At 41.1% G+C, this 127,573-nt stretch overlaps 2 protein-coding genes across 5 annotated transcripts; both read left to right on the forward strand.

Moving 5' to 3' along the window:
* The first annotated feature begins 14,816 nt into the window (after positions 1–14,816).
* On the forward strand, positions 14,817–21,707 carry KCTD14 (potassium channel tetramerization domain containing 14). The gene is made up of 2 exons (XM_014859666.3): positions 14,817–15,127; positions 19,725–21,707. Exons 1-2 carry the CDS (start codon positions 14,987–14,989, stop codon positions 20,391–20,393), a joined length of 810 nt encoding a protein of 269 aa, XP_014715152.1. The 5' UTR covers positions 14,817–14,986; the 3' UTR covers positions 20,394–21,707.
* Positions 21,708–28,774: 7,067 nt separating this feature from the next.
* Positions 28,775–121,606, forward strand: INTS4 (integrator complex subunit 4). 4 transcript variants are annotated; one of them, XM_044752290.2, is made up of 23 exons: positions 28,775–28,933; positions 36,063–36,257; positions 43,917–44,034; positions 48,452–48,558; positions 62,704–62,889; positions 63,558–63,608; positions 66,887–66,975; positions 67,979–68,099; positions 73,926–73,997; positions 75,763–75,937; positions 81,454–81,683; positions 90,928–91,070; positions 93,681–93,796; positions 96,073–96,206; positions 97,269–97,426; positions 103,929–104,022; positions 105,845–105,925; positions 107,738–107,868; positions 112,638–112,697; positions 114,230–114,389; positions 114,614–114,757; positions 117,008–117,128; positions 121,178–121,606. In XM_044752290.2, exons 1-23 carry the CDS (start codon positions 28,880–28,882, stop codon positions 121,354–121,356), a joined length of 2,919 nt encoding a protein of 972 aa, XP_044608225.1. In that variant the 5' UTR covers positions 28,775–28,879; the 3' UTR covers positions 121,357–121,606. The 4 variants fall into 4 exon arrangements, with proteins under 4 accessions (XP_044608225.1, XP_014715153.2, XP_070346719.1 ...); XM_014859667.3 differs by having other exon boundaries at positions 81,478–81,683; XM_070490618.1 differs by lacking the exon at positions 63,558–63,608.
* Positions 121,607–127,573: the final 5,967 nt, after the last annotated feature.

Consider the following 127,573-nt stretch of genomic DNA (forward strand, 5'->3'; position numbering starts at 1 on the left):
ATCTCTGGGAAGAGGGAGGGCAAAAGGGAGAAGGACATGGCTACTTTATATTTTTTAGGTCTTATTTCTCAAGCAGAGTGATGGGTACATGGACATTTATATATTTATTCTCTAATATTTTTTAATACATTAGGTACTTATAACAAAAAATAAATAAATAAAGGAAAAGTGGGAAGTGTTTTCCAGGTAGAAGTACCAGCTTGAGCAAAAGCCCAGAGACATGAAATGGCAAGACCACTGATGGCTTCCTCAGCACGCCCACACTTTCCCAAACTCCACAGTAACTTTTCCAAGTCTTTGCTCCCCATCTTCCCACTTCACCCCGTTAGGTCCAGCCTCAGCCCCCGCGGCTGACCTTTCTGACCAGATCAGCCCCTTCCCCTAGAGGGTGGGCTCTCATCCCATTTGCAAGAGCACACCTCTCGTCTGATGTTTCAATTCCTGAACGTATGCCTCGCCCCAGAGGCCACAGACTCCAGGAAGGCTGAGCCGGGTCCAGCCCCAGCGCCTGGCTCGGAGCGGGCGCCGGCCGCTGCGGCTCTGGCCAGCAGGGGGCGCTGCGGGGCAGGCGAGGACCGAGGCTCTGGACCCCCCCGCCCGCGGGAGCACACGGGTTTCCAGGCGATGATTGTCCGCCTCGTCTTCATAGAAAAGGGTTGGCCGATGGCGGAGAGAGTGGGCGGAAAATCCTCTCCTCGTTCGGAGACCCCACGCCGCAGACGGGCGTCACGAGTATTTCGTAGCTGCATATTAAGGGGGCTTGACTCGGTGAAACACACGGCCGGTTTCTCTTCCCCATCACTGCCCAGTCGGATGGGTTCCGTGGACTGCTTCTTTGCTGTTCCTGGATGAAATCGCGGCAGGCCCCCTAGCTTTTTTGGGAGTCTCCTGTTTATTGTCAGGGATCTAAGCGCAGGCCAGTGTTCCAGCAAAACTCTCGCAGTGGCGGCCATCTCTGCTGGGACACCTGCTGGCCGGGGAGGGGACGGGCAGCCCCGCTCCTTCCCGCCCCGCTCCTCGGCTCCTCCGGCCTCTCCCGGCGGCCTCTGCTCCAGGGCTTGGCGGGGAGGAGGCGAAGTCACAGCTAGCTAGGTCTAACGACACTAGAGCCCTCTCTCTGGACGCGGCAGGCGCCAGATGCTGGCACTGTCTCTCAGGAGCACGTTGATGGCTCCTTGGAGACCCTCCACCCCGTTCACCTGCAGTAGCCCTAAAAAAGGGGGTGTCTCCTTCGGGCTGCTTACGACCCCTCAGCTTCTGCATCCCTCCTGACGCCTCTGGTCCCCTCACCCATAAGTGGAAGCCCTCTTCCACGGGGTCCTTTTCAAGAAGGCCTCCCTTCTGCTTTCTGCGGGGTCTAAATGTGCCCCACAGGAAACACTCACAACTGGAAGTGCAGCCCCTGCCGAGAGCCCCTCCACTCGCCAGCTCTCGCCAGACTCCAGACTCCAGACCCCAGAGCCTCCCGGCCAAGTGCTCCCCACATTGTTCTCTGAAAGCCTCTCCTGCCTGGTGTGAGGAGGGCAAGGGCAGCCCCTCTGCTCCCTGGTGAGGTGAGGGTTGCAGGACCCCAGAGTGAGTTCTCTGACAGTTCTCTCCGAGGAGCGGCTACTCCCACCGTCTGGGGGGATTTCAGCTTTCTCTCCGGGGCTGGCAGGTGGGTAGGAAGGCGGGTCTTAGCCCTGCCGGCCCTCTCTCCCTCCGGGTCCTGCACAGGTGGTCCAGTCTCTCCCCTTAGAGGCAGCAACTCTGGCGTTGTTTCTGCCGTTGAGGCCTCAGCTGAAATTCTGAGGTGACTGGAAAAGTCTTTGTTTACATCTTATTAGTTTCCAGACTTTGTCAGAGAGCAGTGTCTCTAACCTCAGCGCAGAAGAGACCTCGTCAGCGTATCCTTCCAAAACACAAATCTGACGGTCCCTCCCCTGTGGAAACCCTTTCACTCTCCAGCCTCTCCGGTGGGCGTGCTGCATGTCAGCTCCTGGGCTTTACAGACACGGCCTGTGATGCTTTCTCTCGCACTTTTGCCTTTGCTGCCACCAGAAGAGTTTTAGCTCTGCTTCTCCGCTTGGCTGAGGCCTTGTGGTCTTTGAAGACCAGAGTCAAAATGTCACCTCCTTCAGGAAGGCTTCCCTGACACCCCCCTCCACTGTGCTCTCACAGGCCTTGTCACAAATAGTGTTTTGTTGGAATTATCACCAACTATACCTATCTTCTCACTAGATTCTGAGCTCTTTGAGGGCAAGGATGGTATTTGTTTTGTTGACTGTGTTTAAGTTTTTTTGTGAAAAACACCAAAAAGAAAGTCAAAATCGCTCATAACCCTACCACTTCTTTTTGATATCACAGAAAGGACAAAAAGCCTTCCTTCTCCTACCTGTCCTGCCAATCCTACCTCCAGTGACAACCACTTCTACTTAAGAGGGTGGTATGCTTCCTCACTGCCTTTTCCTGGTGCGCGCACACACACACAATTTTATAATTCTTACTATATGTCTTGGTCTGTAATTTCCATTTTCACTTAACAGTCTATCTTGGGCATTTTGCATGTTAGTGCATATGATTCTACCTCATTCTTTTTTTTAAATTATGTATATATATATATATATATAAAACATAAAATTTGCCATTTTAACCATTTTTAAGTATACAATTCAGTTGCATTAATTACATTCACAATATTGTGCAACCATCACCACTATTTCCAAACCATTTCATCACCCCAAACAGAACCTCTGTACCCATTAAGCAATAGCTCCCTGTTCTCTCTCCCCCACCCTCGCCACAACTCCTGGTAACCTCTAATCTGCTTTCTGTCTCTGTGAATGCCTCATCCTTTTCTAATGGCTGAATATCATTCCACAGAAGGAGACAGCAACATTTATTTAACCATTCTCTACTAATGGACGTTCAGAGTGTTCCCAATTTTTTGATAATTCAAACAATGCTGCAACAAATACCCTCATGCATAATACATGTGGGAATATTTTGGTAGAAGGCCCAGGAGTGGGGCAGCTGGGACCGAGGGTGTGTGCATTTAAAAGTCTAACAGGAAGCCCTGAGTCACCCCAGTTGACCAGGTAGATCCCAATTCTGTGATCTCTTAGCTTTACTCTTTGAGGCAAATTCATTACTCATTGAATCAAGGCCTACCAAGCCTTATCTCCCTGGGGAAATTGTGACTCACCTGCTGGAGTGGTGGGTGGAGGACAGAAAGCCCCCGAGGAGAAAGAGAAAAGAGACAGAAACAAGGATAGAGTCAGAGGGAAAAATTAAAAGGTGGAGGAAAAAGAGTAGAGAGGAAGAGAATGCAGAGAGACACACAGAGAAAAAAGAGGCCAAGAGAGAGAAGACGAGAGTCAGAGGGGAGACACGGAAAGGACAAGTGGAAGGAGAAGGATAAAATAGAAAGGCAAAAGAGGGAGAAAAGGGATGGGGAAGCCAGAAGAAAGAGAAGACAGGAGAAAGGAAAGAAAAGATGGAGCAGGAGGTAGGGTGAGTTCCCTAGCTGATATTTTGGCTCAGTCCAGAAAAGAGTGCTCGTGCTTCAGATGCCAAGACAGAGGTGGTGAAGGCCTGCCTATAGCCCAGCTGGTGTTTTCAGCCCTTGCCTGCAGTCCCAGCAGCCCGCCGGGTTGCGGGGGGGAGGCGACAGACTCTGAACACGGGGCAAAAACATACTCGGGGCCGCCCCACCCTCTGTGTCCGGGGGGTGGGCACAGCTTTCCTAATTATTTGGCAACAAGGAATAAGATCCTCAAAAAAGGTGCATAATCCTTGCACAGTGTCTTAGCTATAAAGGCTGCACACTGCAGTGCTATTTCCTATTTATAGTAAAGGAGAAAAAGGAAAGAAGGAACGAAGAAATGAAATGTGGCTTAATGGATTTATGATGTATTTATACAACACAGTGCTTTGTAGTCATTACAAATGTTGTAGAGAAGAACTTGATAATGTGGGGGACGTCCTGACGATACCAGATTAAAAAAAAGATAAGTGCATAAATGTTTAAACCAATCTTTAAAATGGTATGATTCAAATTTTGTTAATGGATATGTGTGTAGTGGGGGTGGCACACCCCAGCCCAGTCTTCTCAAAGTTCAGCTCTGTTTAGCTCTGCGCTAACAGGTAGTAGGTTTTTGTGACGATTCCAAGTGCAGACCCTCCCCCTTCCCTACTAGCTCCATGCTCTCTCTTTTGGGGGAATGCCCATTAAAGTCTTGCCAGGGGGGTAATTCCTCATCTCTGCTTCCATCACAGAAGCCCAAGCGATTGGATTCTTTTTTGCCTGCCCCTGGTATAGCCAGGGGCCCGCCTGTGACCATAGCAGTGGAAGCCATCCAGTTCTCCAGTGTGATCCTGGTCGGGCTCCTACCACCTGGCCCTCCTCTTTTTTTACTTGAGGAAAATTAGCCCTGAGCTAACATCTGTGCCAACCTTCCTCTATTTTGTATGTGGGTCGCCTCCACAGCATGGCTGACAAGTGGTGTACGTCCGTGCCCAGGATCCAAACCCATGAACCCGGGCTGCTGAAGCGGAGCGTGCCTAACTTCAACTACTATGCCACAGGGCTGGCCCCAGCAATGATTTTTCCTGTGTGAACTTTTTATTGACACATAGCATATACACAGAGGAATGCACCCAAGTAATTTTCACAAAAACTAAACACACCTGTGTGACTATCACCCAGCCCAAGACAAAGAACATTACCAGCATCTCAGAAGCCCCCCATTTGGGTGGCAATGATTTTAAAGAGGGTAGTGGGCAGGGTCTGAGAGCAAAGGAGGAAAGAAGGAAAAGATCCTCTCAGGTACCAACCTGGGCTGATTTTTGGTCAGGAGGGCCCCCTGCTTTATTAGCAGCAGCTGGTGAACTGGCCTGCATGAGGCTCTCAGGGACACACCACACATCTGGTGTTCAGGGTTTGCCCTTGGGAACTTGGTGAGCAGGTTATTAGCCCTGGGCAGCCCTGCAAAGAAAGACAAGGAACAGGGTGTTTCACAGACCAGGTAGGGCTGGGCCAAGAGCATGAAGGCAAACAGGGAAGAGGATGGCTTCCTGGCTGGGCTGGAGGGTGTGTGCTCACGAGGGTCTGGGAGTAGCCAGTCCCAGGGGAGTGGCTGCAGCAGACAGTATTTGCTCCCTGAAGTTTCTATTTGTCCAGAAATGATTCACATGAGTTCCACAGATCAGCGCCTCCTCCTTTTCCCTGACTCTGGACACCTGTGTGGGGGACAGAAGAGCATCGTGGAACAAGCACAGCCGTGACATCAGGGAGACCTGCATTTGAACTCCAGCTCTAGGCTGTGTGACTTTGGGAAGGTCACATTCCCTCTCTGACCTCCGTTTCCTCATCAGCAAAATGGGACAACAACATGTACCTCATAAGATTGTTGCGAAGAAGAAATGAGATAATCCATGTAAAATGCCTGACATTGGGCGGGAACTTAGTAAATGTTTGTTCCTTTCCTTTGTCACATTTTCAGTTAGCGAATATTTATCTGGGGCCTAGTATGTAGCAGGCAACTGTGCTAGGCACTGGGAAGAGAGTGGCGAACAAAACAGATATGGAGACTGGCTGCCCTCATGGAGCTTAGAATCTCACGAGTGGGACAGACATTCAATCAATAAACAAACACACATCGTGAGGGGAAAAAAGCACAATGTCTTATGAAAAAGAATCTCAGTGGTGTCTTCCTTTAAATAGAGTGGTCAGAGAAGACCTCCGGGGGAAGGTGACATTTAAGCTGAGACCAAAAGGATGAGAATGAACCCAGTATTTGGGAAAGCAGTACCCTGAGGGGCTAACAGGCATGGGTTATACATCCAGATGTATACGGGTTTCAAAACCTGGTTCACTGCTTACTCAGCTGTGAGAGTTTACATGAGGCTCTTTGCCAATCTGGGCATCAGTTTTACCTTCTGTAAAATATGGCTAAAAATACCTACTTTACAGAATTGTGAGGATGAAACCGAATCGTGTATAAAGGGGGCCCTGCATGGAGTCTGGCACACGGCAAGTACTCAGTAAAATCAGTTCCCCTCCTGGCCCAACTCATGAGGAATTGTCGAGTAGCTGACTCGGAGACAATGCAGGCACACATGTACACACACACGTCTACATGCACCATGCACACACACACACACATTCAAGAACACACAATCGGGACATAGATGGCTTACTCAAGCTGGATATTCGAGGAGATTTGAGTAAAAGGACTCTTTACAGAGGTCTGCAGGGTTTGGGGAGAGCAACAGGGCTAGTAAGAGTGGGGGCCTGGTGGAGGCGAGGAAAAGTTGCCAGAACCCGAGAGAATAGCTGTGTGCAGAGGGCGCCTGACAGGAGCTGGGACCTTCCGGAGAGGGAGCCAGCTGACTTACAGAGACTGGGCAAGGCGGGGGCCGAAGGAATAATTACTCTGACCTCAGCCTCCCCTTGCCCTCTGATCTCCTGCTAGGCCTCCCGTTGGCCAAACGCAGGTGGAAGACAGAGGGCCTGGAGCCTGGGGATGAAACCTAGAAGGACCAGCCGGGAGGCCGGCAGTGCTGGCTTTGTGCCCTGGTCTGGTGGCACAGGGAGTAGCCAATGCAGCAGGCTCTGGAGCCAGGTTGCCTGGATTTGAATCCCGACTTAGAAAAACAGCCTTTCTCAGCTCCGATTTCCTCACCTGGAAAAGGGGGATGATTTGAATCTTCCTGATAGGATCGCAGTGAAGATAAATGAGATAATTTACCTTTTATTGCCATCCTGTCTCTAGGCATCTTGACTCCAACTCCTCGAAAGGGGCATTCTTGGGGTTAAAAGGCCCATGCGCTGGTGAACTCAGGGCACACTTGGCCTCCAGCCTTGGTCTGTCTCCCTGTAGTCAAGGCCAAGCAGAGCAAGTTCTAACCTCAGCTGGGAAGCTCTGGCTGCCTCCTGCCTCCAGAGAGGAGCTTGCTGGGTCTGGGGCCAGATCGGGGGGAGGGCTTCAAACAGAAGCCCAGCCATGTTCTCTCCCGATATGGGTCTCCAGGGATGGGCCCCCGCGCCTGCCCTGTGCCTGGCACTGACTGTACACATTCCTTTCAGAGACTCTGTAGGGGCATTACAACTGCCATTTCTGAGCTGAAGAATGTGAGGTTCCCTGAGTTAAAGGGACTTGCTTCTAAATAAAGACTTCCCCTGGGCAGAGTGGGGGGACTTCCCGGGGCAAAGAGCACACAGTGATTGATTATGAAGTTGGTCCATTGAGGCACTGCATTCTCTGGAGTTTATACTGTGGTCTTTCCATCCAGAGGCTGCCTCAGCTGAAGAAGATCAAAAGGGGACACCCCTCATTGCTCCTGTCACAGACCTCCTTCTTTCCCTTCCTCTTCTCACTCAGCACCTCCCTGCTGCCTCGGAGCCCTGTGTACTCCTCCCTACCCCACTCTGCTTCTCCTCACCCTTCAGACCTCACCCCAGGAAGGCTTCACTGCCCTTACGCCCCACGAATGAGCCCACCATTATCTGTACGCTCGCCTAGTTTCCTGCTCTTCCCTCTCAGAGCACCGATCACGCGGTATAACCAGTTATTTATTTGTGTGGTTATTCAGTTAGTCTGTGTCCCCACTGACAGTGAGCTCCATGAGGCCAGCTCTTATCCCCTGGTTCACTACTCTTTTCCCAGTGCCTGGTGCCATGATTGACACATAGTAGGCCCTCAGATATCTGTGTCCCTCCTCTCCGTAAGGGGAAGAGCACTACCTGCTACCAGTGTTGTTCTGAAGACGAAATGGGGGCAAAGCTCTCCAAAGTGCCTGGCCCAAAGGCACTGGTCCAGTCCTGGACCACTCTCTAAAGACCTGGATATTTCTCAAGTGGGTGTGGAGCAGAGGGAAGGGAAGAGGGTCCTGTGGGTTGGCAGGGGTCTCCACTGCGGGACTCACAAAGGGAGCCTTATATGGGAGCAGTGGAAGGAGGCCTCGTGGGACAGCTGGGCGCAGGACTGCCAGGCCTGGTCTGGGCACTCTGCCACAGGCAGCCCTCTGAGGGCCCTTTCATCTGAGTCCCAGCTGCCACTTGGCTGGCTGGCCCAAAGCCCAGCTGCCTGGAGGGGAGAGGGGCTGGCGGCTTTGTCTCAGGAAGAAGAACAAAGACTCGGGTGGGCTGGAGGAGGGCGGAGGGAAGCATGCTCACTCCTGGAACCAGGCCAAAGGGAAACAAGATCCAGCCATAGGCAGCACCAAGGGCTGTCTGAATGCTTTTCTTGCCATAGCATCAAGCAAGACGGGATTGCAGGGACCATCTCAGACAACATCCCCCACCACGTTATGGGTGGAGAACTGAGGCCCAGAGAGGGGCAGGGACTTGCCCAAGGTGACACATGAATGGCAGAGCCATAGCTAGAACCCTGGTCTCTTATCTCCCGGTGCTGATGACTCAGAAAGAGGCACTGGGGGCCGAGCCCCGGAGGACGAGTGGTTAAGTTTGTGCGCTCCACTTCGGTGGCCCAGGGTTTTGCCGGTTTGGATCCTGGGCACGGACATGGCAACATTCATCAGGCCATGTTGAGGCGGTGTCCCACATGCCACAACTAGAAGGACCCACAACTAAAAGAACACACAACTACGTACCCGGGGTCTTTGGGGAGAAAAAGGAAAAATAAAATCTTTAAAAAAAAAGAGAGAGGCACTTCATCTCTGGGAGGCTTGAGGGTCCTCCCACATAAAATGAAGATGCTCATTCCTATTTTGAATGGTGAGGGTGAAACGTGCTAATGGAATTAAAAGGAAGAGGAGGACCATTTGAGTGGGGCCTCAAAAGCTGCGTAGGAGTTTTCCAGAGAGAATGAGCTAGTGGAGAAAGGCATTCTGAGCAGAGAGAACAGCACAAACAAAGGTAGGAAGGTGTGGAAGTACAGGTTGTGATTCAGAGTAGCTGGGGCTGGAGGAGAAACAGGAAGAGGAGCTAAAAGATAGGCTGCTTGATGCTGTCAGAAGTGCCCACTGTCCTTCTGAGTGTCCAGCCCTCCTTTCTGGGGTGAGGACCCTTCAAGACTCAGCCTCCTGGTGAAACCATCCTGGCCAATGCAGCCATCAGCCTTCTGTGGGGAGTAGGGCTACACAAGGGGAAATGGGCACCTGTGCTGTGCAGAGCCTGTGGGAGGGCAGGAAAGCCTGCAGTGGGGAGGTCACAGCTGCCTCCCCACTGATAGCAAACCTGAAGTGAGTTTGATCACCAGTTGTGCAGTAAGCCAATCTCTGACACTGGGTGTGGTGGAAGAAAGTAGGAATTTTATTTTTGCACAGTGCTGAGCAAGGAGAGAGGGCAGCTAACGCTGAAATCCCAAACTCCCTGAAAAGCTAAAAGGAAGGGTTTTTCTTTGGGGTTTTAGGTAGGGGAGGGAGAGAACATGGCCTTGCTCGTCGGAGCTTTCCCACCAGCCTGTCTTTGACCTTGAGACTACTTGCAGAGAGGAGGAAGCCTGTGACCTTGCTGGTCTGCAGCTTTCCCACCAGCCTGTATCTCTTTGCGGGGAGGAGATAATCCAGGTGCTTGTCCTTGACAGTGTCTTTCTCCATGGAGGATAGTGGATTCTGGAGCCAGGAAGCCAGAGAGTATGCAGGGAATGAGTGCTTTGGTTTTAACCCCATATATGCTGGGTTTAATGTGGTGAAACTGATATCAGGGTCGGTATCACCACGGCTTGGTCCTATTTGCAGAGTCACGATGTTCAAGGCCCATACTTTGCCCAGTGTCTTAGTCTATTCAGGCTGTTTTAACAAAAATACCATAAACTGGATGGCTTATAAACAACAAACATTTATTTTTCACATTCTGGAGGCTAGCAAGTGCAAGATGATGACTCAGGCAGGTCCGGTGTCTGGTGGGAGCCTGCTTCCTGGTTCATAGACCATCTTCTTGCTATGTTCTCAGACAGTGGAAGGAAGGGGCTAGCAAGCTCTCTCGGCGTATCTTTTAAAAGAGTACTAATCCCATTCATGAAGGCTCTACCCTCATGACCTGCTCACCTCCCAAAGGCCCCGCCTCCTAATACCATCACATTGGGGATTAGGTTTCAACATATGAAATTTGTGGGGGATGCAAACATACAGACCCTAGCACCCCGATACAAAACAATTCTTCACAGTTAGAGAAAGAGAATTTTGGAGTAAGAATGACATGGAGTCCAAGCTTGGCTCTGCCAGTTACCAGCCGTGTGGCCTTCAAGCTGTTCACTTAATATCTCCAAGCCTTGGTTCCCTCATCTGTAGAGTAAGTTTACCTACTTGGAAGGATTGAGACAAGTGTCTGTGTTCAGTGCAGGTGCTCAGCACATGATCATTTTCCTTTCCTTTCCCTCCTTCACTTGGCACAGCTGACCCCTCTGCTGGGAAGAATCCCTCGCAGGCTTCTCTCAACAAACCTCTCCCTCCAAGACTCACCTTACATGCCACCTCTTCCACAAAGCCTTCCCAGATCTCCCAAATTGAAAAGCCAACTTCCTCCTGGCATGCCTGCCTTGTTCTTGTCTTATGTTACCTTTACTTTTTAAAAATTTTTCTCTTTTATATTTTTTCATGTTCCCTGCAACTAGTGACCTAATACAAAGATATATTAAGAAAAAAATCAATAATTTCCTCTCTCCCTTTCAACCCCCACCCTACTGAATAACCAACGTTAACCCCTGGTACGTATCATTCTACACCTTTCTGATTATATGCTAACATAAACAGATATTAGTTTATATAAGAGGAGGTTTGTTACCTTTATGGTTTTACACAAATGGATTCCCACTGTATACACTGCTCTGATATTTATTTTTAATTGCTTAATAAATCATGGATGAATGAATAGATATAGATGTACCTCATTCTTTTTAATAGCTGCGTAGTATTCCAAGGCATGGACAAATCATGATTTATTCAACCATACTCCTATAGATCTAATTTTTGCCACCACAAACAAAACAGTGATAAACATATTTGTTCATAAATCCTTTCATAGTAGTACCTTTACTTCTATTGGATAGACTCTCAAAAGTGGGAATATTGGGTCAAGTGGTATCTGTATTTTTTCCTCCCAGTAGACATGGCCATAGTACCTTCCAAAAAGGTCACAGCAGGTCACATTCCAATCAGCAAAGTTTGAGGAGCTATTTTCCTGCATCCTCATCAGCTCTGGCATATTGTTATTCTTCTCAGTATTGGCCAAAATGATGAATGAAAATGGTACAACATCGCTCCTTTGATTGCATCTCCTCTACCCCTACTAAGTTTCAATAACTTTTCATTTTAGTTATTTTATTTTTCATTTCTAGAAGTTCTATTTGGCTTTTTTCAAATCTGCCTGGTCATTTTTGATGATATCTTCTTGCTCTTCATTCCTGTTTTAAATGAACCCTTATATTTATTTAAGCACTTGTGGGGTTTTTGGTTTTATTTTTCAAAGATTGGCACCTGAGCTAACAACTGTTGCCAATCTTTTTTTTTTCTTCTCCCCAAAGCCCCCCAGTACATAGTTGTATATTCTAGTTGTGAGTGCCTCTGATTGTGCTATGTGGGATGCCACCTCAGCATGTCCTGGCAAGCAGTGCCATGTCTGTGCTCAGGATTCGAACCACCGAAACTCTGGGCCACAGAAGCAGAATGCATGAACTTCACCACTTGGCCACGGGGCCGGCCCTAAACACTTGTTTTATATTCTGTGTCCAAGAATCGCAATATCTGAGGCACTGGTGGACCAGTTTCTGTTGACTCTTGCTCACAGTACCTTGTTTCCTTTTGTGGTTTGTGACTTTTGATCGTGAGCTTGCATTTGTCAGCCCGATATCTGTGTGGATTCCCTGAGGGTTGGTTTGACCATGTGCTTTCCTCCAGGAAGGGTTTTCATTTTCTTTGTCAGGCATCTGGGGGCACTGCCAACCTAAGTCCATTTTAAATTAAATCCCTGGTTGTTGTTGTTATTGTTGACCATGAGAAAAGTATTTGGGCCCCAGATCTATCTGAGCTCTAGCCTGTAGCCAAAAATTCTCAGGGGAGACTTTTCTCAACCCAGAACCAAGGAATGAGACGGGTAAGTTTCCACAGCATTCGCCTTTCAGTAGCGGATTTTTTATCATTTATACTTTTATAGTCTCTGTTCTGACATCCTACGACGTTGTGAGTGGCCCAGACTTTGTCTCCTACTCTCTCTCTCTCTCCTTAAAATAAAAGTTCTAGGTCACTCAGGGTTGGAGATGACCTCAGGGAAGGCCCTGGAGTCAGTGCCGAATCACCTCAGAGCACCTCAGAGCATTTCCTTGACTTTCTTGCCAGCTCAAACATAAAGATATACACATCAATATTCAATATTTTCCATCTCAGTTTTGAGATGCTTTGTAGCAGGAGGTTTTGAGACTATCTAGTCTTCCACATTACTGGAAACAGAGGCCCAGTATGTTTTCCTATGCTCATGTACTCTTTCATTAAAGTTATTTTGCTCATATCTTTAGGACAGAGACACGTCTCTGGCACCTGTGTCCCCAGCCCCCAACCCTTAGCCAAGGTCGGTATCAGGAACGCATGGTTGAATAAATGAAGTGACAACCCACAACCAACTTCGAAGGAGGGAGAAGAAGGGATTGGACAGGTAGCCATGGCTGGATGGAGTGATGCTGGATGGCTAGTGCCAGGGAGTCTGGGGGCACTGACGGTCACTGAGCCCACGCTAGGAAAGGCCCATAAATGCATCACTCTAGTGTCTCCCAAATTTCCATGATGACAAGATGCTTGTTAAATGTACGGATTCCTAGGTGCTTCCTTGGCGATTTGGTTTTGGTATCGTGAAGTTGGGGCCCAGAATGGTTTAACAAGAGCTTTAGGTGAGTCTTAGCAACAGAAAAGTTTGGGAAACACAACAGATTATGTCACTTAATTTAATTCTCACAAAAATCCAGTGAAGTAAGTACTCGCATGTATTTTACAAAAGAGGCACTTTGGGTTCAGAGAGGGGAAGTGATGATGGTCACACAGCCGGTAAATGGCAGGTCCGGGGCTCCATTCCCAGTTATCTCACTCCAAAGCTTTATCTTTTTTCACCAGATACTGATTCATTATTATTATTTTTTCCCAAGTTTCTGAACCATTAGTTTATGACCAAGAGTCATCTTTTTTTTTTATTGTGGTAAAAACCACATTAATTTACATTTTAACCATTCTTGAGTGTACAGTTCAGTAATGTTAAATATATTCACATTGTTGTAAAACAGACCTCTAGATCTTTTTCACCTTGCAAAACTGAAACTCTGTATCCATTAAACAATTCCTCTCTTCCCCTGGTAACCACCATTCTACTTTCTGTTTCTATTGACTACTTCAGATACCTCATATAAGCGGAATCATACAGTACTCATCTTTTTGTTACAGGCTTATTTCATTTAACATAATGTCCTTATGGTTCATCCATAATATAACATGTGACAGGATTTCCTTCCTTTTTAAGGCTGAATAATATTTCATTGTACGTATATATCACATTTTGTTTATCCATTCATCCATTGATGGACATTTGGGTTGCTTCCACCCCTTGGCTATTGTGAATAATGCTACTATGAAAATGGATCTGCAAATACATCTTTGAGATCCTGCTTTTAATTCTTTTGGATATACATGCAGAAGTGGAATTGCTGGATCATACAGTAGTTCTATTTTTAATTTTTTTACTAACCTCCATAGTATTTTCCATGGCAGTTGTGTTGTCAGTTTTTTTAGATTTTATTCTTCAGAACAGTTCTAGATTTACAGAGAAATTGAGAAAATAGTACAGAGTTGCCACATACACCACCCTCAGTGTCTCTTATTCTTATCACATCACATTAGTATGGTACATTTGTTACAATTAATGAATCAATATTGATACCCAATTATTAACTAAAGTCAACAGCTTATTCATATTTCCTTAGTTTTCACCTAATGTCCACTTCCTGTTCCAGGATCCCACATTAAATTGCATTCAGTTGTCATGTCCCTTTAAGCTACTCTTGGCTGTGAGAGTTTCTCAGATTTTCCGTGTTTTTGATGACGTTGACAGTTTACTGGTCAGGTATATTGTAGGATGCCCCCTACTGGAATTTGATGTTTTCCTCAAGATTAGACTGGGGTTATGGGACATGGGGAGGAAGAACACGGAGGTAAAGCACCATTTTCATCACATCACATCAAGGGTACACACTATCATCATGATTTTATGACTCTTGATGTTGACCTTGATCACCTGGCTGAAGAAGAGCGTCAGTTTCTCCACCATGAAGTTGTTCTTCTTTCCCCCCCTTTCCATACTGTCCTCTTTGGAAGAAAGTCACTAAGCACAGCCGGTAGTTTGGGAATGGAGAGTTATGCTCACCCTCTTTAGGGTTATTATTATTTTTTTTTAAAGATTTTATTTTTTCCTTTTTCTCCCCAAAGCCCCCCGGTACATAGTTGTGTATTCCTCGTTGTGGGTTCTTCTAGTTGTGGCATGTGGGACGCTGCCTCAGCGTGGTCTGATGAGCAGTGCCATGTCCGCGCCCAGGATTCGGGCTAACGAAACACTGGGCCGCCTGCAGCGGAGCGCGCGAACTTAACCACTCGGCCACGGGGCCAGCCCCTAGGGTTATGTTTTAACAAGCAAAATAACCCACACAACAGGCATCGAGCGCTTTTCATCACTGGTCATGCTTTGCACTTTTAACAGCTGATCGGAGCTGTATAAATAGTCCACATCTGCTGTCTCCTGGATCCTCACTCTTCTCATCTGTAAAATAGGTGTTGCTGATCCTTCACTTTCAGGACTGTAGCCAGTAGAAACTCTTGTCATCAGTGTCTGTTCCCTCCCCCATTTGGCTGTCGGGGAACTCCGGGGCGAGAAGGGAGCACGGACTAGCCTAGGGTCTCACCGCAAGCCCGCCGACTCCAGGCCAGTCCGGGCTCTAACCACACCCTGGGCCCAGCCGCCCCACCCCGGGGCGGGGAGCTAGGTGCACTTCCGCCCGCCCCAAGTACCTGCATGTGGCGGGCTTGGGCGGGACGCGTCAGCGGCGACGGGCTGCACAGTGCCAGCTGCCTGTGGGACCAGACGATGAACCTGACCGCGGCGCCCCGCTCTGTGCGGCCAGCCAGGGCCGTGTCCCCTGCGGGCCCGCCGGGGGTGAGTGCACAGCCCGGGACGCACGGGGGCCCACCCCGGCCCCCGCGCCTCTCCCTCCTTCAAGGGTCCCTTGTCCGCTCCTTGCCCTGCTCTGACTCCCTGCGTCTGGCGCGCAGTCTCCGCCTCTGGCCGGGCTCTCTCTTTCTCTTTGGCTGTTCCTGCCGTTTTGATCTCTCTCCTTCCGCGCCACCATCTCCAGTCCGGCTCAGTGCAGCCTCTCCTCTTTGGCCTCTTTCCTGCTTGGCTGCCTTTGTTTGTCTCCTTCCTCTCTTCTCGGTCTTTGTTTTAGCTGTCCTCTTTGTGCTTCCTCGCTTGGTCCCCTGTCCTGTCCGCTCTTCCGCCGTCCCTCCCCCTCCTCTGCCCCCACCCTGTCTCCTGGCGGTGGGAGAGGCAGCCCCAACTAAAGGCTGGCCGGAGTATCATTCCCTCACGCCGCAAACCCCTACCCTTTCCTGCCTGCCCCAGCCCTCTGGTTGGGTCCTGAATCCGCCTGCCCACTCCCAGGGCTTGGGTGAAAGGAGTTTGAGGGGAGGACCAGGCAAAGGCTCAGAGCACTCTAGGAGCAGAACATTCTAACCTCTCCTGGCTAGGTGCTATCCTGAAGACTTGTAGGAAAGGAAAGCAGATCCAGTAGTGCGGGACTGTGGCTCTTTCCAATAGGACAATGATAACGTCATTGTTGCTGGCAATTGACAGAGTCGCCTGCTCAGAGGCAGGGCTGCCCTAGGTGCTCAATAAATGTCTGAAGGCATTACTGGGCAAGGAGGGAGCCAAGAGGGTGCCTGATGCCAAGTAGAGCAAGACTGGCCCTCATCAGAATACCAGGCACTCCTGTAAATCAGTGTTGTGGGTAAGCTCCAGCTGATTCAACAGAACCTTATTGAGCATCCTTGCTGTGCTAAGCCCTGTAGTAGGTACTGGTGACATAGAGATGAATCAGGGATAGTTTTCCCTTAGGAACCTCACAGTCTAATGGGGGATACAGATGAACAAACAGAATTACAAGAGAGGTAACCACCATGACAGTGGAAGCACAGGGCCCTCTGGGATCACGAGGAGACAACCCATCCAGAAACATTCCTGGAGGAATTAACTGGAAGGATGAGTGGGCAAAGTGAAGGGAGTGGGGCGGTAAGTGAGTGAAGTCCTGGAGGCATGGGGGCCCAGCCTGACCTAGATGGTGGGGGTGGGGGAATGGGAGGCAGGCTTCTGGTAGTTGATTGCTAGGGTTGCAAAGGGCCTTGTAAACCTTGTTAAGGAGTCTAGAGTTTATCTGGAAGGAAATGTAGGGTCACTGAAGTGTTTAATGCAGGGAGTGACCAGATCAGATTTGCACTTCAGAAAAACTGCTCTGGTTTCAGTGTAAAGATAGGATTGGGGGAGGGCACTCAAGGGGGCAGGGAGCCACGGAACTAACCAGGCATTTAGAATTGCCAGGACTTGGTGATTGATGACCTGGGTTGGGGGAGGTTGAGGACAGGAGTAGAATGCAAGATTACAGCCTGGGTTTCTGGCTCAGACGACTGAGATAGGGAACAAAGGAAAAGGTCAGGGTTCTGGAGTGGGGAGAGATCTTTAGGGGCCTAGAGGACATATGAATGGAGATGTCTCTCCATTGACCCGACTAAAGGTGACCAAAAGAAAGGTATGAATGTTTGGCATGGGAGTTGCAGATGTGTAGGAACCCTTTAGACTGGAACTGGGTGAGAGCTGGCCTGTCTGATTCATCCTTGTGTCTTCGTGGCCAGCACTGGCCTGGCACCCTGCAGGTGCTCCTAGAGACCACGTTTCCCCAACCTATGCACACAGGGTGTGGGACAGGCTTTCCCATCCAGGAATGCTTTGGCAGGGTGACTGGTAGAAAAGCTGGGGAAGAGGGGCCACCAGGAAGGGCAGGTGGTTCGGAAGAGGGGTAGAAGAGAAGTCTTTATCTACTAGAAATACATAGTGTAGTATTCATGGATGCTGTAGGAGGTCTGATTCCCAAAGAGATTGGGAGTTTTGGGAAAAAAGGAGGGGGGGGAAAAGCGGGACAGAGTTAAGAAGCTTGGGAACAGGGCCAAGGTCTTATTTGATAAAGAAATGGGGTTGAGGATGTCAGGGCTGGAAGCTATTTTGGTAAGTATCTGGAAATGAGCTTCAGAAATGGCACTTGAAGTGCCTGGATTCATTAGGCTTTCAGAGCTGGAGAAACTTAGAGTTCTCTTTGTCCATTTTGCCTCCCTATTTCATAGATGACTAAGCTTAGGCCCAGAGAAGGAAGTGAGCTGCCCCAGACACATCGCTAATTACTGGCGCAGTGGGACTGGACGTTGAGAGGGGTAGGGCACCCATGCTGTGCTGGAGTCAGACTGATATGGGTTTGATCCCAGCTCCAACTTCATCACTTCTGAGTTATGTGTCCCTTCTTTCTGAGCTTTCCTCACCTGTAATGTGGGGAGATTAAGAGCGCCTGTGAGCTCTCAGTGGTACAGGAGTGATGAGAGCACATCGATCCATTCAAGGATTAAAGTCTGCAGCTTTGCATTTAACTGCCTGCTTTACAGGGCCACCTTGGGGTTAACCAAACAGCCCTGCAAAGGGGCTTTGAGGTTTGTGGGAGAGAGAGGGAATCATAGGTTCTGGGATTATTTTTCTCCTGGCTGTATTGTTTGGCTGCTGTCAGAATGCATCCTCTTGTCTCCCTTCTTCACTCCAGCCTGTAAAACTATCCCCTGGTAGGAGCTGTTGCCATGGCAACTCAGTTCTCCCCAGCAGTCTGGCTGCCTTTGGCTCTGTTCATTCCAGTACTTTAATCTTAGAGGTAGAGCCCACAGACAAGCTGAGAATGAGGTCACACCTAAATCAGACTGAAGGGTAGTCCTGAGCCCTGGCCCTGCAATGACCTTTGATAAAGTCTCCAGGTTGAAAATGCAGCCTTCTCTCTAACACTGCATAGATCTTTGCTGCTGCTGCAGCTATCACACCCCCTAGGAAACCTTCTCTGGCAACCTCCAGCACATCCACAAAAGAGCCGACCCCTCTTCCTTTGAGTTTTCCCTCTCAGCACCTACATCTTGCAGCCATCTGTTTCCTTCTCTCCCCTGTGAGCTCCTGGAGGGCAAAGACTGTGTCCTATTCGTCTGCTTAGGAGGCGGCTTGAATGAAATAGGCCCCTCTACATTTGGTTGAATTAATGAGTAACTAAGGGAATGAAGAATGGAGGTATTTGAAGATTGAAAACTAATTTATGTGATGACTCAGAGGGCAAGCTTCGGGGTAAATTGCACCTGAGTTCAAATACTGATACCATCACTTAATAGCTGGTCAATCTGGGGCAACTTCAGCTCCTTAAGCCTTAGTTTCTTCATCTGTAAAATGGGGATTTAATGCATTCTTCAAAAGGATTGCTGTGAGGATTGAGTTAGAGACTGTATGTACAGAGCTTTGCACAAGTGCTAGACTGTGAGAGGAGGGACTGTGTCCTGCTTGTTCCTCACTGTGCACCAGGGACCTGGCACAAAGTAGGCACATACACATTTTATTGAATGAGTGAATTTTAAATAGTGAAAATTGTCTAGGAAGCTGGTTTCTAAGGATAACATCTGGGGTCTCAGCTCATATGTAATGATCGCTAGATGGTCTGCTGGTATTTTTGGCAGTACTTAGTGACTGCAGCCCAACTCTCGGTCTGTTTCCACGTCCCTCCCCACACTGGCCTGTGGGCCTCTGCAGGCAGGCACCACATGGGTGTCACCCACATCCTTGGTGCTCAGCCCAAGGTCCAGCATAGAGAAGAGGCCTCTAAAAATTCTGTTGAACAGCTACACCTAACTTACATTGGCACCGCACTTTACAGTTTATGAGGCAGTTTTATATCCATTGTATCTGGTGTTATTGGCCTTTTCACCACCAAGGATATTCCTGTTATTTAATCCCCATAGGCCCATATTTTGAAAAACATCCATCAAACAAATTCCATTTGTTAATTAATCAAAGTCATGCCAATTGCTAATCAGAACTTCTGATCTCTATGAAATAAGAATTTGTATCCCCAACTTCCAGCACAGGATGTTGACACACGGTAAGTAGCCAAGAAATGCTTCCTGAATGAATTTAGCCTTTCTGAAAGGTTGAGAAAGGTTTGCACCCTTTTTTTTTTTTAAGCTGTATCTTAGATCTTAGATCTGAGCATCCCACTATTGGGAAATTCTGACTTCACAACACCTCCATATACCCTTTTTATAAATGAGGAAACTGAAGCCCAGGGAGGGGAAAAGCCTTGCCAAAGGCCACAGAGTTTGGAGTTTGGGAGTATTCTTGCTGAGAATTGCTTCCACAGCAGCCCCCTCTACTAATATTCTGTGACTTAAACAAGACCGTTAAAATGCTTGAATGGGTATTCTTATATCAAACTGAAATCTTTTTTTCCTTAAAATGCGCACACTCTGGAGCTCTACAGCATAAATATAACCCCCTTGCTAAGATGGGCCCTCCAATAGCTGAAGCCAGTCATCACGCCTCCCCTAGATTCCGTGCTGGGTTGTTCTTTGGATGAAAAGGTCATGAGCTCCCTGGAGGTGGCACTGTTGATTCACTCTGCCTCTTGTGCCCTCAGCTATCTCCCGTCGTAGAGCTGAACGTGGGGGGCGAGTTCTACACCACCACCGTGGGCACCCTGAGAAAACTCCCAGGTTCAAAGCTGGCAGAGATGTTCTCCAGCTCAGCCAAGGCCTGCATAGATGCGGAGGGCCGCTTCTTCATCGATCGCCCCGGCACCTATTTCGGACCCATCCTGGACTACCTGCGCAGCGGGCAGCTGCCCACGCAGCACATCTTCGAGGTGTACCGTGAAGCTCAGTTCTATGAAATCAAGCCTTTGGTCAAGCTCCTGGAGGACACGCCACAGATCTTCGGTGAGCAGGTGGCTCGGAAGCAGTTCTTGCTGCGGGTGCCAGGCTACAGCGAGAACCTGGAGCTCATGGTGCGCCTGGCGCGGGCCGAGGCTGTGGCGGCGCGCAGCTCCGGAGTGCTGGTGTGCGTGGTACCCACAGAAGAGAACGCCTCATTTTGCGCGGATGCCCTCCGCGTCCTGGAGGCGGACAAGAGGTCGGTCATCAAGTTCGGGCCTTGGAAGGCGGCTCCGGACGTCAAGGACCTCCTGGACTGTGTGAAGATGGACATTATGGCCCAGGGGTACCAGGTGGACTATAAAAGCCATAATGAGAAGGCATTTTCATTTGCTCACTCCGATTACTTCTATACTTTCCTCTTCACCTGGTGGTGATCCCCGGGGGCAGGGGCTGTGTGTTATGGGCTCTGTTGGGGCTTACGAAATTAAAAGTTGCCTTGAAACGCCATCTTCCTTTAATTTCAAAAACAAACATCAAACAGCTTCCGAGGTGGTCTACCGAGGCTTGCCCCCAGATATTTATCTCCCCCTTGAGGACTTTCCAGTCATTGCACCTGACTCCACTGTGCTTGCCTAGTGAGGTGCGGCTGCTCCCTGTTTAAGGCCTCATGTACCTGCCAGACCCTTCCGTCAAAGTCCGATGGCAAGGCTGAGATGAACTGGAATAGTTCAACAATGCTTTGGCTGGGGATGCAGGATGACAACAGGAAAAGAACAGGATATCATGAATCTAGATAGTCTGACCTAAAAATGTAGCCTACCCAGCTTCAGCTTGTGGTCCAATCCTCTAACCCTGGTGTGTGCTTCATGAGGAATATGCCAGGTTAGTACCTTTACTAGATGCTGCTCAGATCTCCTCTCCCAGGTGCTGTGAGTGTTGGCTGCTAGAGCCTCACAGCTGTCACCTTCTCTAGAGCAGTGGTCCTCAAGGTGTGGTCCCTGGACCAGCAGCATCAGCAACACCTGAGAACTTGTTAGTAATACAAATTCTCTGGCCTCCACCTCAGACCTACTGAATCAGAAACTCTGGGGGTTGGCCTGGCAGTCTGTTTTAACAAGTCCTTCCTGTGATCCTGATGCACTCTAATTTTGAGACCTGCTCTAGAAAAAAAATTGCCATCTTGCTTGTGTGGAGGTACGGAAGACTGACCCCTTACTACAAGGAGGAACCAACTCGGTTCCAGAGCTCCTTGTGGGATCCGGCTGAAGCCAGTCTTCATCTGACACCACAATCTTGGTTAGGATTCCTCCTCTGCTCTAGCCTGCTTCCCTGACTCCCCTTGCCTGAGGGCACATCCTCAATAAACCGCTTACACAGGAGATCCTGTTTCAGGTTCTGCTTCACAACCTAAGACATTCTGTAACTCTAAGGAGGACACATGTAGACATTTATCCTTCTCCAAGTCCATGTCTGGGAAAGGTGACCCCCTTCCCTGCCTAGTAGGGTGAGCAGCCATCCTGGGTTCCCCGGGACTGAAGGTCCATTTAACTGTTAAGCTTTAAGGAATTAATGCTGACTCAGGGAGTTTCAAACTTAAACATAAAATTGCTCAGAACATAGTCATTTTTCAACAAGCATTATAATTCAGTAACCGCATCTGCTTGTATATTTTTTCTTATTTTCAAAGCTTGTTCTATTTTCCTTTTTTGGTATTTAATGTGGCTGGCAATTTAAAGTGGAAAAATCTCGAATGTCTATTTGAACTTTTTATCACGAAGCAATTCAACATTATCAAGGGCATGGAAAAAAAGTTCATACCTTTTGATCAATAATTACACTTAGGAGATTAGATTTCAAGGAGACAGCTCCTTGAGATCTAAATAGGATTGCTTAAAATTTCAGTTTCTTGAATTATGGAAAGGTCAGTGTCGTCCCCGATATTTCTGCACATTCCCAGAGGGCCTGTCCTCTGTGGTCAGCTCTGGGTTTCTGCTCCTGCTGGATTCATTCAGCATAGGGATCATGTAGCTATCTGGAACCTGTTGTTTCTGGTATACAAAATCTCACCCAGATTTAATGCTCAGATCTTTTTCTTAATTTTTGCAAATAACATTCCCGTGAGCTATTTCTCACATAGCAGACTGGAAAATACAGGCTAATTAACGGGAGGGAATTTACAACACAAGTGAAAATAACTTCAAATTGAATATTGGACATATCTATTCTTAAAAGTGTGTCAGTAACTCCCATCGCTAGGGCTTTTCATTGGTAGATTGTATTTGTTCCTATTCTTTCTTCCCCCTCTGTTCTTGCCATGCTTCTCTGTAGTTGGGAATAATCTTTCCCACTCCACTGATGGGGGTTGGCCTCATGACTTAATCTGGCCAATGGAGTATGTGTGGAAGTGACAGTGTGCCAGTTCCAAACTGAAGCTTTAGAGGCATGCCAAGTTTCCACCAGCCCTCTTGTGTTCTTGTCATTTGCCAGGAGAAGACGATGTTTCAGTTTAGCTCTTTCGTTGCTTTGGCTCTAGCCTGTGTCCTTTAGGAGCTGACTCTTCCTAAGCAATTTACCAAACTATTTTATTAAACAAAGGCAATTCCAATATCTACCCCCAACTTCCAATCCATAATACACTTAAGATAACATACTACTTTTTTCTTTTTTTTTTTGTTTTTTGAAAATTGGCACCTGAGCTAATATCTGTTGCCAATCTTCTTTTTTTCTTCTTTCCCTCCACAAAGCCCTGTGGTACATGGTTGTATATTCTAGTTGTAGCTCCTTCTGGTTGTGCTATGTGGGGCGGCACCCCAGCATGGCCTGATGAGTGGTGCCATGTCCGCGCCCAGGATCCAAACCCATGAAACCCTGGGCTGCCAAAGTGGAGTGCATGAACTTAACCACTTGGCCACAGGGCTGGCTCCAATAACGTATGACTTTTTATCCCACTTAAAATAGCAAAACAATTGGAAATCAGTCACATTAGTTATGGTACATGTATATAATGCCATGTTATGCAGCAATTAAAATTACATTTATAGAGGGCTTAAAATTATTGGGGAGGAGAATGCTCCTTTAATTCAATGCAATTTAATTACATCTTTACTTCAAAAAGGACTTAAGATGGTGAGGCTTACAAGGCTATGAAAAAAAGACGTATCCAAAAAGATGTAAATTAGAAATACAGAAATCAAGTGGACATTCTTGGTTGCCTATCCAATATACTATCTCTTCCCTTACTTTTTCCTAACAGAAAAGGCAAAATAGTAAGGCATATACATAATGTTCAAAATACTATATCTGTTCATTTGTGGGGGCATATAAGACTTTTCAGAACTGTTGAGATTTACTAAAGAAAATTATAGAGTCACAGGAGGAAAACTTAAAATGGAATGCTAAATATAACCGTCATTATAATCCAAAGGAAAAACACAAAGAGTAAAACCTTTGAGATTGCCCTCATGGAGACACCCTAGTTTATAGCACTCTGCCAGTTTTCAGGTCTACATAATTCTCCTAGAGTAACTTTTTTTTTTAATTCTCTACTTATTTTCCCTGTCCTTCCCCACCCCCCTCCCCAAACATTCTCTTCTCTTTTCTGCTGTGCTCAGTGTCCTGGAAGGCGGATCCCTAGGTACTGCAGGCCCAGTCCCTTTCCTGATTGGCTAAAGACTTGGAAAGTACAAGAGTGAAAGACTGGTGACAAGAAGGCCTGGGGAGTTGGCATGTAGCTGGACCTCTTGGAAGGCTGAAAATATTTGTGTTTCTTATGAATGCCCACCAGAGGGCATCCATTCTAGAAGAGGCTCTCAAAAAATAAATGGGCACAATGATCCAACCTGTAGACGTCAGTCAGCGTCTTTCCCCATTGCTTGCTCAATGGAGTCATGAAAAAGGTGGCCATGATGGCAGGGATGGAGGCTATGCACGGCCTCTACAGTACAGACTTCCTCTCACCAGAGCTGATCTGGCCACTGAAGGATGTCCAAGAGTAGAGACCGACACTAAGCATTTGATATGGTATTATTGCCGGGGGGCGGGGGGGGGACGGGACTAGACGCTTCTTAGTGGTAGGTTGATTGCACTGCAGATCAGTTAGCTATACTGTTCTGTAACAAACTGTTGGGAGAAATGCTGGCGTTTCTAAGCAAATGGCATTGACAGCTTTGTTTCAGGATGTTTGCAAAGCTGCTTCGGGGTAGGAAGTAGATTTACTTACATTACAGGGTAATAAAGCTTGAGACATTTCAGGATGGTAAAAAATGTCTCCCACTGGGTTGGAAGGCAGATTTGTTTCCTAACTGGTATAATAAAGATAAAGTCTCTCTCCAGAGGGTAGGGTTGTTAGTGTTCTTCTTTTAAGATCGAGGGTTTCCTAAAGTCAGTGTTCTTCATCTGTGTTGCAGATCTATTGTGTGCATGGCATTCACCTGCATCACCTGCGATGCGCTTTTGGGGGGTGGGGGGCAGGAGAACCAATACAAACAGGAAGTTCATGCCACCTGCTATGCTGTGAATAGTAAACTGTCTAAATCCATTTTGGGTTGTCTCCTTACCAGCTGAATCCATGGAAGTGTGGCAAGTCACCCTAGTAGCTGAGGGACTGTCTGACTACATGACAACACCCTGATCCTAAAACTTAATTAACCATTAATTATTTCTCATAAACTTATAGATTGGGCAGTTCTTCTGGTCTTAGCTGGGCTCACTCATGCATCTGTAGTCACATGGTGGATCAGCCTAAGCTGTCCTCAGTTGGGTCAACCTAGCTTTGTTCCATGTGGCCACTCACTCTTCAGCAGACTAGGTTGGACTTATTCTCGTGGCAATGGTAGGATTCCAAAATAAAGCAAAAGGCCTGGGGAATTGGTATGTGGATAGACATTGAGGCCCAGGCTCAAAACTAGCACACTGTCACTTCTGCTACATTCTTCTGGCCAGGCACAAGGCTAGCCCAATTCAAAGGGTGGGGATATAGCTCATATATCTCTTGTCTGTTTTTTGCTGAGGAAGATTTGCCCTGAGCTAACATCCATGCCAATCTTCCTCTATTTCTTTTCTTCAGTATGTGGGCCATGAGCACAGCATGGCAGCTAACAGAGTGATGTAGGTCCATGCCCAGGAACTGAACCTGGGCTGCCGAAGTGGAGCATGCCAAACTTAACCACTAGGCCACCGGTGCTGGCCCTACATTACATCTCTTACAGGAAGTAACTTCAAAGCTACATTTCGAGGAGAGGAGAGGAGAATTGGGGCCATGTTTGCAATCATTCTACTGCACACTGGATCCTTCCGTCAGGGAGGGAGTGGTGATTTATCCTTACAGGAATAGATACATATTCCAGATTCAGATTTGACTTTTTTACTTCTTTAGACTGAATCTTTGCATTCCCCCCCCCCCCCAATTCCTTTCTTAAAATCCTAACCCTCAATGTGATGGTATTAGGAGGTGGGGCCTTTGGGGGGTGATTAGGTCATGAGGGTGAAGCCTTCGTGAAAGGAGTTAGTGCCCTTATAACAGAGATCCCAGATAGCTCCCTTACTTCTGCCATGTGAGGACACAGTGAGAAGACAGCTCTCTAGAAACCACGAAATGAGCTCTCACCAGACACTGAATCTGCCTGCACCTTGATCTTGGACTTCCCAGCCTCCAAAACTGTGAGAAATACATTTCTGTTGTTTATAAGCCACTCAGTCTTTGGAATTCTGTTATAGTAGCCTAATATCTATATATAGCCTATTGGTTCTGTTTTCCTGGAGAACCCTGACTAATACATGTAACTGTGGTGTTTCTGCCAGCCCTACCATTCATGGATACCTTATTCATTTTCATGTATTTCACACATTGCCTCTGACTAAGGAGCTTACGTTACGGTGAAAAAATTATAGTAAAGAAATTCGTTGGTCTTGCTAGGCACCCCAACACTTTGATGCAGCCGCTCTGACAAAAACAGCATAGTGACTTTTTGCAGACTCAGTTATGGTGCTAGCTGAGAGACAACACATTGTGAGTTTGAAGTGCTGTCTTACAGGTTTGTGGTATATGCCTTTTACCAACAGCTAAAATATAGCACTGTTCCCCCCACAGTTAGAATACATGGGTCTTGGAACTAAGGGGTGGAGTTAGGAGTGGTTCTTGTCATTTTTACACCAAATAACTCATTTATGAATTTTTGGGTCCAGTGGGTTGGGAGTACTTAGTCTCCAAGGGAGGAACAGTTCCACAGAAGAACAGAGTTGTTCCATTACACTGGCACATGTAATGAGACTGCCCCTGGTCACTTGGGGCTGTTCTTGCTTAGGCAAGAGGCAGAGAAGGAGTTACTATACCAGTCTGAGTGACCCAGATTTCCAAGGAGAAGTTGGGTTGCTGTTATGCAATTGGGGAAAGGAAGACTCTATTTGAAGCCTAAGGGATTCACTGGGGCACCTCACTGCATTCTCATGCAATAATGAAAGTCAAAGGCAAATGTTATCAATTCAGTAAAGACAGTTTTTCATTTCAAAATTAGATAATGGAATATTCTTGTTTATGTACTAGTCTGCCCCCAGCTTCTTAATTTTATTTCTATGGCTCATTCCTGTTCCCTGTATGCACTTTACTTTCAATATGTACTGAATTTCCTTTGGTTTTCTGAGTGCACCAAACTCCTTCCTGCAGCCATGTATCTAATAATATTGATGTGGATCAAGGCTGCCCCAGGGAGAGAAGCCCAAGGCGTTCTGGCCTACATGCTAATCTATATGACCCAATTCATATCTAAAGTTATACGACCACACAGTAACCAGACCCCACGTGCACTGATACCATTTAATGATTTTTCACATCATCTTTCCTTTGTCTAGTAGAAAATAAGTCACGTACCCCTGCCTTATAAATTTAGCCCTAATCCTCAACACATTGCAGCCCTTCACTGCCCATGGGTCCTGTCCCTATGCCTACAGCCCTTTACTGCCCGTGGGTTCTGTCCCCATGCCTACAGCTGTTCACTGCCCATGGGTCCTGTCCCCATGCTGTTTTGTGCTATTCTCTGAATAATGGAGCACTACTACCAGACTTTGAGAGTCCAAGAAATCTTTCTTTTGACTCTTTGTCTCGCCGAGCCCGCAGCATTTCTTCTGGTGGCCTGTACCGGGATCTTGCTTCATTGGCTTGTGAACTTAAACTCCGGTAAGTGCCCTTTTCTTCCTTGTGTCTTCCTCTTTTTCAAGGATGGATCTAAGTTCACTTCTCCATCAGGAACCTTCTTGGACAGCTGTATGAATCTAAGTTTGCTGCCCATGGCTACTCTACGGGGCAAATCTTGGCATTTAGCCTGAAGAGAATCAGTACCTTAAGCCTGAGGGTGATGAAGAATGAATTAAGCCATTCCTTCCTAATCCTGTCTGTAACATACAAATATTACATGGGTGCAAGTCAACCACTTAAGTCATTAGCACAGTCACCAATCTCCAAGACTCCCGTGCCAGGTTTCTTTTCCTAAGGCTGGATTGGCATTCCTCCTTATGGCTCCTGACCAAACTCTGAACCATGGGAAAGTCCCAATCCGGGCTCCGGTTGAAGGGAAGTACCTAACTCTAACCTTGGTTGAGTATGGGAACCCTTTCTTGGGAGAATGGCAGCTTATATTTGATAGAATATGGTAATCATAACAATAATAACTGCTAGCATTTATTGAAGGCTAAGTAACTTTACTAAGCGCTTTTCATTCCACTTGACATATTTATATATGCGGTAGACTCTGTGGTCTGGGATTCCTTTCTTTCTGGACCATTCACTGTTCTGAAGCCAGATTAAAAATCATTTCCTCTGTAAAACCTCCCTGAGGCATCTTGAAAAAGTTAGCTCTGTTTGAACCACATTCCTCTGTTACCCAGCACACTTTGGTTGCCCTCTAATGATCAGTTTGGGTGTCTCTCTTCCCAGTTAGACTGTAGGACCTTGAGGGTAATGACCATCTTTTATGCATTGTGGAGTCTTCTGTACCTACCACAGCCTGCCGCTTTTTCTAAGCATCCCATGTTAACTCTTTTGAAAGAACCAAACAATGAATAGCCAAAGTTTAAGGTAGGATGTAAAACCGACCTTGGATTTATTAACACTAACACGTGAACTACACTTTACAGTGTGCGAAATATTTCTGCATTCTTGTATCCCATTGTCATTACATCTTTGTCAGGTTAGGTGTTATCAGCGCATTTGTAGTTGAGGCTGCTTGTTCATTAAGTGCCAGGCGGAGCCTGAAGCTTTGTTGCTCGACCCTCGGTCTCAAGATTCTTTCCACTCTACCCCACGTATCAGAGGAGGGATTGATTCCTTAAAGAATGGGTAGCTTTTGAACAATTGGAGTGAGCGAGCAGGAAAAAGCATCCCAGGTCAGGAGAGGGATGACGCAAGGCTTGATCAAAAGGAAAGCTCAGGGACGCTGCAAGCAGTAAACACTGCGAAGAGCAAAGGACGACGAAACTCCTACTCGGCGTCTTCCCGTTATCTCGAGAGTCAAAATCCTTACGCAAGTCCAAGTTTTGCCTCTAGCTCTGAACCGCCCCGACTCTGCCCTTTACTCGGTACTCCCTCCCTCCCTCTGCTCTGTTCCACGCCAGAACACTTTGAGACGAGCAGCAAACTCCCGAAAGCTCCCATTGGCTCGTCTGCCCTGTCAGTCCCGTCTCCTCCCGCCAGAGGTCCCGCCCCCTCCGGGCTACGCTCTAGTTTTCGTTCCCCGGCCGCAAGAGGCGGAGGCGCCCAAACTTGGTTGTGCTGCGGCAGGGCAGTCGAGCAGCAAGAAGAGGCCTCTCTTTCCCGGAGGCCCACTGCCTTGTGGGACCGTGGCAGGTTCCTCCGGCTTGGGCGGGATTTCCGGGTTCCTATGCCACGCCTCCTGTCGAGTACGGAAGCTGAGAGGGTCTGCGGGCAGCCATGGCGGCGCACCTTAAGAAGCGGGTGTACGAGGAGTTCACTAAGGTGGTTCAGGTAAGCTCCGAAAGGAAAGGTCCCAAAATCTGTCCTGGCGTAGGGAGAGGTTATCCACGTCCCCGGCGCTTTGCCAGAACAGACGCCACAAATCTGGGTTGACTGCCGCCTACTTTGATAGGCTGAGACTACATTTTAGTGGGTGTGTTCGTTTGCCGCTACTGTTGCCATCATTATTAACTAATATGTGCAGTCTGACACTTTTTTTAACTGTTAGAAGAAACAAATAGCACTTTACAATTTACGAAAATACCGTTATCTCATTTCGTTCGGATTATATTAGCATCTTCATTTTACAGCTGTGAACTTTGAGCCTTCTGGAGGGGTACGAGGACTTAAAACCAGTTAGTGGCAGAGACCCTCCTAACTCCCGTTACAAAAAAAAGAGCCCAGGGACAAGTTGGCTGTATGCAAAGGTCTAAGGGATTGGAAGAGGAGTCTATAGAAATCCTCAAGACCCAGTCAAAGGAGGCAAGGGTCACAGGCTTCATAGGGGTAGAACTCTCCGTTGGTGGAACAGCTCACCTAGGAAGGACACCTTTAGAACTAGGAACTCCTTTAGAGTTGTTTAAGGACTGGTGTCAGAGCAGTCAGAGATTCTCCATGTGTCTCCTCAAAAATGTCGCTAAAGTAGAGGTTGATTCCAAGTCATCCCTTGTGTCGTGCTTCTCAGACTTTACGTGTATACGAATCAGCTGGAGATCTTGTTAAAATGTAAATTCTACTCTGTAAATCGGGCAGGGGAGGTGAGCCAGTAATCTGCATTTGACAAGCCCCCAATCGATCCTAGTGGATCAGCAGCATCCTTAGATCTGTAGATCACCCTTAGGTCCTTAGACTTGTAGAATAGCAAGACTTAGACCATCCAGCAGGAAACTGATCCTTAAACATTTCATTCATTCTTTCAACAAGAGTTTATTGGGTAAATGAGTGATTACTATATATCAGGTATGGTGAAAGGCGTTGAGCTACAAAGTCCAATATGCATTAGGGTCCCTGTCCTTTAGGAGCTCACAGGCTAGTGGGAGAGAGAGAACAGCAAATCTGTCATTATAGTACGGAGACATAATTGCATTGACAAATCAAGTCTTCGTCTTTTGCAGCAGCTCCTTTTTTAAAAAACTCCCTAGACAAACTCCCTAGCCGTTTGGGATTTGACAAGTATTCCTTCCAGCTGTATCACTTTCTCTTTTGTTTTGTAGACACATCTTTGTAGCATATTCTCCTTGTCTGTAGGGAAGTTAATCTGCTCCTTATTCTTGTTTTTTCTTAAATTAACTTTGATTGAGATTTAACCTTGACACTTTTTTGTTGTTCCTTTTTATGTGAAATTAGGTTTCCTGAGCTTTTAGAATGAGCCAAGATTCAGGAAACCTTTTCTAACTTCACAGAGCTCCCTCTTCTGTGACTTGCATTCTGCGATTTCCTGGCTGTTTCCCATGCACACTTTTCTTGTCTTTCTTTTTCTGGAGTACAATATATGTAACATAAACTTTACTATTTTATAGATAAATTCTTAGACTCATGCAACCCCCCCAAAACTGAATCAAGATGATAGGGAATCTAAGTAGGCCAATCATGAATAAAGAGATTGAAACAGTAATCAAAAATCTCTCCAAAAATAGAAGTCTAGAACCAGAAGGCTTCTTTGGAGAATTCTACCAAATGTTCAAAGAAGATTTAATACCTATCCTTGTCAAACTATTCCAAAAAGTTGAAGAAGATGGAACACTTCCTAACACATTTTATGAGGCCAACATCACCCTGGTCCCAAAGCTAGACAGGGACAACACAAATAAGGAAAATTACAGGCCAATATTGCTGATGAACATACATGCAGAAATCCTCAACAAAATATTGGCAAACCGAATACAGCATTACTTTAAAAAGATTGTTGTACACCACGATCAAGTGGGATTTATATCAGGGACACTGGAATGGTTCAACATCTGCAAATCAGTCAGTGTGATACACCACATTAACAAAATAGGGAATAAAAATCACATGATCATCCCGATAGATGCAGAGAAAGCATTTCACAAGATCCAACATCCATTTATGATAAAAACTCTTAACAAAATTGGGATATAAGGAAATTGCCTCAACATAATAAAGGCCATGTATGACCAATCCACAGCTAACATCATACTCAATGGGGAAAATTGAAAGCCACCCCTCTGAGAACAGGAGTAAGACAAGGGTGCCCACTCTTGCCTTTCTTACTCAACATAGTACTGGAGGTTTTGGCCAGAGAAATTAGGCAGGAAAAAGAAATAAAAGGAATCCAAATAGGCAATGAAGAAGTGAAACTCTTCTTGTTTGCAGATGGCATGATTTTATATATAGAAAACCCTAAAGAATCCATCAGAAAACTATTAGAAATAATCAACAACTACAGCAAAGTTGCATGGTGCAAAATCAACTTCAACAATCAGTTGCATTTCTATACTCTAATAATAGACTAACAGAAAGAGAACTCAAGAATATAATCCCATTTACAGTTGCAACAATAAGAATAAAATATCTAGGAATGAGTTTAACCAAGGAAGTGAAAGACCTTGACAATGAAAACTATAAAACATTATTGGGAGAAATCGATGATGACATAAAGAAATGGAAAGATAGCCCATGCACATGGATTGGAAGAATAAATGTAGTTAAAATGTCCATGGTACCTAAAGCAATCTACTGATTCAATGCAATCCCAATCAGAATCACAAGGACATTCTTCATGGAAATAGAACAAGGAATCCTAAAATTCATATGGGGTGACAAGAGACCCTGAATAGCTAAAACAATCCTGATAAAAAAGAACAAAGCTGGAGGCATCACAATCCCTGACTTCAAAATATACTACAAAGCCACAGTGATCAAAACAGCATGGCACTGGTACAAAAACAGACGTGCAAATCAATGGAACAGAATTGAAAGCCCAGAAATAAAACCACACGTCTATGGACAGCTCATCTTCCACAAATGAGCTAAGAACATAAAATGGAGAAAGGAAAGTCTCTTCAAAAAATGGTGTTGGGAAAACTGGACAGCCACATGCAAAAGAATGAAGGTAGACCATTATCTTTCACCATACACAAAAATTAACTCAAAATGGATCAAAGACTTGAAAGTAAGACCTGAAACCACAAAACTCCCAGGAGAAAATATAGGCAGTACACTCTTTGACATTGGTCTTAGAAGGATCTTTTCAAATACCGTGTCTACTCGGACAACGGAAACAAAAGAAAAAATAAACAAGTGTGACTTCATCAGACTGAAGAGCTTCTGCAAGGCAAAGGAAACCAGGAACAAAACGAAAAGATAACCCACCACCTGGGAGAAAATATTTGCAAATCATATATCCCACAAGGGGTTAATCTCCAAATATATGAAGAACTCACACAACTCAATAACAAAAAAACAACCTGATGAAAAAATAGGCAGGGGATATGAACAGACGTTTTTCCGAAGAAGGTATCCAGATGGCCAATAGGTACATGAAAAGATGTTCAACATCACTAATCATCAGGGAAATGCAAATCAAAACTACACTAAGATATCACCTTACACCCGTCAGAATGGCTATAATCACTAAGACGAGAAATAACAAGTGTTGGAAAGGATGTGGAGGAAAGGGAACCCTCAAACACTGTTGGTGAACTATCAACTGGTGCAGCCTCTAGGGAAAACAGAATGAAGATTTCTCAAAAAATTAGAATAGAAATTCCATATGGCCCAGCTATCCCACTACTGGGTATTTATCCAAAGAACTTGAAATCAATAGTTTGAAGAGACTTAGGCACCTCTACGTTCATTGCAGCATTACTCACTATAGCCAAGAAGTGGAAGCAACCCAAGTGCCCACTGACTGATGATTGGATAAAGATGTGGTATAGGTATACACATGGAGTACTACTCAGCCATAAAGAAAGACAAAATCATCCTATTTGCAACAACATGGATGGACCTTAAGGGTTTTACGTTAAGCAGCATAAACCAGACAGAGAAAGACAAATACTGTATGATTTCACTCATATGTGGAAGATAAACAAACACACAAAGAGAACAGTTTAGTGGTTACCAGAGGGGAAGGGGTTGGGGTGTGGGCACAAGGGATGAAGGAGCACATTTGTATGGTGACTGACAATTAATATTGTACAACTGAGGGGCCGGCCCCGTGGTGCAGCAGTTAAGTGCACACATTTTGCTTTGGCGGCCCAGGGTTCGCCGGTTTGGATCCCGGGTGCGGACATGGCACCACTTGACAAGCCATGCTGTGGTAGGCTTCCCACATATAAAGTAGAGCAAGATGAGCACAGATGTTAGCTTAGGGCCAGCCTTCCTCGGCAAAAAAAGAGGAGGATCGGTGGCAGTTAGCTCAGGGCTAGTCTTCCTCAAAAAAAAAAAGTACAACTGAAATTTCACAATGTTATAAACTATTATGTCCTCAATAAAATAAAAAGAAAATTTACCATTTTAATCATTTTTAAGTGTATAGTTCAGTGGCATTAAGTACATTCACATTGTTGTGTAGTGTCACTTCCTTTCTTCCCAACATTCTGTGGTTCCCACTTCCGAAGACTACTCACTCTTCCTTCAGCATGCCACATGTTTGCACCTCTCCAAACTTTTGTACCTGTTGTCTCTTTTACATAAAATGGATGTCTTTCTTCCCTTTGTTTTTGTTCTCCACCCGTTGGACTTCGATTTTTGCTTCAAGATCTAACTGAAACCTCAGCGAGTGTTCACTGTCTTCCTCCCTTGCTTCTGTAGCACTCTGTCTTACTCATCTGTTTGTCCTTATCACTCAGTGCGCCTATAATTACCAGTGTACATCTCTCCTCACTAGTCTGAGCTCCTTGAGGGCAGAGATAATGCCTGGTTCATCTGTGTCCCCCAGGTAGATCATAGGGCCTGGCTCACAAAAATGTTGATGATTCAATAATAGCAGGTATCAGTTTGTCTTTCCCCTTACAAACTCTCTAGGAAAACAAATATTTCCTAGCTTTTGATCTAACTGCAGCCCAGATAACACTGAAGATTGAATTTGTCTGGAAGAGGATGGAACTGGATAAGGATTTTAAGAGAACAGCTCATTTCTTCACTTTATTCTGCATGAATGGTTACCGTGGAGTGATAAAATGAGTTCTAGTGCTTCTGTTCTTTTTTCTTTGCTATGAAGATGAGGAGGGAGAGAGAACTGACTTGTATCTGGTGCTTGTTGTGTCTTATACAATAAAGACATGCTTCTTGAGGCAGCCCTGTTGGCCTAGCAGTTAAGGTTTGGTGTGCTCCACTTCGGCATCCCGGGTTCGGTTCCCAGGCAGGAACCACACCCCTTGTCTGTCAGTAGCCATGCTGTGGTGGTGGCTCCCATAAAAGAACTAGAAGGACTTACGACTAGAATATACAACTATGTACTGGGGCTTTGGGGAGGGGAAAAAAAAACTCCAGGAAGACTGAAAACATGTTAGCTCAGGGTGAATCTTTCCCAGCAAAAAAAAAAAAAGATGTTATACTTCTCAGATATGCCTACGATACAGATACTGTATTGCTTTTTATAGAAGCCTCCCCTAGCTAGTAAGTGGTTATTGAACCCCAGTTCCTCTGACTTCAAAGCCCTTGGTTTTTTTATCATGCCGTACTATGTTCCTGTCTAGAATAATTCTGATTTCTTCTCTGTAGAAGTATAAATTTGTAAGGAGGTGGTTGTTCAGGATGTGAAAATGATGCATCAAGTGTTAAGGAAAGTTACTGATTACATTTATCTTATGATCCTCTCTATACCCCACCAGGGCCTGACTTAAGCCCCCGAGTGACAGGTACTCCTTTACATGAACTTTTTGGCACCCATTATATGTAACAAATGCATCTAGGATGGTTCTAGTTATGCACCGTTCTTGGGAGAATTTAGAAGATAGTCACCCAAATAATTTTGTACGTTTTGTGCTCAGATGAGGATCCCTGGTTGAGAAAGACTGGTGGTTGGTGTCATCCTTCCCATTTTACAGATGATAAAAGTGATAATCATGACTGACTTACAGTACAGCAGCAGAGTTGGAATTCAGAGACAACTCCTAATTCTAAATCAATCATTCAGTAAACATTCATTAAGTGGCCGCACTTTGCTGGAGCCAGCCCCGGTGCCTAGTGGTTAAGATTCAGGGCTCTCACTGCAGTGACCCTGGTTCGTTTCCCACCCAGGGAACCACCCCACCCGTTAGTTGGTTGTCATACTGTGGCAGCTGCTTGTTGCTGTGATTCTGAAAGCTATGCCACTGGTATTTCAAATGCCAGCAGGGTCATCCGTGGTGGACAGATTTCAGCAGAGCTTCCAGACTATGACAGACTAGGAAGAAGGACTGGGCCCCCCACTTCTGAAAAAATTGTCCATGAAAACCCTATGAATAGCAGTGGAACATTGTCTGATATAGTGTTGGAAGGTGAGAGGACGGCACAAAAAGACTGGGCAGAGTTCCACTCTGCACAGCATCGCTAGGAGTCGAAATCAACTCGATGCCACCAACAGCAACAGCAGTTTGCTAGGCATGTGGCAGTGTGTTTTTTCCCTACCCTGAACATTCTTCTAATAAAGGTGGAATGATTTGGGTGAAAACAGTCATCTGGAGTGAGGGGAAGATTTTTCTCCTCACTGTAAGCTACATACGTTTCCCCTCAGTTCTAGTTTTCTCAGGAGGGAAGCTGAACCTGGTAGGTGCCTCAGCACAGTCTGAATATATTTGTGCAATTGAGATTTCTTTTCTGATGAAGAATGGAGCAGATACTTTGTGTGTCCTCTTAACCCTAAAGTTACAACAATCCTAAGAGATAGTCAGAACAAAATGTTAGTGGACCTACTTTACAGAGAAAAAAACTGAGACTTGGAGAAACTAAACAACTTGCCCAAAGTTCGTAGGAGCTAGTGAAAAGCAAAACTGGGACTCATAGCCTTATCTCCAATCCAGTGTTCTTTTTCCACTTCATAGCACTGTGTTTTCCTAAGACTAGGTCTCTTACCTACATTCATTATTTGGTATAAGGACAAGTTAATTCCATTAAATGAGGCAAAGTTAAACTTGCAGACCCTGTGTTTTCAGTTAGGTCTTCATGTCTTATCTTCCCTCCCCCCTTGCAGCAACAACAGGAGGAAATTGCTACTAAGAAACTACGACTGACAAAACCAAGCAAATCTGCAGCACTCCACATTGATCTGTGTAAAGCTACCTCCCCAGCAGATGCTTTGCAGTACCTACTCCAGTTTGCCAGGAAGCCTGTGGAGGCAGAAAGTGTGGAGGGGGTCGTCAGGATTCTCTTGGAACATTACTACAAGGTATGAAAGTCTTGAGGACCTGATGGGAGTATGTGTAAGAGTGGTGTCATGTCTGCAAAATGGGTTAGTACTGCCAAGTAAGTAAGAAGGTGTTCATTCAGCAGTCTTTTACTGAGGGTCTTCCACGTGCTAGGCACTGTGGATACAGAGATAAAAAAAGATCCACATCCTGTCCTCAGAAGCTTACAGTATCGAGATGGAGACGGGGTGAACGGTAAGGATAAGGTGCGTCACGTTGCTGGGGCACTCTGAGTGTAATACGTACCGCGTGCAGTGGGAGCACAGAGGAGGAGTTCATTTCAACCATGACCCTTCTGAACAGGGCTTGTCTCTGGGATGTAGTCCTGTCATCCTGCTGTTACTGCCCCAGTTCAAGGTGCTTATCTCTAATTGCAATAGCTCTTTTTTTTTTTTTTTTTAACTTTTTTTAAGCTAAGTGGCATTTTATTTCTTCATGTATTTTAATGGATTAGAAGAAAACATCAATTTATGCATATTAACTATAGGAAATAGTTTAAACAGAAAATGAAATCCACAAAATGTGTTTATTTTTCAGTTTTTATGTGTAAGTGAGATCTCAAGTAAAAGCAGAAATGATTTTTAAATATTTGAATCACAGATGAATTAAAAATTTAAACTTTAGTATGAAAATTAGTAAGCTTATAGAAAAGCAGAGATGGTACTATAATGAACTGCCAAGTACCCATCTCTGGAATTAAACAGTTATTGACATTTTGCCAAATTTGTTCTGTTTTCCTGAAAATTTTTACAGTATCATAGTGTTTTTCCCTAAGTGATTCAGTAAAATATCTCTAAAACAGGGACATCTTTTTTTAAAACATAACCACATCAAATAAAACTAAATAATTCCTTAATGTCATCTAACAACTAGTCCATATTCAAATTTTCCTAGTTGTTTCAAAAATGTCTTTTTATGGTTGATTTGTCCACATCAAAGTACAAACAATGTCTACACATGACATTTGCTCTTTCTTAAATCTAGAACAGCTTTTATCATTTTGGTGACATTGATCTGTTAAAGAAACTTGGTCACTTGTTTCGTAAAATGTCTTGTCTTCTGAATTTATTTACTTCCTTGGGGGTTAACTTGCTCCTCTGTCCCCTGTATTTACCATGAACTGGAAGTTAGATCTGTAGGTTTTGTTCGATTCAGGTTAAGCACAGTTTTGAGAATTTAAGAATACTTTGTAGGTGATGATTTGTACTTCACGTTGCTTCTGTCGGATGCACATAATGTCTTGAAGTCCCACCTAGCAGAAGCTTCTCATCTTTTTCCCTTCAGTTTCTCTTCTTTCTATAAACTGTCTTTATTTAGAGCTTTTATGTATGCCATAAAGGTCCTTCTATTTACATATATAATGTTCTAGCTTAATCAAAATGCTTGTAGTTTTCCAAAGACCTGTGTGTTTTCAGAAATTGGTATTCTTTCACATGCTTTTCCCTCAGCCTAGAACCCCACTCCTGTGATCTGGTCTGCCATTTTCTCTGCCAACTGTGTTCCTTTCTCTGAGTCTTTCCACTTACATGTCTTTCTCTCTGGAACACTTCACTCAGATGTTCATATGACTGCTTCCCGTGTTTCCTTCAAGTCTTTGCTCAAATGTGGCTTTTTCACAGACGCCTTCCTTTATCCCTCTATTCGAGACTGAAACTGCCTGTCCTACCCCAGCACTTTGTAGCCCCATTTTGATTTTATTTTCTCCATAGCATTTACCATCTTCTAATATTCTATATGATTTTCTCATTTGTTTTGTTCCTTGTCCATTTCCCCATGCTAGAATGTAAGCTCCTCTTGAGTAGAGATTTTTGTTTGTTTTTTAAGTTGATGTATCTGCAGCACCAAGAACAGTGTGGGGTAAAGTAAATATTTGTTGAATGAATGAATGAATGCTTTGTGACACTTTTTACTCAGTTAACAAATGATTATTATATATCAGGCATTGTTCTGGGTGGTGGACAGTGTCCTGTTAGCACATTTGTTAGCTCTTAGCATTGCCATTATTTGTCATGTGTGTCTATCTCCTTCAGACTTTGAGCCCCTAAATTCAGAGACTACATATCTATTAATAACTTCTGTCCCAGTGTTGGGCAAGTTCTCTGGAACACTGTAAGGGCTTAATAAATGTTTCCCTCATGTTGTATATGAATGAAATCAGAGTTTTTGTTCTCAAGAAGTTTTCAGTCTCTTAGTGGTCTATTTTTAGTTATCACTTTTCTTATCAATATCTACCTATTATTATTATTACATAATAATATAACTCTGTTGTCAATAATCATCTATAATAATACATCTAAGAGCAATTAACATTTATATAGCTTGTTGGAGTTTATAAAGCTCTTTCCACGTGTAATATTTTATTTATTCCTGGTGACAACACCATTGTTCTCTCTGTAATCCAGATAGGGAACTAGGCTTAGAGCAGTTTCACTCAGCTTAGTAAATGGAGGGGTTAGGTTTGAATCTGAGTTGTTTTTTGTTTTTCAACTTTTTGTTGTGGAACATTTCAAATATATTTGCAAGTAGAGAGAATGGTTTAATTAATTCCCATGTACTCATTACCCAGCTTCAACAATTATCATTTCTCGGCCAAACTTGTTTCATTCCCACCCCACTGTCCACTTCTACTTCCTCCACCCTCACCCTCTCTACCAGATTCTTATGAAAACAGTTCCCTGGCACCATATCATTTTATTCATAAATTTCGGTTTATATTTCTAAACAATAAAGATTCTTTTTGAAAACATAGTGACAATTCCATTTTCATGTCTAAAAGAAAAATTGGACTCGGGTGTCCTGATGTCAGACCCCAGGCTCTTTAACCAGACCATGCTGTTTGCGTTAGTCTAGCAGATTCTAACCCCAAAGGAGTGAGGAGGGATGCCAGATGGGGCCAGTTCTAGATTAACCACCATAGTGTTTTTTACCCTTTCTTCTGTTTTATCCAGAAATGTGGTGTCTGGTATTTTAGTAGATAAACTACTTTGGATTCTGCTTTTCTTGTCCAAGTCTTTCTGTGGTCAGGCAGCAGTACCTGAATTTATTTCACATGAGGGATTCTTCAGTTATACCACTGTGCTCATTGCTCTGTAGGATGTAGGAGAACTTTGAGACCTGATCCTTGTCCTTTAGGGGCTAACAGTATAGTTGGTAGAGCAAATAATATATGTAGCATTTAGATATTAAGGACTAAAGTTATTCTTTGGTGATTTTTTCATTCTCTCAAGATGTTCTGAATACTAACTCTGCCAGGCCTTGTGCTTCGTGTTGGTGATACAGAGATGAATATATGATCCCCGATCTGAGTCTAGTTGGTAGATGAGACAATAAATGGATAATAAGAATACAACGTTATAGGTGCTGTGAAATCTGGGACAGGTTATGATGTGACCTCAAAGAAGAGGATAATCAGTTCTACTTGGGAGCAGGGGTCTGGAAAGCCATTATATACTAGTAATGATGCTTCAGATGAGTCTTCAAAAAACAAATTTTGGCCTCTTGGAAAACAGAGGAAAGGCATTTTAGAAAGAAGGAGCAATTGTGAGCAAAGGCATGGAGATGTGAACTAGCCTGTTACATTAGAAGAAATGCAAGTAGTTTGGCTGGTGTAGATTTTAGGTTGAGAGCCCTTTAAGAGGTAAGACTAGAAGGATTGAAAGGGGTCTGATCCTGAAGAGTCTTGCATTCTGCTTTGTGGGGTTTTGTTTTAGACATGTCACTGTGGGGGCAATATGGAGGAATTGGATGAGGGCAAGACAGGACTTAGGGTGATCAACCAGGAGTTAAGTCTGCAGCACTGTCATGAAAGCCTGAACCAGGACAGTTTTGCTGGTGAGAAGAGCAGTTATTGAAGAGGGCTTCCCCAGAGGCAGTTTGTTTTAAGCTTAGGAGTGAAGGAGGTGATTTATGTGTTTCAGTAGCAGGTGTCCCAGGGGATTATTTCAGAAAGTAGGAGAACTACTCTGAGTAAAGGATCCGGATGGATAAAGAATGTCACTAGGTCAGATACTCTCTTATTCTTTTTGTCCCATTCTTACCTTCTTGCCTCTCTCTTAGCTGCTAGGCTTAGTACTTCTGCTTTCTGTGCAGTTCCCTTGTGTTTGGAGGTCTGACTCCATTCCAGACTGTTGAAAGGCTATATAGTTGTTCTCATATACTCTCTCACTACAAAATTAGGGTATTTGGCTAGTCTAGTGCCTCTGAAAGACAATTACTTAATTCTATGGTGTTAGTTCATTGAGTTGAAGCCCATAAAAGAATTGGCTTTTATTTCTATTCAAAAGTGAATTCAGTGTCTTCCTTCATTCTCCAGTCTACTTTATCTCAGGAAATGGTACCACCATCAATATAGACCCTTAATTAAAACCTGAGAAAGTTCCTTTATAGCGCCTTCACCCTTTCCTCTTGTCATATTCCCTTCCTCACCAAGTCTTGTTGATTTTTTCTTCTAAATATCTCATGAGTCCGTTTACCTCTGTTTCTACTGTTACTTCAGTAATCCAAGTAACTATCATATTTTTAAAACTTATAAAACCTATGAAATATAACACATAAGAGTATATAGAATAACTTCATACAGCCTGTTGATTTATCACAACATGAACACAGTATGTAACCACCATCCAAGTCAGGAAATGAAATATCTGTATCCCATAGGCCCCCTCAAACTCCCTTCTAATTATTTCTCCTTTCTTTCCCAAAGGTAACCATCACTATCCTGACTTTTAGGGTAGTAACTTCCTTTCTTTTATTTTTTTACTATTTAAACCCGCACCCCTAAATACAATTAATTTTTGTCTCTTTTTCAACTTCACATATGAGGGAATACAGTATGTACCTTTTTATGTGTGGTTTTTACTCAAAATTCTATTTGTGAGATTCATCATATTGTTGCCTATAGCTATAGTTCATTCATTTTTACCACATTATAAGATTTCATTGCATGAATATTCCATAATTTGTCTATTGATTCTATTATTGATGGACATTTAGGCTATCTCCAATTTTTAACTATTACAAGAAGTACTGCTGTGAACATTTTTGTTTTTTTTTTTTTTTTAAAGATTTTGTTTTTTTCCTTTTTCTCCCTAAAGCCCCCCGGTACATAGTTGTATATTCTTTGTTGTGGATCCTTCTAGTTGTGGCATGTCGGACGCTGCCTCAGCGTGGTTTGATGAGCAGTGCCATGTCCGCGCCCAGGATTTGAACCAACGAAACACTGGGCCGCTTGCAGCAGAGTGCGCGAACTTAACCACTCGGCCACGGGGCCAGCCCCAGCCGTGAACATTTTTGTACAAGTTGGTTTGCATGGCTTGCATTTCTGTTTAGTATATACTCTGGAGTGGAATTCCTGAGCCTACTGTTTCCAAAATGGTAGTACCAATTTAGTACTACCTGAATTGTACAATTAGTACAATTTAGTACTACTTCTATTAGCAGTATGTGAGAATTTCAGTTGCTCCACATACTGGCCAACAGTAGGAATTATCAATCTTTTTCATTTTGACACTTCTTATGGATGTGTACTATATCATTGTGACCTTAACTTGCATTCCTCAGATTACTAATGAAGTGGAGCAACTTTAGCGTGTTTAATTGGCCATTTGCATATCCTTTTGGGTAATGCCTATTTATCTCTCTTGCCTATTTTCACTGAGGTGTTTTGTTTTGTTTTTTGGTGAAGAAGATTGGCCCTGAGCCAGGATCTGTTGCTAGTCTTCCTCTTTTTGCTTGAGGAAGATTGTTCTTGAGCTAACATCTATGCCAATCTTCCTCCATTTTGTATGTGGGACACTGCCACAGCGTGGCTTGATGCACAGTGCATAGGTCCACGCCCAGGATCTGAACCTGCAAACCCTGGGCTGTCAAAGTGGAGCGTGCAAACTCTACCACTATGCCACTGGGCTGGCCCCTTAATGTTGTATTTTGATGAAAAGAAGTTCTTAGTATAGCCCAATTTGACAATCTTTTCATTTATATTTTGTACTTTTCTTGTCTGATGTAAGAAGGTTTTTCCTACCCTGAGCTCATTAAGACATTTTGCTAGACTATTACTAGGAGCTTTATTATTTGCTTTTCACACATGGAGTTGATTGTTGTGTACTGTTGTCCCTTGGTATCCGTAAGGGATTGGTTCCGGGATCCCTGAGGATACCAAAATCTACAGATGTTCAAGTTCCTTAGGTTGGCTCTCCATATCCGTGGGTTCTGCGTCTGTGGATTAAACCTACCATGGATTGTAAACATAGTACAGATGGTCCCCCACTTAGGATGGTTCGACTTACTATCTTTCGACTATATCATGGTAAGAAAGTCATACATATTCAGTAGAAACCGTACTTGGAGTTTTGAATTTCGATGTTTTCCTGGGCTGGGGGTGTGCCGTATGATACTCTCTCCTGATGCTCGGCAGACGCAGCAAGCTGCAGCTCCCAGTCAGCCACGTGATTTCGAGGGCAAACAACTGACACACAACCATTCTGTTTTTCACTTTCAGTACGGTATTCAATAAATTACGAGATATTCACCACTTTATTATGAAATAGGCTTTGTGTTAGATGAGTTTGCCCAACTGTAGGCTAATGTAAAGTGTTCTCAGCATGTTTAAGGTAGGCAAGGCTAAGCTATGATGTTCCATAGGTTAGGGAGATTAAATGCATGTTTGACTTACGATATTTTCAATGTATGATGGGTTTATCAGCATGGAACCCCATCATAAGACAAGGAAGATTTATACATATCTGTGGTTGGTTGAATCTGTGGATATGGAATCTGTGGATATGGAAGGCCGACTGTATGTTGCTTGGATATGTGGAAACCCAAATGTTCCAGCACCGTTTATTGAAAATAATGTCCTTTTTTCATTGCTTTGCAGTACCACCTTTGTGGTAAATCAAGTGTTTCTGTATGAGTGAGTATGTTTCAGGGCTTTCCTCTTCTGTTCCATTGGTTTGTCTATTCTTATGCCAATACCATGCTGTCTTAGGATAGTATTATAATAAATCTTGACATCTGGTGGGATAAGTTCTCCCACCTTGCTCTTCTTTAAGAATATCTTGGTTGCACAACCAGAAGGACCTACAACCAGAATTACAACTATGTACTGGGGGACTTTGGGGAGGAGGAGGAGGGGGAGGGGAGGGGGAGGGAAGGGGGAGGAAGAAGAAGAAGATGAAGATGATTGGCAACAGATGTTAGCTCAGGTGCTGGGCTGGTGGTATGCCATATGATACTCTCTCCTGAGTAGCTGCCAACACCCAGTTTCCAGGAGCTCCAAGAGCAGTGGTGCTGGCAGCAACGTTGGGTGCCCAGTGTTGGTGGTGCAGGTTGCTGCAGCTCGCGTCTAACATGATCGCACAGTGGAAGAAAGGTGTTTTTAATCCCCAAAGTACATTTCTGGCTAAAAGTTAATGACATCAGGAAGGTGTAAAAAAATTCCCATTCACTTTGCAGTGTTTGGGTGTAACATACTGAGTGAGGAAAGCTCTCTTCCCTGAAGTATATAAAGTTAATTTTTCAGAAATAAAGCCTTCGAATACTTGGATCATTGAATCCCTTTTGAGAAGTTAGTTTCTCCTGTTCTTGCTTATTGTTTAGCTGAGAGTAGAGTGGCAAGGTAACAATAGCTTTTTTTGTTCCAGGAGAATGATCCATCTGTGAGACTGAAAATTGCATCATTGTTGGGTTTATTGTCAAAGACCGCAGGATTTTCCCCAGACTGTATTATGGATGATGCCATTAACATCCTGCAGAATGAAAGTAAGTTGCAATTTAAAAGCTGTCTAATCAGAGCGGAAATCCTTTAGTTCCTTTTATATAGAGTTTAGAACAAAATTTTGTTGTTGGTTGTTATTGAAAAGCAATTTGAGGATGATTCAATAAAACCATACCATGTATATACATTTATTTACATTAGAGTTAAAATACAGTTTTGTCTCTTCATAGCTATCATTAATTGACCTCTACCAAATGCCATATACTTAAGGTAGTTTACATGAGTTATAAGATAGGTATTATTGTCCTTATTTTATACATGAGGAAACTGAAGCTCAGAGAAGTTAACTAATGTGTTTAAGGTTACATAGTATGTGACAAGAGTTGATGTTTTGTTGACTGTGCTATGCTCACTCAGAAATCATGAGAGGTGCTGTCCTCCTCACGTGGTCCCTCACAACTTAGTTCCTATAAAAATGACATTTCCCAGGTCTTACATGTTGTTGCTTTTTCTATTTGTTCCCTGTTGATGCCCACTAAAATTATTCTTAGCATTTAGGTGAAATGGAAAATCGCTTCATCTTTTTAATTTTTTCAATTAATTATCTGGTTTTATTTATGTACAAGATTTCTTTTATAGAGTTAGTGCCTCACTTGCCTTAATATTTATTTTAAAATTAAATAGAAACCTTTTGTTGCTGTTTTTAAAAATATTGTAATTTTATATGAATTGGTTATAGTTTCAAAGAATTGTTTTATTTTGGGGTATACATATTTCAACAAATATCACTATTTAAATATTGGACAACATTTAGTCTATGAACTTGAGGTTATGAGAGTAATAAAGGGCCTGTGAACTCAGAGACAATCTAAATTCATTTATCGTACAACTGTTTAATGGTAAAAAGTATCTTACGTATGTGACCCATAGGCTGAAGTTGAGAATTTTTAAAATTTTGTTAGAAACAACTTCATATTAAAATTTTACTTGTATTGGATTTTTACCCAAGACTTTTAATTCACAGGAAACAATGAAAATATCTTTAAATTTTTTTCAAGAGGAGTTGGTTTTATTGAAATGCCAATATCACAACATTAAACAAAAATTTAAAAAATATTCCTACTATTTCCATAAAACAATGTTTTACAAATTATCTTTTACTTATATACATTTTATATGGTTTGACTTATAGTGAAAGTACTATTTTGTGTTTTACTATGCTCACTTAACATTACATATAATTTTTTCTGTTTCTACATTACCTTCATAATATTATGGTGTTGATAATATATTAAATATCAACAAGTACACTAGTGTTTGTAATGTTTTGCTACTGTAGATAGTAGCAAGAAAAATTAATTTCTTTTAAAAGCACCAAACAGTTACATTGCCTCAGTACCAAAGTATCCTTTTTTGCCATGGAAAGTTCTTGAAGGTGCTAGCTATGTACCTGGAATAATCGCATACTTTAAGATTGGAGATTCATAGAGCTATAGACTTTTTGAGCTGTACATGGCCTTATAGAGATCATCTGGTCTAATTTTTTCATTTTGTAGATGACAGAAACAAAGTCCCAGAGAGATGAGGTGAATTCATTTAGCTAAATAGGAGCAGAACTGAGAACTTAATGCGGTGCTTTTTCTTACAGACCCAGGTTTAGCTGAAACACTTTACCTCTAAAATAGAAAAATTATAAGAGTTAAATTTTTTTGCTGAGGAAGATTTGCCCTGAGCTAACATCTGCTGCCAATCTTCCTCTTTTTGTGTGTGAGCTGCTGCAACAGCATGGCAGCTGACAGGCAAGTGACGTAGGTCTGTGCCTGGGAACCGAACCTGGGCCACTAAAGCAGAGTGTGCCAAACTTAACCCGTAGGCCACTGGAGCTGGCCCCAGAGAATTAATTTTGGTGCAAACCTCATCCTAGCCTTTAAAAGAAAGAGACTCAAATTATGCAGTGTACGTGGAAATAGCTGTTTTACTTTTTGTTAACATTCTAATTCTGTTTTTTACTTAATTATCTCTAAGAGATTTGATCTGGGTCTCTTCCTGGTTTCCAGTTGCTAGCCTACCTAGATTCACAGAAGATAGAACTGAAAGGGACCGTAAAGATCATCTAGTTCAAGCTCTTTATTTCATAGCTGAGGAACATGAACTCCAGTGAGGTACAGTGACTGCTGACGTCACTCTGTATTTTTGACTTAGAATTAAGCCACAGACTTAGAATTGAGAGTCTCCCAGTTATCAGTCTTGTGTGCATTTTCAAATCCCAAGAACATGGTCAACGCTCTGGCCCCGAAGTCTTTCCTTTCAATTCGTCAGGTGTGTGAGTTCTGTAACTCCTTGGCAAGCACTGGGCACGGCACTTTATATCTGCTTCTCTAGTACGTATTAGATCACTAATGATAATGCAGAGCTTGCTTTAGAGGAGGTATAATCATAATACTGAGGGAGCAGAGGAGAGAGCGAGGTCAGTGCTGACTGGTGGGATCTAGAAAGGCTCAGTGAAGAGGGGGCTTGGAACATCAGAGGTGGGGAAGAGTAGTGCCAAGAAAAAGGAACCTTATGATAAAAGGTAGAGAACTGGGAAAGTACAAGAGATACTTGAAGAACTGGATTGTTTTTGAGAGATCAGCAGAGAGTAAGGGCTTTAGGAGGAAAAACAATGGTAAAATGTGTTCAAGCCCAAGGGTAGGTGGTCTTGAGCACTGAGGATTTTGAATGTTATTTTGTAGACAGGGGAAACCATGTAAAGGTTTTTTGAGCAAGGGATGAAATGATCAAGTCTGGATTTAGAAAGATAATTTGGTGGCTCTGAGGAATTTGGTTTGATGAACTAGGTGGTTTAGAGAAGACATGTTGAGGATTCATTTATTGTCCATGTGGAGATGTCCATCCAACCTGTAGTTGTAATGTAGGTCTGGAACTCAGGAGAGGGACTAGGGTTTGAGATTTAGATTAGATTTATGATTTATCAGAGGCAAGAGTTAAGTTTTAAAAAGATTTATCTAGCTTTTCATGGATGTTAGGCAGAATCATCTTTTTGAAGAAATACATTGTAGAGTGGTGTGGTGGTGGTGGAGATTTTCACCACTTTTCTGTTTTCTCTAAGTACCTTCTTTTCTCTTCGTATGTCACGTCTTTCATATTGGAGACTTTTCTTGATGATCCTTGGCCTTGCATGTAAATTTAAGACTCGGCACTAAAAAGCTGATTGGTACTTGTGTGTGAATGGATGGGGCTTGTCAACTAGTAGCCTCCACTCTAGGATGATCCTCTATGTCTTTGGAGGACTTTTAAATGTTAGTATCTTTTGGTGTGTTTTTTGTGGGGCCCATCAATTTTTCCAGTTATCAGTTCATGACTCCCCTTCTAGGAAGACAGAGAAATGCCTGGCTGCCTTCTTTTTAGAGCCAAAGCAGTTGAAGGTGGCTAGGGAGAGGGAGGGAGTGTCTCATTATCAGTACTTATGACTCTCTCTTAATCTCCTCTTCTTCACTGTACTTCCTCCTTGTCCTCACCTGATATCCCCAACATTGGATCCTTTCTGGTCCAATTTCTATATAAAATAAACCTCCTATTTCAGTGGTCACTTGGCTGTGTAGGATTGGGAAGGAGGGGTCCAATTCTTCTTACAAAGACCTCAAACAAGTCCCTGCCTTATCCCTGTTTTTTTTATTTTATTTTTTTGAGGAAGATTAGCTCTGAGCTAACATCTGCTGCCAATCCTCCTCTTTTTGCTGAAGAAGACTGGCCCTGAGCTAACATCTGTGCCCATCTTCCTCTACTTTATGTGTGGGATCCCTGCCACAGCATGGCTTGACAAGCGATGTGTAGGGCCACACCTGGGATCTGAACTGGTGAACCTGGGCCACCAAAGTGGAACGTACGAACTTAACTGCTGTGCCACCGGGCTGGCCCACCTTATCCTTGTTTTTTGGAGTTTTTTTGTTTGCTTGTTTAAATCTCCAGTTCCTGAATCTAGAATTTATTTGCTTTGAAGTGACATCCTCCTCAGTAGGCATTTTATGTTAGATTTCTCAGTTTTGCCAAAGAGCTTTTCTTTGCTTTCCATCTCTAAAAAATTTGTTGATTTTTCTCATCTACCTACCTTATTCTCTGTTTTCTTGGTCTTTGTAGGTTTATACCTTTTAATTTCTTTACTCTTATTATATTAATGTTTTAGGATGCGTGCCCTGCTGAGGAGTTTGCACTTTATCTTGAAGGTGATGAAAAGCCCTTAGTCAAGCATAAAACATTTTTGGAGCACTATTTCCAGTGCTTTGGAGGACTCAATTTTTTAGACATGATCCCTTTAGGAGCTTAGCTTTTAGTTGAGGGGAATCCAGGATCAAATAGTAGAACCTAGCTGACAAAAATCTACATTTTTTGACCCAAATACATTTAGTTTCTACAGTGATCTCCTTTTGAAATTCTACAACCCAACTTTGTCTTCCTTTCTAGAATCTCATCAAGTCCTAGCTCAGCTCTTGGACACTTTGCTTGCAATTGGCACCAAACTCCCAGAGAATCAAGCTATCCAGATGCGATTAGTTGATGTAGCATGCAAGGTAAGAGTATGACTGTTAGACACACGGTTACTTCTGAACAGTTTTGCAATATCTGGAGAGATGATAAGAACTGTAAGATCGGCTTAGCTTTGTCCTAAATCCGTAACTGAGAATTGCCAAGGACTCTTAATGGTTTTTAAGAGCTGCCTCAGATTTTTGTTTCTTGATGTTGGATTAGGAGCAAAGTTGAGTAATTGTTTTAAAAAGCACTTCCTCATCCTCCCCAAAGAAATGAAAATAATTATAGTAGCTGCCATGTATACTGTGCCTAGTATATGCACTCTGCTAATTATGGTACTTTGTGTCCAGTTTTTCATTTGTTCCTCACAGTCCTTTAGGTAAGTACTGTTAACCCTGTTTTACAAAGGTGGTAATTGAGGTTTAGGGAGTCTAACTTGCCCAAGTTTTCACAGTTAGGGAGTTTCAGAATCAGGATATAAACTCTGGTGTCTCTGATTGCAATGCCTATGTTCTTTCTATTATGCTTTGTTGCCTCAGTAAACAGACCAAACAAGTGTTTGGGAAAATTTTTTTTAACTTTGTTTTTTCTAATTATGAAAGAAATACATGTACATTAGCTGTGCCTTTGATTTAATTTGGAGCTTTTAATTAGCTACCTTTTGTGCATAACAACAGCTCCTAAACCTTGTAGAATTGGTTTTGCTTTTAATCTTTTTGATAAATTTATTTTGAGACTATAAGAAAGATATGTTTGAATTGTGGAAGAGTATTATATGCATGGATTAGAAAACTATTTCTGAGCTCCAGGAGCAGGTGTCTTATTTATCTTAGTAAACAATAACAAAGGCAACAAACAAAGCCCAAACACTTTGACAAGTACAATATTAAAAGCCTAAGTGGAAAAAACTAGGGATTATATGTTTGTGAGAGTAAGTCGATCTCCCGTGTGAAAGAATATATATATGTGAGAAGCTTTGTACTAAGTAGATTGTTACTTGAAGTAACAGTTTCTTAAATTTCTTAAATTTGATGTATTGCTTTTGGTTTTTTTCCTGTACACAGATTGTTAGCTACTTTTTTAGACAGATAGCTGTAATTATATTCTATATACAATTTTTCTTTTTCACTAACATTTTTTTTTAAAGATTAGCACCTGAGCTAACAATTGTTGCCAGTCTTTTTTTTTTTTCTGCTTTTTCTCCCCATATCCCCCCCCAGTACATAGTTGTATATTTTTTAGTTGTGGGTCCTTCTAGTTATGGCATGTGGGACCCCGCCTCAGCATGGCCTGATGAGCGGTGCCACATCCGTGCCCAGGATCCGAACCGGCGAAACCCTGGGCCATGGAAGCAGAGTGTGTGAACTTAACCACTTGGCCACGGGGCCGGCCCCTCACTAACATTTTAACAGAAATATATTCATTATATTGGAAATATTTCTTAAAGATTTTTAATGAATGCATGATATTTCATCCAATTGTTAAACCATAGTTTACGCCATCATTCTCCTATTATTGGACATTTATATTGTACCTGTTTTTTAAATTATAAATAATACTGCAGTGAATATTGTTAGTCTAATGTTTTTTGTATTTAGGGTTATTTCCTAAACATAGATTGTTACAAGTAGAATTATTAGTTGAAAGCATTTAGGTTTTTTTTTTAAGGCTGTTGACACTTTTTGCCAAATTATATGCCCAAGTGTTCCAGTTTATATGCCCACCAGTGTTCTAGCATTAGATATTAATGTTTAAGAACAGAAGATAAACCTGTTAATTTGGTAGGAGGAAAATGGTGTTTCATTTTTAAAAATTTCCTTTTTAAAAGATTACTAGTGAGCCTTCATATTTAATCTTCATTTGTATTTCCTTTCTTGAAAATGAACTTTTTATGTTCTTTGCCAGTTTCTCATATGTGGTTTTTGTGTGTTTCTTTACTGTTTGTAGAGGTTCTAATAGGGTAAAAATTTGACCCATTTGGAGATGGGAGTTTTGTCAAAAGCTTTTGCAGACTCAAGTAAATAAAGACTATCTATGATTCATAGCTATAGTTATTATTTCTATTGCCTAATGTCATTTTGCCTGTGATTTTGTCATACATTGTGCCCTGAGATGTAATTCACGTAAAACTTTCACCCTTTTGATAGAATACTACAAAGTATGTTGTCCAACCACAATGGAATGAAATTAGAAATGAGTCACAGAAAGAAATTTGGGAAACCATAAATATGTGGAAATTAAACCACATGCTCTTGTATAACCAGGGGGCCAAAGACGATATCAGATGGGACGTTAGAAAATACTTTGAGATGAATGAAAATGAAGACATGACATACCAAAACTTGTAGGATGCAGCTAAACTGTGCTTACAGGGAAATTTGTAGCTAAAAGCCTATTGTAAAAAATAAGAAAGATCTCAAATCAGTAACTTAACCTTCCATCTTAAGACACTGGAAAAAGAAGAGCACACTAAATATAAAGCATGCAGAAGGAAGGAAATAAAGGTTAGAGAAGAAATTAATGAAATAGTGGTAGAAAAATAGAGAAAATCAGTGAAACTGAAAGCTTGTTCTTTGTAAAAATCAACAAAATTGACAAACCTTTAGTTATATTGACTAGGAAAAAAAGAGAGAAGACTCAGATTACTAGAATCAGAAATGAAAGAGAGGATGTTACTACCAACCTGACAGAAGGGAAGAGGATTATAAAAGAATACCAAGAACAATTGTATGCCAGTAAATTAGGTAACTTAGATGAAGTGGACCAATTCCTACAAAGACACAAACTGACTCAGGAAGAAGTAGACAATCTGAATAGACCCATAACAATCAAAGAAATTGAGTTAGTAATGAAAAAACAAAACAAAATCTACCCATAAAGAAAAGCTCAGGCCCAGATGGCTTCGAATCAAACGTTTAAATAAGAATTAATAGCAATTCTTTATAAACTTTCCCCAAAAATAGAAGAGGAGGGAACATTTCTCAACTCATTCTATGAAGCCAGTATAACCCTAATAGCAAAACCAGACAAAGACATCACAAGAAAAGCAAACTATAGATCAGTGTCTCTTATGAATATGGATGCAAAAATCCTTAACAAAATACTAGCAAATCAGATCCAGCAATATGTAAATAGGATTATACAACGTGATCAGGTGGGATTTATCCCAGAAATGCAAGTTTGTTTCAACATGTGAAAATAAATTAATATATACACCATAAAAATAAAGGACAAAAACCATATGATCATCTCATTAGATGTGGAAAAAGCATTTGACAAAATCCAACACCGTTTCATTGTAAAAACACTAAAAAAACCTGGGAATAGAATGGGACTTCCTCAACCTGATAAAGGGCATCTGTGAAAAACTGACAGCTGACCTCTTACTAATAGTGAAAGACTGCCTGCTTTCCCCACATAAGATCAGAAACAAAACAAGTATGTCCTTGTGTCCCTTTCTACTTGATTCAACATTGTACTGGAGGTTCTAGCCAGTGCAATTAGGCAAAAAAAAAAAAAAAAAGGAATAAAAGGCATCCATATTGGAAAGGAAGAACTAAAACTATCCCTGTCTATTCTCCTGACCTGACTTGGTATATAAGAAGTCCTAAGGAATTCACTAAAAAACTATTAGAAGTAATAAATGAGTTCAGCAAGGTTTCAGGATACAATGTCAATATACAGCCATACCTCATTATTGCACTTCGCAGAAATTGCATTTTTTGCACATTGAAGTTTTGTGGCCACCCTGTGTCGATCAAGTCTTGATATGGAATCTACTCCTGGCTAGGATGCTGTGAAGGTTGTTGAAATGACAACAAAGGGTTTAGAATATGACATACACTTAGTTGATAAAGCAGTGGCAGGGTTTGAGAGGGGTGACCCCAATTTTGAAAGTTCTCTTGTGGGTTGGAGATTACGTTTCAACATACGAATTTTGGGAGAACACAAACATTCAGTCTATAGCATGTCCTCAGAATTCACCCATGTTGTAACTTGTGTCAGAATTTCATTCCTTTTTTAAAGCTAAATAATATTCCATTATATGTATATACCACATTTTGTTTATCCATTCATCCATTGATGGACACTTGGGTTACTTCCACCTTTTGGCTATTGTAAATAAGGCTGCTATTAATGTGGGTGTACAAATATCTTTTTGAGTCCATGCTTTTGATTCTTTTTGGTATTGTTGTGGACTGAGTTGTGTCCCCTCAAATTTGTATGTTGAAGCCCTAACCCCAATGTGATTGATTTGGAGATGGGGCCCTTTAAGGAGTTAGTTAAGCTGAGATGAGTCCATAAAGGTGGACCCTAATCCAACAGGACTGGTGTCCTTATAAGAAGAGGAAGAGAGACCAGAGTTCTCTCTCTCTGTGTGCGCATAGGGAAGGGCGGGTGAGGATACGGCAAGAAGGTGGCTTCCTACAAGTCAGGAAGGGGGTCCACACTAGGAACCTAATTTGCTGGCACTTTCATTTTGGACTTCTGGTCTCCAGAACTGTGAGAAAAGTTTCTCTTGTTATGCCATCAGCCTGTGGTATTTTGTTACGGCAGCCCATGCAGACTAATGCAGATGTATGCCCAGTTGTGGACTTCCTGGGTCATATGGTAATTCTGTTTTTTAATTATTTTTTTTTTTGAGGAAGATTAGCCCTGAGCTAACATCTGCTGCCAGTCCTCCTCTTTTTTGCTGAGGAAGACTGGCCCTGAGCTAACACCTGTGCCCATCGTCCTCTACTTTATATGTGGGATGCCTGCCACAGCATGGCATGCCAAGTGGTACGTAGGTCCATACCTGGGATCCCAACCAGTGAACCCCAGGCTGCCAAAGCGGAATGTATGAACTTAACCACTGCACCACTGGGCCAGCCCCTCTATTTTTAATTTTTTGAGGAACTGATGCACTGTTTTCCACAGTGGCTGTACCATTTTACATTATCACCAGCAACGTACAAGGGTTCACTTTCTCCATATCCCTGCCTACATTTTTTTCTTTTCTTTCTTTTTTTTGGACAGTAGCTGTCCTAATGGGTATGAAGTGGTATCTCAATGTGGTTTCGATTTACTTTTCTGTAATGATTAGTGATTAATGATGTTAAGCATCCTTTCTTGTGCTTATTTGCCACCTATATATCTTGGAAAAATGAGATTCCAACCTTTAAGGAACTCACGAACCAACATTCAGGCTTATAAAAGATACACAATGTATTATAATATGTTTTTCACAATAACAAGTAACTATGAGGTATAAAAGTTGCTCAGGTGAAGGAGTGAAAAAAAGTCTTTGGGGTAGAGAAGTATTAAGGAGAGCATTTTGGATGTTGTCTCACTTGGGATTTGAAAGATCAATAGTTTGTGAAACAGGTAAGATTAGGGCAGAGTTGTTTTTTTTTAATGATTTTTTTTTTTTTTAAAGATTGGCAACTGAGCTAATGTCTGTTGTCAGTCTTCTTCTTTTTTTTCCTTCTTTGTCTCCCCAACCCCCCCAGTACATAGTTGTATACTCTAGTTGTGGGTCCTTCTGGTTGTGCTATGTAGATTGCTGCCTCAGCATGGCTGGATGAGCGGTGCCATGTCCCCATCCAGGATCCGAACCAGCAAAACACTGGGCCTCTGAAGCGAGTGCATGAACTTAACCACTCGGCCATGGGCCAGCCCCAGAGTTTTTTGGTTGTTTTTTAAAATTAAAAAAATTTTTTTATTGAGTTCATAATAGTTTACATCAATGTGAGATTTCAGTTTCAGTTGTCCATTATTTCTTGTCTGTCACCATGTAAGTGCTCCCCTTCACCCCCTGTGCCCAGCCATCACCCTCCTTCCCCTGGTAACCACTGAATTGTTTTCTTTGTCCATGCAGAGTTTCTTAATTAAAATTGTTTTAATTGTTCCAAAAGAAGGATATAGTGTCGGGCTGGGGCTTAACCTGTTTAGGGAATTGAGAGGGTTTTCTAGAGGAAAAGACAGTTGAGTTTAGACTTTAAGATCTTAAGGCATGGTAAGAGGTAATTAAGCAAAAGGAATGGAAGAAGTTGGTGGGAAGAGTATTCTAGGCAAAGGGAACAGCAAAGATCCTGTGGTAGAAAGGAGCACACTATGTTAGAAGACTTAAAAGATGGCAGTCAGGCTAAAGCTATGGTTCTCAGTGCGGTCTGAGGTCTAGGAGCCCTTGGGTTCTCAGGAACTCTTTGAGGGGGTCTTTGTGGTCCTCCTTTTTCAGCTACTTATTTCTAAGAGACTATGTTTTCTTCATATACTTCAGACAAAACAACATTGTTTTGTTGCAGATTGACCGTAGAAGCAGATATGAGTCATTATTCTAAAGGAATTAATAAAGAAATGTTTTTAAAATTTCTGGCTTAATTTCTAATACAGTTAATATTGATAGACATTACCCACATAAACAAAAGGTTTTTGGGAGTTCTGATTAGTTTTTAAGAATGTAAAGGTATCCTGAGACCAAAAACGATTTAAGAGCCATTAGGCTAGGTGCAGGGCCTTGTAGGTCTTGTTGAGAAGCCATTGAATTGTTTTGGATAGATGACGGGTAGAGAGGTGACATCAGATTTGCATTTCATAAAGACTGTTCTTGTGTTTCAGAGAACTGATTGGAGAAGAGGCAGTATAGCTGTGGAGAGACCAGTCAGAACGTCATTGTAGTAGCCTACGTGAGAGATGACAGTAGTTTGGATTAAAATGATAGACATATGGAAAGATATGGATAGATTTGAGAAATATTTACAAAGTAAGATTGATAGGACTTAGTAACTGACTGACCACAGGGTGAGGATGAAGGAATTGTTGAGGCTGATTCCTAGCTTTCTGGTTTATGTGCCAGATTAGATGGTGGTGCCTTTCACTGAGAAAGCAGTGGTTGGGTCTGGGACAAATCCACGCACCCCAGCAATTTCAAACTTACCAAAAAATGTTACAGAAATATAAGGAATTTTCATATATCCTTCTCCCTGATTCACCAGAAGTTAAGTTTCCTATATTTGCTTTATCATTCTCTCTCTCTGTTGTTCTTTCTTGAACCATTTAAGAGTGAATTGCAGACATCGTGCCCCTTTTGCACTATAGTAAATACTTGTGTGTATTTCACACAAGAAGAAGGATATCATTTTTATAACAACAGTACAATTCTCAAATTCAGGAAATTTAACTTTGATACAATACTAATACTAATCTGTAGACTTTAAGTTCTACCTATCATCTTAATATTATCCTTTCTATAAATTTTTGTTTTCTGGGGGCTGGCCCGATGGTGTAGTGGTTAAGTTCATGCGCTCTGCTTTGGTGGCCCAGAGCTTGTGGCTTTGGATCCTGGGCGCAGACTTATACACCACTCATCAAGCCATCCTCTGGCAGCGTCCCATATACAGAAAAATAGAGGAAGATTTGTGCAGATGTTAGCTCAGTAACAGTCTTCCTCAAACAAAAAGAGGAGGATTGGCAACAGATGTTAGCTCAGGGCCAATTTTCCTCACCAAAAAAAATAATAAAAATTTTTCTTTTCTGGTCTGGGATCACATATTGCCTTTAGTCTTCATGTCTCTTGTCTTCTTTAATCTGGAAAGGTCCTTCAGCTTGTCCTTGTCTTTCATGACCTTGACATTTTTGCAGAGTATGGGCCACTTATTTTATAGACTGTCTTGCCGTCTGGATTTATGATATTTCTTCTGTTTAGATTCAGGTTATGCATTTTGGCAAGAATACCACATGAATAATATTGTATCCTTCTCAGTGCATCATATCTTGAGATACAGATGAAGTTTGACTCATTATTGATGTTTTTACCTTTCATACTTCGTTAAGGTGGGGTCTACCAGGTTTTTGTCATAGAGTTACTATTTTCCCTTGTGATTAATAAGTAATTTGTGGGGAGATACTTTGAGGTTATATAAATATCTTCTGCCACATCAAACTTTTGCTCACTATTTTAGCAACTATTAGTAAATCTTGCCAAGTCAGTTATTGCTCTGATCATTACAAAATGGTGGTTTTCTAACTCTATTATTCCTTCTGTGTTTATTAGTTGGCATTCTACTGTAAAGAAAGCTTTCCCTTCCTTCCTGTCATTTTATTCAATAAATTGTAAACTATTATCGTTATTATTTCTTGAAGTTCAAATTGTTCCTTTATGTGTATTTTAAATAAAAGGTGTGAATTTCCCATATTCCTTGTTTCACAGTAGGAAGAAAGTCATGCTTTTGCGTACTCTCAACTTTTTCAAGTTCATCTCATTTTATCCTGTCAGTAATCCTTTGAGGTTCATTGTACACCTAATCCTCATTTGAGAGATGAAGAGATTTAGTTCACAGATTTTGCCAAGAAATTAATATTCAGTTCTTGTGTAGCATCTGCACAACTGAAATTGGAGGTCTTCTGCTTGCTTTCATATCTGTGAAGATTTTTCTGGGAGACTAAATATCTTGTTATTTTACTTATAAGGGCTCCTTAGAGCCTAGTTTAATTCTTCTTTGTTTCTCTGTCTCCATCTTGCTTTCTATTCCAGTCTGTTTCTTTTCTGTTCCTTTATTCTATGGGAAAAGTACATTAAGCTTTTAAGGCAACAGATAGAACCATATAGCATTTTAACATTTATATACTCCTCAAAGAAATATGATGTGTGGTTTGTTAGGAGAGGGTATCTGTTAGAATCATTTGCATATAAAGTACTCTGAATTTTTATCTGTGCTTAAAATTGATCCATATTGAAACTAAATTAGTCAGTGTTATTTTTGTCTTATTTAACTTCATTCTCAGATTTTCTTGATTATGTAACTGTTGATTTTTTTTTCTATAGCAAGAGTATTAAACTGGTTGGTTTAGCTTGTTTTATTTTTGAGATGGTTTGCTCTTATTGGGAATGTGGTTTGCATACTCACTCCATTAATATAAAAATGATGGCTCTTTAATGGCCTGAGTGTAACACCAAAATAGCATCATCTGCAGAGCTGACACTAGGCAGCTATTACTGTTGATGGCCGTGATGCAAGAAGTGACCTGTAGGGGAAGGACATCATAAAACTGTAATAGCTGCCCTGAGGGTGTGATTTAGACTTCCGCTCTCTTACGGCTAACGTTCAGTGCGCAGTAATAGGCAGGTTATGCGTCAGTGTTGCTTGGTTACCTTAATAGAAGCTAGAAGGTTTTAGTTTGTTGTTTGAAAATCAAATAAAGTATTTGTAACAGTGGTAGCAGCCTTCCAGGGGCTGGTGGTTGAGTCAACAGTTTGGTTATGAGAAATGATGCTTCTGTACTAAATATAAATAGTTTATTAAACAAACAAACTACCCTGTTCTATTAACTGTGACAGTCATTGTCAGCTTTGTATCTGGAAGTTTCTCTTAACTTCTTGGTGTCTTATTTTGATGGATAATTTTGAGCCCTTACTATATATATAAGGCATTGTGAGGACATAGAAGTGTATGTTTTCTTTAGCCTAAATAACTGGGAGGCAGGAATTAACTCTGAGCTAAAGTGTTTGAACCATTTTAAGTTCCCTCTCTGAGAACCCCACCCTCTGTGTGGGAGCTTTCCTCCCAGGTTTCCTTTGTTCTCTCCTCCAAGTAACCCTACCTGCCCACCCCACCTTCACAGAAGACATAGCTTCTCCCCCAAAGTGTAGCTTCCCATTTAGTTGAGGCATCTTCCCCTGGAGTGTTCTGATGTGAACCATTAACCAATGCTCACTGTCTTTCCTGTCAGCTGCCCTGTTGTTTGACAACCGTCACTGGAAAGTTCATGCTCGTGTCTGCCAGAATGGCGGAACTATTTCGTCCGGGTGGTCTACTCTTACCTCTGATCCTTTCCATTTTCTGTTTTTTTTTGCCATCAATTTTCCTTCTCTTCTTAAATAGTTTTTGTTTTTTTAAGTACATGCTAAGTGCCAGGCACTATGCTAGACGCTTGTGCTTGCTGAATGTCTGTTATGTCCCAGACACTGTTAGCTGATTTTACATACAGTAATTATTAAATGAATTCATTTAATCCACTAACCATAAAATTCATAGTAGGATATATTATTCCTATTTTTACTAAGTAAAGATTTCTAAAAACTTAAGAGGCTTAGTGAAGATCACGTAGATACTAAGTGGCGGGGCCAGCAAGTCTGTGCTCCTTCCACTCTGCTACTTTGCCTCTCAAACAGGAGGTGAATCAGTTTGTGAAATCTACTTTCTCTGCAAAGCCTCCTACACCTCCCGGAGGCATTCTTACACCTGCGTGGGTGTGGTTCTGCTGTAGCTGCTCCTTTCTTTTTATGATCTTAAAGGACTCTCATTCTTATGGATAATGTAATATTTTTCTAATGTTTATGAAAAGTATGGTTATTTTCTTTTTTGTGTGCATTTAGGCTGTTTAATTTTTTAAAAATCTCAAACATGCAGAAAAATTGCAAGGACAGTAATAAACTTTCTTGTGAACCATTTTGAGTAAGTTGCTAATGTGTTGCCCCATTATTCTTGAATACTTCAGTGTGTGTTTCCTATAAACAAAGATATTCTCCTACATAGCCTCAATACAACCATCAAAATCAGGACATTAAGGAGCCGGCCCGGTGGCGCAGCAGTTAAGTTCACACGTTCTGCTTTGGGGGCCCACAGTTCACGGGTTCATATCCCAGGTGTGGACATGGCACTGCTTATCAAGCCATGCTGTGGCAGGCAGTCCACATATAAAATAGAGGAAGATGGGCACGGATGTTAGCTCAGGGCTAGTCTTCTCAGCAAAAAGAAGAGGATTGGTGGCAGATGTTAGCTCAGGGCTAATCTTCCTCAAAAAGAAAAATTAAAAAAAAAATCAGGACATTAACATCAACACATTACTACCATTTAATCCTCAAACCTCATTCAAATTTCACTATTTGTTCCAATAATGTCCTTTATAGGAAAATGCTCCAGTTCAGAATTACATTATATTTTAGTCGCCATATCTCATCAGTCTCCTTCAATCTGAAATAATTCCTGAGCCTTTCCTTGATTTTATGACCTTGACACTTTCCAAAATTATAGGACGGTTATTTTTTAGAACCTCCCTGAATTTGGGTTTGTCTGATTTTTTTCTCATAATTAGATTCAAGTTATCTCCCTTTAGCAAGAGTATCACAGATGTTATGCTGTTCTCTTCTCTTTGCATCCTATGATGCATATACCGTTTTGATTTGTCCCATTAATGATCACGTTTACTTTGATCACTTGGTGAAGGTAGTGTCTGGTGGACTTCTTTACTGTAAAGTTACTCTTTCCTTTTGAAATGAATAAATATTTTGTGGAGCAGTGCTTTGAAACTGTGTAAATAGTCTGTCCTCAGACTTTCAATTTATTAATATCAGTTATGGACTCATAGATTTCTTGTTTATTCAGTGGATCATAATCTGTTACTATCATTATTCATCTTGATGTTCAAATTCCCTGATATGGCCAAGTGGGAGCCCCTTCATGCTGGCTTATATGTCCCTTTGACTTCTCTTTATTATTCTTTGAATACTTCGTTTCTTTCTGGCATAAAATATTCCAGGCTCATCTTGTACTTTCTCTGCTCTAGCCCTGGTATCAGTGGTTCTCCAAGAATCCCTAGTTCCTCTTAGTGGAGAACTGTATTATTTATTTGTTTTTTTTTGAAGAAGAAGAAGAGTAGCCCTGAGCTAACTACTGCCAATCTTCCTCTTTTTGCTGAGGAAGACTGGCCCTGAGCTACATCCATGCCCATCTTCCTCTACTTTATATGTGGGACGCCTACCACAGCATTGGCTTTTCCAAGCGGTGCCATGTCCACACCTGGGATCTGAACCGGCGAACCCCGGGCCGCCGAGAAGCAGAACGTGCAAACTTAACCGCTGCACCACCGGGCCAGCCCGCGGAGAACTGTATTTTGAAACCAAGATCTGGGCTCTGAGTGTGCTCATTGCTGTTAGGGTCTTGCTGCTTTTGGGCCCTCTCAGTGGACAGAGCTAGAGGATATAGGTACATTATAAACTACACGTTTACGTCTGTGTTTATTTCTTTATCTGTATTTAATGAAAATTGTATTATCATCTCTATTTGTAATTCAAACTCAACACTACAGTGTTCATTCTAGTTTTTTCTGTTGTTTGTAACTTTCTTCTTAGACAATATTATCCTTAATATATTTACTTATTTGATACATCTTCCTGTTTGTTCAGTTTTGTGTCTCTGTGTTACTTACACCAGGTGTTGGCAACCTAGTTAGCTAATCATAAGAATTGGTTATTAATTTAGTATCACTATATTTATCAGGCAGTAATTAGAAACCTGAGTGATTCTTAATGGAAGAAGAGAATAGTGATACTTGAGAGTAACAGTATAAATATATGTAAAGAGAACAGTTAGGTATTATAGAGCTTTTTGAGTATTTAAGGTTCAAATGCCCAATACTGAACATAGTGAGCAAAGTTTTCAAAATCATGAAACTGTTTATGCATCTGAGTGGGGAAAAGAGCTCTGGATCGAGTGAGTGCCAGGAGATGTGGATTCCAGGATTAGCTCTTCCGCTAAGTTATATGTGTGTTATTAGACATGTCACTTAATCCTTATGGTCCTGTAAAATAGGGGATTGGCACATTTAGGCTGGAGGAGAGAGAGAGGTGATTGTGGAGGGTACTTCCAGAGACTGTAATTTCCAATGTTAGAGTGAGCAAGAGAGAAAGAAACTAGTTGTGTGATTTCAAATCAATGATTTTATTTATAGATAGATAGATTTTATAGATAGAAAATCCTGGAGAATTTGAACTGGAAGGGAATAACTAAAGATAACTTGTTTTCTATTGACAATTATGTAGGTACTTATCTCCCAGTGAAACCATATAGATGCTTTATCTGTGACCATATACCTTCTTTACTGTTTTAGATTATAGTAACAATAGCTAATAGTCATTTTATGCTTTATAGTATATACATTTTTTACATTTATATTATAAATATATACATGTATTTATATTATACATGCATATATTTATATATATATTTAAGCCTCATGATAAACCTGTGAGTTAGGTAAGGCAAGTATTATTGTTCCTTCTTCGTAGATGAGGACGCTGAGACTCTGAGAGGTCCAGTGACTTGACCAGTGTTAAATGTATAGTAAGTAAGAGCTGAAATTTGAAGTTAGTACTTTTATATTTTATACATATACTTTATATTATGGAAAATTTCAAATTTGCTATTCTTTTCAATTTTGAGTATAAATTTGACAATTATTTGTACTTTGCAGTTGTTTTACTCTATTATCTCCTCTCACTTTTTACTGCTTTGGAGAGTTATTTGGTAGTGTCTTCTTAAGATGGACACACACATGTCCTTTGATCCAGCAGTTCTACCCCTAGGTATACATCTAACAGAAATGTGAATGTGTACACCAAAAACCACACTCAATAATCATAGAAGTGTTATTCAGAATAGCCCAAAACTGGAAATAACCCAAATATCTGTCAACAGTAGAAAGGAGAAATGGATTGTGGTGTATTCACAAAGGGAATACTATACAGTAATGAAAATGAATGAACCATTGCTATATGCCCTACTATAATCTCTGATCTCACAAAATATTAAGCAAAAGAAGCCAGACACTATGTGATTTTACACAGTACTAAAATAGGCAAAATAAATCTATGTATTAGAAGTCAAGATAGTAGCTATTTTTGAGGGTGGTAGAGTAGTTATTGGGAGGGGGCATGAAGAGAGTTTCTCGAGTGTTGGTCATGTTCTGTTTCTTTTTCTGGGTGCTTGTTATATGTGTGTATTCATTTTGTGAAAAATAATTGAGTGGTACACTTAAGACGTGTATTACTGTATGGATACTAAAAGTTTTGAAAATTTATAATTTGTGTTTTTAGATTTGGTAGCAGATAAATTTCAATTTAGGGGCCATTTTTAAAGTACTTACTCTTTTTTTTTTCTGTCTCTCTTTAAAGTACTTACTCTTTACAAGGCAAACTGCTAGCTGCTGGGAATTCAATGATGAACAAACAGGAGTCTTATTTTCTAAGGAATCTTGATTCTTTTTGGAAGACACATACTCAAGTGACATGCTACCAGACAGACTACTAAGAATGTAGTTTTGAAGTCATCCCTAAAGTTGATGCAAAGCTTTTGTTTCTGTTTTTTTTTACGCTTATTTTTAAGATATCTTAATCATGTCCTTTTGTTCTCTTTTCTTTTTAATAGCACCTGACAGATACCTCCCATGGTGTAAGAAATAAGTGCCTGCAATTACTTGGCAATCTTGGCTCTTTGGAGAAAAGTGTCACAAAAGATGCAGAAAGTCTAGCTGTCAGAGATGTCCAGAAGATTATAGGGGATTACTTCAATGATCAAGACCCACGTGTCAGAACAGCAGCTATAAAAGCCATGGTAAACATAATCATGGAAACTAAGTGGAGACAGTTTTGTTTGTTTGTTTTTCAAAGTTCATGGCTAATGCTGTCTTGGATACATTTTGAGTCCTCCCAGAATGCACCTTATGTACACTTTCACGAAGGTGTTGGTGGCATCACAGAACTCAAAGGCACACGTTCCTCTATAACGGGTGTGCTTTTCTTTGAGCTTCTCTGATAGCTTTCATCTGTATTTCTGAAACACAGAGGGTACAACCTGTACCTGTTGTAATATGGTACTAGTCATGTCCCTTCTCCACGTCAGTGGGAGGGATGTTACTTGGTATTGTATTACAATAGGTACAGGTTGTACCTTTCATGTTTCGGAAATACAGGTGAAAGTTACAAGGGAGGTGTTTTTTCAGGGGGAAATGGTGTTAACTATTTCTTCCTTAGCCTTCTTATCATTATTTCATATTTTTCTAATATCCCCTTGGGAAACAGTCCGTGGGTTAGATTTATTAAGTGTTTGAGTGCTTCTACTAAAAAGTCTTTGACCAGGTTTCTTATTTATATAGCACTAATTTTGGCTAAAGGGAACCATGTTAATCTGATATAATGGGGGAAAATATGTGAGATTGTGGAGAGACATTGGAAATATTAATCTTTTTTTCCAAATACTTAAAATCTATCTCTGTTATCTAGTTGCAGCTCCATGAAAGAGGACTGAAATTACACCAAACAATTTATAATCAGGTACCTCACATGACTGCTGTCTGGAAGGGGAGGAGGCATCACTAAACCAGGAGGATGGCACACTGGTTGTCAGAATTTGAGAACATAGAGCTTCAGCTGGCTGACAGTGGCAGCATTAATTGGGATGAATGTGAAGTTGTATCCAAAACATTCTAAGAAGAGAATGGAGGATATGTAACTGAATAACACTAGTATATGTGAAAAGGACTTTTAGGAGGATTTAGGTAGCTCAGTATAAATACCAGAGTACACAAAGAGAAGTGTAGTGTTCAGCATAAGGAAAGTGGTAATCTTGCTGATCTTTGGTTGGTTGGTTGGTCCAAACATGAAGCAGTTCTGGGCACCACACTTAACAAACTAGAATATTTCTGGAGAAGGATGACCAAGACCATGATATCATAGGATAAAAAAGATACCATGTGATTGTTATATTGGTAAAGAAAGGCACAATGAAGTTATAGTATCACTAGGAGAAGCTGATTGATTCCCTAACCAAAAGGCCTTATAAGGTAGTAGTTCTCTTATAGAATAATTGCATGAATTTAGAGACAAGCAATCTGAATTCATGCTCAGAAACCAGATTACCAAGAGTGGTTTTGTCTTTTAGAGGAAGATGATAACTAGCCAAGCCCCTGTGACTGATGTGTAAACCAAATTTATTCTTTTACAAAATGAAGTAGAATGAGTTCAGAACGGTTATGTTGATGTGACCAGCACCTTCTCTTCCTAAAGGAAAAGTAATGGGAAGCCAAATAGTTAAAAGAAGCTTGAAAAGTAAGGACTCAGAGGAAGAAGAGTTAGTCAGATGATTTAGAGGTTTAGTAGCATAAGACTGTGTCAGTTAACTAGGCTGGCAATGGTGAGGGCCTCAAGGGAATGACAGTGGAATGGTGGTGGAAGATTTGAGATATAAGGTAGGATTAGGTACCATAATGAGTTGTCTTGGTTATGTTGCATTTAAAGGGTTGGTGGGACACCCATGAGGAGAATTCTAGGCAAGTGGATAGTTGTGAAGGTCTGGCGCACAGGAGAGATCAGAGCTGGAGGTGGATATTTGGACTTATCAATGTCTAAGGTGCATACGTATACCTAAGGAGAGTAAAAAAATTGGAAGAGACCAAGGATGGAGCCATGGGTAAGGTCCAACATTGAAGAGGTGAACAGAAGAAAGGAGCCCTAGAATGGAACTGAGAGCAGCCAGATGGAAGAGGAAGAAAAATATATTCCAGAAAAGGCAAGAGGGAGTTCTCATAGTCAGCAGTGTCAAATGCTGGTGAGAAGTCAATTAGGATAGGACTGAAATCTACCCTTTGGATTTAGCAACAAAGTGGCCGTTAGTGAGTTTGAAGAGAACAGTTTTAGCAGGAATGTAAACCAGATTAGAGTCAGTTGAGGTGAGGTGGTTTAACAGTGATTATCAACTATAAAGAAACTTGGCTATGATAGGAAAGCAGGATGGAAGATGGTAGAAGGGGGCATAGGATTAAGAGAGAGTTTTTGTATTTTAAATGTAGTTGCTAAGTGTGTTTATATGTTGAAGGGAGAGCCAGTGTTTTGGGAGAAGTTGATGGTAGAAGAGACAGGGGGAATAAATGGTGGAATAAGTTCCTTGAGGTAGAAAATCAGATTCATGAGCTGACTCATCCAGCAAACATGAGTGAATATCTAAGGCTGGTTGTGCATTGCCAAGCATGTTAGATAAGATCCATGTCCTCTAGATTCTCATGGGTAAGACAGGCAATTAACAAATAAATACAATAATTATAGCATATGAGTAGTATTGTGAAGTAAATAAATAGGTGCTATCATAGACAATCACAAAGAAGAGGTATTTTGGAGGATGGTAAAGGGAGGCCTGTGTGAGGAAATGAAGGGATCCATAGCAAAAGTAGAAGGTTTAGAAACTAGAAAGTACACTTCTTCCTCAGATATTGAGGAAACAAGATGTGGGAGAATACAAGTATAAATGAATTTATGACTGTTATGGAATAGTTGAGAGAGTTTATGCCTGAGAACCTTGATTTTTCTCACATAGGCAAGTCACCTTATGCTGGTAGTGGGACAGGGGTCCTGAGGAGGAGGTTAATAAAAGCTGTCTTGAGAAATGGAAGTGGAAAGCAGGGGTGTAAAAGATTTCAGAGTAGGGTCAATAAGGTTAGTGATGATGAGCCACCCATCCCCTGGAGAGTGTGGTCATCTTTGCCAGTGCTCTGCAGCCCTTGTGAGGAGTAGAGAAGGTCTTGGGTTTGTAGAGCAGCTGTAGCAGAAATCCTGAGGGCGTTGTGTATGATGATGCTGACAGTGCTGTCAGGAGACTGGAGTAATGGAAGGGTATGGAGCAAAGAGAAGGTGGTTCATTTGGAGAAAAAGGATGGGATTAAAGTAGTGGCTCTCAACCAGGGTGATTTTGCTCCCCAGGCACATTGGCAGTGTCTGGAGATATTTTGGATTATTGCAACTACTGGGAGAGAGAGGGTGCAGTGCTACAACCATCTCCAGGGTAGAGGCCAGGGGTGCTGCTTAACATGTTACAATCTATAGGACAGCCCCTCGCAACAAAGAATTGGCTAGTCCAAAATGTCAGTAGTGCCAAGGTTGAGAAATGCTGGTTAAATGGATAGGTAGGTTAAGTGGGATTGAAAAGCAGGTGTGATGGTTAAGACATGGACTTGGAAGAGCTGGTGGAGTAGCATGTTATGGTCAGAGCATGAATATAGGATTTTTAAATTTCAGAAATGGAGTAGTTCTGGGTGTTGTTGAAGTCTAGGGTGTTGCCATGACTATAGATGGACTATGGATATTCCATTTCAGACCAAAGTAAGACAGAAAAATCTGGCCTCTTTTGGCAGCTTAGCATTAAAATTGTACATTTATTTGGAGTGCTTGAGTTTTCAGATGGATTGTCAGTCAGAAATTTGTGCTTTGATTTTACAGATAGGGGAAAAAACCCATCTTTGGGTTTGAGGCTGTAAGAGCAGCACTGTGGGCTCCCAGCAGGCTTTGCTAGGATTGATGCTATTCTAGATGGCTTTCGTGCTGTCTGTCAGTCTGTGGTTCTGCTTTCAGACATGGGGTGGGAGGGTGCACATTCAGAACACAGCCAGAGCAGCTGATAGAGGCCAAGAATTCTTTGTTGGGCAAAGACTGAAGAAGTTAAAACCACCTACAAGTTATTTTGATTGGCATCCTTATCCAACCGCCCTATCTTCATTTTGAAGAGTTTAGACATCACCTGGAAGGACAGAGAACTAACAGACTTCTGGAATCCTTGTTTGCAGGCCTGTAAATTGCTCTCTGATGACTATGAACAAGTGCGCAGTGCTGCAGTCCAGCTTATCTGGGTTGTCAGTCAGCTCTATCCTGAAAGGTCAGTGTGGGTGTAAACCAGCTTTTGTTCATTGCCAAGCCATTTTTCTCTCCTCCCACCATGCAAAAAGCCCACCTCCAGAAAAGCAATGTTGGTTAGATTTTTGGATGGCAGTGTGGAAGAGGGAAAAAGCACAGACCCTGAAAATTAGGATGCCTGGTCCTTGTTTTTCAGCTCTGTCATGAACTTTCTATGTACCCTGGGAAAGATACTTCACCTCTATGAGTCCCAACCACCTCATCTATAAATGAAGAGATTGGACTATCTTTCTCAAGTCCTTTCCAGCCACTCACACCCCCCGCCTTAATCTTTAAAATTGTTTGGGGCTCGTTTAATAAATACAAATGCCAGATAAAGATACCAGGTGACTTTGATAATAATGATCACCTGTGTAGTGTTTTCCTGGCTAAAAATATTTTCACAGTAATTAAATCATTTATTTTCACAGTGATTTTTTAAGATGGAGAGATGAATATTACTCTATGTTATAGAAGAGTTCTTTCTATAGGAAAAAGAACTGTTTTTTCCTCTTCATTAAACTGCCTGCTGAAATTGGAAAACCAGAATGAGTTGATAAACCTATAGACACCAAAAAAAAAAAGACTAATTGGAAATTGTTTCTCCTTTTAGGAGCGAATTTACAAGTACGTTTTATATTGATTTATTCTGAAATCTACTATATTGACAGCAATGTAACTATAGGAGAGAATAAACTTTAAGATACAAAATACTGTCTGGTGGCAGGTTTTTGGTATCTTCATAAATCTTTGAACCTTTCGTAGGTTAAACACTTTTATTCAAGACACTGAATATTTGCAGTGCAACTAAAAGGGTTGGTTCGTGCTACCGTAGTGATTTGTTTAATATGAAATGTATTTTGTCATTCTAGGATTTGAATTATTTAATTGTTTCAATTTGTGCCTATTTTCCTTGGTCATTCTCAGTTTTTTGAACTGGCAGCATTAGGCCTATATTTTGTCATTTGTGGTTTCTTTTAATTTAGCATTGTCCCCATTCCTTCTTCTAATGAAGAAATTCGCTTAGTTGATGATGCATTTGGAAAAATTTGTCACATGGTCAGTGATGGCTCCTGGGTGGTTCGAGTTCAAGCTGCAAAGTTATTGGTAAGTTATACTTTATTTAATCAAAACTTTTCCTATTACACTTCTACAACATTTTGAGAAACTATAGATAGGGACAGGTTTAACTCATTTTTAGAAGCTCTAGTATTTCTTAAAACAGAAAGAGGTGGCTTCCTTCCCGTGGAGAAGTAGTCTTTTAGAACTAGAAAAAACTTAAAGATAATCCTATTTAAATTTACTGGCATATGAGACAGCCAAGGCCTGGTTGCTACCATTTACTAAGCACCTCTTATAGCCTAGATACTTTGCTATGAGGCCCTTTGCGTTATCTCATTTACTCTTCACAGTAACCCTTCAAGATAGATGCTGTTATTCCCGTTTTGCTGGTGAGAAAACTGAGGCTCTGAGAACTTAAGTAAATTATCTAACTTATACAAATAGAAAGTTGTAGCCTGGCTTCAGATACTAATCTCCTGACTTTTAGCATGGTACTTTCCTACTGTTTTGCCTTTAGGGACTCAGTTCATTTGTAAACAAATTTTAACTTTTCAGAGATAGACTGTCTTACAGAAGAAAGGGTGTTGGTCCAATACTCAGCCTTATTTTATAGCTGTGTTATCTTGGACATGTCACTTGATCTTAGTTTCCTCATCTGTTAAGTGGGTAATATCTCTCATGTTTACCTCACAGGGTTGTCATGATGCTCAAATGAGATACTGTCTATGAAAATGTTAATAAATTGTAAAATACTGTGTGGGATGGTGGGGGCGGTTATATATACTATATAAATAGATATAAGTATCTGTAAAAATTTGTATAAACATCACAGCAAGAAAATCTGAGATTCTTTTTTGGACACCTCCCTTTTGAGGGCCTCCAACTTTGCTGATCTTGGTATGACCGTTGGCTAAATACTTTGGACCTGACTGTACTGGACACAGATCCAGTGATAACCTAGTTCTATGACAACGTTTATGAGGTGACTGCTAAAACCTGTGTGAAGCATTTTCGTGGGATAATAAGGAATCTGGATGGTTTCATTATTTCCTGTTTATAGATTATATTGCTTGTCCGTAATAAAATATAGTGTTAAGCCAGTTATTGATTTTATTTTTAAATTCACATTTTAAAGCTTTGTTTTGATTTGTAAATATTTTAAAATCCAGAGCAATCTAATCATTCATCAGATTCTTTCATTCAGCTTTTCCTGAGCATCTACAGTGTGCTGCATGTCTGTATGTGTGTGTAGGGGGTAGTGTTTCAGAGGAATAATTCAATGACAGATGACTCTAACGTGTCAAGTACTTTGTGTTATAATTTCAGTGATTTCAAATCCAAACAGCTCAAAATTATATAAATAATTATGTTTGTACTTCAAAAGTAGTTAATACTCTAAACTTACTGATAATAATTCTTATTATTTATAGCGTTCTTAGCCTACTAAGCTAGACACTTTTCGTCATACACACATACACACCCACTTCCTTATACACAGGCACACCTGCATTTATACATACATACGTGCATATACATGCTCACTTTTTGCAAGTAATTTTTAATCCTTTTAAACTCCATGAGGTAGATACTATGTTATTCATTTTATAAATAATAAAACTAAGGCTTAGCATTGTCCAAGGCCACATAGATAGTAAATGACACTTCATTTACACTTCATGATCTAAAGCCCATGTCGGATCCCTTCCTTTTGAGAGTCCAGTTACACGCTGGGAGCTACGGTTGTGCAGCTAAGGCCCTGCTGGTTTACTAGTTCCAGCTAAGCTGGAAGCTAAGAGGTAAACTCCCCCACTCCAGTTCTTGAGTGGACAAACCTGTGACTGAGTGAACTACATGTGGTCTTTAGACCACATGTTCATCAAGTAGACAAACACTGAGCATAGTATATAGTCTATGTCTTTGAAAGAGTGGATAGTCTGGTAGGTTGACATAGGCAATCAGTTAATTATAATAACTGGTACTCCTAGGAAAGAGCACGTAACATAACCACAGAGGCTTCTTGGAGAAGGTGATTTCTGAGCTGAGTTTGGAAAGATGAGTATGAGTTAGCTAGGTAAAGAAGTAGGGAAGGAGAAAATATGAGCAGAGATACAGAAAGAATACAATATCATGCATACTATTATTGTGTAAACTACGAGAAGTTCAGTGGTTCTTGATGTGGGGAGATAATGTTCAAAGTAGGGGATGTGTAACAAGGTAAAGCTCAAGCTCAAGAGGAAAGCAGAAGCCAGGCTCTTCAAGGACTCAAATGAAATGATAAGGCTTTAGGCTTAAGTCCTTGCACAGAAAATGAACAATCCCCATTCTCCTTGGCTCATAGCAGCATGAAAAATTTCGGATGTGGACTATATCAGAAAATTCAAAACCATGTAAAACGTTGGTTTTTGGTATACATAACTGCCCTAATGAGGCAAAGAAACTTGATTTCCAAGTGCACAGCTCCATGAGACTATTTAGGATACAGTCACTACTTTGAAATTAATCATAGTAGTTGACATTCTATCTAGAATAGGGTCTTTAGTTCAATGACTTCTTCTTCTTTTTTTTTTGATGAGGAAGATTGGCCTTGAGCTAATATCTGTTGCCAGTCTTGCTCTTTTTGCTTGAGGAAGATTATTGCTGATCTAACATCTGTGCCAGTCTTCCTCTATTTTGTATGTGGGATGCTGCCACAGCATGGCTTGATGAGTGGTGTGTAGGTCTGCCCCCGGGATCCGAACCCGTGAACTGTGGGGTGCCGAAGCGTAGCACGTGAACTTAACCACTATGTCACTGGGCTGGCCCCTCAATGATTTCATTTTAAGATGTTTAATTTCTCTTATTCAGTAAGAGTTAAACCTTATTTATAAGCCTCCAGAAGTCTTTTACCTTAAAAATTATAACATTTTCAGACAATTAGATTGTAGGATAATATGTCTGTAAAGATCAGCCCAGGGCTAATCTTTCCCAGGGTAAATGCAGATGTCTTAGTTAGTGGCAATTTTACATCTCACATAGTAATCAATCTTTGTTTTTTGGTCTGCTTCTCTTTTTATCACCTAATTGGATAGAGGCTGGGAACCTTAAAATTGGAATAAACAAGGAAGGCATAGATTTATGTTATTATACTAATTGAGCAGTTTCTGCTCTGAAAGCAAGTTTGGCACACTTGTTTGTTAAATATCATGGTTTTCTTAGTGTTTATATAAATAGATGTTTTTAAGTAGTGGTAGTCGTACAGTTGGAGAAATTTTACCTGAATATATTTGTCTTGGTTAAAGTAGACAAGAATGTAGATGTTTTTCTGATTGGCGAGATACACTTTATGATAGGCTCGTTATCTTTTTGGTCCAAATCTGCTCCTCCTGTGCTTTCATTAATGATGCCATCATTTACCCAGTTAGAACCCAGAGGCCTTTGGGAATCCTTTCTCGATGACCCATGTCCACTGAGTCATCAACTCTTATCAGTTCTACCTTCTTGACATCCCTCGAATCTATCCGTTTTCTGTTCCCACTGGGCCTGTAATCTTTCCGGTCTCACCATTTTTCAAGTGCATTACTATGCTGTAAAGGTCTTGGTGTTGGTGGATTTAAAATGGAAAGTTTTAGCTATTCTTAGATAACAGTGGAAATTTGTTACAAGTAATGATACATAATTTTTTTGAGACTGGAATTTGAATAGCTACTGTCGAGAGAGCTCAGCTGAAGGCATTGGAGGAGGGCATTGAGACTATAGATTACGGTAATCACAGTACTGTGAAGTCATTAAAACTTTCGTTCTTTGTAGAAAAAAAATGCTCCTTAAAAAGCCCACTGTTAGCGCTGGTGGTAAAACTAAAGAGAAAGTGAGGAGATCTTCAAAATTTATACTTTTTGTTCATAAAACTGATGTTTTGTCTTGAAAAATGAATGTTAGATTTGGTATTAGCTCAGATCTATGTAACAAACTGTACCACATAAGAATAAGAAAAAGTGTTTTTGGTTTTTTCTTTTTAAAGATTTTATTTTTCCTTTTTCTCCCCAAAGCCCCCTGGTACCTAGTTGTATATTTTTAGTTGTGGGTCCTTATAATTCTGGCATATGGGATACCACCTCAACGTGGCCTGACGAGTGGTGCCATGTCTGCGCCCAGGATCCGAACCGGTGAAACCCTGGGCCAGCAAAGTGGAGCCCGTGAACCTAACCACTTAGCCACAGGGCTGGCCCCGAAAAAGTGGTTTTGAAACTACTTAAGTCAGAACAATACAACAGTTGCTGTCCTAGAGTTGTAGGAAAGGCGTTAACTTGGGTAAAGATATTCCCAAAGAACATGTAACTTTTTGTGGAATATGTGATTGGAGAAAAAGTCTGAGCTTGTAGAGGCATTTCCATATTTACTAACTTGGGAATAAGAGAAGGTCTCTAATACATTCCTTAAGAATGTCTAGGACCTGCTCTAATGGCCTCCTAACTGGTCTGTCTGCTTCATTTTGATTCCTTCTGGTCCATTAGCCACATTGCTGCCAAGATACTGTTTGTGAGGTGTAAATCTGACTGTGTTTCTCCCTTATTTGAAATGAGCAAGTTACTGAATCTCTTAGCCTCAATTTCTTATCCAAAAATGAGGATAATGTACATTCTTCATGGGATTATTGGGAGGGATAAATTTTTAAAATACACATAAAATATTTTGTACATTGGTGAGCTCCTTAAATATTTAATAGAGATTATGTGGTTATTATTCATAAAGCAAACTCTTTACCATGACAAACAAGGCCCTTTATGCTCTGATCCCTACCTATCTATTTTGCCTCATTTTTGGCACCCCTATCCTATATTCCACTTATAGAACCACTGAATGATTGCCACATCGCATTCTCTCTTCATGCATTTGCCCTTGTGATTTCCAATTCCCAAAATACCTCTCCCTGCCTCCACCCCATACTGCTTTTTTCTGAGTTCCCATAGCCCCCTTTATAAATGTGTATTATGACATTTCATACCATTATGCGGTTATCGCTTTACTTGTCAGTTTTCCTCACTAGTCTGTGAGATTGTTGAGTGTAGAATTGGTATCTTTTTATTTTTGTATTCTTGTTCCTGGTAACTGTAGGCATATAATGGAATGGTTGCTAAATAAATATTTGTTTTATTGAATGAGTGAATGAATGAACAAATGAATGGCAAGACTGAAATGAAAAGCAATGGAGAGAGAGTAGTAGTGGTGAAGGCAAAGGATTCTGGAGCGTGGGTTTATAGCACAGATCTATGTTTTACATTCCTTGTGACCTTGAATGAGTTACTTAATTTTTTTGTGCCTTCTTTTCTCCACATAGAAAATGGGACTAATAATAGTATTTACTACGTAGGGTTGTAGTGAAGATTAGATAGATGAGTTTAATATATGTGTAAAGCACTCAGAGCAGTGCATGACATGTAGTAGGCTCTATTTAGGTGCTAGCTGCTGCTGCTGCTAAGGTTGTTGTTGTTTTCCTGATAATTCAGAACCTATTGGCTCTTTGCTATCAAGAATAATGTTATCTTTATGCGTTTAAGTTGGCTGCAAACTTTGAATTTTAAGGTAATGTTCATGGGGCCTGCCCGGTGGCGCAGCAGTTAAGTGCGCATGTTCCGCTTCAGCGGCCCAGGGTTCACTGGTTTGGATCCCGGATGTGGACATGGCACTGCTTTGCAAAGCCATGCTGTGGTAGACGTCCCACATGTAAAATGGAGGAAGATGGGCACGGATGTTAACTCAGGGCCAGTCTTCCTCAGCAAAAACAGGAGGATTGGCAGCAGATGTTAGCTCTGGGTTAGTCTTCTCCAAAAAAAATAGATAACGTTCGGGTCTTAGAAGTTGTTTAATTTGCTCTGTATGTTTTTCTTTTTACAGGGCTCTATGGAGCAAGTCAGTTCTCATTTTTTGGAGCAAACGCTTGACAAGAAGCTGATGTCAGATCTGAGGGTAACTGAATTCTTTGTTGTTTAAACTCAGTTTCTGTAACCAGCATCAGTGTAGCTATGTGCCAAGTTGTGTTGATTTAATTTGCAGCCCATGCATTTGTTAAGTTAATGTAGGGTGACTAGATTACATTTTAATGTAAAATCTTAGTAACTTGAACCAAATTACAAGTTACTTCATTAAATTTTAAATTATTATAATGAATACTTTTATACAGGTTGTGTTTTACAAAAAGAAACAAAATTAACTGTTGGAAACTATAAAAGTCTGGTCTTATTTTGTGAGATTGTCTGACATCTTAGGACTCCTTTTCAACAGCAGTTCCCATGGGAGAGTGAGTAAATCCTTTCCCTGAACAGTAACAAAATGCCTCTTACGGAATGCCCTTAAGCCTTGACTGTGATAGTTCTCTGACAGAGTTGTCAGGACCAAATATGAGTCTGAGAATATGATATGAACATTCATTGTCAATACCTTTATTATCATTTTCATAATTTAAAAATTAAGAGTTAGAGAATCTTGGATAAATAGAAGGGAAAGGGAAACAATTTACCCACGTTCCCACTACTCTAACACAGTGACTTTCATTATTTTCATATATTTCTCCCCAGTTCTTTTTCCTGTGCATGTTTTAAACACTGAATCATTGTATAGTTGCTGGTTTTCATATTTATCACTACATCATTTGTTTTTTTTTAATATTGCTAACTTCATTTTTACTGATAGCTTAATATTCTGTTAAGTAGATGTGCTATCATTTTTTAGCCCTTCATTACACATTTAGATTCTTCTAATTTTCCCACCATTATAAGTCACATAAAGAGTATCATCTTCATGCATATTAGATTTTTTCTTCTTTGAGTTGTTCTGTAAGATAAATTCTTAGGAATGATTGAGGAACTGATATCTGTGCTTCATTAAACATTGCCACATGGCTTTCCTGAAGGGCATAGCCTTCATTTGAGGTTGGTGATTAAGTGTTCTTTGTGTATACTGGGGTAGAAGTGTAAAGAGGGACATGCTCATGGTGAATGGTGAGGAATGGGAAGTACAAGTGTTTAAGACATATCACAGGGTACAAACTTTACTGCTGGGTCTGACCTACATCCTATAGGCTCAGATTGCTATATTTCATCAAGTTCCTTTGAGATGATCAACCACGAGGATGTGGACTCACACCAAGAATGTTCATAAGAGGCTGATGTATAAAGTAGAATGGCACTTCATTCATTCATGATGAGAACTGTAGCTGTCAAGTGGACTGGATCTTTACTTTAGCCAGCCAGTGTATTCCCCCTTACGCAGTCTGTGCAGAAAGTGAATTTACTAGAAGGTTGCTTGGTGAGCGCAGTGTTGCTCAAATAGAGCATGATTTTGCCAAATAGAGACTGACTTCTACTGGGACTGAAAACAGTTCTTCTCTGGGGCCAGCATAGTTTCTACTCAGGATGGTGCTTGGAGAGACACTGCCATTATTTACCTCTCTGATTTTCCCTTTCCTGTGTTGCCAGGGCAGACATAACCACCCATCTGATCACCACATTCTTTCGCTATCTTAATGAGTTTATTATTTTTAAATAAGGTTACTATCAGCTGTGATAGACCTGAGAGCCTTTGGTCTTACTTTAATCTCTGATCTATTGAGTATTTTTATTAAAAATGTAACTTGGAGAGCAGTCTTATTTCCTACCTTCTCATCTGCTTGGGGTTCATCTTACTATTCCCTCATGAATCTACCGCAAATGGTAATTGCTGTCATCCTCCACAGAGGAAACGCACTGCACATGAGCGTGCCAAGGAGCTTTACAGTTCAGGGGAATTTTCCAGCGGCAGGAAGTGGGGAGATGATGCTCCCAAGGAAGAAGTAGATACGGGGGCTGTGAACTTGATTGAGTCAGGAGCTTGTGGAGCCTTTGTTCATGGATTGGAAGATGAGATGTATGGTAAGTATGACTGCATAATATTATCAGTGCCATTTCCTGAGTGACTGCTGTGTGTCAGGCATTGTACTGGGTGATATACAGGCATTGTCTTGTTTTAATCTTCACAGTCATTTTATGAAGTGCCTACTACTATTTTAATTTTACAAACAGAAGAGACTGAGGCCCAGGTGGTATGATACAGTGGTTAAGAGCATGAACTTTGGGTTCAGTCAATCTAGGTTCAAATTCCAGCATTTCCATAAAACAAGGTTAATGCTAAGTGTTTCTGAATTGTGAGAATTAAATGAGATGATATATACATAAAATGCTTGGCCCAATACTTGACTCGTTTATAGTAAACACTTAATAATTGATAGTAAAAATTTATATCAATACTGTTAACAACAATAACTTGTTATGAGTCACCCAGATAGTAAGAGACAGAAGCAAGTTTTAAATCCAAGTATGTTTGACTTCAAAGCCTTTGTATGACAAATGAAGACTTTATTTCACCTTCATTTTTTAAAGATATTTTCACTGGGAATAGAATTGTAGATTAATAGGGTTTTTCCCCCCGGTCTTTTAAAGATGTTGTTCCACAGTTTTCCAGTTTGCATTGTTTCTTTTGAGAAGTCTTCTGTCACTTTTTATCTTTGTTCTTCTGTACGTGATGTATCTTTTTCCTCTAGCTGTTTTTGAGATTTTTCTCTCTATCACTGATTTTAAGCAATTTAGTTATGTATCTTGGTGTAGTTTTCTTCATGTTTCTTATGCTTGGAATTTGTTGAGCTTCTTGGACCTATGGGTTTATAGTTTTTGTCTCATTTGGAAAATCTTTGGTCATTGTTTCTTTAAATATTTTTCTGGCCCCACACTCCTTTGGAGATTCCAATTACGTATGTATAGGCATACCTCAGAGATATTGGGGGTTCAGTTTCAGACCACTGCAATAAAGCAAATATCACAATAAAGCAAGTCACATGATGTTTTTGGTTTCCTGGTGTATATAAAAGTTATGTTTACATTATACTGTAGTTTTTTAAGTGTGCAATAGCATTACATCTAAAAAAACACTATACATATCATAATTAAAAAATACTTTATTGCTGGGACTGGCCTGGTGGCATACCAGTTAAGTTTGTGCTCTCTGCTTCAGTGGCCCAGGTTTTGCAGGTTTGGATCCCGGGTGCGGACTCACACACTGCTCAATAAGCCATGCTGTGGTGGTGTCCCACATATAAAATAGAGGAAGACTGGCACATACATTAGCTCAGAACAGTCTTTCTTAAGCAAAAAGAGGAAGATTGGCAACAGATGTTAGCTCAGGGCCAATCTTTCTCACTAAGAAAAGCCATAAAATTTTATTGCTAAAAAATGCTAGCCATCATCTGAGTCTTCACCTAGTCATAATCTTTTTTGCTGGTGGAGGGTCTTATAAAAAATGCAATATCTGCAAAGGACAATAAAGGAACGCACAATAAAATGAGATAGGCCTGTATTAGGCTGCTGAGGTTGTCCTGCAGCTCATTGGTGCTCTAGTCTTTTTTTTTCCTCCTAGTGTTTTTTCTCTTTTTTTCACTTTGGGTAATATCTATTGCTTTGTCTTAGAGTTTATTGATCTTTTCTTTTGCAATGTCTAATCTACTCTTAATCCCATCCAGTGTATTTTTCATCTCAGACATTGTGGGTTTCATCTCTAGAAGTTTGATTAGAATTTGGATCTTTGGGTTTAGTATCTTCCATGTCTCTACTTAACCTGCTTAGTCTTTTCACTTTGTCAACAGAGAATGCATTTACAGTGACTGTCCTAATGTTCTTGTCTACTAGGTCTATTATTTGTGTGATTTCTGGGTTGGTTTTGATTGATTATGGATTAATCAATCCACATTATGGATTATATTTTTCTGCTTCTATGCATGCCTAGTAATTCTTGATTGGATGCCAGACATCGTGAATTATACTTTATTGGATGCTGAACATTGTTATATTCCTGTAAATATTCTTGAGCTTTTTTCTGGGATGCAATTAATTCAGGTCTTATTTTTAAGTTTTGATAGGCAGGACCCAAGCAACATTTAGTTTAGGGTATATTTTTCTCCACTACTGAAACAAACTCTTCTGAAAAAGCAGTTGAAGCCTATGTGTGAGCTTTGGAGATTGTTCCCTCTAATCCTGTTGAGTGGTTCTTTCTCAGACCTTGGATAGTTCCCTCACAGATCAGAACTCAGCTAGAGACTTGAGGAGGATCCTCTGCAGATCTCCCAAGCTCTCTCCTTGCATGCATTTCTCTCCTTTCTGTGCTCTGCCCTATGAACTCTAGCCACATGGCCTTTCCAGACTCCCAGCTCTGTCGTCTTCTTTTTTTTTTTTTTTTAAGGATTGGCACCTGGGCTAACAACTGTTGCCAATCTTTTTTTTTTTTTTTTCTGCTTTATCTCCCCAAACCCCCCCTGTACACAGTTGTATATCTTAGTCGCATGTCCTTCTAGTTGTTGGATGTGGGACGCCTTCTTAACGTGGCCTGACGAGTGGTGCCATGTCTGCGCCCAGGATCCGAACCCTGGGCCACTGCAGTGGAGCGTGCGAACTTAACCACTCGGCCACGGAGCTGGCCCCGCTCTGTCTTCTCAACTCAGGGAGACCTGCAACCTGGAAACTCTCTCCATACAGTAATCTGGTGTAATCATAGCGTTCACCTCATTTATTTCCCATCTCTCAGGGATCACCGCCCTTTCTTGCTTGGTGTCCGGTGTGTTGAATACTGGTGTTTCATATATTTTGTCTTTGTTTTTAGTTGTTTCAGTGGAAAGATAAATCTGGCCCTTGTTATTCCATCTTAGCCAGTAATAGAAGTCCTGAAAAGCTCTTGTGATTTCCATAATATGATGCTGTCTGTCTCACATAGATCACAGAATGTCAGTACTTTGAGATAATTGATTCCATTCTCCTCATTTTCAGTGAGGGTAACAGACCTGGGGAAACAGTGTTGGTTGTCCAAATTTTACAATAAATTTGTGTCAGAGGATTAGAACTCAGATCTTTAAAATGCCTATAAAAATTGCCTCGCAATAGAGCTGCTTCTCAGAAGGGCAAGAAGATTACTTTTGAAAGATAATTTTCTACTAGTGGATATAAGAATTGGGTTACCGTATCCAATTTGCTGTAAGGTTTTCTGTATAAATAGAAATTAGTGAAATCTGCCTCTGCTTCTTTGTTCTCTATGAACTTGATACAAGAGTTATAATTTAAATGGTATTAGTTAATAAGGAAGTGCAGTTATTAAAACCCATTTTATCCTAAGACAAGTAACTAGCATCTATTTTATTTTGTTTCTACCAGCACTTTTGCTTTGTTTAGTTTCTACATTTGGATTTCTTTACTATTAATGTTTATGTGGTTTAGTTCTACAGTGGTCAGTTTGTCACTGAGATTTGATTAAAGGAATTTAATTTTGGAAAGTGAGTAGATCATAATCTGCATCAGGTATGGCAGCTTCCTAATTTTCTCATATTTATAAAATTCGGGGTAAATAAGGGTTTAAGGACACATCGCTGGGAATGAAATGCCACCTTATTTCATTGACTGTGGACTCTAGTGTAGTGTCTTCTCATTTCATGTTATCCCTCCCTACTGGGCCTTTGTTCATGCGGTTCCTCTGCTTAGAAAGGCCTTTTTCCTTTCCATTGGCCTAGCAACTCCTTCAGATGTTGTTTTAGGGGTCACTTGTTCTAGAAAGCTGCCTCTGATCCTGTTGAGTGGGCTGTGTGCGTCTTCTGCATTTTCGTGTACTCCTGTGCTTTTCCATTGTACCACTTGTCGTTCTGTAATGCAGTTAACTATTCTTGTCTGTAGGTGCTGGGAGACAGTCTTGTTCTTGTTCATTTTTGTATCTTTAGTACTAAGCATAAAGCTAGTAAGTAGCAAAGTCAGGATCTGATTACGCATGTTAAGATCCCAGAGGATCAGTCTTTTTTCTTTTTTTTTTTTCCCCACTAGCATAGCCAACTCCTTTTCTCTGCCCTGGACCCTTAAGGAGACTGTAATGTAATTTAAACATTCCAAAAAGTGCATTAGAAATTGTTAATTTACTTGCCTGTACCGGGCTGTGCATGCAATGTAAAATACCAAGTTTCTTTGCTTTTGCTCAGAATTGCATCAGTTCAGGTCATACTGATTACGTCATGCTGATCAAAAGTTTCTCTGTGATTCCCTTCATAGACTTGCAAGAGTTACACATGAGTCTGTGTGCTGTAATGGTTAAAGCCCTAGGAAGAAGAATCAGTAGTTAACACATTTGGGGCCATCTCTGGCTTGCTTTGTAATTATTAAAAGTTTCATGTTTAAATTACATTATTGTGAAGTGGAGCAGATCCTTCCCCTCTGATGAAAAGGAGGAATTCATAACTACCAAGAAAAATCTGAGTCATCTCCCTTTAATGTAGTAATTCTGCTTTTAAAGTGTCTATAAAACCATTCTTATACAAAAGCCAAATTATATTTGTGAGTTTTAACCACAATTTGAGTGTTTTTCTTTTCTTTTCTTTTGTGAAAGTATACATTTTGTTGCAGAACCATATGCGAGCCACTGGAACAAACAAGCGTGTTTGGAAGTCTTGTGAGCATTGTCTGTAGCTTAGTCATCTCTCCTCTCTGTCTCCCAGCACTTGGCACAGGGCTTGGCCTGTAGTACACATTCAGGAAACATTGTTAGTGAGGGAACAAAGGGCCTCCTGGACTCAGTGGCTTTACTCTTACAAGTTCTGAGCGTGCAGAGAGGTAGAAGACATGCCTCTGTTTTCAAGGTGCTTACGAGACCCTTACCTATGCCATAGCTAATATTTGTTGAGCTTTTAACATATGCCAGGCAGTGTGCTATGTGCTTTACCTGTATTATGTGATTTAGTCCTTTGAACACCTCTAAGAAAATGGGTATTATCTCGATTTAACAGATGAGAAAATTGAGGTACTGGGAAGTTAAGTTACTTATTTGAGATCACTCTCCAAGTTATTGGAGGGATTATTCTTCACGATTCACTGCAAGACCTCCATCATTCCTTAACCCCACTTTGTGATGCTAGTCTAGAATCAGCAGACCTGGGTACTAGTCTTATCTCTGCTCTTACTCACTTTGAGGTAAGTTAATTCACTTTGCTGAATCTTATCTCTAACATGAGAGTGATGATATCTAGCCTGTTTTAATTTTAACAGTATTATTATTTAAAAACTGCCTTTTTAGAAAGTACTTTACTGTAGTTGGAATACTGAGGTAAATAAGATAACTTAGTTTGTGAAGAAATTCCGTTAATGGAGACAGATGTGTGACTTGATCACAAGTCTGCAGAGTCAGGATGTAAACCTTAGTCCCTGTGACACTAAAGTCCTTGCTCTTAGGTCAGTGTGAAGGTGGTAGCTGACTCCGTGGGCAGGAGGAGATCTCCCAGAGAGAGCTTGTAGAGAGAGGAGCAGAGAGTGAGGAGAACTTGAATGAGAAAACATCTTTCTTAGATCTTTCCCACAGGTCTTAACTTGATGTGCAGTTTTCTTTGTCCCCTTTTCTCTAGAGGTCCGCATTGCTGCTGTGGAGGCTCTCTGCATGCTGGCCCAATCTTCACCCTCTTTTGCTGAGAAGTGCCTGGATTTCCTGGTTGACATGTTCAATGATGAAATTGAGGAAGTACGTCTGCAGTCCATACATACCATGAGAAAAATCTCTAACAATATCACCCTCCGAGAGGATCAGCTTGACACTGTCCTGGCTGTGTTAGAGGTGAGCGTTTACAGTTTGTTGCTCCTTTCTTCAGCAATACCTACTGAATGCCACTTTTTTTTTTTTTAAACCAGGTGTTGTCCTAGGTATTGGTGATATACTAGTATATAGGCAGCACAGTTCTGCCTTCTCATCGCACAGCTCCCCTAAGATGGAGACTGACTGTTAAATAGGAAATTCAAATAACACTTGGTATTGCTATGATCAGGAAAGGATATGGTGCACTGGGAATACAGAGAGTAGCTAATCTGAATTGTCTGAGGAAAGATTGGGGAGATAGAGAAGAAAGAAGGAGTGTTGTAGTGGACACTTGAAGGAGGAGTAGGACTTAATGAGGCTTTTTACTTGGAAGGAGTGGCACTGATGGAGAATGGAAAGGTACCAAACAGAAGGAGCAATGTCTAAAGACCCAGGGGTAAGAGTGAGTATGATGTATTCAAGGAATTAAAAGGAATTAATTGTCATAGTGTCATAGAGTGGAAGAGATGGAGGAGGGGAGGGAAGTGGCTATAGATAAGGTAGGGGATAAACTATGAAGAATTCTCTTCAGCCTTTGATTTGATTTCATTCTTTAGTGAATCATAGGATGTTGCAGCAGGAAAAGATCTTAGGGATCAATTCATTCAACCCTGGAGTTTTACAGAGAAAAAAGTAATTTGTTTGAGGTCACATAGCTAATAAGCGGTTGTGCCAGGATATGAATACAGATTTGCCTCCCAGGCTGTACAACTCTATGGTTCTTGAATTATTTTTATAAAGGGTCTGTATTTTATTTGTGAGTACTAAAGTTTTAAAAAATATTAATAAAAGAGATTTGGCCTCTGGTTTTTCTTTTTTTTACTTTTTCAGATATTGTGCAATTTGATGTTTAGTCATTAGAGTTTGTTGAACATTTCTGCTACATACTTCACAAAACAGATCGGGTACTTCGAAGTTCCCTATCATTCTCTCAGTTGCTTAGCACTTCTGTTAAGATTTTTCCTGTATTTCGGGGCCAGCCCCGTGGCCAAGTGGTTAAGTTCGTGCGCTCCACTTCGGCGGCCCAGGGTTTCACTGGTTCCGATCCTGGGTGCGGACATGGCACCACTCATCAAGCCATGCTGAAGTGGCATCCCACTTGCCACAAACTAGAGGGACCCACAACTGAAAATACACAACTATGTACTGGGAGGCTTTGGGGAGAAAAAGGAAAAATAAAATCTTTAAAAAAAGAAAAGATTTTTCATGTATTTTTTCCTAAGATGAGTTTGCATTCAAAGTATTGTTCGGTAGTGGTGGTCCCTATAACCTAGCCCATTCTTTCCTTTTTAGCTTTCTTTCCCATCATTCCTCACCTTGAACCTCATGCTGTAGTCACTCCCCTAATCATCGTGCTTTTCCTCACCATTTTTTCTTTGTAATTTTTCCCCATCTGCCTGCAAAACTGCCGCTTTTCACCTAGCTGACTTCTCCCCTTATGCCCAGGATCTACATTAGGCAACAGATCTAGGAAGCCTTCCTTAACTAACCCCACCCCCTTGTTGGGCTAAATAGCATGCCTCTGAATTCCAATAACACCCAAGTGTAGACTACTGTAGCATTTATCAGTATATATTCTGATTATTATTCAGACCCTTCTCAAGGGGGCAGGGTCTTGGCTTTTTAAGTTCTTTTATTCCCAGTGTCTTGCAGTGTTGGATGCAAGGAGATGCAGAGTAAATGTTTGCTTAGTAGCTAAACTATGTTTTGATGTACAGAATTGTTCATAGGGCCACAGGTATTACTTATTAGTGAGTGCTTTTTTATAAAACTCACGAAGAATTTGTTTAGGTCTAAACTCCTTGACTTGTGGTTCTGTCCAAGAAGTTTAGACTTATATAAACTCAGTGTCTCAGTGTTCACTCTTGTACTCAGTGCTCCTTGTATTTACCATGTCACTGTACTTCATTGCATTAAGACTTAGCTAGCTGACCCTTCCAGCTTTAATTTGCCTTTTTTGTTTGTTATGTTAAGCTACTACCTGAATTCATCAAGCACTGTCTATGTTCTAGAAATGTAGTGGTGTCGAAAACAGATACGTTTTCTGCTGTTACAGAACTTATATTCTAAAGAGAGGTAGAGTAAAAAAAACCAAAATGATTTCAGATAGTGAGAAATCTTATGCAGAAGATAAACAGTGATGGAGGAATGGGGAATTTCACTGTAAAATTGAGTGGTTAGGAAAAGCCTTTCTAAGGAGACAATGTTTGAGTTGAGTCTTGAATGACAAAAGAAACCAGCCATGTGAAGGTTGGGGGAAAGACTTTCAGGTAGAGGCAGCTAGTAGAAAGGCTGTAAGGCACGGATGAGCTTGGGGTGTTTACAGAACAGGAGTAAGAAGGCCAGTATAGGTGGAACGTAGTGAGAAAGTACAAGTATGGCATGAAATGAGGTCTGAGAGGTGGGTAGGAGCAGGTGGAGTGCCTTGGGGGCCATTGTAAGATGTTTGGATTTTACTCTAAGTATTATGGGAAACCACTGGAGGATTTTATGCAGAGGGGTAACATAATGATTTGCCCCTCTTTCAGCATATGTCATTCTTGATGTTTTCTTGAAATTCATATCTGATAAATTGACTCTTTCCCTCATTCCTTCATTTAAGGCATATTTATTGAGTGCTAAGCCCATGTGTCTCTTACATAGTTTTCACATTTTATCATTGATGACAGGTTTACTGTATTTGTCTTATCTCCTAGATGAGACTATGAGCTCCTTAATTAGAGTGACCATGTTGTACCCTTTACTGTATTCTTTTCAGGGTGTAATGTGATGACTTATGCATAGTGGATCCTTAGTTAACATCTGAAACAAATCTGCACAGGTCAGCTGGATAACTGGGAAGTTCTTAAGAAACACACAAGTTGTTTTCTTCTTACTTTGAAATTGTTTCTTCAATACATCGCTATAGCTGTCCCCTATGATTGGTAGAGATTTGGGAAGTGTTATATCTTATGGTTAAGTCCACAGCATGTAGAGACAAACAGATCTGAATCAACTTGTCAGTCCCTCTTTTTGGTCCTTCCTTTTTCCCTTTGTTTTGTTGATATTTAGTGACCACCGATTATGTGCCAGGTGCTATGCTAATAAAGAGGATACAATAGTGAGCAAAAACCATGGCCCTGCTCTCCTGGACCTTATAATTTAGATATGAGGGAGACAGACAGATGCAAATGAAGGTGTAATAATAAACTGAGGAAAGGAGCTCGCGACAGAAAGGAGTGAAGTCCCATGGGAGTATATCATAGAGGCGCTTGGTCTTTGCAGGTTTATGAGATGCAGCCATTAGGAAAGGCTTCTGAAACTGAGCTCTAAGGAAGGAATTACGTGCTAACTAGGCAGAAAGAGTTGGGAGTGTGAGGTATAAGAGCATTCCAGGCAAAGGAGCAGCAAGTATAGAAACTCTGGGGTAGGTGGAAACATGGCACAGTTGAGAGACCAAAAGAGGGCCTGGCTGTAACAAAGAGCTAGTGTGTGGTGTGAGATTAGGCTGGAGGGGTGGGTGGGACCAGCTCATGCAGAGCCTTGAAAGTCATATTAAGAAAAGAGCAACTGGAAGCTATTAAAGGATTTTAGCAGAGTGTCGTACTGGCTTTGTGACTTTGGACAAATTATGTATTTAATCTCTCTGGTCCTTAGTTTTCTCATCAATAAAGTGAGGATAATTCCACATGAATATGTGTTTCTTATGAGAATTAAATGAGAGAATTCATGTAAAGTGCTTAGCTTGGTGCATGGCACATAGAAAGCATTCATATGGTAGTAGTTCATATATTGATAAAGTCATTCAAGAAACATTTACTGATTTTTTTTACTGAGCCGGATTCTGTACTAGGTTCTGAGGATGTCCAAGTAGACAGTGCTAGTTCTTGCCTCTGAGTTGCTCACAGTTTTACAGGGAAGGCAGCAGTATAAACCAGTAATACAAAGTGGTATCAAATGTAAGGTAAGGAATGACATTCTAGCCAGAGGGATAGCATATGGCCACAGGTAGAGGCTGGGAGGGGTGAAATGGCACAGCATGGACAGGGAACATTGATAAGTTCACGTGGCTTTGAGGGAGAGGGGTGGGAGAGGTTAACGGGAGAGCTGAGCAGGGGACTGATTGTGAAGGGCCTTGTGTGCATTCTGGGGAGCCTGAGCTTTATCCTAGAAGCGGTGGGAAGCCAAATGAAGTTCCTAAACGGGAATGACTTGGTCAGATGTGTTTAGTAGGAAGTTGGCCCCTCTAACTGTACAGAGTAAAGAGATGAGAGACCTGCAGGATGTGAGAGGGTGCCTGGAGAATAAAGAAGGCGTGTCTGCAACCCAGCGTTGAAGCAGCATCCTCTGTTCTTAGATTTTGCCATGTGGATGCAGATATGTCCGTTAAAATTTTTAGTTTGATTTCTTTCATGTATTAAGTAAAACTTAAGATATAAAATTTTTAGGAGAAAATATTTGTGACCTTGGTTTAGACCTTGGATTAGATAGAACACCAAAAGCTTAACCCATAAAAGAAATAACTAGATAAATTGCACTGCATCAAAATTAAAAAGCTCTTCAAAAAGACACTTTGAAGAAATTGTAAAGATGGCAAAACAATGTGAATGTACTTAATGCCATAGAGCTGTACACTTAAAATGGTAAATTTTATGTATATTTTACCACAGTAAAGAGAGATAATGAGACCAAAGCAAACACACAGAATGCTTTTGGTATATAAACCATCCATAAAAGGGGAGGAGGTGGATTTGGATACAGAAACATGCATGGGGGAACACAGTGTGAAGACCCAGAGAGAATGCCATCTACAAGCCAAGGAATGCCAAGGCTACCAGAAGCGAGGAGAGAAGCATGGAACAGATTCTCCCTCAGCCCTCACAAGGAACCAGACCTGCTAGTAACTTGGTTTTGGATCTCAAGCCTCCAGAATGGAGACAGTAAGTTTCTTGTTTTCTAAGCTAAAAGAAAATGTTTTTGAAAAGACATACTGCAGACTGAGAAAAATATTTGCAAAATACATATCTGATAAAGAATATATAAAGAATTCTCAGGGCCCACCCCAGTGGTGCAGTGGTTGAGTTCTCACATTCCACTTTGGCAGCCCGGGGTTCACCGGCTTGAATCCCGGGTGGACCTGTGCACCGCTTGGCAAGCCATGCTGTGGCAGACGTCCCACATATGAAGTAGAGGAAGATGAGCATGGATGTTAGCTCAGGGCCAGTCTTCCTCAGCAAAAAGAGGAGGATGGGCAGCAGATGTTAGCTCAGGGCTAATCTTCCTCCAAAAAAAAAAGAATTCTCAGAAGTCAGTAATAAAAAGCAGATTATTCAGTTGCATTAGGGAAATACAAATTAAAACCTTAGTGAGATATTACAACATACCTATTAGAATGGCTGGGAAAAAAGAAGAAAAGAAACCCTGACAATATCAAGTGCTGTGAGGGTGGGGAGCAACTGGCACGCTCATACACTGCTGGTGGGAGTGCAAAATGGTAGAATCACTGTGGAAAACAGCACGGCAATTGCTTATAAAGTTAAACCTCCACTTACCATATGATCCCACAGTCCACCTCTGAAGTATTTCCTAAAGAGAGTTGAAAACATTTTCATGCAAAATCCCATATGCAAATGTTTATTGCAGCTTTATTTATAATAATCCCAAACTGGAAACAACACAGAATCCTTCAGTTGGTGAATGGGTAAACTGTGGTACATCTATACAATGGAATACTACTCAGTAATAAGAAGGAATGAGCTGCTAATACACGTAACAACGTGGATGAATCTCAAATGCATTATGCTAGGTGAAAGTTGCCGACTCAAGAAGCAGCATGATCTCTGGTTCCATTTATATGACGTTTTGGAAAAGACAAAACTGTAGCAGGAGATATCTCAGTGGTTGCCAGAGGCTGGAGGTGAGGAGTAGACTACAAAGAGACGCTAGGAAAGTGTTTGGGTGATCAGAATGTTTTATATCATGATTGTGATGGTGGTTACATAACTATATGCATTTGTTAAACTCATATAAATCTACACTAAAAAAGATAAATTTACAGAATGTAAATTATATGTCAGTAAACCTGACTTAAAAAGATGCTTTGGAGATCCTATTTCCTTCTAAAAGGAACCAAAATTCATAAGAGAAGTGGCTGGTTCCAGGTCTGGCACGAGAAACGTAACAAGATGAACTTATACCACGTTGTCATACAGAAAGCAAATATTAGCCATCAAAGACCTATAAGATTGTATCAGAAAGACCCAGGAGACAAATTAAATAGCCTCTCACTGGCCAAAGGTGAAACACATCATTAAGAATTATAACTGCAAATATGTTTAAATTCATGATTTTGTAATGAAACTTAAAAAACAAAACAGTATCTTAGTCATGTTTGGAAGATTAATAGTCAACTCATTTTGAAAACTGGTAAATTAAGCAATCAAGCATTTATCCTTCTTTTTTCCTACATAAACTGAACTTCAAGATAACTAGCTGGTTGATAAAGGAAGATTTCTCTTTGTAGAAGTATTCCAGTTAATAAATGCAGAGGAATGATAGAATTTGTGTATTATTGTTTTACAACTTTAATGAATTACTAGATCTAGGCAGTGATCATCAGTGGTTGCTAACATCCCAAAAAAGAAACAGACATCGAAGTACACAGTACCACCTATGAAGTGGTCTTATAAAAAAGAAAAATTGGGACAACTAATCTTTGACAAAGGAGCCAAGAACATACAATGGAGAAAGGAAAGTCTCTTTAGTAAATGGTGTTGGAAAAACTGGACAGCCACATGCAAAAGAATGAAAGTAGACCATTATCTTACACCATACAAAAAAAAATTAACTCAAAATGGGTTAAAGACTTGAATGTAAGACCTGAAACTGTGAAACTGTTAGAAGAAAATATAGGCAGTGCACTCTTTGATATCGGTCTTAGCAGTATCTTTTCAAATACCATGCCTACTCAGGCAAAAGAAACAAAAGAAAAAGTAAACAAATGGGACTACATGAGATTAAAAAGCTTCTGCAGAGCAGAGAAAACCGTCAACAAAACGAAAAGACACCCCGCCAACTGGGAGAAAATATTTACAAATCATATATCTGACAAGGGCTTAATTTCCAAAATATGTAAAGAACTCAGCAACAACAAATTGAACACCCTGGTCAAAAAATGGGCAGAGGATCTGAACAGACATTTTTCCAAAGAATATATCCAGATGGCCAAAAGGCACATGAAAAGATGTTCAACATCACTAATTATTAGGGAAATGCAAATCAAAACTGCAATGAGATATCACCTTACACACATCAGAATGGTAATAATTAACAAGACAAGAAATAACAAGTGTTGGAGAAGATGTTGGGAAAAGGAAACCCTTATACACTGCTGGTGGCAATGCAAACTGGCACAGCTGCTATGGAAAACAGTGTATGGAGATTTCTCAAAAAACTAAACATAGAAATGTCATACGACCCAGCTGTTCCACTACTGGGTATTTATCCAAAGAATATGAAATCAACAATTCATAAAGGCTGTGCACCCCTATGTTCACTGCAGCATTTATTCTCAATAGCCAAGACACAGAAACAATCCAAGTGCCCATCAATGGATGAATGGATAAAGAAGGTGTGGTATATATACACAATGGAATACTATTCAGCCATAAAAAAGACAAAATTGTGCCATTTGCAACAACATGTATGGACCTTGAGAGAATTATGCTAAGCCAAATAAGTCAGGCAGAGGAAGACAAATATCGAATGATTCCACTCATATGTGGAAGATAAACAAACACACACATAGATAAGGAGAACAGATTAGTGGTTACCAGAGGAAAAGGGGGTGGGGGAAGGGTGAAAGGGGTAAAGGGGCACGTATATGGTGAGCAATAAAAACTAGACTATTGGTGGTGAACACAATGCAGTCTATACAGAAACTGAAATATAATAATGTACTCCTGAAATTTACAGTGTTAAAAGCCAATATGACCTCAATAACATTTTAAAAAATTTTAAAAAATACTAATAAAAAATAAATTAAAAATTAAAAAAAATTTAACCTGGATCTGATCATGCCTCTAAATCTAAACACCATCACAGGACATACAGGGGAGAAATTGCAGGGGTTGGAGGGGAAAGTGAAATGTGAAGGGATTTTGCTTATTAAAAGATACTTAAGGGACATATTTAACCCAATTGTAATATGTGGACCTTAGCTGGAGCCTGATTAGAGCCAACAAAAAGTTTTGGAGTCAGGGAAATTTGAGTACTGACGGGATATTTTGATATTAAAGAATTATTAAATTTTTAAGCATGATACTGGTTTTGTGTTTTCTTTCTGTGAAGAATCATTTTTAAAAAGAGATTTGTGGAAATATTTACTGATGGAAAGCTATGATTTCTCTGATTGGCTTCGAAGTGATCTCATTGGGAGGAGTGGGTAAAGGTACGGATGAAACAGAATGGACGATGAGTTAATTGTTGGAACTGGGGAATTTATTATCTCTGCTTTTATGTATGTTTTAAATTACATTAAAGAGTTTTAAAGAACTGGCAGGAAATGCTATGGAGATATCAAGTAAGAGTAGAAATGAGGTGTCCATTGACTTTAGCATTAGAAGTTGTTGGTGACCTTTTCTAATCATTTTAGCGAGGTCAAGCAGGAGGCATTGGGAGGGAAGAGGCCACTTCTGACGTCATCTCATACTACTCCCTGTTTACTCTGCTCTAGCCACACTGGCTTCCTTGCTATTTTTCAAACATGCTTCCCTTCATGGCCTTTATGTTTGCTGTTCCCTTTGGTTATCCCATGTAAAGTACCCCACATATGCCAACTCCCTTACCCTTAACCTGCTTTATACTTTCTCCATAATATTTATCACTCTCTGACGTATATATTTAGTTATTTATTTTTGTCTTTTCACTAGAATGAAGCTCTTGAGAACAGGGATTTGATTTTAATCGCAGCCATATCCCTAGCACTTGGGACATAGTAGGTGCTTGATAAATGTTTGGCTGTATAATGTATTCAATAAGTGTTGAATGTATAAATGAATAAGTGAATGAATTCTTCAAATCTCACTTGAAATGTCACCTCCTCTGTGAAATCTTCTCAACCATCAGCCCCTCCACTCCCAGAAAACTGGGAGACTTTTTGCCCTGTACTCCCATTGTAATTTGTACACTCCTCCATAATAGCTCATCCACACTGACTGCTGTTATTATGACCTTTTTTTTTTTAAAGGATTCATCCAGAGATATCAGAGAGGCTCTTCATGAACTCTTATGCTGTACTAATGTTTCAACCAAAGAAGGGATTCATCTTGCACTGGTGGAGCTGCTGAAAAATTTAACCAAGTACCCTACTGACAGGGACTCCATATGGAAGTAAGGACTTTTTGCTCATTTGCTCACTGAGTCCAATGTGGTAAATGTACCATATTGACATTATTCAGTGGATCATCATAGATTGAGGGTATGGCTGTCAATTTTCCATTCAATTTAGAAACCTGAGTTAATCCAACTGAGCTTAACCCAATTCTCAGGAGTCTGAATCCTAAACTGAAGATCGCATTTTAGATTATGTATTCATTTGTCCATCCATCCACCAGCAAATGTTATGTGCCTGCTATGTGCTTACTGTGTGCCAAGCCCCGTGGTAAGTGTTGGAGGTACAGAGATGAATTGATTAGATTTCCTTTTCCTCCTGTCTAGTGTTAATCTCTCCTTTGTCTGTTTTGCACTTTATACAGGATCACAACTATCATTGTAGAGATTAGAGGCAGGGCCACCCCTTAGTTTACAGATGGAAAATCACAATCCTGTTTTCCCCTGATTACCTCTGGCTTTACTGACTAGAGTCAAACTGTTAATGCTGTTCATGAATTGCTGTTTGAGGAACTACTTGCATACATTTAATATAAAATGTGTGTTATTGTGCTTCGCCTATTTAAATGATCTTATGTGATGAGGTCACTCCAACTGTATAATTTATTGATTTTCAGAAAAATTTGTTACTAAAAGTAGAAAAACTATGGGTCAAATCAGGTACTTGGAAGATATATTAAAAACTAGAAATACCAGGGATTCTTGCTCCAAGTAACATTTTTGCTATCTGATTTTCTGTTTTGCCGTTTCTTTCATGTTTGTTCAGTCCAGTTCAGCTCAATTCAGCATGTTTACTGATTGTCTTCAAGGAGTGCTCAGTCATTTCGGGTGTGGGGGTTGTAGTGGGGAGAAACACCTATATCAGTAACTGCAGTTCTGATACAGTTTACTCACTGTGAGTGAAAGGGCTGAGAGAGGTCAGAAAATTAGTGAATTAAGTTCTTTCCACATTGAGGGAAAAACAGGACTAGAGAAAAGTGTGCTTTCTCTACAATATCAAGTGTTTTAAATGTGATGGCTTTCATACCCCATGTATCCATGAATTTTTTCATGGTATTTGTTTTCTCTCTTTTGCTAGTCTACCTATGTTCCAGTCCCTGGGGAAGTCCCATCTCCTCTGTGAAACTTCCTCTGATCGTAGTGACCTCTTCTACCTTTGATGGGTAGAAAGCAGAGTATCATCCACTTGATAGTTCATTACCTTGTAGTGTTAGTCATCTTTGCCTCAGCTGGATTATAAACTCAATAATAATAGAAATTAAGATTTATATTTCTTTTCAATTCAGCACACCTTCTAAACCACAACTTAACAAATAAAAAATAATAAAAATGCGTAATTACCAGCTCTTGTGTAGTTCTTTGTAGCTTATAAAGGGCCTTCCTGTAGTCATAGTATTTGACTAATAGCCAGTTAATAATAGCTAGCTAATAGCTAATTGAGTTCTTAGTATATGACAGACACCTTGCTAAGTACTGTTCATTCATTATCTCATTTAATCCTTGTAGCAACGATATGAGGTAATGATTTCTAATACCATTTTGTAGGTAAGAAATTTATCTGCCCAAGGCCACACAGTTATTAAGTTTCCTATTTCAGGTCAGGTCTCTTCTGATTTCAGAACTTCACCCAGGATGTCAGTTAGAATGCTTTTGCCTACAAGTAGCAGAAAATTTGATTAAAAGTGGCTTAAACAATATCTAAATTTTTTGCATAACAAGAAGTCAGAAAGTTGGTTTCAGGATTGATCTTTCAACAGTTTAACAGAGTTAATACTACTCTGGTTGATTTCTCTGTGATTCCCTTGACTTTCTCCTCATAGTGCAAGATGGCTGCCTCATAAGACAATATCTTAAGACAGAAAGGAAAGAGAACTCCTTCTCAGGCATTTTTCTTTTTGTTTAGTTAGGAAACTATTCCTGAGAAGCTCCCCAGCAGACTCTCCTTCTTACTCCACTGACCAGAATTGAGTTACCGGACTACCTGCAAACCAGTCACAGGAAATGGGACTAAGTTTGCCATGATGGGTTTAGACCAACTGTGGTTGAGTCCTGGGGCTGGGCCTACCTTATCTGAGCACTTTGGTACCTACCTGATACCTGAGTAAAATTAGGGTTCTCTTGGCAAGGAAGATGGGGGAAATGGCTGTTGGTTAAATGACCAGTATAGTATCTGCTATACCAGCTCTTTTATCTTCATAATAACCAAATTTTTTTTTTTTTTTAAAGATTTTATTTTTTTCCTTTTTCTCCCCAAAGCCCCCTGGTACATAGTTGTATATTCTTCGTTGTGGGTCCTTCTAGTTGTGGTATGTGGGACGCTGCCACAGCGTGGTGAGCAGTGCCATGTCCGCGCCCAGGATTCGAACCAACGAAACACTGGGCCGCCTGCAGCGGAGCGCGCGAACTTAACCACTCGGCCACGGGGCCAGCCCCCATAATAACCAATTTTTAACATGAATTAATTGAGTGACTTATCTGAAGTCATAGAGATAGCAAAAGTAGATGGTTGAGAATTTGTGATCCTAAATTAGGTTTTCTGATTCCAATTCCCAGTACTTCTTAAAGCATTTATTAGCTTACTAAAATGGGCTCTCATTTTCTTTGTTTCAGATGCTTGAAGTTTCTGGGAAGTCGGCATCCAACCCTGGTGCTTCCCTTGGTGCCAGAGCTCCTGAGCACCCACCCGTTTTTTGACACAGCTGAACCAGACATGGATGATCCAGCTTGTATCCTCTGTGCTTAGGATAGGCCCTGCTGACGTGGCAGGGAATTTTGTCATCTTTTTCTGCAGTGTAGCTTAGGTGGTCTGAGTCTTATTTTTTTCCTTTCTGTTAGGTAAGAGTATATCCTGAACGAGCCTAGTGGTTATTATTCTCAGCTTTCATTCTTGTTTTCACAGCAGTTTGCCTTTGCCATTTAATACTACTAATAATTAATATATTTTTTTACTGCTTATTGATTGAACACCTAACTATATTCCACATACTGTTTTAATGCCTTATACATTTTATCACTGATCTTCCAGACAACCCTGGAAGGAGGTATTATTCCCAGTTTACAGATGAGGAAACTGAGACTCAGGGAGGCTATTTAACTCTCCAAGCAGCAAATCTGGGATTCATAGCCAGACATCTTTGGTTTTAAAGCCTATGGACTTCCCCCTATATCTTTTTCCGTGTTTAATTTGATCTGCAGCATGAAGGAGGGGATTGGCTGAGCTGTGATTAGTCTAATTACTCTGCCTCTGATGCAAGTTCAGTGGGTTTGTGATAGCCATGGACAGCCTGCCGTGCAATTGGATTGTTTTCTGTTTACAAGAGTACATTTACATCAGTGCATCCATGCTCTCCCATGGTTCTTTTCGCTCTATGGCAGATCCGTGGTGAGGTTTAGGGGCATTTATTGAGATTCAGGGATCAGCCAAATAACTGGCTGTTGTAAGATGACCATTGTATTCTCTCAATTCTGTTTATTTTCACAGTGTGTTTGGAGAATGTTTTTAAAGATCTGTGTGATTGATGTGCTAACCAATGCCTAATTCTATATTTACCTCTAAGAAGGGCACATCCCGGACCTTAGCTCTAAAGGTGCAGTGCTATAGCTGTTTGAAATTCAGCTCATCAGAGAGGGGCTTGTGGGCTAGGTATTCACTACAAATCTCACGTGACGTATTGAAGTGCTCTGAAATCTGAAGGCCCTTTCACATTAAAAAAAAACACTGAACATTTTTGGAAGCCTCTTATGTTAAGGTACTTTTCTGGGTAGTTGGATCATCATGTTATTTAGGAAATACATGTGGCTGTGAGTAAGAGATTGCCCCCAATTGTAGCTTGAACAAATTACTGTTTTTATTTTTCTCCAATGTAAAAGAAGTCTGGAAGTAAGCAGTCTGGGGCTGGTATAGCAACTCCACGTTATTCTTGTAATCCAGGTTCCTTCTGTTTTTCTTTTCTGCCGTTTTCAGTGGTCCAAGAGTCTTGCTAGAGCTCTAATCACCAGGTCCAGGTTGTAGGCAGGATGTTAGAGGATATTTGGAATAAAATCAGTATTCTGATAGTAAGGAAAAAGGGAAGAATGGATATCAGGTAGGCAAATAGCAGGCTCTGCCATTGGGATGCATATGGAAGATTGGAAGATATGTTTATCTTTTACTTTTAATTTCTGATTTTCCCTCTCTTATAAAATTAATATACATAGAAAATTCAAAAAAGTAGAAAGAAGAAACTTCATATTTAATTCCTGAAGTCCTACTAACCAAAGTAATTGACTGTTAATATTGTGTATTTCCTTCCCCCTTTTTAAAAGCTTGAGGTTGGGATTTTGCTATTATTTTGTTTTCTAACATAGTTTATTTCATCAACAAATATTTGATAACAGCTGCTGTCATATCCTGCGTATATTTTGGACCCTGCTTTTTTCACTTATGACAAAATGCTTGTATTATAAATCTTAAATATATATTTATATGTTATATATTAAACAATATTATAAATTCTTTGTAAATATAATTTTTAATGATTGTATAATACTCCATCAAATAGATGAAGCACAAGTTGTATAATCATTCTCCAGGTTTTGGACATTTAGGTTGTTTCTGATTATTTGCTATTATAAATGATTCTGTACTATTTGATTATTTACTTAGAGCAGATTTTGAGATGTGGAATTACCCGGTATTTCTACGGCTCTTACTGTCTAGTACTAAATTGTTGTCCAAAGGAATTATGCCAGTATATAGTTTAGTAGGCAATGTACTGAAAGTTTCCGTTTGTTAGTATTCTCAGTAGCATCAGGCATTATTTTTAAAAACCTTTGTTAATTGGAGGGGTAATTGGGGTAACTTGGAGTGGGGTAGTGTGTCTCTTTGTTTGAATTTGTGTTTCTTTGTTTGAAAATTGTAGTCATTTAATGGGAATTTTCGGAGTGGCAAGTGGGGGCACCAGATTCTGGCCAAACTCAACCGTTTATACCTCCAGGTTTACTTAACCCTCTCATCCATCAGACATTGCAGTTTTGGTTCTTATTTTCAATGCTGCCAAGACCTGTCCCACAATGCCAGCACTGTTCTCAGATCATACCTTCAGGCACTATGCCTACCTCCGAGACAGTCTTTCTCATCTTGTTCCTGCCTTGAGGGTATGTTGAAAACATCTTTTGTCCTTGTTTTTGGTTTTTTGATTTTGGTCTTTTGTGGTTGTTCAGTAACAGAAAGCAGACTATATATTCTTTGAAAACTCATTCATTTATTCTCTTTCTCTCTTGGGCTCTCTCCCAGTGTTTTGTACTTTTGCTTCTGTATCCTTTACCTTTTAAGAAGATTCATTTTTTAAATGACTCTGGGTTATTGATTATGTTATGTTAGGCAAGAAAAAAGAATCTAGAACAATATATTTTAGAACACGGATTAGATTGCGCTGTATTTTAACATTTACATAAAGCCATAATTCTCAACAAGTTTATTTTTTAATAATAAAGTCTTTATTATTTTTAAAACCTAGAGATACAGAAAGAAAAAACTTTAAAAATGAACCATAATGATAATAGTAGCAAACACTTATTGAATGCAAACTGTGTGCAGGTAGTTTTCTAAGCTCTTTATGTTTGTTAATTCATCACTGCTTAGGTAACTAAATCACTTTATTTAGAGCAATGTATGTACATGGTTAGAAAATTTAAACTGTATAGAAGATACAAAATTAAAAGTGAAATCCTCTTTGCTCTCCCCTCCTCATCCCCTTCTTAAAAGATAACCACTTTTAATAGTAAGAACAAGAATTATCATCATATAAGACATTTTTATAGCATTCTATATATACTTATTTGGGAATAAATCATCACTCTTCTATGAAGTGAAAGATCAAATAAAGTTTAAACATAAATGCGACAACAGATAATGGGACAATTTTTGTCCCATTTCTATGGTTAGCCCATTTATTTCTGTTAGCAATAGAAAATAATATTATACCATTCTCTTTTCTTTTTCTCCTTGCAGTTTGTGGCTACCTTGGGTAGACCCATGTTCTCTTTCCCTTTCTCCCTCTGAAGCTGGGGAAGGAAAGAAAGGTTATTTACAGAATCACCAAGCCTTTTTTCCCTTTCCTTTGATTGGCTCGCATTTTTTTCTGTTTTTTTTTTTTGTGTCACCAAAAGCTGAGCCACAGAATTTGATGGCACTGTAACCCCTCTATGTTTGCTTAGTTACCAGGTAGAAAACTAGTGTCGTCAGCCGTTTCCCCGAGTCTCACGCCTCACGAGGATCCTTCCCATCAGTTCCTGCAGCAGAGCCTTGAGAGGGTGTACAGTCTGCAGCACTTGGACCCTCAGGGAACACAGGAGCTGCTGGAGTTCACCATCAGGTAAGGTGACCACCTTTTTCCTTTGCAGAGTTAACCCTGTTGTTGGGCTCAGCTTGACTGTTTTGATTTCCAGTGTTGGTTACAGGCTGGTTTTCAGACTCTGTTGGCCTACACTCACATATGCTTTTACGATCTGTTTGTATTTGGGTTAGATTGTGGTTTGAGCATATTATAAAGAAAAGCTCTTTGTGTTCATGACCAGATTGATGATTAGTAAAAAACTAGAGTTACAAAGAAGCTGATTTTAGTTTTTCTTTCCTTGTATATTAGTTAGATTAGGTGACAGAAAAATGCCAAGTAAGAGGACAGGTTAATTATTTCTCACAGGCAGGACAGAGCTGAGATAGTTGTCAGGGGCCTAGGCTCATTCTTTTCTTGTTTCTCCATCTTCTGCATCAAGTGGCCTCTGCTTAAAGACCCACCTCTAACTATGCCCTCTCTATTCCAGCCTGCAGGAAAAGGGAAGGAGCAGGAAAAGGGTGTCATTTACACCCTCACCCACTTCTAAAGACACTTCCCCAGAGTTGCATGTTTTAATTTAACTTGCATCCCATTGACTAGAACTTAAGTCACATGGCCATATCTAGCTGCAAGGAGCTGGGAAATGTAGTCTTTATTCTGGGTGACTAGTGCTTAGTTAAAGTTTGGTGACTGTTACTCGGGAAGAAGGGGAGGATGTTGGGGAACAACCAGCAGACTCTGCCAAACCTTATTACAATGTCCTGGATGATATGAAAAGAATTGAAATCCATTTGACCCTAGCAAAAACAATGTCTATCTGCTTTTATAAATAAGGTTTGATTGAAACACAACTGCTCTCATTCGTTTAGGTATTGTCTATGGCTGCTTTCATGCTGCAGTGGCAGAGTAGTTGCTACAGACACCTTATGGCTTGCAAAGCCTAAAATATCTACTATCTGACCCTTTACAGAACAAGTTTGCTGACCCTGAAGTGATGCCTCGATCACATTTTTTTCCTCTTGTGTTCTCTCATCAAAGTGATTAGTTTTAGAATCCACTATCTAAAGTTGTTGGCCCTGAGCCCAGGAAAATACGCCTTACTTCCTAACTCAGCCCCGTCTAAATAAACATTTAGGTTTTGTCCTTGAAAGTTTTTTATCCTATTGGCACTAAAGCAAGTCAAATGCACAAAAGCAAGCCGATTTGGTCATCAGCTGCAGTGCTGGCTCTTAGTAGGTGCTCAGTAAACACCTGTGGGTTTGAGTGGCCCTCATGATCTGGGTTTTATCATCAGGCTGGGTTTTACCATTTATCAGGCTGGTTAGACCACTGTTCTAGGGCTGTGGTCAGTCCTCAGTGCTGTGTTTCTATGTCTAAGTGCGTTCTGAGGAGAGTGGTCAGTATGGTGAAAGATTCAGGAAGGAAAGCAGGTGGTGCAGTAGTCATTGACGACCTGCTATATTTTACAACCATTATTGCAGTTAGATGTTGTTACCATTTCACAGGGAAAAAATGGAAGTTTGGGGAAGTGAAGCAATTTGCTAGGAAGAAGCAGAACCGGAATTTAAATCCAGCTTTGTTTGACTCTAAAATTAATACTCTGTGGTATGCAGCAGTGAAGGGGTTTCTGTGTCAAGTGGAGATTAGATCAGATGACCCCTGGGGTTCTTCAGAACTTACATTTTCTGTAGTTGTTGAAAAGTGAAATGTTAGTTAGAGTTTCATACAGAAGTTTCTCTGATTAGGACTTGGGCCATTTACTTGTTAGTACTGGTGTAAAACTAAAAAACAAACTTCACCATCATACATGTCACCGTTTGTTGTAATCCAAGCAGTCATTTAACCCAATCAAGATCTCACCTACAGAAATTCTGCTCAGTTCACTGAAGGCTCTTGGAGATGATTTTTTTGTTTATTTCTAGAACTTGACATAACTACTTTGTCTTCACCACTGTACCTTAGGTGCCTTATAGGAGGGAGCTCAGTAAATATTTGTTGAAAACTCTGGTTAGGATGGCTTAAGCAGGAATGAAGACTTTTAAGATTTTTACAGATGGCATTTTCTTCTGGCCATACCTCACCTCCAGGTATATAGATGGATGTTCTGTAAGGCTCTGCTAACCTTGATCATAACAAGAGCTGCTGTCTATCAAGTGCCCACTATGTACCCACTCTTCTAGCTGCTGTATGTACATTATTTCATTGAATTTGAAAACAGTCCCATGAGAATTTCCCAATTTTTTACAGTGAGTGAGGGAGCTGGGGTTCATTCATTTGTTATATGGTTTTTTGAGTATCCATCATCTGCCAGGCACTGTGCTAGGCAGAAGGGAAACAGTAGTAAATAGGGCATAGTGTCTGCTGCGAGGGATCTTACAGCCTAGTTGGGGAGATAGCTAGGTGAACAGGAGATGTGGTATTGTGCTCTTCACGCTGCAGTACAGGAAGTACAGGTTCTCTAGGAGAATGGAAGGGGGCACCTAAACCCTTCCTTGGGTGGTCTAAGCAGTGACCTGAAGAATGAATAGAAATTAGGTGAAGAAGGGAGAAGACTATCAAGGACAAGGAACAGCAAAGTCCTGGACTAGAACATAGGTCTTCGTAGCCCTCCCATCTCATCATACTGCTCTGTTTCTGGGTAACATTTTGTGTGACATGAAGCATCTAGTATAATGAGATTTAAAACCAAAGGACTTGGTTCAAGTTTTATCACTTCCTAGTTACATGATCTTGGGCCTCAACTCCCTCATCTGTAAATTGAGGGTACTGTATAGCTCACAGGACTGTTGTGAAAATTATTATAATGATACCTGGAAAGCATTTTGAGAATAGCAGTTACGTAGATAATCGTAGGGCATATATGAAATTTTGCTTTAAAATTTAAATCTAATTGTGACTCATTTGACACACTAGATATGCTCTTGATATTTGTAAGTCAGTCCGATCCCAACTTTATAAATGTAATTGTGTTTCTAAATTCACTGGTGTTGGAGGAGTTTGTTTTGTATAGAATGCTGCAGTCACTGGTCTTTCCAATAAAGAACTGATTTTTCGGAGTTTGGATTTTTTGTGTAAGTCCATTAAGGTGCTGTTACTGGGAATACATGTTATTGTTTCAGTAAACCCTATCACTTTAGAAGTATTCCATGATAGACAATTGTTCTTTTGGAGTGAAACAGCTTATTTGAATTTGAAACAGATATGGCTTCATTTATCTGGAATCGATAGAAATACACTTATTTCCTTGTGCGAACTCTTTTAAACACCAACCTTTAAAGAATTTCTTGGTTAAATTCTTTAAAATCCTCCTCTTGCTATGCAACTTTCAATGTCTCTAAGGAGTAGTGCCTCTGGGAACTAGTCTAGTAACTAAAGAGGTGGAAATAAAATGTTTGTACTTTGTGATCATCTGGGTGCAAGGCTGAAGATAGCTTTTGAAAAGTCATCAGGACTCTGTACTCGTTTTGCATTTTCTAACATTCCTTGTTATTCTGCCAAACTACTAAGAGACATTAATTGTGTAAATTTGATGTTTAGAGATTATAAGAGATTGAAAGAAATGTTTAGCTATAAACATTTGATTTACACATCCCGAGTCTTTTTGACTATCTTTAAACAATGATTTTAAAATTAACTATTTCAGCTTATTGTGTAAACTTAAAAAAAAATTGCAATATATGTAAACTTGTTTTATTATAATATTTTTTAAATAGTACGTATTGTCATCATGTGGACTAAGGATTGCTACAGTGTATGTGCCTGGGAGGGACTCTTTTGCCCTGCCAGATCACATCTGTAGAAATGTGGCTTAATATGTATCTGATTTTAAATCAGTTTTGGTCTCATCTATAGTTGATGTAATTCATAAATAAAATGAGTTCATTACCGAATAAATAAATGAAATGCAATATGATATAGTTTTAAAAAAAGACTGTTAGAGTCAGACAGACCTGAGTTCATGGCCTTTTTTCGGCACTTATTAATTCTGTGACCTTGGGCAAACCACTTAAACTCTGATCTTCAGTTTTATTCTCAGTGAAAGGGGATTAATTGCAGGTCACACTGTAAAGACTAAATGTGAGGAAACACCCAGCACACTTAGTTCAGGGCACATAGAAGATACTCTTTGTACCTTTTTCATTAGAGTCCCTAGTCTCCTGATGGATGTCTAAACTGAGGCTTCCTGAGGATTGTGGACATAAAGAGGTACAGAGAGGAAAGACTGGGACACAGAGCATTTTGCCCAGGGCTAGCAAGTTTCCATTTTTGTTTGTATTGTAGTTCAGATTTCCCATGGCTAGTTGGGTTGCCTCTTGTTCTGTGCAGTTCAGAACAATTGCTACAGTGCAAGGCTGGTAGAATCACTTAACACCTGGGGGCAGTCAGCTAATGTATATAGTCAGCAGGTCAGTGTTGTCTATAACTGTAACAGAAGGCAGTATCTTCCTGGAGAGGAAATGGTTCAGAAGTAGGATGCTTCAGGGCTGTCTCTTGCAAGAGAGAGATCACAGAAGTGAAAGGGAGAGAGAAGTTGGTCTCCAAAATAGCATGTCACAGGTGTGCTAGCTAGTGCAGGTCTTGCCTTTTATTGTGCTGGCTCTCCAGGACCAGCTCAGGCCACCAAAACTCACAAGAGGTGATAATAAGCCACAGACCACACTTTCCTCAGTCAGTTTGGGGAAAATTCATTTTGTGCCCCTGTCCAGGGCATCCCCTTCCTAGTATCAAGGTCCTTGGAAAGCAGCATTTGCTATCAGAAAGTTGGCTGAGATTGAAGGGAGGGGCTTAATCCAAATGACAATTTTGGACAGGCTACTATGAAACCTGATATATTATGCCAGCCCTGAAGCAGTTAATGTCCCTCATGACCCAAATCATCAGGTTTACCACAGATATCGTTTCTATATGAAATTTTGATGCTGCCATTAAAAAACAAGGCAGCTTTCTATGAATTCTTTCTGAGATGGATCGTTAGGTTATGCGCACCCATTCCTTCCCAAAACAGGAAGAAAGAAAAGAAAAACAGTACTTTTTGTAGATGTATAGCATATTTCCAGAAGAAATCAAAAGAAGCTGGTAATGATGGTTGCCTCTGGGAAAAGTGCACTGGTTAGAACCCAGGTATAGGAAGGTGGACTAATTTAATTGTATAACCTTTAGTATCTTTTGAATTTTATACGTTATTGATGTAATTCTATAGCTAGGTATGTATTTTCTATTTAAAAAAATTAAAATGTTTAAATCAGTAATCCCAGCCCCCAACACAACTATTTTATTTGCGCGTGCCACTGTTTTCTTGTCCATAGGCAGATACGTTTTGTATGGTGGCAATCACTTTGTCTATACCTACATCCAGTTAGGATGCTTTTAACTGCAAGTATCAGAAAATCCTTATCTCAAACTAGTTTTTAATGGCTGTTTATTTTCTCATATGAACAGAAATCAGAGGCAACTCTAAGTATGGTGTGGTCAAGTAGTTTATTTATATCATTAAGGACCCAGTTTCTCTCTGTCTCTTTGGATTTTTCTTGTCCTCGGCATTTGCTTTATCCCAAGGCCTTTTTCTCAGAGTTACAATATGGCTCCAGTGGCAATCAGAGCTATAAGCATTCTTGTTTAGTCTATTGAGAGAGAGACAGAAAGAGACAGAGGGAAGGAGAGACACTGAGAGACCACCATCAGACCTGCTCCAAGTATGAAATGTAAGTCCTTCCATTAGGACCGATAAGGCCACATATGTCACATAACCGGGGAAATGACACCTGATTGGCTTAGAGTCGATCAGACTCTACCTGGAACTGGATTTGGGGACACCTTCCCTTGAACCAAAGCAGGGTTCAATTAGTAAGGAAGAAGCGGAGGATGGCTAACTGGATAGGCAGCCAACAGAGTCCACAGCAATACCTTAAAAGAATTTTATTTTCTGATGATACAAAAAAATACTTGTCCATTGTATAAAACACTTGGAACATAAAGCATAGTTGGGAGAAGGCACCAAAAAAGCACCCTGATACCTCTATCCAGAAAACTACTCTGCTGTATTTTTCTCCTATATGTAGTTTTTACATAGTTGAGATCATATACCTTATTACTATTTTATATTTTAATGGCTGTGGAATATTTCATTGACTGGATGTACAGTACTTCATTTAATAATTCCTCTACAATTGAATATTCAAGTGGTTACTGGGTTTTACTATAATAGTCCACACAACAATGAATATTATGGAGCGTAAAGCGTTTCATTTCTGTTGAATATTCCCCTTAGTGTTTCTTCTCAGCGTAAAGCTACTGATCAAAATATTTGATCACGTGTGACTTTTGTTAACATAGTATGGTTTTACTTTCCCAAAGAATTACATCAGCTTAAACTGCTATCAGATGGTGAGTGAACCAGTTTCGTTATAACTACTCCAGCAGTGGTTGCTGTCATTTAAAAATTTATGACCAATTTACTAGGTGTAAAATGCTTCTGATGTGATCTTTATATTGGTGTCATTATCCTTATCTTAAGTTTGGCTTGGGGTTTTATTTACTTCAGGGATCTGCAGAGACTTGGAGAACTTCAGTCTGAACTGGCAGGAGTAGCTGACTTCTCTGCTGCCTATCTTCGATGTCAGCTTCTTCTCATCAAGGTTGGTTTGGATTCATTATGTACATAATTGTGATGCTAAGAATGCACTTTAACGGATCTGGCAGTTTTTGAGGCCGTAAGTGGAAAAATATATGGTCTTATGCAGCCACTTAGCAATGGAGAAATTATGTACTCTGCAATATAATTATATTTGTCTCTAATTAAAGAATTAACTCATATAGGAATTTGAATTTTTTAACTTTGGGAGAAATCTTTCATCGTTTTGTAATTAGAGCAGATTGGATAACCATTTTCATTAGAATCCCAAGGATTTTAATTGTTTTTTTATAATTTGATTAGCAAAGAACTTTTATATTATTTTCTTAAAATGCTGATTTCACTTTGTCAAAGTCAAATTAGTTGAAGGTTGATTTCATTGCTTTTTAAGGGCCAACCTGCTGGCATTTTATACTAGGTAGTCAGATTATGAAAACACACACAAAATTTGTACCCAAGAAGCTGTTTCAGTTTGCTGAGGTGAAAACCAATTAAACTAGTTCAATAGCTTTCAGCTTTGCAGCAGAGTTTTGCTATAAATTTAGGCTTAGCATTTAGGAGAGCCATTCTCACTTGATAAGACTTTGTCTTGGCTTTAGTTCCAAATGTTGTTAGTCTTCAAAGTGATTAATGATATTTGACCAAAGTTGGAATGAATGGGGACCGGCTCCATGGCCGTGTGATTAAGTTTGCATGCTTCACTTTGGCAGCTCAGGGTTTTGCTGGTTCAGATCCTGGGTGCGGACCTAGCACTGCTCATCAGGCCATGCTGAGATGGCATCCCACATAGCACAACTAGAAGGACCTACAACTAAAATATACAGCTATGTACTGGGGGCTTTGGGGAGAAGAAGAAAAAAAAAGGAAAAAAAGATTGACAACAGATATTAGCTCAGGTGCCACTCTTTAAAAAAAAAGATTAAATGGAGGAATCAGAAATTATTTCCCACTGTAAGATGTGTGAGCTTAGGGTTGTGCAGGTGTGTGTATACATGGAAGGTGGGTGTGTACACTGAAGTGGGTTGGGATTTAAATAGCCCTTGTTTGGTTAGATAGATTCTTTCAAATATATATACCTGTGTAACCACCACCACGGTCAAGATATACAACAATTCCCTTTTTCCAAAAAGTTCCTTCATGCCCCTTTGCAAAGTTGTTTGGATTTCCAAGCTTCTATGAAATAGGACTAATAGCGTCTCTACCCAGGTATGGGTTGGTAAGAATCAGTGTGGAAGCCCTTGCCCTAGTGTCCGGTACTAGTGAGTGCTGTGTCGATGGCGCTTCTTCTTGCTTCTTCCTTGGCATCCTGTCTTCTCCATAGGAATATAAGAAGCCCTTTGAAAAGAATCCACTTTTCTAAAGTAGGAAAAGAGAAGAGATTACTCCTAAAAAGAAGACAGAACTATGTTGTTTACTCAAGTGGCAGGGTAGGTAAGGCATCCAGACTTAGATCCTGAAGCAGGCAGGTGTTTGATAGTAGAGGAAGAGCTAAGTAAATTGTGGCACGTCTGCTGCACAGTGTATTCTGTAGCCAGTAATGATCTTTATGAAGAATTATGCACCAACATGACAAATATGGTATAATGTTATATACCCAAAAAAGCGTACAAAATTACTTCTGCTTTCTGGCTACAACCATGTGAAAACATGCATCGTTGATCTCCTCTTTCTCTATAATAGGTAGGGCTTATTGGCTTAAAAGAATAAGATTGAGAGGAAGCCCTGATCATGGTAGATTTTCAAAGCAAAACAAACACGTAAGTCTCAAATGACATGCCAGTCTTTGTGACCTCTGTGTTCTGTTCTTTCCTGATTTCTCTGTGTAGGCCTTGCAGGAAAAGCTGTGGAATGTGGCTGCCCCTTTGTATTTGAAGCAGAGTGATTTGGCTTCAGCAGCAGCAAAACAGGTAAGCTTATTGAGACCTTCTTCTCAGGTGAATCTCTGTCTAGGAATGGTTTCACCCAAGTCTGAGCCAGAGGCCTTCACATGGCTCCTTGTCTCTGCTGTGGCCTCCCCAGTTTCAGCTGTGACGGAAGTTAGTGATATGAGAAGCAGCATGGTTAGGAGACACAGCACTGGCGTTAGAGTCAGGGGACCTGGGTTCTAGTCCTAGGTCTGCCTCTAATTTGCTGGGTGATATTGAGCAGGTTACTTAATCTCCCTGGATTTTTACTCCTCTATAAAATGTAGCAATTGAATTAGGTGATTTTTAAGATTCTTTTGTGTTCTAAAATATTATCAGTTTGTGTTTCAGATATCATAAAATTCAATAAATACTATCCTGAATCTTTCATCTGAAATGTAGCTGAACTCATTTTGAGTTGTTTATGTTTTTAGCCTGTACCATCTCTTGAATGTTAAAAGATTCTTATGTTTCTCCTCAGTTCATTAAGTAGCATTTAATTTTATTTGCCTTGCGTTTCTTTCTTTCTAGCTTTGAGCAGTTTCCCTTCATTTCTAGGTATTGGGATTTGGGAACTCTTCTGAGTCATGTCTTCCAGATAATGAGCCTGTATATGACCGACTAATTATGACCCAGTAGGAAGCTAATGATGGTGACTGTGATTGTTACATTACAGTTCACTAAATGATTTCTAGTCTAATTAACTCTCGCAATAATCCCTTTAAGTAGGAATAAGTATTAAGTCCATTTTACAGATGAAACAATTAAGGCTCAGCAAGGTTAAATTCATAGAACTATAGGTGGTAGAATCAGGGACTTAAGCCCAATCCTCTGATACCCAGAGTCTGTTTTCTTTCCCCTACCCTGCTTGGTCTCTCGTCTGATCTAGATTCCCTCTCACACTTTGCTGTGTGACTTGCTGTAGGGGAGTAGAACTGAATGACTAGAGTCCCAATATGGGCCATGGTGGGAGGGATGGGACCAGGGAGCAGCAGTCTGGAAGAAAGAGAGGAAAGATTCTCATTGCTGTGTGCCGCATACTGTGCTAAGAACTTTCCATGCCTTGTTTAATTTTTTAAACTTTATGTTGTTGGTGCTGTTTCTTTCCTGTTTACAGATGGGGAAACTGAAGCACCATGTAATTAAGGAACTTGTCTTACTGCCAGTTGTAGAAGAGCCTGGAGTCATTTCTTTGACCCCAAAGCCTTCAAAGGAAGGCAAGCACAGAAGGGGAAGAGAAGCATCATTTGGATGGAAGTAGCTGATTTGGATAGAATAGAGCAAGAGCTTACGATGTGCACTGGGCTGAAGCTGATCATAGACATTGTTTTCTGCACCTATTCCCTCCCCAAACTCCCTCCCACAGACCAGGCCCGTAGAACAGTCTGGATGACTAACAGGTGGTTAATGTTTCCTGTTGCTAAATTCTTGAGGACTTTTCCTGGGGATTGGATTTCCATACATAGTATATATTCATTTGTTCCCACAGCACAGTGAGTCTGGTTTAGGGTAACAAGCAACGCTTTACCATGTTATCCTTGATTCTTCACATTATCAACTAGTGATATTTATTACCATGTGAAACTTTTTTTTAATTGACAAAATAATTTATTCTCTTTTCACAAGACATATACTAATTTTTCTCAACACTTAGATTAATTTCTCTCAAATTATACTAATTTCTTTCAACATAGGCACTTCAAAATCTTAGTTCATAGGCTTTAAAAAAACTGAGTTTCACCCAAAATTCTATGCTGCTCTCAAGTAAGACAATTATGATATTTTTACTGTTCGTTAATTACCTTTTCCTTATAGATCATGGAAGAGACCTACAAAATGGAGTTCATGTACAGCGGTGTGGAGAGTAAGCAGGTGGTGATTATCCATCACATGAGGCTGCAGGCCAAAGCCTTGCAACTTATAGTAACAGCACGAACTACTCGAGGGTAAGAGGTGCAGGTGGCCAAAAGAGGTGGCACGGTCCTTTCAAAGACACTTCCAAATGCACTCAGAGATATCACTAAGGTTAATGATAAGTGAAATGATATTTAGGAAAAATTCGCTCAGGGATATATGAACTATTCATTTTTTCAGATATTCCAAGCTCTATTCTTAGATCACATTAAATCTCTGGAAAAAACCCTCAGTGGCTCTCCATTTCCTACAACACAACTGAGGACTTCTGGCTACGAGCACATTCTGTGTGGTCCTTGGTAGATTTCCTTAAGAATTTAGTGCCAGGAACTACTTTTTCTCTTCTGAGGGGACAAGTAAGCTCCCTGCCATGCGGTAAAGACAAATTAAGAGAATGTACTGTGCAGTGGGACTACCTTGTTCAGATCCTGACCTCTCCACATACTAGTTGTTTGATAACAGACAGGTTTTTTAACCTCTCTGTGCCTTGTTGCCCTGTCTTTCAATGAGAATGGTGACATCTGTCTCGTGGGATTTCTATGAAGAGTTAATGGGATAATACATGTGAAAGCACTTCGCCTGGTACTTAGTACATACAGCTCAGTACATGGTAGCTGCTAGATGTTCTGATAGTGAGAATTGCCATATTTCATTCAGTCTAAAATGCACATTTTTAAATTTTAACTTCTCTGAAATCAGATGCTTTGATGGTGTGCCATAGTTTGATTGAAAGTGTTTTTTGTTTCTTGGTATTTCATAAAATAAAGATTTATCTTAAGAATGATGGCATCATAGATTTCATTTCATACAATACAGTACTTATGTAACTCATTACCAGATGGAGGACACATTTGATGCTCAGTCCAGCAGTTGTGTCAGCCTAAAAGTGGTAGAGTGGTAAATATGGGTATTTAAGCACCAAAAAGTACTGGGTCAGAAAGAACCTTCTGAATATTATTTTATTTCTTCACTTATCCTGATAGTGACCTGATAAACTCAGGTAGTGATTTAATCTTAGAGATATCCCTGCTTTCATTGGAGAAATGTTTAGTTCATACTGTGTGTGAGTCACAGCTGAGAAAAGATAGGTGCTTGTGGTAGCATCTGCACTTTTTCATTTTAAAAAAATAGATCTATTTTTCAGTTTATACATGATTGTGGTAAAAAATTTAAATACTGCAGATTAAGTGATGGTCCCCTGGTAATCTAACACTTCTAAAATAACTGTCAGTAGACTTTTCCCGAGCCAGATGAACATGTGTAGATTATAAATGTGTGTGTCTTAACATAAGTGGAATCGTAATATAGTCTGCTGTTCTGCCTCCTTTTCATTTCATCAAACAGTATGATATTTCATTTTCCCATGTCATTATATAAAGACTCTATTTGGTCTGTACTCATACTGTGTTATTTTATATTTTCCATTTGTATGCATTCTGTTTCTTGACTTTTGCTGGATCACTTGTTTCCTTTGTTTCCTTCTTCTTCCAGGGTCTTCTGTACCCTAATTCTAACCTCTTCAAGTGAGAGGCAGTAGAACATAGTGGCTGAGAGGGCTCTGGTGCCTCATTGCTGGGGTCCAGATCTTGACTCCACCATTTGCAGACAGTGCGCTTGGACAAGTTACTTAAGACTTCTGTGCCTCAGTTTGTCCCCCAAAGTTAAAGTGGGAGAATAATAGTACCCGCCTCTCCTTCACAGGGTTACTGTCAGGACTATTGAAATATGTGAGGCCCTTAAAATGCCACCTGACGCATTCACAGTAAACCCTGATAAATGTTAGCTCATATTAGTTGTATCAGTAGTATTTTTACTCTTAAATTTTTAATAAACATATTGAGCTTATATTTATAAGCATAAAAAAATTAAATAGAATTTATGATCACCTCTGTCAAGATCACCTCAGATCAAGATGAATTTTATTTGATTGTCTCATACTGTTAAATAATTTGGAATTTAGTTTCAGGGCCGGCCCAGTGTCGCAGCGGTTAAGTTCACACGTTTCACTTTGGTGACCCGGTGTTCACTGGTTCGGATCCTGGGTGCAGACATGGCACCGCTTGGCAAGCCATGCTGTGGTAGGCGTCCCGCATATAAAGTAGAGGAAGATAGGCACAGATGTTAGCTCAGGGCCAGTCTTCCTCAGCAAAAAGAGGAGAATTGGCAGCAGATGTTAGCTCAGGGCTAATCTTCCTCAAAATAAATAAATAAATAAATAAAATTAAAAAAAAAAATAGGGGACTGACCTGGTGGTGCAGCGGTGAAGTACGCGTGTTCTGCTTCGGTGGCCTGGGGTTCGCCAGTTTGGATCCCGGGTGTGGAAATGGCACCTCATGGCACACCATACTGTGGTAGGTTTCCAGCTATAAAGTAGAGGAAGATGGGCATGGATGTTAGCTCAGGGCCAGTTTTCCTCAGCAAAAGGAGGAGGTTTGGCAGCAGTCAGCTCAGGGCTAATCTTCCTCAAAAAAAAAAAAAGAATTTAGTTTCAATTTATTATCTTTTTATAGTGTATCTCTTATTTTAAGAATCCTTTTTTAAAATATGTGTTAATCTGTGTAAGTACATTATCAAAATTGTTTAGCTTCAACTTGCCCACCACTGTTCTGTTTGTACCAGTTGCCTTTCAAAATTCGTTGTTTTGATTCACTATTGATTTGACTGGAAAACATTCTCTAGTAATCGTTTTTCAGAATAAGTATATAAGTAGTATACTCATTGAGACCTTGTATGTCTGAAACTGCCTGCCTTTTGCTTTCGTACATCAATGGAATTCTTTCAGAAGTCTGTAAATATTGCTCTGTTGCCTTTTAGTATTTGATGTTACAGTTAGGATGTCTGATGTCACTCTGGTTCTTATTTTTCCTGGCTCAAAGCTATAAAGTTTTCTTTTTCTTTTTAGAATTCAGAAGTTTCACTAGATTTATTTCGGGGCGTGTTTTCTTTCAATATTCTTACTGACCTTCAGTGGGACTTTGAAGTCTCAACCCCGTGTTTAGCTCAGAGATTTTTTTCCCCTCCATTATTTCTTTAATTACTACTTCTTCTGTCCACTCCAGTGTCTCATATTGGATGTTGAATCTTCTGGATCTATTTTCCTTGTATCTTAACTTTTCTCTCATAATTTCTTTGTTTTTCTACTCTAAATTCTGAGTAAATTCCTCAGTGTGCTCTTTTAATTTACCACTTTCAGTTTTCATCATTTTTCATTCTGGTGTTCTTTGACTGTTGAGTTGATTTCATTATTACTGTTTATTTCCAAGTATGCTTTCTTCTCTGTACCTTTTTTGTAGCAGTTTCTCTTGCTTTATCAATGCAATGTCCTTTCAAATTTCCTCGTAAATCTCACTGAGGTTACTTATTAGAATTTTTTTTTTTTTAAGTTTTCTGTGCTTTCTTGCCCTGACTTTAGCTCACTGGGCTCTGCTTGGTCTCCTTTACAGCTCCTGATTATCCTTATAGCATCTGGTAGTTTTCCATTGTCTTTGCATTGGTAGTTTAAATTGGTAATTAGTGTACATTTCCCCAGCCATTGTAGGTCATTAGAATTCAAATGAATGTTGCTTGTAGAGTAAGTTTCCATTTGCTGTTTCTCATATATTTATTCATTCAACAAATATTTATTGAATAGCTGCTTGTGTCAGGAAATATGTGATGATCAATACAATGTCACTACTTGCATGGAGCTTACATTTTAGTAGAAAGACTAAACTAGGTTATTAAGAACCTTGACACCATTCTCTTATATGTTTTTATATAAGCAAAAAGTATTTGTTTTTCTTCACTGGAACTTTACTCCTCCAATGAATAATATATTAGTGAAAATAAATGGAAAGTTTCATACAGAAATTAGAAGAAATAAAAGAAAATGCACAAAGATCAAAAGGAAAAATCTGTTGTGTGATTAGTCAGTTACATTGGCCTAACATGTTGCCTGGATTTTTAAGGTATGCAATAAGTTTTTACTGAAATGAAATACTCTTAAGTACTAGGAGGCCAGAGGAGTCAAGATAGAGAGGAAAGAATATAGTCTGCATCTGTGGGCAAAGTAGTAACAAAACCTTTTCCCCTTCTGCCTGAGAATTTGACCTTTGGTTAACTTTCTAGGTCTGTTCCCTGGAAACCTATAGTGTCAACTCTATTACTAGGTAGCACTGCTATGGTAAAAATGATCTCTCCAGAAAATTGCTTGCAGACTAGAAGGAGCTATAAATAAACTATAATTACCTGATGCAGACACCATAGCTTTGGGCTTCATCGAGTGCAGTGATACGTGTAACTGGGCATATCCCTGGTGGGGACCTGGAGGGATATACCCATGGAGTCGTTTCAAGAGATATTAGCACCTATGGAGCATGAGACTTCTCACCCAATGTCGATCTCATCTCCTTGCCCCCGAGCTGTCAGCTGCAGAGTCAAAGCTCCCAGACAGCTGTGTGGATGGACTGCTGAATGGACTGCTGCAAGGCCTCCTGCAGAGGAGGAGCATGACGCTGCCCTGCCTGCAAGCTGTCCTCCTGTCCTGTCCTTAGTGAATCTGGTGCCAAGAGTGGCCTGTGATAGTCTTTGATTTTGAAAGTTCATTGAACCTAATGGGCACTGCAGTATTTTAATTGGATCTTGGGATCCTGGCAAATATTTCCCCCTGAGTCTATTAGCAGATTTCTATTTCACTTAGACATAGTTTTTATAGTGTAATGTGCTCATTCTCCTTTTATGTAGGCTCAGGTTTCTGGGACTTTCGTCCTCACTTTTCTGTTCACAGATTTCACAAGCAAATTACTTTTTCTCTTTTCTACAGGGTCGACCCCTTATTTGGGATGTGTGAAAAATTTTTACAGGAAGTGGACTTTTTTCAAAGGTAAGTATTTCATCACTCTTCTAGCTTATTCAACCTTGGTAATGCAGAGAATAGCACTTAACAGAGCGACAAGAGTGATCACAAGCCATAATTCTTGGTTTAGCCCATGTAGTCAAACTATTGTCTGTGGCAGTGTGCCCTAATTTGTGTATTTTCTTTAGTGGTGTATAAACAAACTTCTTTGATGTTAGCTTCAAACGTAAACATACAACAGAATAATAAAAACATCAAGAGTCATTTGGATTTAACATTCGATCATAAGAAGACAAGTATTATGTGAGAAACTCATGAACTCTTTTGTTGAAAAGTCACAACTTGTCTATTTTTTTTTACCACTGATCTTAAACTTACGTATTTCTCTCTAATCTACAAAAATTCTTCCATAATTCTGTAGGTAACTTTTATTTTGTAGGATAGATATGTTTTCTCAGAATTCTCTATGAAGCAAATTGGTTAAAACAGATGCAGTAGATGAGTGGAAGTCTTGGCGAAGAAGTAGGAATCAAGGTCGTGACCAGACCTGTGTGTGCTGTCAGTATAATACCAGGAGGCAGCCATTTATAGAATTTTAAAGCACTTGATTAAGTCTAATATTTTATTCTGTCACCTTTGTCTCTACCCTGTGAACTTCACCAGACCTGAGGCTTATGTAACACTATACTTCTCGTTCTTTTTTCGTTTGGAGGATGAGCTTCTTATAGGGCTGGGTTGCAATACCTCCTTTCACCAGTAGGTACTGCTCTCTAGCAAATGAGACAGTCTAGCTTGTCTCTTTAAGATCCTGGCTTCAACTCTGAACTAAGTTCTTGCCTTACTCTTGGTTCTAGATTCTTTAAGGTAGTCTGTTTTTACACCATTGGGTTGGAGAGAGTTTTGGAAAGGTGACAGCTCTGAATTGCGCAAGTTCCTCCTCTGTTTAGAGCTGCACAATCCTTCTTCTTCTTAATTCAGCCTCTGAGTCCTTGCACTGATCTCACCACCTCACTGAAATATTTTTTGACTATCCTGTTCCACAAGGCGGAAGTACTGTGGAATCAGTCAGAGCTGGGATTAAGTTACTTAACTTTTTAAGCCTCAGTGCATCATCATCCTCTCGGAGTCTCGGAGTTCCTGTCACTTGAATATAAGCTCCATAAGACAGGCATTTTTTCTCTTTTGCTCACTGTTACATCCCCAGTGTCTAGAATGGTACTTGACACTTGGTAAGTCCTAAAGACATATTTGTTAGATTAATTAATCCACAATATGAAAAAAGCAATTGTAACAATGTACAGGATTGCTGGGAGGATTAAATAAGATAATGTAAAATACGTCAGAGTATACCTGGCATGTAATGGGTATTCCGTAAACAAGGCTGTTGTGATGATCATGTCACTAAGGCATAATTAACTGGGTACCCACCTGGCTGTCTCAGTCGGGAACCATGAGCTGTTACAGTTCATCACTTTTCCTACCTTGGGGCTTGGCAGATGTTTGGGGCCCAGCCTGTGATGAATGAATGCATAGTCAGTTGTTTCTGTTTGTCCCTCCAGGTGTTTCATTGCTGATTTGCCCCACCTGCAGGACAGCTTTGTGGACAAACTTCTTGACCTTATGCCCCGACTCATGACATCCAAACCTGCAGAAGTGGTCAAAATTCTACAGACCATGTTGCGGCAGAGTACCTTCCTGCACCTCCCCCTTCCAGAGCAGGTCAGGGTTTGTGTCATACCCCTTCAGGCCAAGTCTGTCCAACAGTCAAAATTGCTCACCTTGGTGATCTTCTTTGACCATTAGAGCAGCTGGACTAAGGCCTTTCCTCTGATTGGCTTTCATATGCCCACCCATTAGATAAGGAGACAGAGAGGTGAAGATCATGATTTCTTGCCCAGGGATGACCTGGCTTTAGAATCATCATATTTTCTTCTTGCTTACAGATCCACAAAGCCTCAGCCACCATCATTGAGCCAGCAGGAGAGTCAGACAACCCTTTGCGGTTTACATCTGGGTTGGTGGTGGCCCTGGATGTTGATGCAACCCTCGAACATGTGCAGGATCCTCAGAGCACTGTGAAGGTCCAGGTCTGTCCGATTTTGGTCCCCATGGAGCTTCTATACTGACTCTGTGTTGAAGCATTTAGCTTGAGCACCCCTGTAATCTTGACCTGAGGGACAGAAGCTGGAGAGGGAGAAGAGTCTTTTTGGAAAAGAGCCTGGGCTTGAATCTCAGCTCTCCAGCTGAGTGCGGTCTGAGCAAGTTACTTTAAACTCTGAACCTCAGATTCTACAACTAGCAAATAGGAATAGTTGATATTGAATTGAAATGATGTATGTACAGCTCCTGGTACCCAGTAAGGGTTCACTAATAACAGGGCCCTTTCTATTCTTGTAATGTGAAGTTAAGACTTGGTATTTTCAGGGCTACAAGCAAACCGTAATAAACAAGTCCTTTTCAAGCTGTGAGTGGGTCAGCTTGGCAAACAAAATTTATGGGTGTGGAACAAAAATCACTAGGGAATATTTTTTCCCAAGTTAGATAGATACATTAGAGACACATGAGAGATGCGGTAGAGACACTAATCAATTTCGATAGTCTACAGTTAAGCCCCACAAAGAGTACTACCCATTTATTCATTCATCCATCCTTCCATCCATGTAATAATGTATATTCCATTGCACATGCCAAGTGCTAGGGTTGCAAAGGTCAATGTGTCAGCATTCTTGCCTTCAGGATGCTCAGTTTCAGTGAGAGACAGACAGATGGTTCTAGCCAAGAACCTAGAAGGGCAGAGGGAAAATTATTTTTCCTCCTCTACAGAGTTATTTCCAATTTTTCACTAGTATAAAAAAATTCTGCAATATACTTTTAAAAAATATTTTGAACAATACTATGGAGAGGCATTCAATACTATGGAGGCACCAATACTATGGTGGAGACTGAGGAAAAGAAAGGCTTTGTGGAGATGCTGGTGCATGGGTGAGGTCTGAAAGGATGAAAGAGAACAAAGGATAGGGGCAAAAGGAGGTATTCTGAGCAGAAGGGCTATGAATAAAAGTAGGGCCTCAAGCACTAGCAGTAAGTTCAATCAGAGGACAGAAAAATAGCCTGGAGCAGGAAGGGAAGGCTTCCTGGAAGAGATAAGGATGAATCAGGCCCTGAAGATGGTAATATTTCCTATGGTGACAGTAGGGGAAAAAACCTTCCAGCTTCCCAGCAGCAGTTATTATAAATCCTGAGACCTGTAGAGAACTGATTCTGAGCTGGCTGTGAAGTTGTACTGCAGATGTTTATTTTTTTTTTCTTCCACATTAGTGGTTCTCCACCCTAGCTGAACTTTAGAATTACTCAGAAAGCATTAAAAAGTGCTCATTTACAGGCCTCAGCCTACATCAGTTAAATCATAATCCTAGGAGTAGGGCTTTTGGGTACCAGTATTTCTTTAAAGATAACGAGGATCAGGAAGCTGGGACACCTGCATCTTTCTGCTGTAGAAGGTTGGGGGGCCTGGAGCCTGGAGATAGTGTGGAGAGTAGCAGCCTTAAAAAAGAGGGGTAGAATCAGGGAGGCCCTAAGAGGTGAGGAGAGATGAAAGGAGATCGGGGGCAGGTTGGCTGAGACATGCCTTCCAGAGTTTCCAGCTGAAAGACCTGTGTGGTTCCCTACTTTGCCCTTAACACTATATTTCCACAGCCTAGGTCCTGTGTGGTTCTAGGATAAGCTTCACTTGTTCATGTAGTTCCTTTGGATGCTGTGCCGTGCAGTAGGCCCTCTCCACAGACAGCTGTGAGGCCCCTGGGGTACTGCGGAAAGAACTCTGACAGTTTATGAGAAGTGAAGAACTGGTCAGTGATTTGAGCAGACCCTTCAGTGCACAGTGACTCTGTAGAAGGAGACAGATAAACATTGCCGAGCGGCTTAATAAGCTGGTGGGGAGAATACAGTTACAAAATTACTCTTAATACTTGGTGGTTGGTGATGGATGCTGGGCCATGATATGATTCAGAGCCAGGAGGGAGAGAGTCATCCTGATGACGGGAAGGCTTTTCCTGTCAGGATTAATGTTTTACCTATCTTTGTACTTATAGAGATGCTTTAGTCCTATCACTCGTTCACCATGAATTCAGGAAGCATTTACCAGACGTTGCCTTGTGCTGGGGCAGCGGTGTAGAGGAGTCAGCAGTGTTGCCCTCCCCTCAAAGAGCGGTCTTCTGTGAAGGCTAGTGTCATCTTTCTTTACCTCCTGTTTCAGGGTTCAGAGCAGATGTCACTAGCAATTTTGTTAAGACCTTATGGCTCTTTTGCCTCTTTTTATTATTTCTGTCACTTCGCAGGTCTTATATCCAGATGGCCAGGCTCAGATGATCCACCCCAAGCCGGCAGACTTCCGCAACCCTGGCCCAGGGCGGCACCGGCTCATCACGCAGGTGTACCTCTCCCACACTGCCTGGACAGGTGAGGACTCAGTGGGCCAGAGTGAGCAGGAAAAGATGCTCCCAGGGATCACACCCACCCTTACATGTTTGGTTTTTTGGGGTTTGAAAAATACATGGTTGAATCAGGATTGCTGAGGATTGTTCTTGATTTCTTTTTTTTTTTTTTTAAAGATTTTATTATTTTTCCTTTTTCTCCCCAAAGCCCCCCCGGTACATAGTTGTATATTCTTTGTTGTGGGTCCTTCTAATTGTGGCACGTGGGACGCTGCCTCAGCGTGGTTTGATGAGCAGTGCCATGTCCGCGCCCAGGATTCGAACCAACGAAACACTGGGCCGCCTGCAGCAGAGCGCGCGAACTTAACCACTCGGCCACGGGGCCAGCCCCTTGATTTCTTAAGGAGCTCAAAAGCGCACTCTGTGTGCATTCAGGCTAATTCGCTGCATTGCTTTGATTGCACGAGGCACAAGTTTTTGTCAGAAAATATACAGGAGATTATGATAGAATGGAGTCTCACGGAAAGAGCCCTGAGCTGGATGCCAGGAGACTGTTTTCTTGTCCTAACTCTGCCACTGACTTGCTGTGTAACCTTGGACTAGCCACTCCCTTCTGAATGTTTCCTCACCTTCAAAATGAAGATGATAATTCTCAATCACCTAGTTAGTTCTGAGCATTGCTATGTCTAGAAATAAAACAGTTTTATATTTCTTACCAAAATTTAAAATCATTCTTTCTTTATGAGCAGCTCAGTTCATTCCCTGAACAGTTACTGCCCTCCTGTCCCCGATGGCTGGTCTGTGGGGTAATGCAGAGTAAGATGATCTGTTCATGCTTTACCCTCCCGTACAGTGACCTTGATAACTGGTGAAAAGACAAGAAAGTTGCATAAGTATTTTTTTGAATTCATATGAATAAAATGGGAGAATACAAGTGCAAAAGACATTATATTTCAAGCCTATAAGGCTGCTTTAGAAACTTTAAAGAGAGACTCAGTCTGCAGAACCTAACACGTGGTGTTTCCTGTACCATTGAAGATGATTCAGAAGCATGGCTGTTACTGGAGAAAGTATTTAATGCCACCAGATTTGGTTTATTTTAGAGATAGGTGGATGTTTTCTGGAATTTTCTTTCACCATTTTTTAAAATATATGAATATTTAATGCCATTATTAATGCAGTCCCTCTATCAGGGGTGTTAGGTGGGTATAGCTGATTTTATGAAGTTTTCAAAAAGAGGAAGTACCATTGAATGTCAGGGCATCCCCCTCGGGGGTCCGGTGACCCTGGGCCTGGCACAGTCAAGGGAGCATCCAGCAATGCTTTTACCCAGGGTCTGCCTCCCTGAGCATTTCTCAGTCCATATCCTTGTTGCATGCAGTGCTTTTGCACTAGTATTTGCCAAACCTCTAGCTCCATAGGAAGGTAGAATTCCTTATTCTAATCTCTTCTCAGGAGGGGATCCTAGATGTGGGGAAAGAAATGCAGTGGCACAGCATTGTTTTGGAAGGGCCAAGGCTCAGGGGGACAAATGACAGCATATTAGACCTGAAAAGAACTTGCAGGGTCTTGAGGGCCCTACTGACTTGTCCCTGGTCACACAGCAGGTCATTGCTTGAACCAGGGCTACAATCTAGGCTATCCTGAGCTTGCAGAATTATAATTTATCTAGGATCACCTCCTCTGAGAGGTTGCTACCCAGTCACCCTTACAAATCTCTGTGTTAATTCTCTGCATAGTATTTACTAGTGTCAGATGTTTTCTCATTTGTTTACTGACTTTCTCTCCAATTAGAATGCAGGCTCCACCAGAGCAGGGAACTTGCTTGTTACTTTTACCTCTGTATTTCCAGTGCCTCTCTATCTTGTGTCCCTAGTGCCTGACATGTAGTAGGTGCTCAAAAGATAATGAAAAGTTGACACAGGATTTTATATGTGCCATTAAAATTCATTTAATCCTTAGACCATCCTCCTGGTGGGAATTAGTATTCTCTTCTTCATTTTGTAGATGCATAAATGGAGGTCCACGTAGCCAATCAATGGTGGTACTGATGCTGGCACTTAGATTTCCTAATGCCCAAATCCCTAGTTTTTTCACTATGCCATGCTCCCTTCTGACCTGGGACACTAGGTGAAACATGTTCTCATTCTGAAGGCACCTGTGCTTTCTTTCTCCTAAACCAGGAGATGAGGCCTCGTGTTGGCAGAGAGCTCCTCCATCCAGTCTCTCACCAGCTCCCTATCAGGGGCTTCTCCTCTGGGAGGCAGGATGCTGCCAGGTCAGAAGCTTTGAGTGATGTAGACCAGGTTCCAAATTCTGCCTCTCTTGCTGTGTGATCCTGAGAAAGCTATTTTACCTCTGTCTCATTTTCCTTATCTGTAAGATGGAAGAATATATACCTCCTAAGAGAGAGGTGCTTCCTGTCATGATGAGTAAGTTGCATGATTTGTCCCAGATGATCTTTTGTCTCTTTCTCCCACTGTCTCCTTCCTCTGATGGCAGTGGCGTGAACTGCCATTCATAGCACATGCTGGTGAGGGAAGGCATAATGACCAGGTGGGGTTGAGTCCTCTGACCTCCCAGGGTTTGGTTCCTGAAAGTGCTGAGAGAGCTGAGGCTTGGTTGTGGTCAGGAGTTGGCAACAGCCATCTGGGACAAAAAAGAGAACATAGCGGGAGAGCTGATACTGGAGCCTGGTACCAGAGAGCAGTGCTCGTTTCATTACAGATACACTCAAGGCTGGGGGAGGGCCCCAGATTATGTGGGAGTGTCCACACCACATGGCTGGTAAATGGTGCTGCTGAGGCTGCTCTCTGGGGCTGGCTAGGTTGCCCTGGCTGCCTGTGAGCCTGTCCCTTCCTGGAGGACAGCAATCTAGTCTCTGCTCTGATTCCTAGAGAGAAGTCTGGAGATGACCAGGAAGAGGTCTGGGGAGACATTGAGAAGTCCTGGGACCTCTGCCCTTGTTTGTTTAGATCCATCCAGTCCTCATTCCCCTGCCCTCTGAACTTCTTAGCCTTGGGCTTCTCTGTAACACTTGTACCTTTTGCTCTATTCAAATAAAGTTAAGGAGGACATCCCAAGCTTGTGCTGTTCCTGGCCCTTGCACTTGCCCTTAGATTTTCCTGAAATCCTCTCCCCTTCCTTCATTATTTAAGCCATATGACTAATAGTAAGATTAATTGCTTCAGCTTATGAACTGGGCTCAAATTCTGTCACTGGTGTGGATCTGGGCAGTCACGTAGAACCTCTCAGAACCTTGGGACTTTTTTGGGATTGTGACAGTCTTTCATGGTGTGGCAGGGTGAGAACTCTTGGGGCTTTGTGCTTGGCAGAGCAGGTGTTCTGTTCCAAAGCCTTCCTGGGCTTCTCCCTCAATACTTCTTAGAGACTCGATTAGAGCGTATACTGTGCTCCATTGCAGCTGTCTCTGTCTCCTCAACCAAACGGTCAGCAACTTGAGGGAGTGCATATTTGCTTTCACTGGGGCCTGCCACCTGCAGAAACTAGATCAGTATTGTAATGTCATTTCATAAAAGAACAAAAGGTTTAATGACATGATTTTAGGTCACTGAAACATGTTCCTGTTCACTGGTGAGAATTTTTTGTCAGGCTTCTCCACTAAGACAGTAGAGTCTGTGGCACACACAGCCCTGAGGGCTGAGATCAGCTGTGCAGGAAAAGCGTGACTATCCCCAGATGACATTGGCCACATGCTTGTACCTGTGGCCCTCTGTCTGGAGGCTGGAAGGCCTTTGGGGAGGAAGGGTTGTTAGCTCACTCTCTGCTCATCTCGGCAGCCATGGCTCTGAGCGGCAGCGAGCCCACAGAGACTTGAGGAGGAGATGGTGGGGGCAGAGAAGCAGTCCGTCTGCCGTCTTAGCATCAGCCTCACAGGGTTCAGGATGGGAAAGTGTTTTTGTTTGGTGAGGGGGAAGGGAGGGATGCAGATAGATGAAGAAATGTTCTTGAAACTCTACTGTTTCCATCTTTGATGTTGCTTTTATTTACATTTCATCCCATTTCCCAGCCGTTGCCCAGTCATAGAGGACTTCTTTTGTCTTTTTTTTCCAGAACCATGCCAGGTGGAAGTGAGGCTGCTGTTGGCCTACAACTCCAATTCACGCATTCCAAAATCTCCCTGGATCGAGGGTGGTGAGATGTCACCTCAGGTGGAAACTGGCATCGAGGGTACCATCCCCTTCAGCAAGTCTGTAAAAGTTTACATAATGCCCAAACCTGCAAGGCGCTGAGTCACAAGCAGTCTTTACAGCCGTGGCCTAGAAGGCCCTTCATGGGTATCAGAGTGAGCCAGAAGCCTGGGGCACTTCACCTGGAAGTGGTGTATAGGCATAAGGAGGAACATGTGACCCTTACAGTCTCATCTGGTATCAAACACGGGATAAATTATTTTGTATTGAGAAAACAAAAACCTTCAAGTCTATTCGCCCCACCCCACCCCCATACTCCTTACCCTAATAAAGTTGAGAAAACACCAAGTCATTCCAGTTCCTGGTCCTTAAATTTGTGTGGCTGTGGGTTCACCATTTATACCACTTGCTTACATTCCTCACGTGTGAAACACAAAGATCCAATTTTGCAGCCACCTCTAAAGAACTGGTTATTGAAGTCATAATCTTGTTTCTTAAAGCAATAGTCTGTTTCCCAGGGCCAACTCCAGAGCAGCTTTCACAGCTGTCCTTCTTCACCACTGACAGTTCCTGAATGGCCTGACATATCCGTTATCTTGCTGAGAGCTTCCTTTCCTAACTCAGGCAATAGCTGGGCCAAGGACTGAATGAGTAACTGGAGAATGAATCATTTTCATCCCTGAGGGAAATTCTTGACCTTGCCTGCCATTATCCTTAGAACCAAAATAATAGAGGCCATATTTTAGAAATAAACCAGGATTATGGGAAAGAGGGGTCCAGTGTCAGAAAAAAAGCCATTTCCCACTCCATCTCTGATGAGTCCAGTGTTGGAGCTGCACGTGAATGAAAGGTGCAGCTGGGGCGTGAGGACAGTGAATGCCCCGTAAGTGTTAGCCACGTGAGGCCCTGTGCTCTCTGCCCACCATGTAACCTTACAACAGCCAAGTGAGATTGAGAGGTGAAACCTCTGGTCAGAGGATCACTCAGATCCAAGATGATTCCAAAGGCCTGAGCTGTACTACCTCAGGGGAAGTATACGGAAAAAAGCCTTCCAATCCTCAGCTCTCTATGCCTCAGTTTCCTCATCTTATGTAAAATCGAGATCATTATACCTCAAGTGTTGTTGAATGAGTTTAGTTAAATAATGCTTGGTAGAATCCGAAGGTCCAGCCAGTCTTGATCACGTTTGGTTCTTGGAAAGCTTATAAAAATAAGAGCAAGATCATACAATTACTCAGAGGTGGAGCTGGAGTTTGGGTTCAAGCATGTTTGACTTTTGATTTAATGCACCTAATGTGTTCCCTACAGTGTTGTAAGCCCTTTACATAAATTAACTCATTTGACCCTCACAACCACCCTATGAAGTAGGTACTGTTATCTTCATTTTATAAACAAGGCAATTGAAGTTCAGAGGATTAAGTAACTTGACCTAGGTCACACAACTAGTTAATGACAGAGCTGGGATTTGAACCCAGGCATTCTGGCTCCAGGAGGACATAACTGGCATAGAAGGACTAAGGGAAGAAAGATCATCTCCAAGGAGCTTACTTTTTCTAGCGTGCTCACCTATTTTGTACATCTCAAGTATGTGCCGTTGGTGGGCTCTCGTATGTCAACGACAAGATGCCTTGCCTTGGAGATAAAATTAAGCTTCAAGTCAGGCTGAATAATACCACAGCCCTGACACAAGCACCTAACGACGACTGCTGGGTTGAAGCACAGACGAAAACATTAAGACCCAGGGCTGCTGACTGAGCCCCTCGTGCCGGAGCTACAGAAAGCGTGCTAAGGGAGGGATATACTGGATCCTTTTTGGATACAGTACTCTTTTTATAAAAATCCTTCCAGGTTATCCCTCATTTTACAGGTAGGGAAACAGGCTTTGAGGTCATCTTTCTCCTAAGGGGTAGAGCCAGGACTTGATCCCACGTCTTAAAACACAAAGTATAGTGCTTTTTCTACCAAAGGTGGAGCTACACTAAGGGGCAGGTTTCCGCTTAGTAGCAGGCTGAGTTTTTTACAGCTGAGAATGGGACGGGCTGCATTAGGAGATACGAGATTCTCCAGGTGGATGTGAACAAACTCCTGACAAGTTTGTTGCAAAGGAATTCAAGTATCATATGAGGGGTTGGGTTCAACGTTTTAAATTCCTTTTCCCCTGAATTCTCAGGTTCTGTGAAATATGAGAATCTTGATTTTCTGCATCTGGTTCCTACTTTTTTCACTGAAGTGGAAGAATGACCTTATATTACAAAGACCTGTAAGGGAGCATGAAGATCACTCTGGTGTGGCACCTCCATTTCACATGTGAGGGTGTGAGCCCAGAGACCGAGTTTGTGGTGAAGTCAAGGCTGGACCAGCCTCCTGAATCAATATGGTTTTCCTAACAGGAGTCTACCATGTCTTTGTCAGTGGCCTACCACGCACCCAGCAATCAGAGCCAGAAACCTGTGTGTCACTTTGGACTCCTTCCTCACCCCTCATATAAAAACAGCCATCAAGTCCTTCAGATTCTGCTTTTCCAAATGTTTCTTGACTCACTCCTTTTCTCGTTATACTCACTGTTTCTACTTTGATGCAGGCCACCATTGTATCTCGTAAAATATGGCATTGGCTTCCTAATGATCTTCTTGCCTCAGATCTTCCCCGTTGGTCCATTCTTCACACAGCTGTCAGTAATCTTTCGAAAACCCAGACCTGATCACGCCATTCCCCTGCTTAAGCCCCTTAAGTGGATTACTTCTGGTCCCAGGATGAAGTCTAAACTCCTATCTTTGAAGGCTCTTCATGCCCCTCCTGTCGTCTCCAGCCTCATACTCCTTGTCCCAAACATTTTCTGTACTTCTCCGGCTGCAGATAATTACCTGTAGTTGTTCCCAGTGCTCACCATGCTCTCTTGCCTCAGACTTTTGGACCTGAGCCTGGAGTGTTGTTTCCTGTGGTGCCTTTTTTTTTTTGAGGAAGATTAGCCCTGAGCTAACTGCTGCCAATCCCCCTCTTTTTGCTAGGGAGACTGGCCCTGAGCTAACACCCGTGCCCATCTTCTTCTTATGGTGCCTTTCTCATTCTTCAGGACTGAGCCTTATTCTAGGACCTGTGTCTGCTGTGGGCTTCGTGCATTGCTTCTTTCTTCCCATCTGTACATTCTTCATGCATAGTATTTATTGCAGGTTCACAAACACAGACTCCTAAAGAAGGTAGGCAGGAAAAAAGGAGTCAGGTGGCTTAGAGGAAATTAATAGAGACTTTAGAATGAGAGCACATTCTATCAGAAGGCAGTTACTATTCAGCTCCACTTGGTTTTTTATAAATGTGGGTCTGGTGGTGTCAGATCTTTCAGAAAAGCCAGAAATCTGCTTTTTCATGTAAAAAATACCCAACTTAAAACTTTTGGTAACTAAGTAAATGTTAAAATTACTGAGACAAACAAAGCACCTCTCTGGGTGGATTTGTGACAGTTTGCAACTTCTGCATCCTTGCTGTATGTTTACATGTCTGTTTCTTCCAACGAATTGGTGAGTACCTGGACAGTAAGAATGTCTGTGTTCTTGTGTCCCCAGCACAGCTCCTGGCACATACCAGGCAACGAAGGAATGAATGAATATATGGATCCAGAGCAAACTTAGCAGTACCGTGGCATGTCTGCCAGAGCCAGCCCTGAGACTGAAGTTTCTGAAAGGACTTTATATTTGGCTTTGACATGATTGACATCAGAAAACACAATTAAGGGGAAGAAAGGTACACACTTGGCAGACTTGTAGGAACCACTCAAGCTGGAAGAAATTAAGTGTGGGCAGAGGGTTGTTCAACCTACAAATCGAATCAAAGGGCTTAATGATCCAGACATGGGACTAAGTAGAGTGTCATGTGGGAAAGAGAGCTTCTCTCCAGGTTCTGCACATTTCTAGCATTGACCATATAGAACAGATTCAAAAGTAGGGCTATTTATTAGCAGGTTCTATACAAAGTGTAGTAACCTCACTGCCAGATACTTCTTTAGGAAGTTTGTACTAAGTTCTCTTTAATGTGGAGACAACTCACTTGGGAACACTGATTATACCCACACCTAATTCAACACCCACTGGAGCTGCCTCACCTTACGTTTGACCAAAAAAAAAAAAAAAAAAAAAAAATTACAAATGATTGCATCAAGAGAAATAGTCTGAATTTATTAAACATCCCTCCTAGCTATGTAGGTGCCTGGCTTTATGTGCCGAGGGAACTGAGATCTAGAAAGATCCTTCATCTGACAAATGACTGGTTGCAGAAAGGGCACTGGGCAGGACCTTCCCAGACCTCTAGGCTGGGTGTCAGGTCTGTGAGGATCTCACTCCCATGGGCCTCCTAAGGATGTGTATGGTAGAAAGAAATCAAGACACAGCATTGGGTTCTAATCCTGGCTCTGCCACTTACTTGCTGGGTGAACTTGGAAAAATCTCTTCACTTTCCATTCTGATGGTCTTAGCTCATCTTTTCTTGCCAAGCCACATCTTAGATTGATGCTCAGGGGCCTGCCTCAGTAGCCTAATGCTTAAGTTCACGCACTCCACTTCAGCAGCCTGGATTCGGTTTCCAGGTGTGGGCTTACACCACTCATCTGTCAGTGGCCATGCTGTGGTGGTGGCTCAGATACAAAAAGAGGAAGATTGGCAACAGATGTTTTCCTTAGCAAAAAGCTAAAGAAACAAAATTTGCTGCTCAGCCTATGGTTTGGCTCCCATTAGATCAGATGCCCAACCAAGCAAACCAGGTGATAGGATCATGTGCAGCAAAAATCAGCTTTCTGGGGCTGCTGCTTCAACAAGGGCGGGAGTAGAGCAATTTTGCTTAGTTATAGCCATGACAAGAACCATACCTAGTAAATAAATCTAGTTAAAGAGTTGCCAACTGTTTGGTGAATAAATGTACAACTCGTTCTTTTAAGACTCAGCTTGTGTTATGTCCTTAGTGATGTCTTCCCTAATTTTCCTTCCATCCTGGTAGGGTAAGTTAGTCCATCCTTTGTGCCACCACTGGACTTTGTAACTATTATAATGTTAACACACTGTATCATTATTGTCTGTCTCTCCCACATAACTCCTGAGGTAGGAACTATAACTTATTCATTCTTGTACCCCCAGGGTCCAGCAATAACTGGTCATAAGAAAAGTAGTGAGGGCTGGCTCCGTGGCTGAGTGGTTAAGTTTGCATGCTCTGCTTTGGTAGCCCAGGGTTTCGCTGGTTCGGATCCTGGGCGTGGACATGGCACTGCTCATCAAGCCACGCTGAGGTGGCATCCCACATGCCACAACTATAAGGACCCACAACTAAAAATACATGACTATGTACCGGGGGGCTTTGGGGAGAAAAAGGAAAAATAAAATCTTTAAAAAAAAAATGTAGTAAGAGACTCAGTAAATAGGCATGAAAGAGAATTACTGAATAAATGAGAGTAGATAGTTCCTTTGGGCTTCAACATTCTATGAATCTATGAAATAGCAAGCTGCTGTATTAAGAACCATAAAATGAAACTAACAGGCTTTAGACAGCAGCCCCATTAATAGAAAGATAATCACAACAGTGGCTTCAATTTATTGAGTCCTTACTACATGCCAGGTGTGGTGCTAAGACTTGCTATGAATTACTCCCTTTAATACCTGCAATAACTCCAGGTGCTAATGTTATTCCTATGTGACAGAGGAGAACAGTGAAACTCAGAGATTATATAAGTGCCCAACCAGTGAGTGGCAGAAAGCCACAGTTCAAAATCAAGGCTATTTGACACCAAAGCCCTTACTCATAACTCTTTAAAGAGGAGGAGAAAATGAAAACTAAGGTTATGCTGATAAATTATTATAGTTCTATCATCAGTCTATTCTAAGGCTTCACAAAGGCCAGCTGATATTTAACAGAACAAAGACGATTCATGCCAGTAGGGATCATTAAAGGGCATCTAGTCCAGCCCCATCTTTTTATAGTGAGGGAATCTGAAGCCCAGAGACCTGTCTGGTGGGGCACAGGTTTAGTTAGTTAGCAGAACAGCCTGCCTAGAACCCTGACCACTTATCTGAAATAGCCCCTAGCACTCTGTCTTCAACCTGCTTTTCTTCATAAGAGTCTACTTACATTATATATTTATTCGTTTACTTGTTTATTTTCCCTACTAGAATATAAGTTTCATAAGGACAAGACTTATTGCTTTTTCTCTGGAACATATAGCAGTGCCTGACATATAAGGTATTTGATAAATATTGGTTGAATTGATGGCTAAACAATCCAAAGCGTGAATTGCAATGTGATTTTAATGCACTGAGATTTTTTCTTTGGTCTTCAAAGCAGA

The sequence above is a fragment of the Equus asinus genome, chromosome 20, assembly GCF_041296235.1.
Source record: "Equus asinus isolate D_3611 breed Donkey chromosome 20, EquAss-T2T_v2, whole genome shotgun sequence".
In the NCBI taxonomy this organism is placed as follows: domain Eukaryota; kingdom Metazoa; phylum Chordata; class Mammalia; order Perissodactyla; family Equidae; genus Equus; species Equus asinus.

Coding starts and splice junctions, on each gene's coding strand:
- INTS4 (XM_044752290.2), top strand. CDS start 28,880: ATGGCGGCGCACCTTAAGAAGCGGGTGTACGAGGAGTTCACTAAGGTG. Junction 62,890..63,557: donor CAGCAGCTATAAAAGCCATG/GTAAACATAATC, acceptor TCTGTTATCTAG/TTGCAGCTCCATGAAAGAGG. Junction 63,609..66,886: donor ACCAAACAATTTATAATCAG/GTACCTCACATG, acceptor CCTTGTTTGCAG/GCCTGTAAATTGCTCTCTGA.
- KCTD14 (XM_014859666.3), top strand. CDS start 14,987: ATGTGGCGGGCTTGGGCGGGACGCGTCAGCGGCGACGGGCTGCACAGT. Junction 15,128..19,724: donor CCCCTGCGGGCCCGCCGGGG/GTGAGTGCACAG, acceptor TTGTGCCCTCAG/CTATCTCCCGTCGTAGAGCT.